Consider the following 144,179-nt stretch of genomic DNA (forward strand, 5'->3'; position numbering starts at 1 on the left):
CTTCAATCATACTGAATTGGTTTGTGTCAAATAGTCAGTGTATATACAGCTTTGTAAGTCTTTTAATTCTTCAGCAAAAAACTTACAGGAAAGCATCCTAACGTGGTTGGACTTGATGAACTTAAAGGTCTTTTTCAACCTAAAAGATTCTGTGATTTGGTGATAATAGAATTCTGAAATCCTGCTTTATTGGATAGTAAATCTAAACCAGCTTTTTAATGAAGTGGCCTGTTTTAAATCAAGTTATCTTCAGTTAATAAAATACAGATGAGTGAATCCAGTGCTTTAGCAAATGTAGCTGAAAACTGATCTCTGTAGGTGTCTTTTCTTCAAGGTCTTTTAATATGATTTTATAGATTTTTTTTTTTAAAGTTCCTGTTCTGTGGAAACATCATATGAATATCAGGTATGATTCTTTACCTGCTATAGAAGTTTGACAAAATGTCACTTGGCCTTCCAAAGGAGGCCACAGCCTTTACGTGTTATATAAACTTAAATGCAGTTGACGTGACTCTACCTATGTAACATCATCTTCCAAGGCACTGTGGACTTTTTAATGGATTATCGCTACATCAGCTATACCAGTGTCACTTATATCAACAGTATCAGTTTCTGCTTTACCCAGACCTGGGTATTGCCCAGCCTGTGAATCATTCCAATAGCAGGGATTCCGTTAGTTCACTGGTCAACCTGTGACATCAGCTCAGTCCTTATAATCTCAATTCTTTCCTAATATCCTGTGCTTTTTGCTGCAACTGAAACCTGTTACTTCTTGCCCCGTATACCTCTGTAATGCAGGAATAAATTATTCTCCCCTTGTTCCACAGCCTTTAATGTAATTAAAACCTATCCTGTGTCTCCATTCAGTTTTGTCTTTAGGTTAAAAAGCTGTCCAGTCTTGTCTTCTTGTGTTTCCTGGACCTCTGACCACCTGCTGATCTTCTTTAAGCTGTGTACAGCTAATTTCCACCTTTCTTGGACTGCAGTAACCAAGTCTGCTCTATTCATGATGCTTGTGCCCATGATAGTTAGAGCAGGGAACAGGTGTTTAGACTCTGATGCCCTATAATTCTCGTATCCTTTTCTGCAGATCTGCTATCTCTCTTTTCCATCCTGTCCCCTTTATCCGATATGTATTTGGCTGCTGTTGGCCAAGTGTAGTCTTTTGCACCAATTTCCAGTTTATCATCTGCATGCTGTCCTGCAATTTAGATGCCATCCCCCTTGCCTTAGTGCAGATTCACTAAGCATCCTCTGCCCCACCATCCATGTCATTAATGAAGTTACTGAATAGATCCTAACTCAGTATAGACTTCTATATGTCCCCCAAAACACTCTTTGAATTTCATCATGTTAACTGCTCTCTAACTACAGTTATCCAACTTGTTTTGCAACTATAATGTAGCAATTAAATCAGCTGCAGCTTCCTGGCTTCTTATGAGTGTATATTATGATATTGAAGTATATGATGTGCTCTACTTCTGCAGAATGTTTGCAAATAGTTTACTGGAATGTTTATCTCACAGTTTTCTCAGAACGAAGCACAAGCTGGCTATATTACTTTAGTTCTCCTTTGCATGCTTTTTAGTTTTTTCCGTTAACACTACACTTACTATAGTTATGAACACTACATTTATGCTTTTCCAGTCTCTTGGTGCCTAACCTGTCCTCAATGATTTCACAAAGAGAACAATTCTATGAGTTTTCAGATCATCCTTTAAATATCTCAGGAAGAACTTCACCCAGTTACAAAGTTTTGAAAATATGTAATGTAGAAGTTATTCTATAAACATTTCCTTCCATGTTCTGGGTGGTACCTTACGACTTTTTTGCTACTATTAATTAGGTATTAATTAGGTACTATTTATTAGGTAGTTAAATGCTTCCAATTTATTGTTTTAATGAAGACATGCAAAACAGGGAAGCATTTCAGCTTTCTCAACATCACCTATCACTTACTATTTTTTTTCCTTCGCTCATTACCAAATTAACATTACGCTTTGATCTTTTTCTAACTATGAATGTATTTAGTTGACATCTACATATCACCATATTTTACAAATCAACCATTCATCCTTGTGTTTTACCAATACCTGGCATGATTAGATTGAGGCTATTTTCTCAAAAAGTGGTTAGTAGGTATAATGTGAAGGTGTTAAGAATTGGATAATAATAAATTTCCTCGATAATTCATTACAGTGGTGACTCACACAGAACATGGTTAATACTTTGCCTTTTATTTCCAGTTTGAGTTTTTCTGATTTAAGCCTCCAGTCATTAATCTTCTCCTTGGTAGATCTTTTCCTTTGCTAGATTAATGCCAGTCTTTTCTTTGTGTGAATGCACTTGTAAGCTATGATCAAGTCATCTTTCAATCTGCATTTTGAGAAATCAGTTTGAATTCTCCTTGAAAGGGTAAATACATACATCAATACAATCACACGTACATCCAACAATACACCTGTAAACCTACCTGGTTTTATTCACTGTTTCCTATTGATGTATGTCCTAGGATAAGATTAATCGAGTTCTATGATAGCTGTTGAGGAGGTGGTGAAGGTGGTGGAATGTGAGTGTAAGGGATAAAAAAGAGCTGATTGGTTAAGGTATGAGGTTTGGAGATAAGTGGTGATAAAAACATGAGAGGGAAGGCTAGGAGAGGAGTGAGGCAGTGGGAATTCCTGTGCTGGGACTAAATACAGAGTGTAGCGAAAATTTCAGCCTTTTTCTACCCCCCACCCCCCCCCACCCCCCTTTTCTTTTGACTATTGGGACAGCCTGAATTTTGGATTACGTAGGTAATACTTTGTCAAGGTTTAGGTTGGGCTGGCCACGAAACGAAGGACAGAGCGTCCCGCTCCCTTCCTAAAAGCGAAAGGGAGAGAGAGAAAAATGCAGAGAGACTTATGGGTTGAAAAAAAACCTAACAGATCTTTAATGAAATACTAGCAATAAAAAGGACAGAGAATGATATTAATAAGAAAATAATGAAAAATATACAAATATATTCAAAACCAATATTGAGCTCCCAGGATGACGATCATGTCACCAGCAGGCACTGGGAAAATCCTGGATTGGATGCAGCAGTAGATGGGAACTGGATTCAGGAGTACAGTCAGTTAGAAGAGATGTCACTGAAAAGTAAAGTTACTGAAAAGAAAATTGGTTTTGCTCTACTTCAAACCAGGACATACTTTTTCAAAAAACATATATTTAATTAACATCCCAAAGTTTTAAGAATTAACTGTTTTCTTATTTTTTGGTTAATTTTCAGAAGGTGAATGAGCCTGTCTGAACACTTTGTTTTGACACACAGCCCTGAAATATAATCATCCTCAATTCCTGTATTTATGATTAAATTAATAAAAGATATAGTAAGCAAGCCTACAGATACAGATGGCAAGCAGCTAAAATAGCATAAACCAAGCTTGAAAGGTAAATTCCTACAATTGAAAAATATGATGATATTATGATTTTAAAGGGATTCCTTTAATCCCTTCTTAAAACATTCCTTATAGCATATACATTTAGGCATTGTGTACAGTTCATATGATGAAAACTTTGATTTCAGGTAAATTTAGAAAAAATATGGGGCCCTAATTCAGGACCAGGAATGTATTAAGAAATTAATGAAAATATCACCACCACCACCACCACTTCTTATTCATTATCAATTTCACACTTTATTTCCGGTGCGGTGATAACTCAAGCTATCTATATTTGAAAAAAGCATCTCAAGTCACCTTAGGTGTAATGCAAGTGGTCACATTGCAAAAACAGAGTTAGAACTACACAGGAGGGGTGGATTAGTAGCATAGAACAGTTGCATCAACCTCTCGGAGCACTGCTAGGTTAATCACAAACATGAAGCTGGCATTACTTTCATACTGGCAGATCGTTTTTGAATTTAAAGTCCTATTTAACCTGAGGTGGAAACTTATGTATGTACATGAGAATGGAGTTCTCAATGAGGTACAATTCTTCTTGTTCCACAAGCTAGCATTGCAATGAAAACAAGAGCATGAAATAGTCAACCACTTCAGCAATACTTATACTTCCAGTGGCCCTCAATTTCTGTTTTACTTTATTCTCTCATCAACCTTCTTCGTACAATAAAACACATAATCAAAGCAAGGAGCTAAGATAAAAGTGAAAAAAGGCAGTAGAATCTCCACTTTGTGGTGTTTTTTTTTTTATAACAAGCTTAGTCTTTGATCATTTCCCATTTGATCAAAGAGTGCTTTGATGCTTTTTGAAGAAGTACTGAATTATTGGAATGAAGATATAGAATTTGATTCACATTTTCATCCGAGGAATATAAGTGAAAGAGCTGCACTGGTAGTTTGCAGTAGATACATCTAAGGATGAACAAATAATTGGAAAAAAACCCCATAAATAAAAAAGGAATATAATCTAGTTACAAACAAAAGTGAGAAGTGGGAAAGAAAGCTAAATATATAGTATATTTCTTCTAGAAAAAGTGTCTCTAACTGCCAGTCAAACTGCAATAAATGTCTTCAGCTTGGAAGGAAATGTATACTTATGAATATCAAAGTGCAAAATGTATTGCAGATCCAGGCCTGAACAATATTTACCGCAGCTGGAACAATTTCATTGTAAAGAATGCTAGAAAGAAAGGAAGAAAAGGCTAGGGAAAAGCAAGTATATTTTTAGCCTTCTATGTTGATTGTAGAGTTGCATAGTAAGTGAAGTGTGGTTTTTTATGTGGGTTTTTGTTTGTTTGTTTGTTTGATGGCTGAAGTGGAAATTGGTAGAAACGCCTTAGGTAAAGTTCAAACTTCTTTTCAAAGTCATCAAAATGAATGCATGTAAAGTCTGTAATTTGGGATTAAACACATGTTTTCTGGCCTTAAGTGAAATACTTCAGTTTCATTTTGGAGTGTGGATGGTGAAGGTTAAGCAAGAAATCAAGTCGAATTTCAAAATCCATGTTCTTCTGGCTTTTGGGGGGGGACTTTCCCCCCCTCTTTTCTTCAGTTTTCTGGTTTTGACTTCATAAATAACCCAGTGTTATGGAGTGCCAGAAATTGGAGATAGAAAAGCCTGGGAGTTTCATTTAGTCCAGGAAGAAAAAGACTGCTCTTCATTCCAATTGTGACATATATATTTTGATCAACTCACCTTTTTGTAGAACAGTTATTTTATGAATATTTTGTCTAACCTGTAATTATTGATTTAATAGTGCAACTTTAGAAGGTAACTATTGATTTTTCCTATTTTAGGTAGAATGGCTACAGTGTTGAAGATGTGTCTACCCTAAAGAAACTTTCATGATAATCACCTCTTAGATCTCTGTGATTTGATTGAAGTAGTTTTAGTAGAAGGTTTTGGTATTCAGACTTTTGAGCAAAATCCTTTCCTCCAAAAAAGATTCCAAAATAACTTTTTTTAAAGTACTATGAAAAGATGAGAAGTTTTCATAAATTCAAGCTGATGTTTATTGTAGGTAGTAGGATCAGATTCGTGTAAGAGAGCTTGTAAGGTTGATTTGGCTCTGACAGTACGTACACCTAAATGCATGGAGAGAGACAAATGAGATCTGTGATAAACAAACAAAAGCAAATTTGGGAAAGAAACTCCAAACAAAAAATCAAAACCCAAACAATCAGTTTTTGAACATGCTTTTGAACAACAGAGAGCAAAAGGAATACACCCTGAGGAAGGAGGAGAAAGACACTGCATATCCGGGGGAGAGGGGGATTGAAAACTTATTTTCTTTGTCTTAGTAGTGCATGGAACACAAGGACTCAAAACAGAAAGGACAATACAGCTGACTCCTGTACATTCTTCCCAGCAGAAAACAAGTCATTGGAAGCAGCCTGAGATGATGAATGGAAGTATTTTGCAGGTGTTTCAGGCCTTCTCCTCAGAAAATTACATTACTTGAAGACAGTCAGCCTTACTTCCATCCCTAGAAAGGTGATGGAACAGCTCATTCTGGATGTCATCTTCAAGCATGTGGAGGAAGAGAAGGTTATCTGGAGTGATCAACATGGATTCACCAAGGGGAAATCATGCTTAACCAATCTGATAGCCTTGTCTGACGGAATCACTGGCTGTGTAGATGAGGGGAGAGCAGTAAATGTTGTCTACCTCAACTTTAGCAAGATTTTTGACACTCTCTCCTATAATATCCTCATAGGTAAGCTTAGGAATTGTGGGTTAGATGAGTGGACAGTGAGGTGGATTGAGACCTGGCTGAATAGCAGAGCTCAGAGGGTTGTGATCAGCGTTGCAGAGTCTAGTTGGAGCCCTGTAGCTAGTGGTGTTCCCCAGGGGTCAGTACTGGGTCCAGTCTTGTTCAACATAGTCATCAATGACCTGGATGAGGGGACAGAGTATACCTTCAGCAGGTTTGCTGATGACACAAAACTGGGAGGAGTGGCTGACACGGTGGAAGGCTGTGCCACCATTCAGCAAGACCTTGACAGGCGAGAGAGCTGGGCAGAGAGGAACCTAATAAAGTTCAAGAAAGGCAAGTATAGGATATTGTGCCTAGGGAGGAATAACCCCCGGCACCAGTACAGGTTATGGGCTGACCTGCTGGACAGCAGCTCTGCTGAGAGGGACCTGGGAGTCCTGGTGGACACAAGTTGACCATGAGCCAGCAATGTGCCCTTGTGGCCAAGAAGGCCAATGGTATCCTGGGGTGCATTAAAAAGAGTCTGGTGAGCAGGTTGAGGGAGGTTATCCTCCCCCTCTACTCTGCCCTGAGTGAGGCCACCTCTGGAGTACTGTGTCCAGTTCTGGGCTCCCCAGTTCAAGAAAGACAAGGAACTACTGGAGAGAGTCCAGTGGAGGGCAAATATTATCAGGGTACTGGAGCATCCCTTTTATGAGGAAAGGCTGAGAGACCTGGGTCTGTTTAGATTGGACAAAAGAGGACTGAGAGGGGATCTCATCAATGCTTATAAATATCTAAAGGGCAGGTGTCAAGAGGACGGGGTCAGACTCTTTTCAGTGGTGCCCAGTGACAGGACCAGGGGCAACGGGCACAAACTGGAACACAGGAAATTCCATTGAGAGGTTGTGGAGTCTCCTTCTCTGGAGATATTCAAAACCTGCCTGGACACAATCCAGTGCAACCTGCCCTGGCAGGGGGGTTGGACTACGTGGTCTCCAGAGGTCCATTCCAACCCCTACCATTCTGTGATTCTGTGACTTGCTAACTCACTGAAGTCATATTTATCATCCTAATAGTCTTTTCAAAGAACTCTTGGAATACTAGGGAAATAATAGAAAATTGGAAAAGTGCTAATTTTTGAAAATAATAATTTGAAGATGAGCTGGATCATGTGAAATTGTTTCACTCTAGATCCACATGGACACATTAAAAAAAAAGGAAGGTTGCAATATGCACAAATGTGAAGTGAAGCATTTAAGAATAAGGATCACTGAAGATTTTAGAGTAACGAAAGCATAAACTCTGAGAAAACTCTAGGAACTATAAAGGTAAGTGAATGAAAAAGAACCAGAATACAGGGCTGTGGCTAAAAGGCTTAATATTATTCTTACATATTAAAACTGAGTAGGAGTGAGAAGTCATTATCCAACTGTCTGCAACACTGGTAAAATCAAGAGTGAAATATTGCATACGGTCTGGTACTCAGATTTTAAATAGATATATTATAATTAGTACAGGTGAATAAAAAAACCTTACTATAACTATTTAAAGTGACAGAAAAAATGTGTGTCATTGAGAGAGGTCATTCTGAGGAATGATACTTACAGAGCTTGTCCACCAGAAATTCAATCCATATTAATTTTGAAATTAATTATTAAATCATGGTATATTTCTGTGCATGTACTCTTTTCCAGAATGAAAATGCTTTTCTTTTAGTTTAGTTGAGTCATTTCTACTTTTCAAATTATGATAGGAATCTTTGTTCATAATCACTGATAAAAAGCTTGTGCATTTTAAAATTTCTGTTCCCTCTGTTTTGAGTGTTTCTTCTCCTCCTATGTCTTTGGTTCTGAAGGCAGTGCTCTGGTTTCTTTGTAGTATTGGTTTTCCATTGTCATAGATTTGGTCTAAAAATGCTCCAGTTGATTTCTTCTTTGGCTATACTTGCTAAAGAGTGAACTTTCTTTTTATTTTGTACTTTTCAAAAGAAAAGAACAACCAGGCAGCCAGACTCAGGGAATGTGAAATAAATAGAACAATCAATAGCAAGCGTAAAACACTAGATTGAAGCAGCAGAAAAAAGTAGCATACAGAACAAAGAATGGGATGTTTTCATAGAAAATATTTGTTGGGAGTACTATACTGACGTATGGTAGCTACATTGACTACTTTTTCTTGGAAATCTGTAAATAAAGTTTTATATACGATGATACATTTTGGGAAAGGACAGATCCATCTGACATTTCAAATGGTAAAGAAACCCAATAAAACTGGAAGAGACCTTCTGGAAAGAGATTTTACATGAGAAATGAATAATGTAGTTGAAATGAAAATTATAGGAAAACATAAAACATGCAGATTTTAACTTGAAGTACAAATACAGTACCGTACAAATGTGCTCTATGTCATTGGGGTTTTTTAACAGTAATATGGAGGACATGCTTAGTTTTTGATGCAAATCCTCTGAGAGTTTATTTCCAGCTACTTCAAAGGATCCAGGCTAATCTGCAAGCCTCTGGCCTACATTAGACCTACACTGATAAAGGAGAAACTTACCCTAGGTAGATCACTTCTTGAGGCTGAAGACACAGATGAGAGAGATATCCTGGCCCAATCAAACCTGCTGAAAGCCTAAAAAACACGAATACCAAGTGTTCTCAAAACCAGTCACAATATTTAGAGTTGTAAAAACTAATTTTCTTTCCGTATTTTGAGAATGACAGATGTTTACAATGGATTCATGCATCTATAAATTATTTACTGTGGTATTCCGGTCACTCTCATAACAGAAAAAAAATAACATGCACATTCCCGTATACATCTCCTAAATTGCTTCATGTCTCTTTTCTGGTACAGAAAACCTATACAAAAGAATGGTCTCCATATTCTTATTTCAATGCAAATTTATTTTTCATTTAGAAAATCATTATTTCTTCTATGGAACAGAAAATAAGTGTTTTGTTTTTTGTGAAGCAAAACTTATAATGCCTCAAGCTTGAAGTCATATCACTGTTCTTGCAGTTGTGTTTATACAAAGCAACACTGAAGCAATTGGTGTCGTGTTGAAGTTAGATACATTTTTTCCTTCTGATATGTGTTTGCAAAAGTGCCCACTACTTGTCTCTCCTACTGCATTTGAAGTTATCATGGTGCCACATTCCAAAGGCTCTAGTTTCTTATTACTGTCCAGTCCAATTTATCAAGCACACTGAAATGACAAGTGCAAGACAGAATGTTCTTGTTGCCCTTCAGCTGGCAAAAACTGGTCTGGTCATCTGAAATTCAAACTAAGGTTTGTGACTGGATATTACATTTTCATTTGGTGATTTTGTTTTTAAGCAGTGAATTGTTTTGCATATATTTTGATCCATAAGCAGAGAAGCCAGACTTATGCAGGAAAATGAAGAAAGGTCCTAGTATATTCTGAATGAAGATAAACATGTTTAATTCAGCACACTGTATCTATCACAGGCAGAAGTATTGTTAGTGGTGAAAACTCCAGAGAAACCACTTTATCTCTTCAGGTCTCTGAGCAATCATTGACAAATTCCTTGAAGGTGAGCTAGTTAGATATGGAAACAGATTTCTGTGGTTAAATGTAGGAGCAAATAAGTATGATCCTAGCCAGGTTGTTTCAGTGTCTGTGTTCCTTTTGATGGTGGATAGGGCATGTGAAAAATGAATAAAGCTGAAGGCACTGAATGTTCAAAAATAGGCTGTATACGTTCTGGGCTGAACCAGAAAATGTATGTTTTTTAGCCCCTATATTAATGAACTGTCTAGGGGCAACACACCTATTTATAACTGAAAAAACATCCAGCTCCAACAATGAGAAAAGCCCTAAATAAGACTCAGAGCACAATTAGGTAAGTGCTTGAGAGCACAATATGCTGATTTTAAAAGTTCAGGTAAGACATGTAATTGGTTGTGTGATTCTGCTGCAGTGCAAAATGAAATGGGCTCACAAAAAATGTCCTCTATGTACAAAAAGTACATTCCAGATCTTGGAGATACAGGATTCTCCTTCTTTATTTAAGGTTATCATAGAGTCATAGAATGGTTTGAGTTGGAAGGGACCCTAAAGATCATTGAGTTCCAACCCCCCTGCCATGGGTAGGGACACCTTCCACTGGACCAGGTTGCCCAAGGCCACGTCCAGCCTGGCCTTGAATGCTTCCAAGGATGGGGCATCCACAGCTACTCTGGGCAACCTGTTCCAGTGCCTCACCACCTAATTTAAATCTACCCTCTTCCAGTTCAAAATGGTTGCCCCTCGTCCTATTGCTACACTCCTTGATGAAGAGTCCCTGATAAAGAATGTGGCTTATCCCGTGTAAAGAGGTGTAAGGTGCTTCGTTATTCCTCTAGGCAGGCAACCTGAGAGACATTGCAGAGCATTTGATGACTGAGTCATCTTTTCTTCCTCTTCCCTTCCCCTTACTACATATCTGAATGGAGAATTAACTCCAACAAACCAAGCTGAAATACCAAAACTGGAAAAGTAATAGAGCAAAAAATGGTAACAAGTGGAGAAAAATTGCAAATTAATTCCCCCTCCCCTCAGAGCTTAAAAAGAACCAGTGAAATAACTGTGCCCTTAGATAACTTTCTTCCTCTTCTGTTCCCATGGTAGTACAGCTTTTTGCTGTCTCTTGCTACTGAGTGCCAAGGAACTTTTAAATCTGACCGTGCATTAGTGAATCTCGGTAACAGAGATTTATTCTTTATAACTGAAAACCACATACTTCCAACTGACACGTATTGTGTGTACCCATAAATGAATCACAGTAAAAATAAAAATAATTCAAACATTTTTAAGATGTTTGTAATGTGGAGCTCAGAATGGGTATAATAAAATTGTGGGTCTTCTTCATCAAGAAAACGCCCGATGGGCTCGCGATCTACACTCCATATGGCACTCAGTCCCTCTGCTCTGCATCCCGCTGTGCTCACAGTATAATCCATATGGACCTTGCTTAATTAGTTTCCTATTCCTGCAACGTTTACTGTGTCTGTTCATAGCTTTCCATCAAAAATCCACTTATTGTTGAGCGATATATTATTATGTGATGATTTCCTAGATTGTTGGAAATGTGAAAGCATTAATTTCCTTGTATGTTGATTGATGCGTTGGCTTTGTCCATTAATGATGAGGTAAGCAACAGTCATACAGATCCAAGACGTGCAATTTCAGCCAACTTACTAGTGCTTATATGTACCCTCTAAGCATAATTATGTCTGTGCTTCCCGATTCAATCAGAGTGCTCCTAGGATGTGCAAGCAACAAAATGGAGGCCCAGGAACCTGGAGAAGGCCATGGATGTGCATCAAATAGTTTTATGTGAGCTTCTCCATCTCTGTACAGGGTAAAGTGTTTAAGGGGAGCTCTGGAGTTGCTAGTGTGACAGCTGCAAATTCACAGACAAGAGATACAAAGGACAAAGGGAGGACAAGCGTCATTCTGCTGAGATTTCCACTTTCCAAGGTAAATTAGCAATGTCTGTACCCTGTGAGCTGATTGTGTGTGATGGGACTCTAAGGCCAGTGGCAGGCCTACAGTTGCTGATCACAGATCACAGAAATTCTTAGCTTTAACACAAACTGGATCGATGCATAAAAACCACCTGAACGTCTTGTTAAATAGTGACAAAATGCATAACAGTTGTCCCAAACTCATATCCTGCTAGTGTTCCTAAGAAAAGGGGTACAACTCCAACATATAATGTTACTCAGTTGTTTTGAATGCTACATTCAGTTCTGATCGCCCTGTCTCTAAAAAGATTAAGCAAGAGGATGCAGTGCTGTATGATGAAATACGATAAGAATACGACAGATTAAAAAGATAAAAATATGGAAAAAGAAACAGGGAGAAACTTCAGTAACAACTATATGGTAGAGGTTGCAAAAGGATAAAGAGAAGGCAAAGGCTATTTTCATGTACCTTTTGTTATACAGTACCAGGCTACAGTTCAGTAAGACAGAAGCAATATACTTAAAACTGAGGAAAACTCTACTTTGTAGACATTGCAATTATCCTGGGGAACTTTCTGTCATGAAGTACTTCTACAGTGAGGAGAGTTGTGGGATTCAGAAAAGAATCAGATACTCATACTGATGTTGAAAACATCCAGAAATTTGTTAGGTGTTATATATATATTATCTATATCTATATATTTTTTTTTATTATTTTTGTGTGTGAAAATATATGTCTGTATCTTGTAGAAATTTAGCTAGCTGCTGACCAATAAGATTTAGGATGACACTTATGTATATATATACATGCCCGTGTGCATATACACATATATATTCCCTCACAAAAAACCCTAAGAGTGTTTTTGGCATCTTCCTTGAACTGTGCATAGTAATAAGGAGCATAAGGGAAACCTTGGGACTGGTGACAACAACTGAAAATTCATAAAATAGAGGCATGCTGAAGGACAAAGGGAGAAATCAGCATCTTTTTTTGGCAGTCAGCATCTCTTCTACATAGCACAGCTTATACAAGGGAAAATATCTGTGATAAAATATAGCTTATTATATCCTTTAATTTTTATTGCTGTCATGACACCTGATAAATTCAAACTGCTGATTGTGTGTGGTTCAATGACAATGGGTAACTGTTTCTCTTTCTTCCCCTTGCCTTTCCCTTTCCTCTTTCTCCCACCTCTAAGAATAATTTAAACAGATTACCACTACAATCCATGTGACAATTTCTCACCATGCTTATTTTCAGATACATTGTATTCATACCTATAGATTTACAAATGTGGATATGTTTGTTTTTCAGGCTCAAAATTTGCTTGTACTGTACACACAGTCCTACGTGCACCTTGGCAGCCTGCATATATCACCATTCACATATATCACATATATTCACATTCACATATATCACTATATCACAGAATCACAGAACGGTTGATTTTGGCAGGCACCTCTGGAGATCATCTAGTCCAAACTCCCATTCAAAGCAGGGTCACCTAGGGCAGGTTGCTCAGTGTTGTGTCTGGTCAGGTTTTGAATATTGCCAAGGAGGGAGATTCCACAACCTCTATGGGCAACCTGTGCAGTGTTGCCACCCTCACAGTAAAAAAAAAAATAAAATAGTTTTTCTTGTGTTTAAACAGAATTTCCTGTATTTTAGTTTGTGCCATCTTGTCTAGTGATTGGGTCCCATGGAGAAAAGTCTGGCTCCAGCTTCCTTACTTCTGCCATCATATATTTATAAACTTTGAAAAGATTTCCCCTGGGCCATTTCTTTTTCAGGATAAATAGTCCCAGCACTTTCAGCCTCTCCTTGTATGACAGATGCTTCAGTCCCTTAATCATCTTTGTGGCCCTTTGCTGGACGCACTCCAACATGTCCCTGTCTTGTACTGGAGAGACCAAACCTAGACGCAACACTCCAGATGTGTCTCACCAGGGCTGAGCAGAGGGAAAGTATCATCTCCCTCAACCTTCTGGCAATGTTCTTCCTAATGCAGTCCAGGAGGTTCTTGGACTTCTGTGCCACAAGGGTACGTGGGCTTCAGCTGATGTTCAACTTCTCTACCAGGACATCCGGGTCCTCTTTGGCAAAGCTGTTTTCCAACTGGTCTGCAGCCTGTACTGGTGCATAAGGTTACTCCTATGCAGGTGCAGGAGCTTGTTTTTCTCTTTACCGTACTTCATGAGATTCCTTTCAGTCCATTTTTCCAGCCTGTTGAGGTCCCTTTGAATAACAGCACAACCGTACAATTTATCAATCACTTCTCCCAGTTTTTTGTCATGTCCAAGCTTGCTGAGGTGCACTCTATCCCATCATCCAAGACATTAATGAAGATGTTAAACAGTATTTGCCCCAGTATTGACCCTTGGGGTACACCACTAGTGTGTCTTGGATTGCTGATGCCCTCTGTGTTGTTTCTCCAGGAGATACTGGGGTTATTCAAGTTCCCTGTGAGCATCGTGGCCTGCAAAAGTGACGTTATCTGAACACTTTATAAACTTTTTCCAGATCAGGTGTTCTGCAGCGACACACATGCCCCAATATCACCCGCTTCCGTCTGTCCTCTGATTCTCACCCATAAGGCCTCAGCTAGCTCATCATCCACCTGAAGGCAGAGCTCCATGCATTCCTGTTCCTCTGTCATAGTGACTCTCCCTTTGTGCCATCCTGGCCTGTTGTTTCTGAAGTGGAGTATGTATCCATCCACTGCAGCTGTTCAGTTGTGTGAGTTATCTTATCATACCTCTGTGACAAGTTCATAGCCCTGCAATTGCACGCTGACCTCTAATTCCTCATTTGTTTCCCATGTTGCATGCATTAGTGTACAGGCACTTCAGAGAGGTACCCAGCGGTGCTCATTTCCCAGAAAAGGTACAAGTGCCTTTCCCATGATACTGTCTTATCTCTCATGTACTCCTTTATTTCTGTGCATATGCTTGAAATGGACCCCTTTCAACCTTCTTTTCTTGATCATGAGGATGCTCCCATCCATATCACCCTGAACCCTTTGCTTGCCAACTTGGTCCACCATTTCCTAACGTGACTGTTGGTTGTTGACTCTGCCCAGTTGTTCCTACTTTGAAACTTTCCTCACTCGCTTGCTTACAGGCTGGTGGCAAAGAAGATTTTGACTCACTTTGTAAGGTGGATTCTGTCTCTTCCCAGCAGTCCTTATTCCTTGGAGAGGCCCATGGTCATACAAAACATATCCGTGTTTCCAACACTGACTGTCCAGCTGGTTGTTGACCCACAGAATCAGTGGCTTACCAGCAGGATCGAGCAGAAAACCATCTGTGCCCTTGATGATCCCCGCCAGAGCCATATAGTCACGCTTGGTATGCTCCAGGTCTTCCCTGGCACATGGAAGAGAAGCAGAGGTAATAGTCTAAGGGCTGGAGAAGTCACATCAATCTTTTTGCAACATCCCAAATCCGAGCCCTGGCAAGCCGCAAACCAGCCCAGGTGACAGGTCAGGGCAGCTGAGGGGGACTTTAGTCTCTTTCTCGCCGTTTCTCATGCTGCGCAGTATGCTGATCTCCTGTCAGAGCTCCTTTACTTGGTGAGAAAGGCCCTCCACCAGTGCACCCCTCCTGCAGGCAAGGAGTGCACCTCTTTCTACATCAGCCTCAGTGAGAGAGCCCAGGTGTTCCTACAGTCCCAGACTTGAAGAGATGCTGTGCTCTTGAGTCGAGACCTCAGATGTGCTCAGGGAAATGCTCCAGTGGCTGCTGGGGACTGTGCCCTGCAGCATGTCTCCACCACTGCTGAGCAGCACATGTGCTGTCCTCAGCAGAGTTTCTGGCCCCCTCTGTGTGCACTTCTGCACGAACTGCTGCCTCTGTGACATGCAATAATTCATCACCAGAATAAGTGAATTATTAGTGTGATCTACCAATTTCCTAGATGTTCTTTGTAACTCTGCAGTGGTTAAGTCTCCCTGCCTTATTACAGTGTCAGAATAATTATCTGTGGTTAAACAGCAGGGAACTCTACTGTTTATTCAGGGGTAGGTTAGGTCTGGAGAAGAAAAGGGGTGGGGGCAGGAATGTGTACACATAATCTCAAATACGAGCAGAATGTCAGACTTCCAAGAACATGATCGAAACCAGAGAGGTGTATTAACCTGTTCTATACCAAGGAATGTGTGACCTGGGCAGAGAATAATCAAAAGGGGAATAGCACAGGCAAATAACACTCTTTTTTTTTTCTCATCTTTCACTTTTCTTCAGCCGTATAAACTCACATTCTAGTGTCTAGGGAGTTTTCCTTTACTGTAATTTGAGATGGAGTGGCAAAGACCTCTCTTGCAAGTGGAGAAAGGGGAATAGCCTTTAAAATGTCATTTTGCCACAGGCACCAAGAAGTATTTATACACACTGATTAGCAGCCACTGTCTTTTTAATGAGAAATGGGATGTCATTTGTCATTGTAGCAGACCCTGGTGCCATTGTTCTCTACTGTATTTTTAGCAACTGCATAATAAATAATATCTGAATGTAACAAAGTGAATAACTGGATTGCTCTCAAATGAAGAAACATTCAAAAAAACCTCACCAAAACCCCAAATTTGTTATCACTGAGGAACAGAGAGCTACCCTGATTTTTTCATAGTGACTACGTTCTCTACTAGTAACATATAGTATCACTATATTAAAAAAAATATTCTCTTCTAATTCATTATTTTAAATGTTAATATTTCATTAAAAATGGAAAAAATTGTAGATTTGTTCATGTCATGCAGGTGCCAGGGAGATGAAGTTCCATGAATGTGGAATCATTTCACATCATGTGGCCCTGAATGCTGCCAGAGTGCCAGAAAACAAGGAATGAAGCCCAAAGTCCCCAAGCAATTTCATGTCCTGTGTTCCCCCCCGCCCCCCCCTCCCATATACATTTAGGCTCCTTTATTCTCATTAACATATTGTGGCTCCAGCTGTCTTTGAAGTAGGTATGGATTTAGACATTGATGTTAGTAGAAGCACTGTTGGACCCTGAGTAGGAGAAATATTCAGGAAAACTTCACTCCTCACAATGGACAATGCCCAAAAGTAGACGGCTTGGACAACATTTTATACAGTGGACCCTGTATTGACTTTGCAGTAAAATGAGGTGATGATCGCAAGTCTAGTCCAGCCATAGCTGGTGCAGCATAGCTCTTGCCATTAGAGTTTCTGACAGGGTCAGTATTCGTGCTCCTGACAAAGTAATAAAAAGTGAGCCTCTAGATTTAGTTGTTCACCTGAGCAGTGGGTAGAACTGTGACCTAAAGCTGACCCTCATCATGTAAGAAAGAACTGATTTTATAGATTTTATGACCTTTGAGTTTTTTGTGATTTCTTTTTTTCCTATTTCTTTTTTTCCTTCCTCCAGATTTTCATAGCAAGAAGGCTTTGAACCGATTACTTCATTGTTAAAATAAAGACTTCAGAGAACAGGAGAGATAGATAGTATGGAAGTGCATGAGTCTGGTGTTCATGAGAAGTACTGAAAATTTATGGGGAACCACGAGGAACCACCTTAGTATATTGTAAGTCTACTTTATCATCTCTTCTGTACATGTGATGGGGTATGTTGTTGTTTAAATGATACAATATACTGATGCTTTGTCTTCTTCATTGTAAAAATCTAAATATAGTATCAATTTTAACAGGTCACAGTTCTGATACACACTATGATTAGACACTTAATTTTGCATATTGAGACTCAGTGGGTTGAAAGATTAGGTCAAATACCAATCTGAGGTGGGATTTTTGTTTTAACATCGGTTCTAATCACTGATTTTCAGACTTTCAAAAAAGGTCCAAGTGAATATGGATTCATGTTCTTGCTACATACATGCTTCTAAAAATGGAAATTGATTTATTTTTACCTTATTAGACAGCAGCAAAGATCATAGATATATGTTTCTCTGATAAATATTTGTTGTTAGGGGTAAACTTCAGTTTTTTCATGTTTTCTGCATATATTAGTTGCATGTCATGTAACCATATAAGGTTCATGAAGATGAAAAAGGGGTAAATGAAGCAAATGCAATAATTAACCTTTTTAATTTTTAGGGACTGTTGTGAAAATATATAAGGTAACTGTGACAGCTAGCTACCATGATATCATTAGTTACAACCCATGGAAAGAGGTGAGCCAGAGCAACAGTAAATGTAGGAACTTGCTCTCAAAAGCAAGAAAACACTCAACAAGACAGAACTTTCCTTAGCTTTAGCCAGCACGGAAAAATCTTCAGCTCTGCTATAATGGATTGTTTGTGGTTTCTTCAGGAAGCCAGGTATAACAACTTAAAAAAGATGGAGTGGACCAACTTCACAATATTTAGATACAGATAGTAATGTTCTTCAACCCAGTGACAGCTCTAGAACGCTCCTCCTCTGAAAGGAGCTGCAGTAAGGGAGCAGCTTTTCTCACTATGTGCTCTTCATTATTCAAAATTCTTGGGTGGCATTGCTGGTTTTTCCTCACAGCTGTTGAGAGCATCAGACATGAATGTAGAAGTTGCTGTCATTGCAGGTCCTTTTGTGGGACATTTGAGAAGCTGGGCAGAGTGAAAGGACTTCTGTACACGTAGAACTGCTAACACAATCAAGTGGTAGTAACTGTAGTACTGTTCCATCCCCCCATGTTTGCTAAAGTGCGATAAAGTCTAAACTCCTCCCAGGCACCATACAGCGGGTACTCTCTGTAACGTTGAAACAGTTTTCATAGTGCAATAAAATATAATTAAGCAACACTGAGTTTGATATGAATTTGACAACAATTCAGATGTTTCTCAATAGTTTGAGTTGTTCATTAGCATGAAAAATAACGGTCTTTATCACATTTACATTCATCTTACAAGTATGTAATGAGGGAAAATAGCAAGAAAACATATACAAGCTGTCTGTATAACAATGCAACAGCAGTTAAGAAATATAATAAAATGAACACAACCACCTAGAGTTATATGCTAATTAGAATGATTTGTTATGCCCATAACAACAGTTTGATCTAAGCTCTCAGGTACTTACTGGTGAGCACAGACTGTCGAGCAACAGGCAGATAAAATTTCTAGATCCATTTATCTGCCAGAGTGGTCCTATTCATAGTGTTTTCATATGTGATGTTCAACTGGTCACCTGAACCGAATATTTTACTTAATGTTTAAGCATTAAATACATGGTTTATTTATTGGCCATGGAGATCCCTCATTCCTCTCACTGGTGATAATGATCCTTCAAAAAAACATGCTGTTTTAGCTTTTTATATAGGAACAGAGACTGGAAGAAAGTAATCATTGAGTCATTGAATGCGGTGTTCCACAGCTGTAGGCAAGCATTAAATACAGTGGTTTACATTCCCTCTTAGTAAGGCACTGCAGCTGCCTTCTCTTCTTTTCAGCATGAAAGAGGAAAAAAATATCTATAAACCAAGCATTAAATAACCTTTAACATAAATTTGGGAGTTCTTTCCCTTTTGTCACTTAAACAAATTCAACATATTTTATTGTCATTGCTTCTGAAAACCTTGGACCAGCTGTTGTGTTGTTGAACTAATCACAGTCTGGCTTAACCTTACTGACTTTAGAGGCATTAGTTGGAATTACAGTGGTATTGCATGGTGCATAGTTCAGACCACTGCTGAGATACCATTAGAATATTTTTGTTTGCAGTTCAAGAAATATGCAATGTAACACACTGTGTCATAGGGACTTTAGGGACTTTCCGATATTATGGCACTTACAGTTTTGAAAAAAAAAAAAAAAAGAAAGAGAAAAATGTTCTAGAAGCCTTAAAAGAGTCTGTCTTACTTTAGTTAGTAGTATTTAATATATTTTCTGTAGTTTTTTGAATCATCAGCCACCCTTTAGCGCTGAAAACTTCATTAAAGTGTTTTGGTGCCTATGGGAGGAACTTTCAGTCTATTTTATTTGATAGTTAACTAAAGTGTACAGTTTTCCTTTCTTCCCTTTCATGGCCAATTAATTTCCCTTATAAAGCCAATCAATTTTGTAACCACTAACCAATGTTACTCCATTAGACCAAGAGTTAGAAGCTGTTCCCAAGCTAAGTCTCGGTGAACTCTGCTAATAAAATGGTCTTTCTCAACACTGATGAGGACCAGAACACTGTGAACTCGGGGACTCCTATTCACCTAAAGCAAAGCAAAGTTAAGTAATTTTGCACGCAAGCTATGCAGCGTGTGCATTCAAGTGTAACTGCCAGCGGTTTGGGAATGGCTGTGGGCTGCACGGCCTGGCATGGAGCGTGATGCTCTCTGCTGCCAAACGGGCTCAAAGGACTGTATATTATTGCACCAAGGCTGCTGTAAATTTGTCAACTGTTCCCAGTGTTCTGTTCCAAGACTGAGGGATTGGTGTAATGCAAGGACCTGTGCTGTGCCTCAGTCTTCATCAGAAGAATAGAACGGGGGATGATTGACGGTAGTGGCAAGAGAAAATGGTGTGAGTTTCATTGCACTGGGAACAGGGGAAGTTCCTCAAAGTGGAACAGAGACTGCATTTCTTATTAGCACTTGTCTTGGTTCCGGCAGGGATGGGGTTAATCTCCCCAGGAGCCGGCAGGGGGCAGGTATTCCATACCACGTGACCCATGCCCGGGCTAGAAGAGGCCTAGCCAGGGCGAGGAGAGCAGTTGCCACTTGGGGGTGGGCTGCGGCAGTGTGCATGCGGTCGGTGCGCTTCGCGGCGGTACTGTAATCGCGTTTTCGTCTTTCCTTTTGCTGTTCTGTTAAATTGCACTCTTTTAACCCACGAGTTTGGCCCTGTCGTTTTCTTTTTCCACGACTGTGGGAGTTGTGCGAGCGGCTGCGTGGTTCTTTGTTGCTGGCTGAGGCCAAACCACGACAGCACTCAAAGTCACAGAAGGATTTACAAAGAATGACAAAGAGATTGACTTTAGGATCACAGGAATTGTTGACTTAAGGATCGGTCATAACAGTCAGGTGATTACAGAGGCCTAAGTGCCATCATTATTTTTAAGGAATACGAGCTGTTTTCTGAAGAGGGGTGGCAGAGATCTCCACTCCCTCCAGGTTGATAACGTCTGCAATGAAAAGGAGGGACACAGAGACAAGGTACCTATGCAGGAGAGACAACTAGGAATTTTCTGGGAAAACCTTTTGTTGTTTTAGTGACATATCTATGTGTCAAAGCTCAATAACTTCCATGTGATCTATGTATCAGGCTTAGGTGGACCTGAAATGAGGAGAGAGGTAAGGACTCAGGCTAGCCTATGGCTTAATGCACTGATGCGCGTGGTATTTACTTGGTAGCTGAGAGAATCACACTTGGAGTTGTCATGCCTTACTCACAATAGATGCTTAAATCTGTTTGTTTCAAGTAAATCTCCTATTAGGTTACAGATCATCACAGAGTAAAATCTGCTCATTCATCTTTGCTGAAGGTTTTCCACATTTCATAAGTGATTCAATAAATGATAAAGTCCTGAGCTGTCTTGACTTAAACTTCCAGCTTCCCGAAATCAGGTGGAGCAGACACACTTACTACTAACCCTGTCTTTCTTCCAGTTCTTCTTCCTTTCCTTTCTCTTGCTCCTCTTTTGAAAGTTTCATTTCACGGAGAGTGAAAGAAATTTTAAATCATAAAAATCATTTCCTAAATTGCACTGGCAGGCATAATGGTTTTCTTTGTTTTTTGGGTTTTTTTTGTTTGTTTTTAGATTCATGTATCTGTGTAAAGTAAGATAGATTTTATCTTTGCGTCCCTGTTCAAAATACATATCCAGAAATTGCATGGCCCAGGAGCTGCATGACAAAATGGATGGTCACATCAAAGGAATCTTCTCAAATTAATAAAAGGTTACAAATTTACTGATCTAGAGCTGAGATCTGAATAAAGGGATTTAATATCTAGCAGGTGAATTTGGACAGACACATCTCCATGGCCTTAGAAATGCCAAGGATTAGCCCAATTTATTTCAGGTAAGAGAACAATTTCTACTCATATTGAGATAATTAATACACAGAAGTCAAGTCCAGAGCTTATGGAAAATGGTTAAGTTAGAGGATTTCTACCTCAACTGAGGTATAATAAAAATAATTTTAATCATAAGTATTTTTTACAAATTCTAATTTCTCTATTATTCAGTATTGGACACACCTTTATTTGTGCAATTTTCCCATGAAAATTCATACAAATTCTTTTTGTTCACACAAATATTTGGAGAAGAGCTTCTATGCATGTGAATAAGGTTACTGTAGCATGAATGATCATATTTTTGTGCAAACAAGGGTATTCGTGCTGAAATTTTTTAACTAGCTCCCCTACATAAAAAGGCTTTGTGCATCTATGAGTTATGGGTTAGCAATCAGAGGGAGACAAAGAGTGTTTTAATACATAACAAATAAGTAAGCTGTTGGTGTGAACTAACATAAGCAGAAAAATTGGAATTAGGAGATCATTGTCTAGTAACAGCAATGAAGAATCCCTAAAACAGCTACTCTGCTACTAGTAGGGCAATAATACTATTCTGAAACGTTTGGCTGATAAGCCTCACCTCGGTCCCTGGGAATGTGATAGGACAACTAATCCTGGAAACCATTTCTATGCACATGAAGGTCAAGACAGTGAACAGGAGTAGTCAGCATGGATCCACCAAGGGGAAGTCACGTTTGGCCAACCTGATAACCTTCTGTGATGAAATGGCTGGCTTGATAAATGAGGGGAGAGCAGTAGATATTGTTTCTTAGACTTCAGTAATGATTTCAGTGCTGTCTACCATAAGATTGTCATAGAGAAGCTATTGAAACGTGGACTGGATGATCAGACAGTGAGGTGGATTGAAAGCTGGCTGAACAGCCTGGACCACACGGTGGTGATCAGTGGTACAAAGTCTGTTTGGAGGCCAGTAATTAGCGGTGTACCCCAGGGGTCAATAGTGAGTCTGATCCCACTCATCTTCATTAATAGTCTGGATGATACGGCAGAGCGTACTCTCAGCAGGTTTGCTGGTGACACAAAACTAGGAGGAGTGGCTGATATGCTGGAGAATTGTGCTGCCATCCAGAAAGACCTTAATAGACTGGAGAAATGGGCTGCCAGGAACCTCACAAATGGAAGTGGAAAGTTCTGCAGCTAGGGAGGAAGCCCATGCACCGGTATATGCTGGGGGCTGCCTGGCTGGAAAGCAGCTTTACAAAAAAGGACTTGGTGGACACTAAGTTGAGCATGAGCCAGCAATGTGCCCTTGCAACAGGGAAGGCTAATGGTCTCCTGGGCTGCAGTAGATAGAGTGTTGTCAGTGGGCTGAGGGAGGTGATCCTTCCCCTCTACTCAGCACTGGTGAGTGAGAGTGGGTCCAGCAAAGGGCCATAAAGATGATTAAGGGACCGGAGCATCTATCATACAAGGAGAGGTTAAGAGAGTTGGGACTATTTGACCTGGAGAAGAGAAAGCTTGGGGTGGAATTTATCAATGTATATAGATACCTGAAGGGAGGTTACAAAGGGGATGGAGCCAGGTTCTTTTCAGTGGTGCCCAGTGCCAGGACAAGAGACAAAATAGGCACAAACTGAAACACAGAAAGTTCTGTCTGAACATAAGGAAAAACTTTTTTCCTGTGAGCGTGACTGAGCACCAGCACAGGCTGCCCAGGGAGGAAGTGGAGATACTTAAAAGCCGTTTGGACGTGCTCCTGGGCAGCTGGCTCCTGCATGAGCAGGGAGTGGTTGAACCAGATGACCTCCAGAGGTCCCTTCCAACCTCAACCATTCTGTGATTTCATGATTCCCCTCAACAGTTCAGAATTTAAAGCACAGCAGACACATGCCCATAGCATAATGTTTGAAAAAGTATCATCGATGCATGACATTCCCTTATAGTCACCACAGGATATGAATCTTTACCCACTGTAGATGTCCATACCAACACCCACTGTTGAGTAAATAAATACTACTGAGTTACAGTCTACTTATATTAGGTCTTGCTCAATTTTTGGAGTTGAAAAAGTACAGAGATATCTCACTGTTTTAGAATAAGCAAGTAAACTAAATAAAGGAAATTTTAAAAAAAATAAAATGTGGCATAAGAAAGATAAACTTTACTTTTCTCTTAAAAAAACCGCAGCTATATGACTTTGTGGTTCAAGGATAAAATCCTAAGTTTCAAGGCCTATGTTTGATATTGAAATGAGTAGTGTCAAGCCAAGGAAGGGGGGGGAAAAGCAGACTTACTTGCTTGCACTGACATTCATCTTCAAGTAGGATGTCTGACAGATCTGTACTCAAACTGTGATTTTGAGCTTTCCTGTCACAGCTAATGCAGGGCTAGAGTGATCAAAATTAGAATATAATTGTTAAGAGTTAGCAGCATCGTAGTAATCTGAAGTATCACATTTTATGTACATATTTCAGACAGGAGAGATCTACAGCAGTTTCTAACCTTTTCATGGCTTCTAACACAAATATAATGAACACAGATGAAGCTGTGCATGAATTTGTCACTGCTTTTCTCAGTTCAGCTTTGGTCCTTTCTATACAAATTGACTGTCATGATGAAAAATATCAAAGTTTGCACAAAAGTAGACCTGCTCTGCAGGTCTGGCACACTCCTTTATTTTCTAAGCATGCATTTCCAGTTGAATATTAACATTTACTAAGTGATCCATACATTTTTACTTAGATATTTAAGCTTACAAATTCCTGAACCTGTATCATAAGCAGTAAATTATTCAAGATGAAGGTTTTTGGAAGTGAATGTTGGAATACCTCGCGCACTTGGAACAGTCAAATGTTCTCATGCTGTTTCAATTTGTCCATGTTGCAAAATGAATTATGGATAAATTTACATTTCCCAGAGATTCTTCACACATATCTAGGCCCAGGTGAAGCAAATATTGTGACACTGTATGACACTTGAGCACATTTCCAGAGGCTTTAAGGCTCCGTTTATACATAATGTGCATAACTCACAGCGAAAATTAATGCAAATTAAAATTTTCTTTGGAAAACTTACACTTTTTTACAGCTGAAGTCAAAGTTTGAGGGGAGTTTGGCAGGACTTAGCAGGAGTCAGCAGAGAGAACAAGGTGAGCTGAGGCAGCAACACAAAACAGCACGGTTGTTCAACAGACAAGGCAAGAAAATCTGATCCAGCAGCAAAACTGCCTGCCTGGAGTCAGCAGCAGAGTCAGGTAGTCTTCTGGTCGTCGGCAGGAGTCAAAGGACAGCTAAACCTGTTCACATCTTAAAGAGCAGAAAGAGGAAAATAATCAAGCTCAAAAACTCAAGACCTTATTGACCTAAAGAAAACAGTTCTCCAAGGTAGTTTTGATAAAACTATGTAATAACTTAACTAAAGGAGAAGGGCAGTGTGACATAAGTGCCCCAAAGAAGATGCTGCTAAACCACAAGGGAACGGGTACTATTGCTTGTCTCTTTGGTTATGAGTTGTGCAATCTGCATGTCTTAAAACTGAGCATAGACTGACTAGATATTTATGTTAATTAGGTATCTGACTTGCCTCCTGATGGTCTGGTTCAGTTATTAAACATGACAATACATATTTTTTTTGTCAAACACTACCACAGCTCCATTAACTGTTTTATCAATGTTCAATGAATCTTTCCTGAATTCCAGCTCAAATCCTATGAAACATTCCTGTTTCTGCTCCTTTGCCATCTCTGCTACTGTTTCTTTGGGGTGTCTGTAAAATCATGGGGAGGTGAGGGGGGCTGTCTCTGCAAATTCTACCTGTCTATCTGCTTGTTGCTAAGATCTGGTTGTCATCTACTTTTCGTTTTCCTCAAAACCTCATCTTCAGGATTCTGTACTTCACAGAAAGGAGGAGTAACCTTTCTGATAGCTGTAGTCTTTTACAGTTCATGAAATATCTGTGTAGAAATGAACTGTAGCGCCACTTTATAATGGATTTCATACTTTTGAATCCCTGTTATACCATGCATTTTTTGTGTCTTTATCAGTTTTTCTTGCTGCACGTTACAATTTGTTCTACTGTCTGCTGCAGTTCTTCTAAATTAAGAATTTGCTTTCCCCTGCTAAACACAATTTCAGTGGTGATGTACAGTGCTGTAAAGGTGATGCCCTTAAGTTTAGCAGAGCTAAACCCTTCCAACCTCTGTAACCTTTTGAATTATCTTTTAACTGTCTTAATTTCTTTGTTCATCAAACTGTTCAATCACAGATACCTGTTATGTTAAATGCTGAAATACAGACTCTTGTGGACAATATTTCAAACAAGAACTAAGATTCTCATGTTTGGTCCTCCAATCTCAAAGAAATGTGAATAATAACACAACATCAAGCTGTTTTAGCCAGTGTCTTTAAATATAGACCAAATTCATAACTGTGTATCACAATTTCAGGATCTCTCTTTGACTTTTGAATTTAACTTGCTGGTAAATACTTAGCTTATTTATGCGCTTAGCAATTACAACAAATGTAACCAGCTTGATTTTTACTTTCAATTTTCAGTTGAAGATCATGTTATTCTTTAGGGAGAACTAATTTTACCCCAAAAGGTATTTTTGATGGGGATTTTAGTGGTCTTGTTTTCTCACTCAAAAGCTCACAGCTATGTTTCTCATCCAATATTCACTTTGGTATTAATATCCAATCTATACTTCAGAAGTGTTCCCTCGGGGTGTAGGGCAAGACAATAGCCTTATGTCATTCCCTGCTTTCATTATTTGAAGATTTAGGCTCTCTCTGGAAGTTCTTTTCAGGTTTTTTGCACACTTTTTCTCTTAATATGGAGCACTGATATGCTTGTTAAATTGCAAAATAGTGTGAAATTTTTACGTTCATGCGATGTAGATACAGATGTTGGATGTTTGGATCTTTGCATGTTTCTACAGCTAATGCACTTTCTGTCTATCACAGCTTCTTGCTATTCTGTGATGTTTCTTGCTTTATTTTGTCTTTCCATTTTCCAATTTCCCCTTGTGATAATCTGTTTATCCAGTGTAACTGCATCTCAGTTTTCTTCTAGCGTGTTTTTGACATGTCCTTACTTCTCTTCCTGATTCAGGTTTCTATCTTGTAGCTGTCATTCCAGTAGCTTTATATCTTTGATTCCAATCACTATTTGATCTCTTCTAATGGAATCAGTCAGTATACCATAATTACACGGCTGACTTGTTAAGTGACTGTCAGTCAAACATTCCTCAAATTTAGTGAAATGAAAGAAATTCTGTTCTTTGAGAAGTGCATATGATAACAATGATGTCCTTCAAAAGTTTCACTTTTCTTGGGAGTACAGTATTTCTCCTGCACACTCTCAGAGGCAGTTCTTCCATTCTGTTTTAGTACCATACTAACAAGGAAATGGAGAACTTCAGATATTGCTGTATTCAAAAAATAGCCACCTTTTGTGACTGTTTTTGAGTCCAGCTGGGCATGCATAGATTCAAAAGCCTGCTTAAATGTTTTCCATGACTCTGCAGCACTGCCAGAGAACTTTAATTGCTTCTCACTCTCAATAGTATTCTTCTTTCTGTCTCTATTTCTTTCAAAACTTACTTTTTCAAGAGCTCACTTCAGTGTAATGTAACAACTGGAGAATGTCTGGTTCTAGAGCAACCACTGGGAGGTTAGGAACACTCCTTCTGTAGGATGTAAATTTCTTTGCTTATGTAAAAGATGACCAACACATCAAACCTTTTAAAAAAAACACTGGTGAGAGTCATAAAATTGACTTCCTGCCAATTAAAGTATTAAGTGGTGAACTGCCTATCTAACAAGACTTCCCTTGAGATAGGATTTTTTTTTTAAATTTCTTTTGCTAGTCCACCTTGCCTCTTTGTCTCTTGTTCTCTATGTTCCAAGACTGTAGTCTTCCTGTGAAGCTGGCATGTGTCTGTATACACCAAAATCACAGTGTTGTTCAATGTACAGTCTGACATTGATGTTCAGCTAAACCCAAAACTATAGTCAGAGACCACCTTGAAACCTGAGTCACTATTGCCTGCAAGATCATGTGCTTCAAGGTCACACTGGGCTAAGATACAAAACCAGCTCAGATTGCAAGGGAAAGTATTCCTGCAGGGAGACATCATGGCTGTCATTTGAGTTCGGTATGATTTACTATGCCATCTCTGTCCATAGTTTTTTAGTGTGGACATTTAGTGAACTCTATATAGCCAAAGAAGTTTTTGAGAAAAGCCTGGAAAAAATCCAGGGATAATTGCGGGATTACTGTTATATAACAGCGAGTGATTCAGTTCAGTTTGCTATTTTGGCTCTACTATGAGGAATTAGATCAGATAGCATTGGGGATGCCCACAGGACATGCTGACCAGGGCCTCTTTGCTGGCGTGAGGTGAAAAGGATCATCATCACATCATAAAGTTTGAGAGTTGCTAACAAAGTATCAAAAAGGTCGTTAGTTAGGCTGTCAGTGTCTTCTTTCACCTTACCCCTGAATCCCTCAGAGACCCTTGGTTCTAGCCCTTCATCTGTCAGGCCGGGAATTTCAAAGTCTGTGCTGCAATGCTGAATTTAGGAGAGCGTGCAGAGACAAAAGTCTGCTTTTGTTTTCTGAGTTAATGAATCTCAGTAAGAAGCTACATCCCAATGATACCTATAGACAACAACCAAACCCATGATGAATATGTTGTGAAGAAAGCCTGGAAGTTGGTAAGATGATCTAGAGGAGATAAAAAATACAGTATGCAAATGTATGCCATGTTGAAAAGGATGGAGTGAGCTGGCCACAGCAAGCCTATAATGTCATGTTTTACTGAAAATACTGCTCAGTCGTGTTCAGATAGGGAATAGTTCATGTAGGTGAAAAGACGTCATCTGCGATGGTGGTAGTGTTAAGTAGGATTTTGTTACTTTCCTCTTGTCATCAGATGCACTCTCATCGGCTTTTGTATCCTCCTCAGAATCCTGCAGTGGACAAGCAGAAGTCTCGTACAGAGGCTTCCTGGGAGATTCCATGCAAGCAAAGCCTGCTGTGACTCCTAGGGCATCTGCTGCCCACAGGTGCTGTGGTGAGGAACCTGAACAGGTTGTACTGGGCTTATCCTTTTCATATAACTTTCTGTAGGCACTACTGGGCAGCACGCAGGACTTGATGAATCTTTTGGTATGGCACAGTGCAGTGCTTATTTTGTTTTGTGTAAGTGCCCGGGAGAAGAGAAGATGCAGGTATCAAGCTGTCCCCTTCTGAAAGTTTAAAGTTACTTTCATGTTAGTTTCATGCCTTTGTAAGCGATGAGCTCAGTGCATAACTCATGAATGACATCTTTAGTATACTGTGTGATGGGGGTGTGCCTTCCCTCTGATGCATCAAATTGCACAGCTTTGTCATTTCTACTACCCGGTCATCTCATAATTCAAAGATCTCATCTTAATGAACAGCTAACCCCTGGCTTAAATGATTTAAGAAGAAGAAGGATATTTGAATGACATTGACTCACCCACATTGGGTATAGTCACTAAGAAACATCCTTAGGCACCTGGTTCTGTTTTGGACCTATTACTGTGTCACACACCATGACTGTGTAATGTGTCTCTTCAACTCAGTTACTTATTATGTTGCTGATACTGACGGAGAAAGCAGGTCAGACAGGTCTGTATTTCTGTGTCTGTGAAATTGTATAATTTTTGGCTTAAAGCACTACAGTATTTGGATAAATATGAAGTTTTGAAACTATCAAGCAAAAATTAGGCAGAAACAGGGAAGGTATACAGGTAATCCAGGAAAAAAATACAATGGTTTTTGGTTACTTTAGCAATTAAGTTCTTGACAAGCTATTCTGTGAAAACACAGTAAAGAAGCTAATGTAGGAAATTTAGTGAACAAGAGTTTATCTTAAAACAGCACCAGTGAAATACTCCACCGTTCATCTGTTGATTCCCTCATCTATTCATCTGGCAATTACTCTGGCACTTCCTCTGTCAGAAAGCATGGGTCACAGGCTAGACTTCCCGCTGAAGAAGTCACATTACAATGGCAGCCTCAACACTTTCAACACTGAGAGACATCAGAACAACTCACAGCTGGGCAGATGCTGAAACAGTGCAATACAGCATTTCTAAAAAGCTTCATAGCAATTCACTTCTAGATTCAGCTTTTATTACTGCAACGTTTATCCTGGAGTATTGAAATGATTTCTCTTTAGTTGTTTAGTTAGGCATCCAAACATGTCTAACCATGCATTGTTCTTCGTGAAAACACCAGACTGGAAACCTCTGGGTGTTAAATGATGACCTTAGACATACCAGTTATACGGCCTTCATCTTCAGAGAGAGATTTATTGCACTGGTATCTAGATTCAAATCACCTTTGTTTGGATTACCAAAGCAACCAATTTTTGTGACTAATTTTTTTTATGAAAGGCTGTATTAAGCCTCTTTTTCCTCCTGTCTCTATTTACAAAAGAAAATATACTTTTATGAATGACCCCCAAACTGAGATTAGCTTTCATGTGGGAAGATCATGACATCCATCTATTAGGATACAAGGCGTGGAACCCTCACAGCTAAACAACATTGGGACAGTTTGTCTCACCTGCCTCCATTCTGGGTGCCCTTTCACTCATGGTCTGCACCTTCAACCTTAACGATGTCGGCTCTGGGTTTCTGTCTCACATCTCTCCTGGGCAGTTCCAGGAATGCTAAATAAGTTCTCTTCAGTACATCTTTTGAATGGAGGAAGTGATATTGACCGTGGATGCATATTCTTGCCTAATGACAAGTCTAGTAACATAGCCAAGTTTCCTCATATTTATGGCAAGCTTGGAGTAAATGCCTGTGTGTATTTAGTGGATTAAAAGACACTTGGTAACTTGTTCAGTCATAGGAATGCAATTATGTGCTTGATGCATGCCTCAGCTCAGCCAAGAATATAATGCACCATGGCATGTACATCAGCAAAATCTGAGAGCCCTAACTGTGCCTTACAGCAAACATGTAGGCAGGATGCTCTTGTTCTCAGGCAGCAATTCTTTTGTGAATCATCCTATGCAAGCAAAGTTCTTTGTATCTACATAAAATCAAAATTAAGTTCCTAAGGATTATACTTTGCCTGTTCACTACTGATAGCCAAAAGTCAGAAGATATTTTCTTCTACTTGTGAATGATAAGGCAAAAATTTCTCTTTCTTTCTGTATGCTAATCTACTATTGTTATGTACAAAAAAGATAGCTGTAATTTTGTTTTACTTCCTTCCTTATCGGATAGGGTAGAGCTCATGGTTTAATCTAAGTTAAACTGGTAAATATGCAGTTGGCCTAACTTTAAAACAAATTGAGGTGTAACATTAGACCAAGAAAGCTATTCAGGCCACCTATTTTCCTTTATCACTTACCTGGGAAACACCTAATACTTAGAACTGTTTCTATTTTAGATTGCATATTTCTCTACATGTCTGTGAATAAGGATCTCTGCATAGAGTTTGACTGGCTGCACACTCAGATGACAGCTAAACTCCATTACAATTCAGAGATGTGGCTCCTGAACTGTTGAAGTCTTCAGAGAGATTTGACCCTCAGGCATTCTCAGAGTGGGCACTTCACCAAGCAAACATAGTCAAGGTGTAGGAATCAGAGTTTAGTTCAAAGTATGCACAAAGCCAGCATTGGAATTATTACCTTTTTTGAAACAACTTAAAAGTTAGAGCACATCCCTGGAAAGTGAAATATGAGGTTTTAGGTTTCCTCTGCTCGAGTATGCTGCTTCTGCTCCTGAGAATGCTGTAACCACAAAGCTGATATGAGATGCTTTGATTTCACTGTTGAACTTGCAGCACTAGGCAACAAGAACTAGATTCTTTAGAGTGAGGGACAAGAAAGAGAAGGGAAACAGGAAGTAAAGATTTCTGCTCCGTATTTTATGTTAATGCATTCTGCTGATTTATTTGGTTTACTAGTGAGCAGGAAAGAGTGTGAGGGAGAGAGACAGGGAAGGACATTTTGCTATAATACCCAGGATTGTCAAGGAGTCTCAAAGTCAGTTCTAATAAATTTTTCCCAAACTGATCTTTAGTAAAATTTTTTTCCCCCTTGAGTTTAATCCTCTTTTATATAGTTGTGTAAACTGCAGAATAGGGGTAGATGGGCTGCGTTGGTTAACCCACTGGGAACCTGAGTGTTGTCAAAGAAGCTACATCTAAGAGACAACAGCCCTTCTGCCTGCCTGGTTGCAGGGCTGTGCGGGAAAACGCGCCATCGCTGGGCAGGACCCTCCCCAGTGCACTTAGCAATGCTGTGCAGAAGTCCTGTGACCTCTCCTATGCGGCCAGAGCTTCCCTCCATCCCACCCCATGCGGCACACACTGTTGTCTCAGAGATGACAAAAATTTGTCCGATGAATATTCATTTAGCATGAAATGTTCAAAGGTTTAACAAGAAATTGTAACACAATTTAATTAATTAAATACACAGTAATCTAAATCTCATTTTAAAATGCTAATCTTATCTGATTTGCTATTTTAGAAGGATGATACCCACGCTATCAGTATCGAAACTTCTGAACTTTTAACACAGCACTTAACACTAGCTGTGCCTTAAATGCTCATCTGCAGTATATGTCAGGGCAACCAGATTAACTCTAGTTTTAAAAGGTTAAATAATTCTAATGGATTTAAAGTAGTGAATGACAGTTAAGATTCTAAGTGTATGCTTAAATACATCAGTATCAACACCAAGCGTTCACATTTAAAGCCTGATCTTATGAACACTTACACTTAATTATGGGCTTTATATTTAAATGCATTGAAAAATGTGCAAAGGTTTTGGGTTTTTTCTGTTACGGAAGGCAATTCCGGCCAGATTTGTGACTTTATTAGTCTACTAGACTGTGATAGTAGCTGTCAGCAAACGTATCTTTATTACATGTGCAATCTGAATCTTTTTTAAAAAGCTAATATGATAGCTACCCTTTATCCTGGTAAAATGGTAGAAGTAATGAAGACAGACAGTAACAGAAGAAGTGCCTGCTGAGATTACAGGTCTGTATTCTGAATTTCTACTCCAAGTCACTAATTTATGTTTTTTGATCGCTTAATAATAAGAATCTGCCTTGGTGGAGCCCAGCCAATTATTAGCTGGGAACTTAACTCAAGGGAGAAGTCATCAGGTGCCTCCAAAGAGTAACTCATAGGGCTTAAAAGAAAAACTCATCTCTTCAGTTATGGCATACGGTGTTTCACTGGCCTGTATTTCTTGGTTAAGCTCCCATGGATGCTTTGCAGGAAGCAGGGAAGCCGTAGCATTTGGGAGCAGCACAGACATCCTGGACCTGTCTGAAGCTCTGCCAGACACCTTTGTCCTCACAGACTTCAGAATGCCAGCATGCACTCAACACAGAGTTTCAGCACATCCCTACCCATCCCCTGGTTGCATGGGAGATTAAACATGACCTGCATGTCTTTGATCATGTGCAGCTACATGCAGGTATGTAGGCAACCTCATTATCCAGTACAGAGGCAATGCATATGTCTAGATGACGGACAAGTCTGATAGGATTGTGCAGTAAGTGGTTTAAATTATTGTATTGAACTTGAGGACAAAGACTTATAACCCAAGTACAAAATTTTTCTTTTTATGCTGAGGAGTTTCTTTGACTTGATTCTGAATGCAAATACCGGGATATCTGTTGATGAATTTAAGAGGAAAAGAAAACTTTCCCGGCAAGGTGATGCCATCCAGAAAGACAAAGAAGCAGAACTGAAGTCCTGGGAGAGCCTTGTAAAAGCTCCTGGCTTTGGAAGTTATTTTTTAAAACTGGGAGAAATAAAATCAGTCTTTACACATAATGCTCATAAACAACTTCTAATAAATTAAATGTGACCAAAATCGTATTTTGCATGGGAAAGGTGAGGGTAAACATACCAAAGATCACTGGCTTTGTTAGTTGGAGGAGTGACTGGAACATGTGTAAATACTGAGGTTTTTCTTCAGTCCAGGACCAAGGCCAGGAGCATAGGAGCTCTCAAGCAGGACAAATCAATGAATAAATGATCCAAAAGTAAGCCTTGAGTTGTGGCTACATGAAAAGGGATTTACAGTAGGTGTCCTCTTAACTTTAGGCCCACCAGCCTTTGCATCATCAGCTTCATTATCTTCAGACTGCTTCTCTCTCTCTCATACATAGGTTGCAGTATATAATGGCTTTTATAGCATTTATCATATCAAGAGGGTCTTGTCCAAATTTCTTTAAAGTTTGTTATCTGCATCAGACACGACCTTTATCCATTACTATGGTTAGTTGCTTTGCATTGCTGACAATTCAGTTTGTCAAAACTTCATGAATTTCCTTTGTATCACTCAAAATTAAAATAGATAAAACTGTCATAACATCTCTGTCCAGAATATTGTCCTAAACAAAACTATTTTCACGGTTTCTTGTAATAACAAGAAGATGTGAAATATGTCAACATCAGAACAGACTAGATTTATTACTTGGAAAAGTTATCTCAGTTCTACTCTAAGTTATTTCAGTAACCTGCAAGAAAGCAACGACAGGAATGTCCACGGCTTGTGCTTAGATGATGATTATTTCATGTTGCCAGTTAATTTTCCATTAACAGATTGGTATCTGACTTGAGCGATTAATTAACAAGTGTAAATTGTTTCCCATTTTTCAGGTTTGAAATGTGAGGAAGGAGAAAGGTTGCAAGGGAGAAAAGCAATGATGGGTATATGTTGGACTGAAAGCTAAAGCTAATCTGGGTATCTAATAGTTAGGTGGCACTTCATGGTAGGAAAATGTCTATGTTGCAGTGGCAGAGACCCCTCCACAGCAGTGCTGATTTGATACCTCTGAAAGCGTGCTAGATAGCTTTATAGCAGACTATATGCTAACTTGCCAGGAGATGATGTGTACCTCTTTCAGCAGTTTGTGCCCTGTTTCATGCCAGACGTTGGCTGGATTGGTTCATTAGCTAGACAGCCCTCCTGGTGTATTTCACCATGTTACAGATACAGACAGTCTATTTTCTCATGCAACAGATATGAGGAAATAGCCCCTCGCCTGATTTGTTTCAGATTTGTACACTGGTGTAGCAGCAGGCAGAAGCTCAAACTATGAAGCTGGGAAAAGATCCATAACTGGCAGTTAGCAGTAATTGTGATAGCTGTAACACATTCATATCACACTGGTTTCAAAAGGAAGTTCCTTGGCACCTGAGTGCATTTAAGGATGCAGCAAATTATTTCTCTGCTCTTGTCCCTTTTCAGTTCTGCAATGGTATTTGGAAGGTGTGAACAAACTACACCTGCGGGAGAACATTTCCCCAGAGGACTGTCCCCCAGCTCACTCCACAGGTCTCAAGCTAGTGGAAAATGACACACACAAAAAAAGGGCCCAGGCACAGTTTTTAGGGATTCTAGATTGCTGTGGATTTTTTTTCCCCTTCGGCCCTGAGCTTCACGTTCCGTCTTGTGCCTGGTATAGAGTGCCCTTAAGATCTACTTGAGCACTTTGCATATGTCATTGAGCAACATCATGTAAAACTTACCAGATAAGCTATAAGAGTGCTCATAGGAACCAGGCACTCAGGTATGAACTTGGTACAGAAAATAATAGAACTTCTTAAGTTGATAATATCTTCTAAGTATTTGCAGCTCACCAGAACCTCATGTTACCAGTGCAGAGTAAGGACATTACTGAGTCCTGTTGCCTTTTAATTTATTTTTCTGTTGATGACATCTAATGTTCTGTGTAAATCATAAATATCTAATGAAAGTTAAAATCTTCAGTGTATGTAATTAGTCATTTACACATAATATATTAATGTTTAACATGCAGGAACCTTCTTTGACTAACTTTTAAAACATATTTGGTTTACTGCCATTTTACAAATGTAACAAATTCTGTTACATAATTCTGCCAATAGCACTGACAATGCCATTGTCATGAGCATGATCACTTGTGAAGATACAACTAAATTTGAATATTTACTTTGTATATTTAGGGAAATCTTATTATGTTTGCATAATGTATAACCCTGAAATTCCAAATAAATATTATTTATATCTGAATTATTAAATTGTTAAATCCATATTTGATTCTCTGAAGAATTACCCTATTTAATCCCTCTAATCACTTGCCTTCTACTGTTTGAATTTTATTTTTTTTCACTTAGCAATTTTTCTTCATAGGTTATTTGAAAGGAAGCTTTTAAACATAGATAGGTATCTAGTATTTGTTGAAAAGCAGCAGAAAAAACTTTCAATGATTATTTTGGGACATTTTTAATACTTTGATTTTGTTTTCTTATTTTCCATAATTATTCGTCCTCTTCCTAAAAGAAAAAAATAATTGTACTTCTGACTTGTTCTGCCCCTTCGGAGGTTAGTCTCTGAAAATATATATTATAGCAACAGAGGTTTATCCTGGTTTGACACAACAATGTTTCTTATTGGAGTGTGTCAAGTGAATATAAAGATTTGCTGCTCAGTAAGATGTTTCAAGCCAAATCTACTTGGACATAAGGAGGTCCAAGAATCACAGTTATAGAATCTTTGCTGATGCAGTGTCACAATGTCTTACATATGCAAGTTTAATCTTCAATTTAGAACTGGTAAAGGGGCAGTACAACAGTAATTTATTTCTAGTGATATAATTACACAGTTTAACAGCTTAACAAATGAAATAAAATGTACAAATATGAAATTAATTTCAAGAGCATTTTCTTGTTGACAAGATATAAAGTATTAAAAATAATAGTGTGAGCACATAAAGGCCCTGAGAGAAACTCAATTCCAAAAAAGCAAGCTAAATTACATTGTAAACAAAACTTCAGCACACAGCAGAGAGGAATTTTTGACTCCTCTATAATGTGATGTGATATGATATGATATGAGCCAGACAAGAATTGTTAATTTTCTCTTGTCTTGTATCACTACAGTCTCTCAGATATGCACATTTTATTTTCTTGTTGAACCTAATTTAAAAGTCACTTTTAGAGCAAACATCACTTCCTTTTTTTTTTGTTTTTTTGGTTTATAACAGAAAGGCTTCACATTAAACTCTTCAGATGATAAATTTGGGGTATTAGTGCTCCAAGAAATCTTTAGCAAGTAAAATCTATAGTAAGTGAACAACGATTCATTCAAGCTATGTTTAACTTTGGCAGCTCGTTAACCAGGATGATGCTATATACTCTTTCAGGCTGAAACAGAAATGCTTTGACTATGGCAAGAAAGCAACCTCCTGGCTTAGCTGTTGAGGAAAGCATATGCTTTAACTAGTAACTCCTACATCAAGAATACATACGGAACGATTTATTGTTATAAAAGAGATCAGCCCTGGAGTTTAAGAAGAAATCTGAAGGTCTGTTTCAGAGAAATCTGACACAGAAATGAAGGAATGAAATATGGTACCTGCAAATGTGTTGCTACTGAAAGGAAGTGGGGAAAAAAAAAAAAAGAAAAAGTGTCAGTCTATTTAAAAATGATTTTGCTTGCATTTGAGAAAGTGCACTTGTCTTGGTCAAATACTGTGCTATGCAGTATAAATTTTCGGCTAATGCTGGTTGATGACCTTTCATTATTGAAAGGCTTTTCTGTGTCTCCTGTATTGCCAGCTGACTGGTATTTCAGAAGCCCCAGTTCTTTGGTTTATATGCTCATTAAAACCTGGTCTTGCTCTTATCAATTTCTCTTAAAATCACATTCCCTTCAATCCAGATTAAGGCAAAATTTTGATAGAAGTGTTTGCCTAGAATATCCAAAACAGTCAGTTTTTATGTAAGACATTTATAAAAGACAGACAGATACGAAAAAAGTTTTAATTACTTAAAACAAGAGCAAATTAGAAGATTTATCTCCCTTGTTTTTCCTTTCCTTTCTCCCTCCTTCACATGATTTTTCTTCTCTTCTTCTACCAAAACATTTATCAAGGTTTCTTCTTTGAGTGTATATTATATTTCAGGTTGCATCTATTAGAGAACATTAACCTTCCTGGGCTTCACCACAGAACACTCCCAGAGGATTCCTCTTTCTGGCGCCTCTGTTTGCCTTTGTAGGCCACTGCTCTTTTGAAATTTTCCACAGATTTCAGACAGATTAGGTCTTTCAACTTGAAATTCATTCAGGGGACAGTCTTACTGTTCTTCCTCAAAATAAGCTGCATTTCTCTATTTGGAACAGTGGCTTGATGGAGGTGCCTGAAGATAAACATCTAAAATTATTTCAGATGTTCTTGGGTATCTGACCCAGCCTCTGGCTGGTGACCCAGAAGGGCATAGGTTTCCTACAGCTCCTGAGTGATGGCAAGCCCTGTGTGGCTGTCTTGGATACCTCAGGGCACTGGATTCAGAGCAAATTAAGACATCTAAGTTGTTTGTTTGTTTGTTTGATTTTGACTGTAAATGTGCAGTTCAAGCAGCAGCAGGTTTTGAGTGACTGACCCCCGAGTCATTTGTCCTAAGCATATTATAAGAAAGCTGCACATAAATGCAACACAACTGAATAGAGTGAAAGGGTTTAGATAAACAGACTTTCATATTTCAGAAACAAGAAGATCTGCTAAATAGAAATCATGGCAGTAGCATCTGATTAATATATGAAAAAAATAAGTCGGCAAAGATTTGTTTGATTTAAAAAAAAAAAAAAAATAGTTATGTCTTCCTACCACATGTCCATCAATTTACTATCAGAGGCTTTTAATTAATTTGTAACAGCGTACTCAATTTCCTTTTTGTGTTTATTCTCTGTGAACAGCTGAATAACTGAGTTCTATGGAAAATGAGTTTTAAAGACATGTTAGAAATATTAATTGTAACTGAATATTTAATGTCCCTTTTTATCATTTTTTTTCTGGAAATGACTTCCTGGTCTCCTAAAATACATAACATCATCTGTCTTTGCTGTTACTGCTGCAGTGTACATTTCTGTCATGTTCAGAAAGATTATTATTCTAATTGTTCTGTCTATTTCCTACCAAAAAGTCCCCCTAAAACTTGTCTAATAATCTGAAAGAGTAGAAAATTCAAGAAAACTCTGATTTACATGCAGATATTTCATGGACAAAAACTGAAGGTAGCTTAATCAGAAATCCCACTAAGGAATCACATTTTAGCATGGTCTCACTGGTTGAAAGTGCCTTGCAAAGCCATCAGTTTTTGTTCAAAGTCTGCATTCATCCAGACAGTGTGTACTTTAAAGAAGTGGCCTGCTTCTCTCCATAGCTTTCCGACTGTGGGAAAGTTGATACTGCAAAACACACAGCTTGTATGTTTTGCAGGTCTCATGAGATGTCCTAACTAGCTTTAAACATCTATCTGAGATAATAATAACAGGTTAATCATGGAATTAATCTCACCTAATTTTAATCTACTTTTAATTTCCTCAAGGAGCCGGCAGGGGGCGGGTATTCCACCCCACATGACCCATGCCCGGGCTATAAGAGGCGCTAGCCGGGGTGAGGAGAGCAGTCGCCACTTGGGGGTGGGCTGTGGTGGTGTGGGTCTGGTCAGTGTGCTTCATGGTGGTACTGTAATTGTGTTTTCATCTTCGCTTTTGCTGTTCTGTTAAATGCCATTATTTTAACCCACAAGTTTTGCCCTGTCGATGTCTTTTTCCATGGCTGTGGGAGTTGTGCGAGCAGCTGTGTGGTTCGTTGTTGCTGGCTGAGGCCAAACCACGACAGTCCTTTTTGGCGCCCAACGTGGGGCTTGAAAGGTTGCAATAAGGATGGATCTGACCAGAGCTTGTTACAATGAATTACTTGTATCCATTTTCCATATTGGTTATATAGTTGCTGGTCACAATGTTGCTCCGTTTGTTTGCTGTGTTTTGTAAATTCTTATATGCTCTATGTACTCCCTGTGATGCTGTTTGTTATCTCCGGGAGAGGGATCAGGGCTATAATTTTGCTGTCATGTACAATATCAGCTTATGATATGATAACACCACTACTGAAGTGGCTTTGTTGGGGTGTCTGTGCAGTATTGCTGTCCTGTCCATACCTTGGTTACCATCTCTCAGAAGTTATTCATAATCACACCCAATCTATGGGAGAAACAGGGGGAGATACTTTCCCCAGCTCTTTTGCCTCCCTTTTCTCCTTTGGGCCAGGTATGACACCTCTTGAGAATTTCGAATATCCTTGGGATGCTCAAACCAGCATGTTCCTATTGCTGTGCCTCCTGAATGTTTTTCAGATCTTGTTTAGGGTTAAACAACCGTTTAAGACTACCACCCAGAGATCTGCCCCAAGGCTGGATAGTCAGGGGTGGCATGGCATGTGGGAGAATATGGGCAGGTATCTAGAGAACTTCTCACCTCCAATGGTGTGGGACTTCACCCTCGAACAACTACAGGACCCTGATAAAGTAATAGAATATTTGAAAGAAAAATGCTGTGGCTACTCCAGAGAGGCACAACTTATGGCACACTGCCATTGGGTAAATTAAAAGCAGATCTATTTTTACAGTCAGTAAAGAGAACCAGGCATTTGCAGGGTGTAATTCATCTGATGTTTTGGACATGCTTTTTGACATGCTTTTTGACATGCATGAATGTGATGTGCCTCCACTAGTTATTAAGGGAAAACAGATGACTAGCAAGACATAGACATCTAGATTGTAGACATCTATATTTGCTCAGATCTTTAAGTATTTGCCCTGGGTGACCCACAGGTTTTGAATACTATATTTTAAATTTTAGGTTGATTCATCTATATTTCTATTAGTTATCTCACCTGACTATTTGAAGGCCAGCTCTGATTGGCATGTATGCCTGCAAAGCAATGACCAATAAGTGCAATGTGCGTAACTGATCTTCCTTTCCCATCTCCCTCATTTCCTTAAATCAGAACCAGTCAAAATAAAACCACATGCATCATTTTAATGCTTTAAAAGTGTTGTTTCATCATGTCACAAAAACAGATTAGGAATATTCATGCTTCTTATCCTGTGGTCTCTTTTCAGATGTTGAATCCTCCCTTTTTTTTTTTTCCTCTGCTGAATTGTAATTGCATATGTTCCACATAAGTCTTTCGTAAAATTAAAGGTGGTTATATTGTAAGACAAGATAGCTGAAAAAAAAGGTGTAAAATGGGAATTTGAAATGGAAAAAGAAAATAGTTATTATTTTCTATCTGATTTAACCTCAAAAATTTATCATCAGCGCAAGTACTTGCAACGAAAATATGTAAAAGCAAAAGGGCCAGATTTCCACCTGATGCAGATCAAGGTATATACATCAAAGTCAGTTAAGGTACATCAGTCTGATCTAACTAAAGGTATGGCCATTGTTTGGGAGTATTCAGAATCTTTTGTGAAAAGTTGCAGTATGGGAATAGGAAATCAAAGTACGATTTCTTAAATCTTAAAGTTAGGTTTTATAGAGCTTGGGTTTCCTTCAACTTCTCTTGCAGTTGCATAAACTCCCTAGGTAAAGGCTAAGCATATGAAAGATTTTTCTTAAGCTCATTGTCTCAGATTTTCATTTGATCTTAAAGAAAGCCTTAGGTAAAAGTGTACTCTGTTATGGTTAGAAAAGTCAAGATTCAAAATGTGGTGTTCCTCTTACTCTGGTTTTGCTCTGATGTAGCTCCGTAGATTGCCATTCTGTTCTGATTGTGATATTGACTTCTGATCAGCCAGCTGTTGCCTAAGGTTTTTCTTTGACAGGCAGGGACAGCAGGGACTAAAAATGCTTCTTCATATAAAAGAGTCAAAATGGAAAAATCCAAGTGTCAGGGGAAAGAAATGTGCTTTAGTTTATCTGCCTTTGGCACTGTTTTCCAGTAGGCAGACAAATAGGTTGACAGACAGATGGACTGAGAGATTCCTGACAGACATAACACTGCTCTGCAATTCTTAGGCTCCTTTGCGAGCTTATCCCTGTACTTTTTAGTATGTGTTTCCCTGTGTTTCCTTTATGATTGCACAATCATTCTGACACCCAGTATTTCTCTTCCTGTCTTGAGGGACCGGGAGGAAAAGAAGTGAGTGTGCTTTTGTCATGGTCCACTCCTCGGTGAACACATGATGGTTCGTTTCAACTGTGATCCCGAAGTGCAAAAAGAAATGGCATCAAGCCCAGGGAGTTATGCTTTCAACACACACTTCATTGGTTCTGCCTGTAAAGCACCATGTGATAGAAAGGAAGAATAAGAGGAAAGATGAGGTAAAAAAGGGGGAAAGAGAATAATAGCTACCTCCATGGATCCACAGGCACCCCTATGGTCCCAAATCCAGAAGGCGTTTTGCTACTTCTTCTTCAACCGTTGTCATCTCTTGGTGGGGAAGATCTTCAAAATTCAGTTACTAAGGAACCGTCTTTTATGCTAGGCGGCACACCTCGCTCCTCCTTGGACCCACCTCCACTTCACCTCTGTCCTGTGGAAATGTGCCAGTCTCTCCCTGTCTGGAGTAAGGCTTCCACACATGCCCAGAGAGGAGTGTCTGAGGTGTGGTCAGCTTTGGAGGTGGGTAACTTCTTACCAGGAGGTGTGTGTTTTATATTATAATGACATTATAATGAGGAAAGTTCAGCTGAGGTTCAAGATTTCTTCATCAGTGCTGGCACAGCAAGTGCGATCCATCTTCCTCAGCAGCAGTTATGCGTTTTTCTTTGCTTTGCTGCTTCAGTAAAATAAACTCGTACCAGGTAATGACACTGTTCGTACCTTCATACCATGGTAACGACACTGTTCATACCTCAGTCCCTTCTCCAAGGTTTCCACGTCTGATAACAGCCAGCTCAACGAGCCAATGCAAACTCATGTCAAGACGTTAGTCCAGGTTTTGGGGTCTAGTCATTGCTGACAATGTTGAGACTATACCAGTCTTCTGATCCACTCTTACAGTTTTGCAGCAGATTTTTATATATTTGAAAATTATGATCGTGTCTCCTAAAAGGTGGGGGTTTTTTTTTGTTTTATTTGGTTGAGTTTTTTGCAGACTTAATAAAACTTTTTTGCAGTACTTTCTAGTAGTTTGCATTTCGTTATTACTAATTATCATCTAGTCATTTCCTACCTCAACCACTCAATGAGAGTGCCCAAAACTTGATGGCACGTTTGTGTCCAGGTCAGACTTGTATTGAATAGAGAGCAAGATTACCTAGCTGACATTTTGTTCTTATGTCCTAGTACAATTATACCAATTTGGGCAAGTTAGACACTCAGGATTTAATATCCCATTGATTCTGATGTTCTTGAAGGACCCTTGTTGCTGGTGCACGGATGCTCGTGGAACCTAATAGTTTTAGAGGCTTGTTGGAATTTGGAGTGGGTATTTGTGGCAGACTAAATGTTATAACTGCAAATTTTTTTTTTTTTTTTCCTTTATAGATCTTGAACGGATTTCAAATGAGGTAGGTCATATGGCTCTATGTTTGATGGGATGGAAAAGAGGAAGAAATGGAACTAGGCACATGGCTGAGAATGTTACTCTACCTTCACGTATAGAAGAGGGTTGCTCCACTGTACTTTGTCTCTGCTGATTCATCTACTATTCTTGTCCCTATTCTGTACTGAAGAAGGAAACTACAACTAGATTGCCTCAGAAGCATCAGGCAATTTACTTTACAAACTAAAGAAGAGACTTACATGGCATTTTGTAGATTTCAGTCTCAAACTGGAAAAAAAGATTCCACACAAGATACTAGGAACATGAATTTTGACTTTGGAAAACAAATAAAAAAGCATAACTGCAATCTAAACAAATCCTAAGGGACATAAGATATTCAGCTCCTATAAAAATTCAAGATTCCTTTGGAAGAAGTTCCGTCTGTCTAAAGAAAGAAAGTTTGTTTCTGGAATATAGCTTGGTAAGTATAATTCAGCTGGTTGGTTATAGAGAGGCAAGGCCTCAGTTCCAATGAGAATAAATCCTGGTGTTAGGTTTGTCTGTGCATCCAAATGTGAAGAGGTTTCTTTAGCAAGAGCAAATAATGTGGTTTACACTGTTTTGACTAGTGCTGACCTGATTAAAATAAGTGATTGTACCTATGCTGCTGAAGCAGGTAACACTTTCATTGTTGATTTATTCATTGATTTATTCATTGTTTAACAGTCTGGGGGTAAAATTTGTGATCACAGGAAATGACTGTTGTGAGAACTTGATAAGGAGTATTAAAAAGTAATTTAAGGGAAAGTATTAAAAATCAAATGAAACCAACAACGACAATAATTGTTCCACTCCCATATTCCACAGTCCCTAATGTGTCAAAGTATTCCATATTTTTCTGTATAGACATATCTACCAACCCCCAAAAGAGTGAAGAGACAGGTTCCACAAGATCACTACTCCCTTGCACAAAAGGTGAAGGGATAAGCAGAGAGCAGGTGTATCTTTTACACTGTACCTCCCCTCAAATGGACTGGTTGACATTTTTACGTCCAGGATTTCCAGGATAGAATTATCTGTGTACGCATGGTGTGATACAGGTACTGTAAATCTAGTGTGTCTGACTTAGTCCTGCACACGGAACACATCTGGATAGAACATTCACTGCAATTAAAAAGAATCTCGAATGCATCAAATTATTTTACTGTAGGTGTTGACATCCAATTCTAAAGTCACTTCTTATCCATTATCTCCAGAAATCCAGGAACCAAATCAAATGGCAAGATGTCCATAGACTCCAGAAAATGCTCAGTTTTCAAATTCTGTTCAGAAAATAATTCTGCATGACAGGAAAAAAAAAAACAACAAAATCATGCACGGCCACGTAATAACCTTATGCATCAGCAAAGCATTCTAAGCCTGTACAAATTAGAACGTAATGTATTATTGGCACAAGGCATAGTATTCTATTTTTTCCTGGAAACCCTTCTTGTCAGAAATCTTGCCTGGGTGACCTTAAAAATTCAGTTTCTTGAATACCTATTGATTGATCTTTTTCACACAACTTTGTCAGAGTAAAGAAATCCACAGTCACATAAAATTTGTCATGAGTGAGGACAGAAAGTTAGTAATGACCTTTGAGAAAGTATTAATAAACATTATATTCTTACCTATATTGTAATACAGGTAATTACATATTATACAATATATGTAACACATTATTCAGTTGTAACATTCGTTATCCATTTATCTTTCCTATGAATTTCACAGCACCTTGTAAACCTCTGAATTTTTAGAAGCTTGCCTTACACGAAGAAATGCATTTAAAAGTTATTGTCTCAGATTAGTCACAAAATAGAGGCAAAGAATCATGTGAAAATAATAAAAAAATTAATCTCCCGTGAATTGTGTTACTTGTGAGTTATATATGGGAGTTGTAAATAGTTCACTTTCAATATTTTACTTTCTTTTACCTATCAGTGAGATCAAATTGGTTAGATAAAAAGGACTAAACAGAAACAATATTAATGTTTTCTTTTCCTGCTTTATTGCTAAACTATTGAACATAAAAATAAACCTGAAATTTCTTATGCTTTTACCAAAACCAAAGTTTTCCATTAAAATATTACACAAATTTCAGTTAATTCTCCTGCAGCCTTTTGTATGCCTGAGGCAACTGCTGAAGAGCTCTGAATTCTGAGGCCTTTCAGACCTACAGCTGAGAAGCACAGCGTAAAGTGTTTTGTGCTATGGGGTGCTTCACAGGCAGTCAGAACTCTTTTTCTTTGATCTTGCTGTGTTTGGCAATTGTTTTGTCCTTTTCTACAGTGTTAATGTTTATTTCTTTCATTTTTTTTTATTCAGCAGGGCTTTTCTAGGCCTCACGTAAGCAGCCAGGAGGGCTGCCCAAATACCTGGCATCACTTGGTGACCTCCTTGAAGCTGACCATGAAGGAAATTGCTGGATTTCAAATGGAAAGGTCTATTCTCCGCTTGCAGAATGAGCCTTGCTAAACGAAGCGCCACCAAAGGAGAAAAGGAGGATTTATGCACAAATTACTCTGCAATGCCTCTGTTTCTCTAGAGACCATTTTCAGTTATGAGCAAATTATAAGAATAGCAGCTTCCATAAAGCAAAGACATGGTTCTGGTCTGTCAGCAGCTCCCTACAATTGAATTTTTAAAATGCTTAGCAGTAGAATGGGAAGAATTTTTTTATCTGTTTCAAAGATGCTTAATTTGGCAGAAGAGATGGATGAAACCAGTTTCCATTGCTGGCACCCACCCTCCCTCTCATGCATCCTCACTGAATACCAACAGTGAAACATTGGTGCTCGACATGTCCTACTTGTGCAAAAAGGTTGCTGAGGGAGCCAGAGCTGACTATGGTACATAGAGAACTAAAAAAAATAAAAAAATAAAAAAAAAATTAAAGTGACCAAACCTAGATGTTTAAAAACTAATAGCCTGAGGCAGAGAGTCAAGCTATTTTCCCATTTTAAAGGGGAAATGGAAACAAGCAGTGTTGAATGTTGCGACAAGAACTACCTCCCAAATACTAAGTTGGCAATAGCTGGTTATAGAGTCACATGCAAGTTATCCTGGTTGAGATCTAGAAGTCTGCACCAGAAAGGACAGAAATATTCTGGGAAACAAATATCTTAATACCTGCAGTCTGTTCGCGATCACATAGACTTTAAATCAGTTCTGAAAATTATACCTTAATTTTTCAGCAGGGAACCAGGTGAATATCATGATGAAACCCTGACCTTAAGCTAGCAAACTAAGTATTCACTAACATGTTGCTACCTTGAGCTAATCAAGTTGTCTGAAGTTAACCAAACTAACTACAGTGAGTTCTGGATAAAGGCCTATTGCTCTAAAGGTGAGTGACAGATGTTTGTATCTGATTTCTATAAACACGTTTCTGCAACAAAGTCCATTGTCTTTACCAGGGTCATGACACTTTGTGCCTCAGAAAATCAAGCACAAACAGGTACTCAAAAATCAAAGCAATTACAAGGCATGTCTGATTTGAAGAATTTTCACCTTAATTGCAGGACATATTTTGGAAAAATATTTTTGGGAAGGAAGCTGTTATCTGACGTTTAAAAATTCCAACATCAAAAAGATGTAATACCTGTGGGGGAAAATGTAAATGGTAAGAAGAGAGAAGATTAAAAGTGACTGAGTCAAAAAGTCTATTAGCTATGGAAAAAGAAGATAAAGCAAACCAACTCACTCAATTTGATGTTACAGCTGAAAGTCTACATTTACAGAGAAGTTCATTCTGTTGCTTTTACATAGGCTGTTTATTCCCATCAGGTGATGAAAAGGGGATGAACAGCTTAGAGAGCTTAGGTTATGGGCACAATAAATGTTTAAAATCCTTCAAAATACATGCAAATGACAAAGGTAAGACTACATACCTAAGAATAATTTATAATCCCCACATCAGTCAGAACAATGCAACAGCAGCAGAAGTTCATTATGCACAGGAAGAGAGCAGAATTTGACAGCAAACTACAGTTTGCAGGAAAAAAAAAATGTTATCTTGATATTTCACAGTAAATGTTCTCAATGATACTCCTGCTGGCAAGCTGTTAGTTAGCACACGTCATTGCCCTGCATTTCCTCTTTCCAAAGAAAGAAGAAAACTGCCAAAAATACACTGACAGAATAGTGTTAGTTTTCAAACAACAATTCTCTGCAGCTTATAACAATCACACTTCTAACATGCCAAGAAGGGTACAGTTTCTTGCTGAGTATCCTGTTGGTGTTAAAGGAAGAGCCTGGCAACACTGAAATGCCAAAGCAGTTTAGGGACAGGAAATAATTTATTATTTTGATTTCCTACCTGGTGAGAACTGACAAGTTTTTTTAAATATTTGCATCTTTGTAGGATCTTTGGAAAGCGATATGTAATGGCTGGAAAAGCAGTATCACATGAGATTTCTGTATAGGCAGAAGTTCTTACAGGTCTTTGAAATGACCTTTAAATGTCAATAGAACCATGTGGTTTAGATGGAAGAAATGTCCTAGGGAAAACAAATAGAGACTGTGGTTTAGGTCTGGTTATTCTGCATTGTATGAAGTGTATAAACTCAGGCACAGTTATGGCAGCATTAAATAAGGCATGAAGATAATATGTCCCAGAGGCTCCTAGGCTCGTGCTAGCTTACTACCAAGTGAAACCAAATAAAACAAAGATGACTAATTTATCCTGAGTGTAAGTACTAAAAATAATGTAGCTACTCTGCTGCTAAGCACAAAAATATGTAGCTAAAGAAAAATGAAAAACATCATAAGAAGCTGTCCAGAAATGTTTCATTTGGGAAGGCAAACACTTGAAGAATCATATTTTCATTTTCTTATGCAGCTTTAGTCCTGAGTGTGACAACAACCTGTGGTAAATACATGTGATCCTGAAGTTGAAAATCATGTTGTGTTTCATAAGCACAATGACAATGGAGTTACAGTTGTCCAAGGAAGTATAAATCTACTATGTCCTAACATTTGAGCTTTTCAGCCTAAATAACCCTCCTTTAACCTACTTTTGTATAAAGATTATGTAATCTATTACGATTTACATTTAATGAAAAGCAGTTGAAAAGCTATAAATGTTTTTAGTTTCCCCAAAGTAATGTGGAATTAAATTAAATTTGCAAGATCTTAGCATCTGGGGGGAAACATGGAACTCCTATGCTATGTTTATTGATGTGTTACTGTTTTTGTGTTGCTGTTTACTTGTCAAGTTAAAGCATTCAGTATTAGGCTCTGCTTTTTCAGGAATGCATGCACAGAAAGACAATTGTTGGAGTTTACAATGCCTGGGAAACTAAACACCTCTTCCACTGGGGAAGTGAGGGGAGGGAAATGCTTTCCTAGCCTGAAGGTTTTCCCCCATCAAAGTTCACAGGCTTTCTGCAAATAACAAGTAAATGGATGTATTAGATCTTGAAAACCTCCTGCCAGCTTTTCATTTACTAAACAAAGATCGTCTTTTTAGATTTCAGAGCAGAAAATACAGAAAATCTTGTCAAAGAAATATAAAGAGTAGATGATACAGCCCTGATCTTCTGGTCTCTCTAATCTGTGCTTTGCATTTACATTTGTATTGTTGCCAGTGTTTTGGTCCTCTTTCTGTGATTCCTGTTATTTTGGTTTCAGAATTAGTTATTTTGATTCAGAAGGCTCAATCATTACTGATGGCACAGGCTGCTGGATAACAGCAAACATTCTACCATTTCTTTCCACATGGAGACGATCCTTTGTGGGGGCCTTGATGGCTGGGGAGGGCAGAAGGCAGGCTCTGTCGCCTCAGCAGTCTTTGCCTGATGGGGAAATGTTATACTCTTCCCTATTAAAACACTGGAATTAGTGCTGAAGCTCTGCAACAACATGGATGGACATATTTAAGAGTCAATATTCAGTTCTAAACTGTGCTTCCAACACACAACAAACATTCACATCGAACAATGATTAAGGGTAGTTTAATCACCCATCCTGTACTTTGCCACTATTACAAATCCAAATATTTCTTCTCTCATACTTTGGGGGTCTATATTAGTGCTAGGAAAAACCTCAACAGTTCTTGTCAATCAGTAACAGAACACTATATCTTTAAAAATATTTATGTAGAGTTTGGAAAATAGTCTGTATTATTGATGGCGTAAATCTACCAGAAAATTTCAGATACGTGCGAGTTCATAAAAATCATCCATGTGTGTTGACATTTTATATTATAATGTGACAAGGAAAGAATGTTTCTTCATTTCATGATATTCATCCGTAACTGATGATACATGCATTTTATGCTACCGAGGGGCCAAATTTAACCTTATATTTTGGCTTTAAAGTACAAAGATTATAATGGATTTTTTTCTGATTTAGATCTAGTTGTTTGATCATTAGACCTTGCTTCTTTAAAATAGCTGGAAGATTATTTTTTTTTTTAATTAACAACTGTGCTCTAAAGATTTCTAACTTTAGGCTTCTGTGCACAATAGAATCCCATTTTATTCCAATTTATCAGCATAACTCTCATTAATTAAGATTTCCATTTGATTTCTAGGTACTTATTTTATCTAGGACCCAGGCCTTGCTGAAAAGTTTTGCTCCAGAATTTAGCTCAGAAAGAGGAAAAAATGCTCAATCAAAAATCTTTTTTACACTCCTGAAATAAAAAGAGTTTTGAAAATGAGGATAGTAGACAAGCTATCTGTCTTGCTGATCTGGCATTCCCAAACCTCCACAGAGTTCAAAGTGTTGTATTTAAGGATGTACTCTGTTCCCTTCAGCTGTTTAGCCTTGTAACCTAAGGTTAGAGTGTAAATGTCAGTTCCCGTAATTTTTCTTGCCAGCTCTTTTAATTATTCCATGACCAATGATTTTTATGTAATGTCTCCAGTTACAACTTTAAAATTCCTTCCTAAGTTGTCCAACAGGGGAATTTTATATAAAAATGAATAATGTAAAGGATTCAGTATTGATTGTTCTACTCACTATACTGTGTTCTTCTCAAATCCCCAAACTCACATCCAACTACTCCTACTCAGGAGCAGAATTTTTACTTTTCCAGCTGTCTGGCTGTGAAGCCAGCAAGTCATAACAACTCAGTGTGTCATGTTATCACAGCAATAATAGGGTCACTGGATTTTAGCAAAAGCAGAACAGACACTAAAGACATAACCATGGTAGGAAACATGCTGCTTGTATCTTCTTAACATGGCAAGAAAAACATCTCACTTAATATGCAAAATAAAACAGTATTCCAGTGTTCTTTTCGTCAGAAGTCTGAATTTTTTGTTTCAGCAAATACAGAGAAATCTTTGTTCTACTTTCCAGGCCAGAACAAGTTTACGTCCAGCTCACTTCACGCTCACTTAAAGAAAATCAGATCTGTCTACCTCCATACATATATGCTTACTATATCTTGACCTACTTTCTTCTGTGTGGGGTTTTATAGGTTGGAGGAAGGATCAGAATCATAGCAACTGTTCTCTGTCATGCTAAACATATTCTGCTAGATCACTATCAGCTGCCAAGCCTTCTATTGTGCTTTTTCCCTGGGAAAGATAGCGTAAGGTGCACATTTTTGTGGGGAAGCTCACGGAATAGTTGCTTTTGCCATACTAGGATCTACTTCTACATCCTTTAAAGAGACAGTGGCTGAGTCTGCACAGTTTTCTCCTCCTTCAGTTCAGTTAAGGTAGGACTACACTCAACTTTCTGGGGATAAATCTAACTACAATATTTTGGACTTCATCTCAGATGTTAATTTTGCATCTCATCTATGAAAATAGCAAATGTGTAATTTCTTGGCTTACAGATTGAAAACAACAGCAACAACCACAAACTCCTCCCAGCATTTCTCTTTATCTGGCTTTGCATTTGCTTGTATTGTTTAGAGCCCTGTTTTCATTTTCTCATCTGTATTTCTCTATGAGAAATAAAATACTCAATACTCAAGGGGTATTTGATTCCGTACTTAGAAGATATGGGCTGAACCGTGAGGCTGGAGCTGTCGGGTGCTGAAGATGGCAGCTGAGGAACAACGGAGGGTTAGTATCCACTGTAGCTGGTGAGACACCCTATGGCAGGACTTATTCCTTTTCTACCACACATTATCTCCTTTCCACATCTGTTCTTTTTCTTCTTGAGGAAGTTAAAGTAAGCTTTTCTGGGACCCATTGGAGAACTTCAGCATTTTAATGACCAAGGTCTTAAGGAGAAATTAGACTGACTTCACTCACCAGCCAGTCATCCTTGAAATAAAACCCAACAAAATAAACCTTTCTCTTGGTGTACCAAAAGAAACTAGAGTAAAACCAATGGAGCATTTCCTTTGTATTTGGATGCTAAAGGAAACAGAACCTTCCTAATATGCCAAGCAGCAACATGAGCTCAATGAGCTGATAATTCTGTAAGCATTTTTGCCACTGTATCAAGAAATGGTTGCTATGGAGAGAAGCTGGCTGTTAAAGTGATTGTAAAGCAATGTTTCTTTCTTCCTTTGTGTTCTTGAAGGACCTTATGGTTTGCAATTGTTGAAATTAAAACACTTTGCTTTTCTTAAGGAAAGAAAAATATCCCGAAACATGGATTGGACTCGAATCAACGAGACTATAAAGCAGTAACACCTGCCTTATTGAAAACCTGTGCAAAAACTTCTCATTCATCGTAATTTCCACTAAAGCTACGGGATACGTAGGTCTTATTCCTCACTGTCTCCTAATTCCTCTAAAGTTCCTGCTGCCCATTTGATATCCTGATTGCCTAAAGATATAATTATTGTCTTTCATCTGTTGATCTGGTTGAACTGCTTTCCTTTCAATATTATTAAGCCAATTACTTATATCTACTTGCTATTGACTGCTGTCAGGAGACAGCTTCTGAAGTAGTGAAAATATGAGCTACTGTTTTGCTGTGAGTGTATTACCTGAAATATGATGACAGCTATGGTCAGTTTTCTATTACATCCAATGAAGGCGACCTCACTATTCGCTGTGATATATAGACCTTTGCAGTCAAATATGTTGCAGACATGGAAAAAACGTTACTACCTGGAATTTCAGCTCCTTATTCTATTTTGCTTTCTTTTTCTACGGAACTTTCTGTTGCATAGAGATAAGTATTACTAGGTTTTTAATGTAATGTATGTGCACTTTTTGTATTAGTAATACTTAATATTTAAATGTGCCTAGAAGTGTAGAAAATTATAAGACTCAGCTTAGAGGTGACTATTAATTTGTGATGATTCAAATGCAGTCCTCTAATAGCCATGGACTTTATTCAGTAGAAAATCTACAGATTTCTGATTCATTCAGTTTTCAAAAGACCCCCCTTCAGGACAGGATAAGTCTGTACTCCTCTGTGCTTGCTTTCATGGCTCATGCCATGAAAGAAGTCAGATTAAGAAAACAGAAGCCAATGAAAATAGCATCTTCTACCTCTAAGATTAAACACCACATCTTCGTAGAAGTGTTCCTCTAGATGGTTCTATGCACCTAATAATATATTTAAAGCTGAACCCATGTAATAATAGTAATTTCTAACTAAAGAGGTTTTATTGCTTTATTTACTTACCCATTTGTTCTCACTGACTGCTCTCAGAGTTACAGGATGCCAGGAGGAAAATGTAACAGATATAGATCTATATATCAGGATCTAAGGAAGCCACCATACCTGGAATTCAGTAGCTGTTGAAAAGAAGCTATTACTTACCCAAATAAAGAAAATCCTAAATAATATATTCCCAAGGAACGCGTATCGTGTCTTTCCATTTTTTTAAATTGCTTTTATTTTTTTTCCTTCTTAGAGTATTGGTGCTATTCAGAAATATAAATTCATATCAGGGCTTGATCCTGTGGATCAACACTAGGAAGGATCATGATGTGAGACGGTTGGCATATGGTGAGTAAAACTACCCATCCATAGCAGAAAGCACAGGTCTGACTCCATAGATGTGTTTCTCTTCTTTTGAACAGGCATGTGGGACATGAGTACAGAAACAGGTAGTGGATACCATCCCAGCTTGAATAGTTGTAGATCAAATCTTTTGTTTCTTACTAATTCCACAGTATTGTTAATCTATAGAATCTTCTTTTAGGGATAGATCTTTTTTTTTTCTTGGCACTATGGACTAGCCAGCACGCAAAACTGTTGCTCTTAAGTTACAGTACCTTGTGTTGTCCACTGCTAGAGCTCCAAACCTGGAGTTTGTACTGCTGCAATAATTTGTTTAGTATATTTTAAACAATGCAGTTGCATAGTAATCTGAACTGTGAAGGATTGTATTTGTTTTATCAGAGAGCTTTACTATATAGCATTATGGTGGGATATACACATGCATACACATGCATAGCATACGTGTGTGTGTGCACATGCATGCATGTTGTGTGTTTTATATGCAAGTGTCTGTATTCTGCAATATATAACTGGAAAAAAATATAAATCTTGCTTGTTCTATGTCCCTCTAAAATACATATTTGCATTATGAAACAAGCCGTTAATGTTAAACTAAGAAAAAATCAACGATACTGATTCTGCGAACACAGCATAGTCATTAACATCTGGATGCACTTCATATAACCCTGGTTACCTATCTTTCTCTCATGTGGTAGTCTTGGTGTCTTTTTTTTTCCCCCTCACTTTTCCATTCATTATGTGGTTTCAGAAAATCTTTTCATGAAGCAGAGACAAATGAATACTTGATCTTGTCATCTTTAAACAAAGTACTTGAAGGGATTACTGAAATTTATTTGATCCTTTTCATGACTTTATTATAGGTGCAATAAAAGCATAGCCTTCCAAGGAATTCAAGGCAGCTCCCTCATTTTAGGCTGCCATTGTACTCCTTAAATTCCTGACTTTAAAACCTAAACTGCATGTTACAATATAAAAGTGTGTATGCATATACAATATTTGTATTGGTTTTAATATGGAGAAGATATAAATATTTTATTAGGATAGTAATATGAATTGGAAAAAAACAAAAAACAAAAAACAAACCAGCAAAAACCCCACTACTTTTCCCTGTTTCTCATACACGGAAAACATGGTGATAGTTCTCAGCTGCCAAAAAAATTTTCTCTTTATTTTTCACATCCTTTTTTTACAAAATTTTAGAAAGATCATTGCTATTCTACCTTCTGACTTAAAGGAAAGGGGGAGAGGTCATGAATCTTATGGGCTGGTCCAGTATCATTTCTTTTTACCACACATGTGATGCTTTGTAACTTAAGGCACAACGGAATGTGACTGAAGCTACGTATAGAAGTCCTCTGGACACCTTTATCCAAGTGAGCTCTTGAAGTCAGCCATTGAAAAAGAAATAGCACAGCCTTTTGGTGCATCAGTGTGGACCTAAAAGCCTGGCTGAGGAGTAAGATTAATTATCCATGACTCATTGCTATATGAACACATCTAGCTTCTTTCTGGGGTGCAGATTAATAAGACAACTGAGTATAAGGCTATGTAATATCAACACGTTCAGTGATTACTGGGGCATCGCTGTATGGTGATGATGTATTGCGCAGCTCAGACATGATCTGTGAGATCACCCAGCTCTTATAGTCTTTTAGGACAGCTCCAACATGACATTGCTTTTTTCTCTGTTTCTCCTTTCTACATATGAAAGTGATTGTATATGTATTCGTGGACAGAGAATAAGTCAATCACTTCCTGATTTTGATGGGGTGCAGTTAGGAGCAACTCAAAGACTCAGGTGAAGATGTTGAGAGATAAATTTCAGCATTTTTGTTTCATTTTCTATCTTGTGAATATCCCTTGGTAAATGGCAGTCTCAAATTTGTAAAGGAGAAGTCTGAGGAGACATTTTGAATGCCATCTCTGATCTTTGCAGTCACTTGAGTGGAACCTGGGGGAATGATTATCGTAGGCTTCAGATCTCTCTCTACTCTTTCTCTTTGAAATACCTAACTCCAATTCTTTATGAAATGTATCTGAGACACTTTCTCTGGTATACTAGTTTGGTTAGCTTGTCTTTCTTTGCACTTAGTTGCATCTAGTTGTCCATTCATGTCAGTAAAGTCTTACAAACTCCTTCATGGAATACTTTGATGATGCCAAAGAATCCAGTTTTAAAGTCTTTGAGAGCTTTCATGACTCCATACTTGAAATTCACCTCTTAGACTGATACATTTCTAAACCAGAAGCTTTTCTCAAAACAGGATTTTGGATATAATGCCTTATCATTGCAAGGGTGATAATGAAAACATTAGATTTCAAAACTGAAGAATGATAATAGGTCCATTCGTTCTTTTTACAACTACTCTGACAAGATTTTGCTCATAAAGATGGTTCTGTTGAGAGTTAATGCAATGTAAGTCATAGATTTTGAGTTAATGGCCTTTGGAAAGATGTTTTCTATACTTTAGTTGAATTTTATTTTGAAATAAGTAGATGCTGTAACAGTCCCTCACTCTCTCATTCAGATTTCGTCAGGTTCTGCTCTAGGAACAGTGGTTCTTTTCTTTCATACTTGTTACTATATTTTTTTCCCCTTCCCACTGCTAATTATTCTACATTTTAAAGATGAAAAGACTGAAAAGTATCACCAGTTACAAGAACATTTTTGTTTGCTTTACTTGTTCTGCTTGTTCTGTTTTAAGATTAGTCATATTCCTGGCCTTTATTTTACCCCCACCCTGTGTGGTCTATTTATGAAGTGAAAGGATTGAAAGCAGACAAGCAGATTAGCTTTCCTGGTGCAAACGACTGCTTTACCTTCTGGGTATAACCATTTCTTAAAATCTTATAAATAATTATGATTATAAAACAAAATCCTTGCAAAAACTGGTTTATAATTCACTGTAATTCACTTAAAAATCTACAGTTATTATCAATCCAATTTTATAATCACTAAGGTTACAAAAAATAATGAGTTTCTTCTTTTTGCCTTACTTATACGTTAATTCCTGTAGAGTCCTGCCTCTATGGACCACCAATAATTTGTCAAGATCAGAGGAAGTCATCTGTCAGTAGAGATGAATGAGAAACTATTTTAGGTGGTCAACTGGTTAGAAGACCTACTGTAGGGGGTTTTTTATTTAGAAGAAATATGGCTTCATTCTCTTCTCCCCCTCTGCCTCCCCAAATGCCACAAGGTGCTCAGGAACAGTACAAATCCCTGTTCTGCTGTTTCAGTCAGCCTTGCCCTGAGCTAGAACTACTTCAGAGAGGCAGATTGTCCCTTTAATCCTCAGCTGCTCTACTAGGATTGCTGTCTGCAGGTCTCATGTGGAATACTGTCCATTGCAAATTGAATACATTTGAAATGATTCTTCCTAAGTGTCTCACAGTCCACTAAACACCCATGAAAGAAAATTAGCTTTTCTTCATTACTAACTCAAATCACATTCAAGACAGAGTATTATGAAAAATCATTCCTGATTCACAATTTTCTGATCCACCTACTATGCCCCAGTTTGGGTCTTTTTATGCAATTGATCTAGGTTTTTTTTGATTTAAAGCAATAGTTTCTGATTCAGGCAAATAGCACCTGGGATAAGCTTTAAAGCTTCTGCTCTCTGTCCTTTTCTTTGTGTGTGATAAAAACTTTGATTCTAAATGTAAATGTAAATGCTCATTCTAGCCATTCTAGAGTATTTCTTTGTCCTTGCATTATCTCCAATACCTTTCTCAAGCTATCTCCAGGTTTTCTCTTCCAGTGTACCATTTCCATTATGAGTGAGATCAAAGGAGAAGGAGAGGGTCTTAAGATAAAATCTTTTCTCTTCCCTTTGCCATTTTTATGGGTTATTTTTAAATTAATTTAGATATTTAATCTATACTTTCCATTATGCCTGAGAATACTTTAAAAATTACAAAATCCTGATGTGCGATCTATTACAGGGTGTAATCTTCTGTCGTGTCCTACAAATTGGCAAATTACGATCTTGCATGGAGGCCTGGCAGATTTCAAACTGTCTGAAACAGGTAGTACCATTTCACTTGCTGGTCTTTATTATTTACTTTATTTTAGATGCCAGCACATGTCTGAAGGAGGTTAATTCTTTCATTGCCTGAGAACTGCACCAACTGCACTTCCGTAAATAGTGTAACTTGCATTCACAACAGTGCACTGCTATCGATCTCAAATACATGCAGCTCTCTTACATCAGCCATCAAGAATTTTACATTTTTCTAGGAGAACCCACATAAACACAGGAACAGATTAGCCTGTGGATGGATGGAGGAATGAGTGGAAAATAAATGATTTATATAGTAAATGGTCAGGTTTTGCCAGGCAATGAGGCTGTTGTGGTGGGTTTTTTTTGTGATTTATGCTTTTTTGGAGGGGGGTGGGGGGGAATAAGAGGTATAGCTTTCTTTATTTCTGAAGAAAAACCCTGCTCAGTTTCAAATCAAAGGTAGCATACAGCCAAAGGTTCCAAGACCAGGGAGAGAAATGCTTAAGCAAGATTCCTGCGCTGGGTGCAGGTGCCCAGGTGTTGGCAGCTGGGGGGGCTGCAGGGGCGGCCTCTGAAGGAAGAGGCCTGGGCTGCCCGGTGCCAGACACAGCCCGTCCCAATGGACCCACTACAGGGTACAGCTCAGCCCCTCAGCCCCACTGGTGGTGCCTCGGGGAAAGAGTATTCAAGAAAGGGCATAAAACACCAGACAAAGAAAGGAGGAGAGAACAAAAAAGAGTGGGAAAAGGGAGGAGGAGGTATTACCATAACAAACCAACAAATTTAGTTTAAATTTCCTCAAGTTGACCCTGTTTTGCCCAAGACTATAACTGGTAATCAGTCTCCCTGCCTTTATCCTGACCCACAGGCTTTCTCTTTTATAGTCTTCCTATTTTTTCCCCTGTACCACTGAGGCAGGGAGTGAGCAAACGGCCAGGTGGGTATTTGACTGCTAGCCATGGGGGTCATGGGCTTAAACTAGAGCATTATCTGGGGCAAAAGCAGTTGCAAAAATATACAAGAGGAGCAAGGGAAGCTGGAATCTGTCCCACGCTGCCCTTCTCCGTAAGTCAACAATACAAACCTTCAAGTCGAGTTCATCAGATCTAAAAGGTGCATGCTGCATTTTCAGGGGGTACAACAATAGAACTGGTAGATATGGGTGAGAAAATGTATACTGTTCTGTCCAGGGAACTGCTCAGAAATTTTGGTGCACTGCATAAGGCAGATATTTTTGGCAGTGCAAAGATGGAGCAGTAGACCAGGTGAATACCATTTGTAGCTATCATTATTATTGCAAAGCTATTGGTCCCCCAGGAGGCCACTGGTGGGGCTTACAGCTGCCTTAACTACTCTGGTTTTTACTTTACTCTCCCCTTTCACCTTTCCATGTTATGTTGCCCAATGATAAGAGTTAACTTTATGACAGTATTTTGTCAAGTAAGACACCAAAAATAGTGCAATTAATGTAAACATCATAATGTTTTTAGTTACTGCTTTTTTAATATTGGCACAGTAGATTTGCACTTCTGTGTAATACATCAAATGGACTTATGCTTCCAATTTTTAGATTCAATTAATAAAAGCTATAAAAATATGTTAGATAAACATATGGCTCCTTTTCAGCCATCTTCCATGCAAATAACAAGCAGAAATATTTATTTGTTTTCCACAGATATTAAATTTCTGTTGGCCAAATTGTGCCTATGGGTATAACCATGCTGAGGTTATTTAAAGTATGTTTTTATTTTCTGTAACGATTGATGTGTTAGAGAGTCTCAGGAAACTTGCCTGAAGAGTTTTTGTCTTGATAGTCAAAGGAAAAAATCCCTATTCATTGAAAGGATAAAACTGAACAATTTTCAGGGTCTAAAGAACATTGTAAACAAATGGAGCTCCTAAAGAGAGATCAGAGTTATTTTGTTTCAAAAAGTATTTTCTTAGATGTCTCATTAATAAAATATGATTTAAAGTATGATTGATTTTGTACTGACTGACACATGTGCTTATGGCACTAATATTATGCCGATGTGCTCAATAAGACTGGTCTGAAATCAATATAAAAGCACTTAGAGCAATGTTCTTAATTTTCAGCTCTGGTGTTGTCAGGCTGTTTGCTTTATAATTAACTAAGCCAACAAATTTTATGAAGAAAACAATATGGAATCATGTAAATTTTCTGAGAAGGAAAACAGTCAGATTATTATTAGTCCTAAAGTTGTTCATTATTCATCCATTACAACAAAATTCATTATTTTTTTGAGACAAAAAGGCATCTACAGAAACAACTTTTAAGTGTTTTAGAACAATATGTTTGGGCTATATTTAATTTGTAAAGCAATGTGGTTTTCTTGTTAACCTCAACATTCAGATCAATCTTTTCTGTTTGAACGTTTACCATTTTTGGTCATATTTAATTTCATTTAGACTATAAGGCCTTTGTGATAAGCATCACATCTTCACATGTTTTTGTACTAGCACAATGGTGGTGTTATATGGATGAAAACCACTGAATTCACCTTTCAGTTCAATTACACAATAATTGTAGTGACTGTTAGAAAATGCTGACTTCCAGTGACCTGAGAAAGTTTTTGTTTGTATGTTCTATTTTAATTGCAACTGAGAAAAAAAAAAACAAAACAAAACACCATAATATGCAATACAAATGCTAGTAATTAAACTGATGTCAGCTCAAAGTGCTGAAGTGATGCTCCTTGATTCATTAAAAAATAAAAAAAAAAAAAGGAAATAATACACCCAACAGTTTACGAATGTGTTGTAACTAGCTTTTCTTGGAACAATTAAATTATCCCAGAACACATTATATTTGAAGTTACTAAGAAATCTCTATGGCTCAAAACACAAAAAAGAGTTATAGCTGATACAACCTTCCAGCAAAGCCCACTATGGTGCAGAGTAATCACACGGCTCCTTTGTGTTTACTCTCCAAAATGTTAACAGTTCTGACTGGGATTTAAATATTTAGAGTAGAAATGAAATTTTTATAGTTACTATGGGGACTGTGGGGAAACAAGTAATAGGAACCTTACAGTAAAGACAGCTTTAGAAGACAAGTGACATTTAGTTCATAAGTGGCAGCATATGCTTTGTGTACTTTCTTCAGCTGCTGAAATGCCCAGACTTTGGCTCTGTTCCTACAAAACGATGACTACCCTCAACTCCCCGTGGGCCAAGTTCTGCTGTCCTTATTTACTGAAGTAAATCTGGAGACATCTCATTTATCAGGACAATTGCCACTGATTCACATCAGTGTAGGGTAGCAGAATTTGGGCATTTACTTAGGTTGCAGTGCAGGGTGCTTCAAAACATGTAGAGTGGGACCCTTAATTTACCATACGTTTGAAACAGCTAACTCCCACCAAGGAAATTAGCATACATCTTTGTAATATTTTTTTTTTCTTAGTATAATTGCTGAATCTTATCTTTTCTTCCTCCCCTTCTTGTCATAATGTGTTCTTACAGATCAAAGGCTGATAAAATAGGAAAAATATGCCTATGAATAGCAGAGTGAGCATGTGTCAAGCCATACAGCTGTATAGCTCAGACCAACACTGGGTCACTGGGAAGGTAATGCCTCCTGGAGCCCACTTGTCTGCAAGGCTGTGCACAGAGCACCGCCTCGCAGTGGGGCTGCAGCCCCATCCCTCTGCCCCATCTCTCTCCCACTAGCCATAGCCTTGCCAGTTTGTTACCCCTTACTCTGGGCTTTGGAACAGTATGCAGCCTGAGAGCAGCTCAGGGGTTAAAGCATCAATTCTGGCTGGCCCATGTGCTGTCAAGGACAGGAAAAAAGACAGATGGCTCGTTATCCCACACACCTGAAACAAGCCAGCCAGGCATACTGCAGTTCAGATTTGGTTTGGTTTGTTTTTTTGTTCATAAAACTAAAAATTAGCAACTCATAAAGAAGAAATTTACTACGGAATGCAATCTTTTATCTTGCTGAATTTGCAAAATGTTGTTTATGTAAAACTATCATCAGAAGTCATTAAAAGAATGTAGATAAATCATACTAATATTGTGGATTACTTTGGTTTCTACATTCCATATAAAATCCACTTAGGAAGTTAAAGCATAGTTATTAGTAGTTTTGCTAAACAACTCTGTATTTTCAGTTAATGCAGTTACTATAATCCACAAAAGTAACATCACAACTGCTAAGCGAGTTGTAGCATCAGATGGAGATCATTGTTACGCACAGCCGAATCATTAGTGGTCCAGTTAAATAGCAAGAGCCAGATTCTCAGCTCAGTTGTTCAGCATCAGGCTTTCAGCTAGGGATAATTTGGGTATTGGTGCTTCTGTGGAGTAGGGTATGCAGGTCTTTCTCTTACAGTTCTGGAGTTTTAAAGCTCTCTCTTAGTTATTTTTATTCTCTTCTCTGAGGAATTTTTCAGTTTGGTTTGGTTTGGGTTTTTTTTGTTCTCAAAGTTATCATTTCCGCCTGACACCCAAGGTAACACTGTATTTAGAGCTATAAATAAAGAACATCATGAATTATGTGTGTGGCTTAGATATTCAGATAAACTGTGAAATTTTATTTTTTTCAGTGACACTGTCAGCTGAAAGCAGAGCCATGTAGTTTCTCTTGACAACAGTGCACCTGCTAGAAAAAGGTTGCATGATACTGGTTGTGTTTAATATCTTTCTGAGATCATCTTCCTACTCACATAGAAAAAATCTTTCAGGTTGCATATCAGGTACATTTTAAAGAAATTTGACTTAATTTGGAACATTTTTTCTTACAGAGGCATCCTACAACATATGCCAGAGTCTGTTTGCAGACTCCATTTCAGTGTTTGCAAATCTTATTCAAAACCTCTATGAAGACTGTATTGTAAAGAGAAAGGGCTTTTCTTGGATATAATACTGTTAATATCAATCATCTATGAATAATTATTGTATAATTATACACTCCTGATACAATAGGGACAGTTTGTAATATCACAGTTATGAAAATATAGATAACCGTAGAGTCAGAGCATCAGTGTATAAGTTTCCATATTTCAGTTACGTACATTCAAATTGTGTTCTTTCTGACATAAATATTTGTGCCTTAGCCACTTGGGGTCAGACTGAAAAGTATGCACAAGCTGCACACAAGGAAAATGATCTAAGTGATGTTTTTGTCCACTTATCAGCTAAGAAGGGATTGCATTTCTTTTTTGTATTTACATCACTTTTTTGATTGAATTGCTACAGCTAATGGCTATTAATGTAGTTAGCAAAAAAATTCAGAGATAAAAAAATATCTAAAGTAGATCTGGGCATACATCCAGTCCTGAGAGCAGTGTTAAAGTCACACAAGCTAATAAAAGGACCAGTATTACTCCTAATCACTAAGAGCAGAAAGGCTACCTGACTCAGAATAGAAAGGTTATCCGAGTGATTTATTTGTTATTTGGTAGTTACAGTGTTAGATTTCATGAATTTTCTGTTAGGTCAATTACTACTTTGATGGTGTGCCTATAGCTTTCTAAGAGAAAAAAATAAAACCACCAAAGGGATAGGATCTGAAATATAAATCAAAATAAATTCATACTTGTTTGCAGCAGAGCAAGTCAACCAGTCCAGTTTGGGATTGTGAGGTGATATAATTTTTGGATACTTAGAGCTACTTTTACAGTTACAAATTTTTAGCATCTTAATTATACTTTTCTTGAGTTTGAACTGAATAATTAGCTGCATTGGATAAGATGGGCCCCACCTACATGTAGTTGGATTTAACTGTTGCAGAAACAACTTGAATTTACCAAAACAAGTGTTCGATATAAAAATTGTTGAAAATATTAAATTTAATTTTATGTCCCTCCAATTAATGATAAAAGTAGTAATTACATGTTTAAGTCCTCAAAAATAAAGAAGAAATTTAGGTATTTGAGCCCCTGTTGAATTCTCAGTGCCAGTTCCCACAAGGAATGGAGGAACTTCTGTGTTTAAAACCTGGTGCAGTTATTTGTTGTCAGGATGAATTCAGGTGGGATGGCCACAAGAACAGAGCTACAGTGCTTAGAAGCATATAACTAATTTATTTACTAAGGAGGATGGGTGTAGCAGGTTAATGGCCATTTCTACTTTAAAATTTCTGTTTTACGACACGCACACACACGTTCTGCACTCACACAAGCCATGGCCCCAGCCTCTCATGCCCAGTTCAGACCTGCACCAAGAAGCCAGGAAAACAGACATCCCCTCTGATGGGCCCCTACCTGTGGCAGCTTCACCCCAGGCTCAGCCTTCTGCACTGCCTTGCATGCTTGTTCCTCCAAGCCTGGCGATAGATGATTAACAATGCTGTAAAGAGAAAGAACTCAAGGAAAAGAAAAAAAAACCGCCAAACCCCACCACAGAACTTATACTGCCCACTTAAGATGAAATTACTGGCTTTGTGATTATGCTCTGTACTCACTCCTTCAGTACAGAATGAGTATATTGCCAGAACGTTACTGTCTTACTCAGTAAGTACCTGTTCAATCTTTCCTTTCAGTCTGTTTAATTGATGAAGGGGCATGAGCCATATTTAATGCACAATGTCTGAGTTATACATTGAACAAAGAAATATTAATTTCTTCTTAAACCAACGCAGAAGACTCTCTTAAACGGCATTTAAGTGCTTTAGAAATAATGCAAATTTATTGCATAACATCCAAGTGCTATAGGAGCATTGACAACTCCTTTTTGGGGGTTGAAGAGAAAACTGAGGCATCTAGTGACAAAGGTCAAAACTGTCAAATGGCTACTAAGCTTTCCATGCTTAATTTGATAAACTTGGGTTGCTGTACATTGTGGGGGGTTTTGTTTATTTGTTTTGGGGGGGTTGTTTTTGTTTTTGTGTTTTTCTGGAGAGGTTAATAATTCTGTAGTGTTGCACGTGTTCAAAATTGACTCTGATCAACTTTGGATGCAGTCATGAGTGCTTATTAATTCTACAAATGTAGCTCCAGATGTCTCACCCTGGCATACAGAAAACGAGGAAGACATGATTACTGATAAGAATTCTTGTTCCACTGGCTCAGCACCCTGCCCATGGGCAAGGTTTCTGTCCAGTTGTCTATACTAACATTTTCCTAATTGCAAAACAGTCTCTTTTCCTGTCTATTGCTGCACCTTGTATTCCCCATTTTTCAGCCACAGCAATAACTGAAGCAGAGCTTGGATCATTCTCTAGTACACAAATAACATAAATTCTCAGAATTTTGTTTATGAAGTCGTATCTGAGTAGTTAAATTGCAGTCTAATCTTTAACAATAGTTAAATAGTTAACAATAGTTAAAGATTGCAAATCATAAGCATTTCTCAAATGAGTATTGAGTAACCTCCTGGATATATAAACTATATAAAAAAGACAATTATTATCTACGAAATAATATAATAAGCTGGAAAGAGTAAGGAAAGAAGGATCAGAGGAAGCAAAAAAAAGTTGTTAAAGAACAAGAACGATATGGACTGATGAAAAATACAGAACTGTCTTGGCTGAAACCTTATGTCTGTTAGCATTTAATGTGCATCATCAATTTGTATCTAGGCAGCTTGATTGCATGGCAGAGATTGTAGCTAGCTGAAAATAAATAAATAAATAACCCCATTTGGCTAAGGGATTTGAATAATACTGTCATTAATTACTGTCGAATAATTTATTTGACAAATAGTGTTTTGGCTGCTGCACAATTGGTTGAATATTGTAAGCAGTATTTGTTGAATAAATTAGTCAATAAAAAATGACAAAAAATCAATGAATAATGTATTTGATAAATAATATTTGACAAGCTCAACTGTAGACATAATTTTATTTTCTGAATCCTCTATTAAGGAATTTTCTTAGAAAGCAGAAACTGTAGTCGATTATTATTTTTTTTTTCCCCCAGATCTCCTTTGCCCAGTTGGGAACTGGAAATAAAGCAACAGATGCTGGTGTTGGCTCTTTCAGTACTGTTTCTCTAGTTGTACACGAATGAAACTGAAGATTAGGCACTTCCACTGGAAAAATCATATTTGATAGCGATCATGACATTAAGGCTGGCAAAGGCTTCATCCTAGGTTTAAAAGTATGACAAGTTCCTGTAGCACTCCACATTTAAAACATAATGGATATTGTCACTTAAACCCAAAATCCAGTTTTAATTGCCCCTCTTCTACTTTTTTTTTTTTTTGTAAATGCACAATGATGATTGGAGGCTTGATTTGCTAAAGTATTATTTCTTATCATAATAATCAAATATGCCCATATGAACTAGAAATGAGAATTACACAAAAATGAATAGATCCATACAAAAATCCATTTTGCATTGATGCCTAGCTTTATCTTGCATTTATGTTCTACACACCTTTCATTATACCATTGCCATTATAGGGCTATTTTCACAGAAGTGATTTCACAGGAACGATGATTGGAAGGTGTTTCCCAAGGTTATCTAGTCCAGACCACCAGTTTGCAGGGTGAGTATTTTGTATCCTAGGCCAGGCCAGCCGTGGCTTTTTCTAGCTGCATCTTGAAAACCTTCAAGGAGGAAGATTCTTCTTGGCGTAACCCATTCTAGTGGTCCACTGCTCTCAGGGTGAAAAATGTTTTCCTAATGTTCAATATGACCTTCCTGGCCTGCAATTTGCTTTTCTGCCTGGCACAACTGAGAAGAGTTTGGGTACATTGTCTCTTCAAGTACTGGTAGGTACTCCTTTAGCCTCCTCTCTGTCACACTGAGCAAGTTGAGCTACCGCAACCTCTCTTCATAAGAATATGAGCTAGCCCCCCAAACTGAACGCTGTACAATCATTTATAACGTAAAGCTTTTCTTCTAGCATATTTGCGGTTCTGCTCAGCTTGTTTTTGACAATAGACTTCCTATATATACTGTCTATTCCTCCACTTAATTAATGAATAAATAAAAAATTAACAGCATCAGATCCAGCACAAGGCTAAGCAGAACCACTCTCAATATGAGAGCCATGACTAGCCAACTCAACATAATTTTTTTGTAAAATAAGTAGCTCTTTAGAAATTATATTTTATTGTCATCAAGATTATTATCAAAACTTTTTAAACTTATTTACATCCTATTGTCTGTATGCCAAAAACTTTGATTTTTTTTTTTTTTTAGTAAAATTGATTGAATGGAGAGACTTATTGATGATTTGTCACTGAGTACACATTGAAATTCTTTGCCTTTGCAAGTAAAAAGAGTCTTTTCTCCTTAACCAGACTTAAAAAGGACTTGGAATGAAAAGGACTCCTGTTGTATGCTTTCTGATTTATCTACAATCACCAGTAGTCAAGACTTCATAAAAGATGACCGATAAAAATAGGAGCATGTTTCTTGACCAGCTGATTCTTGTTTGATACTGACACTGGGGGAGGAAATGCCTTTTAGGACCCAGATTGAATATTTGTGACTAAAAAAACAGGACCTTTTTTTGTTTGGAAAATTAGAAAATGTGGTGGTCACTTCATTTGCAAATGACAAGAGACAGCAATGCTCTTTTTATAGAGGTGGTTTTAGATTTGAGGCTTTTTTGAGTTGAAAACTGTCTTTGATTTCTGACAAAATCATCAAGGAGAAGCTCAGCATTGGTTAGGGTTATTTATTCTCACTAAGAACATTAAACAATTCCTGCTAGATTAGGCTGTTGTAATTCTCTCCCTCTTGCTAGATCATGAACAGAAGACGTTAAAGGCAGCAAATGCTGATTTGATAAGATATGAAAGACTTAGAAATTGTGAAGAAATTACAGTACTGATGGTGCATGAAGTGAGTGTGTTTAAGGAACACTTAAAAAAAATCACATACCTAGAGATTACTTTTGTTGATCAAGAGGGCAACATAGTGTTTGTTTCCGGCTAACAACAGTAGTTATCAGTATGTGCCAATGGCAAATAAAAACAGTCCATGCACTGATTCAGGACAGGATCTTCATCTCTGCTGGAGGCTGCTTAGTGAAATGTTGTTTGTGCATCTCTTCATTCAGTGCCTCCATATCTTGAGATCCAGACTCCTGTTGAGTTGTCTACCACTCTCTGTGCTTCTCTGTTGTTTAAGGTTGTTTTGTAGAGGGTCAGCATATCTGGCTAATGCTGTTCTCCATTTACCCTTGAGATGTCCTCGTTAGTGCCTGGTGGCATAAAAAAATATGAATTCAGCAAGGGATGTAGATCACAAGAAGAAACAGAATTTCAAGGCTGAGAACCCCCCTGGCCTTGAAAGGGAAGGGCAGGGACACCAGCAGAGGTTCTCTGTCTGTATGGGGCTTTGGGCACCAGCAGTTCCTTAGTGTCTGCTGTACCCTACCTATACCTCATGTTTTAAATTTTCTGAAGGTTGAAATATTTCACCAACTACAGTTTTTTCACCTGATAGAGCATCGCTGAGTGAAACCTAGTGGCTTTTGATGTATGGAAGGACAGACAATGTAGTAATTGAAATTTCTAAAGAAGGATAGCACAGCAGGGCTTAGAGATGAAAAGGTGTTTTTGAGGCCTTCGGCTGTCTGTGTGTCTGGCATGTGCTGCAGCTCCCTGTAGGCTGCTTGAGACCCTGCAGATTTTTCTGTCTCATTCTGCATTCTCACCTTAGGAAGCAATGGTACGTGTAGGATCATGTAACGGTATCTCTGGATTTAATTTGTATGAAACGATGAAAGTTTCCAGAGGAGCAGAAATTTTGTGGCGTCTTATACAGAAGCAGTTCAGTTCTGACATTAAGTGTGGAAGACTTAAATTGCGTAAAGAGTCTGTCAAAACCTGTGTATATTTTGCTGCATTTTAGTGATACAAGCAGGATGAAATACTGTCTTCATTGCTGTGAATGACGGATTTATGCTCGACTTAGTAGAGGTCATCCACAGAGCCAAATCGGATGTTAAAATAAGCCTTTGGCCTTCTTTGGATTCAGCAATTATTCCAACCACCATCTAAGTTAGATAAAAAAAATTAACAGCATCCATTTAAACATCTACTTGGATAGTTTAACTGTTATCCCCATGGAAAGGATCTCATTCTCGCCTCATTCTCAGAGAGATAAAATACGGAATCATGTTTTAGTGTTCCAGACTAGTGAGTATTGTCTGGAAAGTCCCAGTAGCGACAACTCTTATTTCTTTGTGATATATAGAAGTATATTTTACCAGTTTCCTCACATTAGCTTAACCAAAAAAGTAAACAAGCCAACAAAAACAGACAAACATTCAAATGCAATACCCCAAAATAACCTATCGAAACATTGCCTTTGCTCCTTAATCTGTAAACAATGCTGCAACAGAGAGCGGTTGACAGAGCAGCTGTCATTAACCTGAGGGTGTCGCTAGGTCTTCGCAACATTGGGCTATCAACACCCTGCTTTTGCTAAAACCACAGTGCCTCTGGCATAGGGCCAAGCAGTTTTTAGGCTTCGGAGTGATGACAAGGGGATTCACTTGCCTGTACAATCAGATGACTGCACACCTTTCAGCTGTCATTGAATGGTACAGCTTTGGCAAATGTCACAGTCACTCGCAAACTTGTGGGGTATGTTATCACACTTTCCCTCTCATTGCATACAGAGCACATGGAGTGAAACATATCCGGAGGACCTCTTGGAGACCACAAAAGAGTCATCACAGAGTATTACGAGTTACATTTTTTTCTGGAAGCTGCAGGGTTAGGATGTCTGTTTATTGCAGTGAAGAAACGAGGGATTTAAAAGAAAACCTCCTTAAATTTGATGTCTTAGCAAGTGAGTGAATTCATGTATGTCATCTCTAATTTAACCACAGGTAGTCTGTCTTCCAGCTGTCATGTTGTGCTTTCAGGATAAGATATAGTAGTTTAGACAAGTATATTTTCCCCATGTTCAGCTGCAATCATATTGAAATTTAAAAAAAAAAAAGAAGCGATGGATTCAAAATCCTGTGCAGGCTATTTAATTTTGTTAATGAAAACCAGAAGTATCCCACATAGGGATACTGTGCTTTTAGAACCTTCATGTCCTTGCCCAAAGCTGAAGTCACAAACTGCATAAAATGCATTGTACAGACTTTGAAGAGGAACTACTCTAATATAAATAGCGCATATATATATGCCACTGCCAGACAGCAGGTAATATGCTTTCATAGGCTTGTCATGAAGAGCAAACAAAAATAGACATTAGTTTTCACAACAAACCGAGGGCTTTTCCCATTAAAGTCTATGTCAAAACTTATATTAACTTCAGTTCTGTCAGAGCAGAGCACTGACACCTTGCCAGGCCAGAACACGTTTCAACATTATGTTGTTGCTGTTGCATTTTCTTCCTAAAGTTTCTGCGCCTTTCATTATAAAGATCCACTGACTTTCTCTCAGTTGGCTTAGAAAAAAGCATCCTGTTAATGAGAACAGTAGTTTTGAGCTGTTCAAGCATAGTTTTCAGCAATACTGTTCGGAACACTCTTTTAAATGATACTATTAGAGTTTGTGCTCTGACTGTGCTATGCCACAGAGAACTCAATTTCTTTTACATGCAGGGTAATGAGGAAACATTAAGAAGCGGATATGGAACCTTGCGAGTGTCATGAACAAAAAAAGGGAGAGAAAAGCAACACTGAACAGTCTAATGAAGGAAGGGTTGAAGCAGAGAAGGGCAAAGCACAGACTTAAAACAGAAAGAACAACAAAAAATAGTAGAGGATGCAGAAGTCAGAGAGGTTACCTTTAATCCCAGGACACCAGCTGACAGCTTAAGTTTCACCATACACCTACACAGCGTGTAAAAACATTTACACGTAAATATTTTAATACTTGTAAATGCATGTATTAAATAAGTAATAATTAAAAATGTTGATACATGCAAATTTAAGTAAAAATAATGACACATAAGTTATTTACATCGACTCACCTCTCTATGAGAAAAGGGGAAAGAGAGAGGGTGAGCAAGTCATAGTGTGTCTTATATTTGCCATAATGAAGATGAGTAGATAGAAGCACATTTTCAGGGTGTCTGTTGACTTAGCCACATCTCAATACAAAATTTAAGAACAAGTTAAATATGATTGCTCTGTTATTTCAACGCAAAAAATAGATTTTATTACATGAAAAGAAAATAATGTTGAGGTAGCTGTGCTAGTAAACTGAACACTTTCTGGAGTATCTGCTGCTACTCTGACAGAACAATATAGAATCCCCTGTAGATTAAAATGTAAATTTTCTTGAAGAAAAAAACCAGCAATACACAAAAAAGTATAGAGTCTTTCTGCTTTCTGGTAACAGCCTGCAGAAACATTGCAATGAATCATGCAATACCTTCCAGTATCAATCCTATTCTCACCTTCCCATAAAACATCTGCTTGTAGTCAGTCCTTTCCAATTCGAGTTTTGGGAGTGGAGAGGAGATGCCTTCACAGTATCAATTGTTGCTCTATGGGATTTTGGTAAATTTAATCCGAGCCTATCATCCTAAAACATCCTGGGCTCAGCAAGACCTACTCACTAGCTACTAAGAATGAAATAAATCTGGTTTGTGGTATTTTAAATATATGCAGGCTAAGGAAAAAACTTGTGCAATGACTGTGGTAGCTTAAGAGTTGTGAAGAAAAATAAGATACGTACATTGACACCTTTCTAACTACTCCTAGGTAGTTTAGAATCAGAAAGAGATTAATTTGCTACTTTAAATAACCAGTACAGTGCCCACAAGGTATGTTTATAAAAAGTTTATAAAAGTATATTTCTTGCGTTTGCAGCTGAGAGCCCTCCTGTTGTTTCTGGTGGAGTCTGTTCTAGGGGCTTTAAATAGGTTATGAATGTAAGCATGAAATACAGACCTTTTGAATTAACACAGATTGTCACATTCAAACATATAATATGACAGTTGTAGGTTTTTTTCTGTTTTATTTATATTATCTGAAACACTGGAGACTATTTTAATTCAGAATACTAACAGCTAGCAGAACAGAGGTGAATGACGTGGTGTTTCTTAGCTAATCTGAATGAGGAGCTGCAGACGTGATGCACAGTGTTTTGTTTTCCTGCATTATATCTCTGGGCTAGTCTGGGAGATGTCATAACCACCAGGCTAAGGTAGGTTGTTATTTTCCCTAGGCTTCCTTTACAGGCGAGCTAGAAAAAGTGGGATCCTTTAGATAATAGTTCAAGGAAGACATCATGTAGGTTCCTTCATAGTACTTGTAACTATCTGAAATGACTAGAAAACACTAGGAAGAGTACTTGACTCACTTAACTTTTTAATTTGGGTGCCCAAAGTCAGGTGGTATGAAAGCCCTTGTATTATGCCATCTTTAAAACATTGTCACTGCTTCACAGTAGACTTTTAAGGCATGGACAACAAAAGCATAGCTACAAAGGCAATTTAGTATCACTACACATAGTGTTATCCTAATAGCAATATCTCTGTCCTCCAACTCCAACTGTGTCCCCACAATTTTGCTAGGAAGAACTGCAAATGTTGAACTACATTTCCTTGGAGATATTCAAAAGCCGTCTGGGCTTGGTTGTCTCTAGGGCAGCCACCTCTATTTCAGGTGAGTGGAGGAGGTTGGGATTGGACAAGATGACTTCCAGAGGTTCCTTTCAACCTCAATCATTTTGTGGTTCTGTGATTCCTAATTACATGCAAATGCTTGTGGTGCACATTTAGTTGCTATGAAATAAGTTATTTTGATTAAATATTAGAACATGTCACCTGAAGACTGACAAAGGTCTGATCTGAGCGCTAAAAGGCTCCAAAAAGGTCCTAGAGCATTGCTTCCACCAAGGTTCTGCTGCTCACTGCAGTTCATTAAGGATAGATAATGTCCCAGTCTACTCAAGGGCAGCTGAGAAACATTGCACGCACATCTTGATGGCTTCTACCAAGATGTCTGAGCAAGCATCACATTATGTGTCAACACCAACCTTTAAATAATTGGAGATTATGAACTTCAATGTATACCACAGAGACTAAAACCTACAAATTAAAAATAAAGAAAATATTTTGCAGGCAATATCATGAATTACATTTATTAAATGAATGGTAATGGTTAGTGGTAACATCCTATCATGAGCACCTGAGGGAAAATAGAGATTACACAGAACATGTGCAGCTACTAACACCATAGTATGTGTATGTCTTTCCAGGAATACTTTTAATTGTCAATATTAAAACCCACTCAGTTTGAGCCAGTTTTGCTTGTGAATTTACACACCTCATGATATTTTCTGGTTTCTTTGCTTTCCTTAGGAATTCAGTTACCTGGAATCACTGCAAAACAGAAAACCTTCTTTCTCATGAAGACCCCAGCTGCCTCCTTTAAGATTTAAAATAAAAGGTAAAATGTAGAAAGCATATATTTCAGTTGAACCTTAGAAAGAACTTAACAACTTCTAAGTAATTTTTTCATTTATGTCCTTTTCATTTGACTGTTTTTTTATTTTTTTTTCCCATCCATAAACTGGTTTGTGTAAAGAAAAATAAACTGGAGTTGGAAAAGTTAGAAAGATCAGAAGATGGAGAAAGCAGCTTCTCAGGGAAACAGAAAGATGTTATTTATCCTGTTGTGCAGCACAGCTGGAGTGCTCTCAGGAGCAGAGAATGTTCATGCTGAAAACTCAGTGGAAAAATCAATAGCAGTAGGAAGATCACACTTTTATCATTTTAATGATCATACACTCAGCAAAAAGTTTAGAGTTCTGACTAACAGCATGATATTAAGTAAGAATGGCAGATACCACTGGAAAGAACAGCATAATGTCTATTGAAAGCTTTGGCTTTTATTTTCTGCACCCTTATATGCAGAAAATCTGCTTATGTATCTATCAGGAAGTTATTATTTACGACTAGAGACCACGTGGTTCAAAAGAAACATAGTTATGATGAATTAGACTCAGACTTATAGCTAGGAGTAAAAGGTGCACAGGGCAAGTCTTCTTCTAATTGGGATGTCAGAGTTTTGCCAGCAATCAGATGGCAAGTTTTCTGGGGCTTTAGTGTACTGCAAAAGAAAGGATTTTTCAGGAGACCAGACCTTGCATCTCTGGTTAGCTTTGAATCAACAAGAAAATCTTTTCTGACAAGTTAAACTCATAGTAAAACACCAGATCTCCATGTATTGCCTTACTCTTTTCTTGCATCTTTTTCCTGTTCTAAAGGGAAATATGTATTTTTCAGTGTATGTATAGGAAACAGGAAGCACTACGAAATAATTCAAAAAAGAACTCAGTGTATGAAAAAATGATATCTATTTTATAGTTACTCTGCAGAAAAATATGCAAATCCCATTATGTGAAGAAATTATTGTGTTAGATCTACTATCATTTACTGAAGAGATTTACTAGAAAAGAACATTCCTAGAATTTCTGACATCTCTGATTTATCAAGCAGTCTGTGATACTTACAGGCATTAATTACATTTAACTGGGAAACTTGTAAAATTATGACTTTTTTCTGAATTATTTATGAGATTCATATTTTTGTTTTATGAATAGGCAGCTTTATTTTAAGATGTACCTTATAATGTCTTTTGGTAGTAAGTGAAAGTCCATTCAAAAATATGTATCAAAGTTATGATATATTGGGACATTTTTTAACTCTTACTGTCCCTTTGTTGGCTATTATTGTATGTTTACTTGGGTCTTTTTGTTTAGGGCCACAATTCGACTAAATGTCAAGCAGATAGGAAGTGAGAGAGGAGAGAGTCCTGAGCAAGGTATTTTGTTATACATAGCTTTTGAAAGATTCACCATAACATCGAAAGATTGCAGTCTCCTTTCCTAAACTGTAGGAGACCAAGAGACAGAAAAAAAAAAAAGAGGGTCAGAAAGGTAGAGACACACAAAGAGCTTTTCTTCCACTTGCAGAAGGATGGATCGGCTTGGCTCTTCACATCCCTCATTTAAGGACAACATGAGTCTAATGTTAATGCAGAAGCTGGACTCATCATCATAATAATATTGCCTCAATGAATGGAAGCAAAGTTACTCCAGCGGCTATAAGAAAACAAGCTGAATCAACTTCGGAAGTTTCTTGTGCTGTGCTGTTCCTCCACATCAGGGAGATTCCAAATCTCTGCTTTGGTCTTTCCTGGTTTCCAGACTATCCATTACCTGAACCTCTGATGCCTCAGTTATAATAAAGAGAATATAGATACTACGGGGCACATCAAGGTAAGAAGTACAGAGACACTGACAAAACAGAGTCAGCATGGTTCAATAACACTTTATTAGCTCAGGATTAGCACAAGATATGTAAGGCACAAACTGGCAAATCCTGGAATTTCTTGTTGACCTTTTGAATCCTAGCTGAAAAACAAAACAAAACAAAACCCAAAACCAAACACCATCCCCCTCAAACCCACAAAAACCACCACAAAACTTTTTCCTAGGATAAGGTTTTATTATAGCATTCTCCAAACTTTTAACACAAGTTGAAATTCCTTTGAACTTCCGTGTAAACTATAACTCTATCATATTAGTTTCTAATATTTCTCAAAAAGAAGTCTTCATAAGCAAATGAAAACCTGTTTGAAGGGAAACTGTGTTGCATGTGATTTTGGAAGTAGTGATAACTATTCATTAGCAGCAATAAATATTTCAGGATAGCCCATCATGCATTTCAAGTTCTTGGCTTCCCAATCTGACATGATAGGTGCCCTATTTAAATTAATGCCATATACCGGGCATAGACAAGGTTCTTAGACACTGTAAATCACCACAGATCCAATGAAGTCAATTGACCAAAGCTAGATGAGAATACAAATTAGTTGAGGTAATCTTCATTCTAATTTAATTATTAAATAGTTAATTTTCAACCTTTTTCATCCACTTTCCTTGTTTTAATAAATACAAGATAATGAATGGTTTCATACCGTTTCTTATTCATAACTAAAACAGGAAAGTGAATGAATCATATAGAACTCCATCAGATGATAACCTCCTATTTCTGTTAGTTCCTATTGATTCAAGTGCTGTGGCAGACATAGATTCTGCTGGTCTTCTTTTGGGGCCTTCTTGTCTCTTTTCTTTCTTTTCACCGTTGTATCTCTTCTCATATCTTATGTTCTATATCCTGTGGTATCTGAGAGAAAGAGCTGGACTTTTTTTGTTTTTAATTCTGAGTTGGAACTACGGAAAATAAGGTGATAGTGATGCAGAGCTGCAGAGGATCTGAAGAATGGAGGAGACAACAATGGTGACAAAATAAGAGGCCACCTTTTCTTCCTTAATCTTGAATAGTGCCCCAATGAAAGATGGTAGTGTCACTTGATCAAGACCTGGTGGCTACTGAGCTGCTGTGTGAATGGAAGGAGTTTAGCTTTGGGAAACCTATGGTAAAGTCTCCAAGAACATAGAAAAAAGAAGGAGAAGCCTGCTCAGAAAAAGATGTGCTGCTGGAGAAAAACCAGATAGTATAAGATGATGGGTTTGCAAATACAATATAAACAAGATGACGAAGAAGAAGAAGAAAATAACAGTGGGTAGCACAAGAACATAGAAAAGGATGATGGGAGATGGCTACAGCCTGGAGAAACAGGAGGAATGAGACCACATCATATGAAAGAAGAAAGAGCAGCAGGTGTTTATCTGAGGTTGAATAAAATCCCAAGGTGAACACAGTAGAATCCGCTATTCATTCATCATAATAGATTTGACAGATTCCTCTAAAGTATCAAGAATTACTTTGCCAACCTATGAGGCAGTCAAAGAATTAGAATCTCAAAGAATTTCAAGTGTTATTTTTCTCATCTTGAAAAAAGTAAGTGGAAGGATTGAATAAACTGTGAAAACAGACAGATAATTATGGAGGTAAAATAACATTGACTAGATTTTTGAGACCTTCAGCCATAGGTAGTTTTTCAGAAACTCAAGATCCTATAACTGGATCTCCATTGGATTCTCCATTTTGGAGAAAACCAGCCTTCAGGCTGCCACGATTCTAAAGATCCTGAAATTCAAGGGGAAAATTTTGGACTCAGCATGCAATTGTCAGGCTAACTTTTAACACACAAAAAAAGGAAAAAAAAGTCACATGGGACATTACAATAGATAAAGAATTAACGTGAGGGAGGAAGATGTAATAATAACAGAATAGCAAAGTAGGAGATAACTGTTCATGAAAGATTTGCACACAAATGGTTGAATATAGTCAGCAAGAAATAACTGCAAAGTTTAGAAACAAGTCCAAAAACAGACCCAGGTGGTCAACAAACAGAAGAACCAGAACTACAGGTGTGAAGTAGATACTGTAAGGATATTAGAAAGATAGTGGGTTAGGGACTAATAGTGGAACTCAGATAGTAAACATTTAAAAAAGCAGAAACGGTATTAAAGGTGTTCAAGGAGGAATGAGCATTAAAGAGCTGAAAAAACACAAACAGAATTGAATGACAGTATAATAATAAAACCAGAATTGGCTTGGGTCAAAACGAAATTGTAATAGTCACGGCAGGACTTTTTTTCTTTTTTTCTTTTTTAATTTGAAATTGTATTAGCTACATTACCCATCCTTTTTTTTTCACCAAATAATCACTGAACAAAAAAAAGAATTTGTAGTTAACTCGGTTTTGGTAAGAAGTAACCGAGACTTACTGGTTAAAGATAACATGGGTTTAGGTGACAGTAAGTTAATTCATTTTTTTAATTCACAGGGGGAAAAAAAGATGTGTCATTAAGATATTCAAATTCAAAAGATGATACAAATGTTTGAGAAACTGGAATTTTCTTCACACTACAGAGACTGTGTATAAAATATGGAAATGTGATATGCCTGGCAATCTTAATAAAGGTGCACCATACAGCTTATAGTAAGTTATAATTTTAAAATCACATTTTATTCAACTATTATTAGTTTTCCTTTTAACCTGAAAATAAGCATTTCAGGTTATCTAATTCTGTACTGAAAACTCATCAGGTAAATCTCACCACTTTCTTTACTTTCTCTAGTTTCATTCGTGGTGGTTAACTATTGGCAGTATAAGTTCAGAGTTCTTCCAATTATTTAGAAAAATGCACTGCTGTTATAATTGCTAACTATGTATCATTTCTCACTGTTCTTAAGTGGAACCAATTTTTATGGCAGTTCAGGATAATCATGTCTTAAACCTTTCTGAAGTAAACTTGAATTTTAATAAAGGATTCCTACCTTCAAAAACATGAACCCTTCCAGTACTCATATTGAGAGCTTTAGATTTCATGCACTTATTTGTTGCTGAAAGGTGTCAGAGGGTCAGGAATGAAAATACAGACATTGTGCTAATGCTGGCAGTTTCAGTCCTGCATCTGTTGGCTTCTCCATATTGCGGATGAACTCTGATAATTTATACCAACTTATAATTCTAAAGCGGTCCTATGTCTAGCTTTTTTTTTTTTGCATTTTGGTATGTATCTGCAGTGATACAGGTTTCCAGCTCCTTTTACATAGCTAATCTAGTAGACTCCTTTTCACTGTAATTGTCATGCCATGCATGAGGACTGCATTAGGATTTGGGAAAAGGCCATTGTGTGTTTCCTTTATGATAACTCTCACCTCAGCTAATGTATACTTTCATATTGCAAGTCCGGGCATCATGTGAAGCAAGGCATAGAGAGTTATTTTTTTGTTTAACATAAAGTCATAGGAAAAAGCCTGACAAGTATCTCAGGATGTCAGTTCATCTACTCATCTCAAAGACTGCAAGGATATAGAGAGGACTCCATACAGAGAAATATATGGTTAAAATTCTATGTGCCACGCTCTTAATATACATTTATGGTAGACTCTTGAATGCATGATTATACTTTTAGTTGTGCTTCTACTGTCTTATCAAAATGCACAAGATAAAACCTTTAAGAGGAAAGATTAATGTGCTGAGTGAAACACAACTCACCATTGCCTAATTTGTATCTTTTTCTTCTTAATATTTCTTCCAGCATGCCTTCTGTGTAATTTAAAAAAACTATTCGTTTCTCTGACTAACAATGGTCATATTAAAGACTACCTGATGGCTTATTACACACTTGTATAATTTGCAAAAAGCACGGCTTCATAAGAAAAAAAAATTATGTATTATGTTTGCTGAATATTATACAACTCAATATTATATAAAGCCTTCTGCTCAACCACATTCAAGTTTCTAGAATAGGATTTCCATGAAAATATGCCAGAAAAATCAGGTCCAATTTTCAACAAAAAGTTGACCCTTCATGGCTGTTAGCAGTTTTGTGTGAAATGTTGGCAAATAGAGTGGGCTGTAATAGTCTGAACAAGTAAGTATCAAACCTTCTTTCCACTGTACCCTTTGGTGCGGAAAATTACAGCCATCTTCAATTTTAAAAACGACCATCTTGCTTTCCTAATTTTTGTTGTTGCTGGCTTTGTGCTCCTTTCAGAAAAGGCATAAAAGAGAGGGAAAAAAATGGAGCGAGATTGTGGGAAAAGAGGGGTCTGTTTTATTTATCATACAAATGTACATATATGTACCTGCTTTTATGCCTGTTATTTATAAAAAGCAGTGGAGATGAAAAGGTATAAGTTTTTAAATAAGAAGAATTTCCAGAAATGGTTAATGTTTCCCTTAGTACTAAAGCACATTTAGGCAGATTCATAATTGCAACAGTTTTTATTTAAAAACAAAAATGGAAAAGTGGTATACTGCCAATTATATTTCTCTGTGTTTTGAACACTGCTGAAAACTGCTACATACTCAGATACTAAAAGTAGGATAAATATGAGAGATGCTCTCTTCTGGATTGTGTAGCAGGTTTAAATATATTGCATTAAAACAAAATTCCTCCCAGTCTTCACTATCAGCCACTAATAGCTGCATGAGCACAGCCACAGTGCTGGCTGTGAAGTTCTACACCAAGCAGATTGCACAAATCATTTTCCAAGACGAGAGATTAGACCAAATGCTGGGTTTCATGCCCTAATTGTATCCATATGTGGTTTATCACTGAAATCTGACAGAGGAAATTTAAGTACTGAAGGTTAGGTTTGAAAGGTAATGTTATTATTCACAACGCTTAAAATGAATGCTGTTCACAATGACTTGGTATCCATGGATACAAATAACTCATCTGAAAGTTATCTGGAAGATGGAAAATTACATCTAGGAATTCTTTCCTATGTGTTATTTGTTCATTGGGAGCTAAATATATATTTCCTAAAAATTCAGATTTGATATACAGAGGATTGTGAATGGGTCACATGCATAACTAGCTGATTTAATATCTTCGCTGAGTTACACGGCTACTTAAGTAATTTTACAATACTAAGGAATATTAATTAGTCACTATCTGACAGTCTCAAGGTAATACCTTTTCTAAAATGATAATGTAATCTGATGGATTTTAAAAGTTAACATTTTGAGATGAAGAGTAAAGAAATATCAGTACTGATTAGAGAAAGTCACAGTTATGCAAAATTGTTACTTTGGAAGATGTGAGCTGATTATTAAATTGATGGTTATTTTATATGCTGATAAGAATTTGACAAATAATTAGGTTGATGCTTTTAGGTGTGATTTATTGGCATGATCAGTGTTGAAGATATGCAAATGGGGCTCAGTTCAAATGTAACCTCCAGATTCCTGTATTAGAATTTGATCTAATATGTCCATTTGTTCATATGTCTCCTGGAGGAATTAAAAAAAAAAATAAAAAATCTTGAACTGTGGCTCAATCTATATCCAAATTGCATTAGCCAAGGCACCTCTTAAATTTTCAAAGAACAGTTTTTGAAACTTGTGTTTATTATGACAGTGATTGTATAAAATCCCCACAATAGACAGATGGGTGAACAGTGGCAACTCAGTACTTTCTAAAATTTTTATTGCTTGAGGTTATTTAAAAAACTCTGTTCTGAGGGGGTTAAAGCTCATGAATGACTCATTGGAAATAAATGCATACTAGAGGAATGCTTTCAACTTGAATTTTAAGGAAATAATGTTGAAGTTTATCATAAGATATAGGTGGCATTTTCCCATTTGCCATGACTCCTTCCTTACATAGGTAAGGTGGCAAAAGGATCATGCCAACTTCTTAGGATGTTAAAAATATTTTGCAATATATGTTTAGCACAATATGCAAAATATTGATCCTTAACTTCTTCAGCACAATAGTCAAGGATCAAACTCAGCATCAAACATGGTAAAATGTGAAAAGTCCACCTTTTTTTTTTTTTGTCATTTGAAACCCCATATTTGCTTGTCAAACATAAAATAAGACTGAAACTGTGTTTAAGTAGCTCCCTGGTTCTGGCTTAAACTGAACAAAAAAAAAAAAATAATAAAAAAAAGAAATTAAACTACATTTGCACTTCTCAATGCTGCAAGCTGGATTTTTATATCATCACCCCTACAAAGCACTACACGTAGAGTCAAACACAAGATGCAGAGTACATTAAGTTTTTTATGATAAGATTTCAATCAAGAAACTGGTTTGATACATATGTGAAAATTAGAAAGAGAATTTCATATTCACTGGCCATCACTTGTTGTAGGACCTTGTGCTTAAAAATAATTCATTGCTTAGTAATGACTAGGACATGAGTTTAGATGGAATAGAAATTATTTTTTTAGGGCCCTAAAAGAAAAAGAAATGAGATTTAGTGGAGGGCAGAATAGGAAAAGAGGTACTCTTACATATGTGCATGGGTTTGCAACATATCATTAGCAAATGGGCTTGTGCAAATGCGACCTTTTTTCGTATGAAAATAAACCAGTCTAAAATAATAATGAATTGAACAAGTAATGACTAAGTCTTTGCAGATGACTAGACCTATTGCTTCAGGCACAAGCTTGAGCTCTTAGAGGAAAAGGGTCTGTTATTTTTTTCTATTATTGAACTTTTCCTGCAATACATGAGGACAAGAGAAAAATAAGGAAGCAGTACTGTGCCTTCCTAGGAGAAACTCCAGTATACTTGCTTAACGGAGCAAGAGGAATGGCATCTTCTTTTGGGGGGTGGGGTGGGGGGGTGGGGGGAGATTTTAAGTAGCTTCAGAGGTATGATTTATGAAACAATTAAAAAAAAAAAAAAACTTCTGGAAATAACTATACCAGAATCTGGGTAAACATGCTAAAGAACAAAGGAAAAAATACTTTCACCTATAAATTATGACAGCTTCATATTTGCCAAAGGAGTAAATGTGTGTATCATATTACTTAAAATATTTTTGTTCATATACAAAGATTTTTAAGGTTCTGGAGCATTTCTCATACAAGGGAGGCTAAGAGCTGAGACTGTTCAGCCTTGAGAAGAGAAGGTTCAAGGGAATCTTATCAAACTGTACAAATACCTAATAAGTGTGTACAGAAGACAGACCCAGGCTCTTCTCAGCAATGTCCCCATGAAAGGATGAGAGGCAGTGGGCGCAAACAGAAATACAGGAAATTTAATTTAAACAGAAGAAAAAAACCCTTATTTTCTGTAGGTGTGACTGAACACTGGAACAGGTTGCCTAGGCTGGCTGTGGAGTCTCCATCCTTGGAGCTATTAAAAAATCTGACTGGACGTGGACCTGAGCAACCTGCCTTAAAGCAGGTTGACCTTGCTCTGAGCAGAGGGTTGGAATAGAAAATCTCCCTTCCAACCTCAGTGATTTTGTGACACATTTTATATTACTGTGGATGAATAAGCATTCTAAGGAAGAAATTGTTCTGGCAGAAAAATGTACAATTGACTAGTCTCCATTTGTCATACTTGCCAGTTAGAAGAGTTGGTTGCATTCTTTATTTCTCTTGCTTGAAACTGGCCCTGCCCTGCCAGTGATTGCAATGCCAAAGAGTTTGTCTGACATGTCTTTTGATTTACTCTGGCAATAAGCATGCACAAAATATTGTACTCTCTGCACAATAAACTATGTGTCTCTATTGGGGGCTTTTGCATAACTAAAACAGTACGGGCTAAGTCAGCACAGACCCTCTGACTCTCAGAAAAAAAAGCACTGTACTGGAGATCTTTTTGTATTCTGCTGGGCACTATCCTCCTATGAAGAAGTTGTTCAACAAAATCATAGCTGCATACACATATGAAGAAAGGAAAGGAGTGGTTGTGCTAACACAATCTGCTAAATTATGATCAAAGCTAGGGATTAACTGACTAACAGCAATAGCAAGCATATATATGTATATATATAAACTCTGATGTAAGAATGTTTTTTTAAATACCTGAAGTTGACTTTCTTTTCAATGTTTATGCACTCAGTTTTTATCACTGTTCAGTCTTAACTCAAGAATATGTTTGTATTCAGGAAAGCATTTATAAGCGTCTGAAATAGTTTGGCCTTAACACAGCAGAAAAGTAAGTGATAAGATAGGGAGAGGATAAACTACTAGTCTAGAAAAGGAAAACATGATATTCCAATGAAAGAAAGGCTTCTGTTTGACACAGAGAGAGAGTGAAAACAGAGATTCTAGTCACCCTGGAGACATGAACCTAATTAAAATTGGTATAGCAGACATAGATTCTTATGTATGTACATGAATGGTAGGAAAACCCATATTCCTTCACGTAGTATTTGCCTGGTATATCTCTGAAGGAGTTCTCTTTTGCATTTTTTTGTAGGTCAATGAGTAGCCTCAATGTATTTTATGTCACAGAGGACTGCACATATCAATGATCTGGATGAGGGGATTGAATGCACCCTGCGTAAGTTTGCAGATGACACCAAATTGGGCAGGAGTGTTGACCTTCTTGAGGGTAGGAAGGTTCTACAGAGGGATCTGGACAGGCTGGATCGATGGGCTGAGGCCAATGGCATGAGACTTAACAAGGCCAAGTGCCAAGTCCTGCACTTGGGTCACAACAACCCCGTGAAGTGCTACCGGCTTGGGGAAGTATGGCTGGAAAGCTGCCTGGTGGAAAAGGAGCTGGGGATGTTGGTCTATAGCCAGCTGCATATGAGCCAGCAGTGTGCGCAGGTGGCCAACGCGGCCACCAGAATCCTGGCTTGTATCAGAAACAGAGTGGCCAGCAGGACTAGGGAAGCGACCGTCCCCCTGTACTTGCAGTTTTGGGCCCCTCACTACAAGAAAGACACTTGTGAAGGGTCTTGTGAGCACAAGTCTGATGATGTGTGGCTGATGAGGACCGGGGTTGTTTGGCCTGGAGAAAAGGAGGCTGAGGGGAGACCTTATCACTCTCTACAACTGCCTGAAAGGAAGTTATAGTGAGGTGACGGTTGGTCTCTTATCTCAAGTAACAAGCAATAGGACAAGACAAAATGGCTTCAGGTTGCACCAGCAGAGATTTAGATTGGATATTAGGAAAAGTTTCTTCACTGAAATGGTTGTCAAGCATTGGAACAGGCTGCCCAGGGAAGGGATTGAGGGACCATCCCTGAAGGTATTTAATAGACGCGTAGATGTGGTGCTGAGGGACATGGTTTCGTGGTGGACTTGGCGTTGCAAGGTTAATGGTTAGACTCAATGATCCTAAAGGTCTTTTCCAATCTAAACAATTCTGATAAAGTTTAAACATGTTGAAACATGATAAAGTACATGTTTAAAATTTGAGGTAATGTTTAGTAGAAAAGTCTATGTGACCCTAGTAAATGCAATAAGGCCATGACATGCGCCTAACACGTAAATGTTTATTCTGTTGTATTTTTAGAATGGTCACTAGTGCAGGTCAGCTAACACTAGCACTAGCAAACAATTCCTGTTTCCCGGCACAGGAGGAAGCTTGGGGCAGAGAATGGTACCGCTGAGCGGTATGGCCAAAGCCATGTAATTTTGCTACACTGCCTTTCTCGCCCATACACAGGTCTCAGTATGGGCTGCCCCACAACACACTGCTCCACTCGTGCTTTCATCACTCTGGACACACACTCTGGTTTCTCATTATGAAAAAAACCCACTCCTGAGAACTGTAGAACCTTGACCTCCTAATTTTTCTCAGCTTGCTCCAGGGATCTGATGATAAGGGCAAAGAGCATGGATAGAAAACTGAAGTCCTGGCCTTTATTTGAAGGAAGCTGTCTCAGGAGCACAGGCAATTTGATCCAGTGGATCTCCTTTGGCACTTACAGAGATGGCCTATTGCACAGCAATGGAGAGCTACAGTTCCATGGTTATACTTGAGAGAGTTAAAGTGGTCTGCTCAAAGGCCAGGCCCTGACAGGGCTGGTCCTGTGTAACTTGAAATGGTTGCCCTAATTGCTCCAAATTGCAAAGTAGGCCCAGCTGGGGGGCTAGAACCCCGTGTTTGTTCATGATCTTGCAGTGGCTCTCATTCTTGATGTTCCTCCCTTCTTGGATTAACATTGTCCCAAAGAAGCACCTCACCTCCAAAGGAAGAAAGGGAAGGTGTTGGGAAACAACCATCTTCTGCACTGTGGCTACCATCACCCATGCTGTTGAGCCTGGCAGTGGTATCAGCCTGCAAGCCCAGATCTGGTAAGAGAAAAAAGTACTTTTGAAGTGTGCTTCTAGGGAAGTAAAAAAGATATGGATGCAAGTTCTTGTCACAAAATGGTTTTTAAAGACAAACTTAATTTTGATGCAGTTTAAATTATAGCAATTGTATTAAAGATAAGTTTGATTGTATAGCAATTGTATTAAAGATAAGTTTGATTTATTATAGTTTAAATTCTGGCTGCCAGAGGATTGAAGAACTACTTTTCACTGAAAAAGCAAGGATTTGCTTTTATATTTTACCTGAATGATGTAATGAGACTGGCTTAATAACTACAGACTGAGAAAATGATATATGTTGGCTATGACCCAGGCAGGATATTCTCTGTTAACTTAAAAAAAAAACAACCAACATGTTAAAATAGATCCTTTTTCAGTTGGTTTTACGTTATAGAACTGTACTGAGCATCCTATAAGTGCCCATTCATTACATTTACTGTCAATTGATTCACGTGAATAATTTACAGCAAATGATCTCCAAAAAATCAATACCAGTCTTCTGAATTTACAAAGCCTTTGGATATGGAGAAGTAAACCTTTTATATTAATTAGGAATAGATTTTAATTTTCTCCTGCCATGTAGAAAAGAAACCAAAGCCAAGAAACCTTTCAGAGTCTTAATATATATTAGTTATTTACTAAAATATAGTGTGCTATCCTAACATTGTTGCTGGCAATAGTGTCCTTATGGAGATGGTAAGGTCTGGTGCATAGGAGTCTTGAGTCCTTTGTCCCCTTCTTATGATGTCTTCTACTGGGAACACAATCAACAGAGCATGGATAAAATGGGGAAGTACAATGCTCCTTTTCTGCAATGATAGGTAAAATACTGCGTTAGTTTGCAAATTGACACTTATGGCCATAGCCTGGAATGCAGGAGAGTTACATCTTGCAACTGTATTGGTTATGACAAGTCTTATGAGGAATGACTGAGGCAACTGGGGTTGTTTAGCCTGGAGAAGAAGATGCTGAGGGGAGACCTTATCACTCTCTACAACTACCTGAAAGAAGGTTGTAGAGAAGTGGTGGCTGACCTCTTCTCCCTGGTGACAAGTGATAGAATGAGAGGAAATGGGTTCAAGTTATGCCAGGAGAGGTTTAGATTGGATATTAGGAAAAAAAATTTTCACTGAAAAGGTTATCAAACACTGGAATAGGCTGCCCAGGGAGGTGGTGGATTCGCCATCCCTGGAGGTGTTTAGAAAAGGGTAGACGTGGTACCTGGGCACATGGTTTGTCAGGTTAGGTTAATGGTGGGACTTGATGATCTTGAAGATCCCTTCCAACCTCAACAATGCTATGATTCTATGGCAAGTCACTCAGTAACATTGTGCAGCAGTTTGTCATGTTTTAGAAAAGCTGATTAGATTGCGTTTTTTCTGGGGTTTATGTTTAAATAGTATTTTGGAGTAAGTATTCTCTTTTTATTCCGTGTGCTTGAAGCATTCCTAGTACTATTAGTCCCAGCATTTGTTGGTGATATCTAAATAAGTTTGTGCACTAGACCCCTGATAGCTACACTGCTCGGTGATTAGCAAGGTATGGGATTTTGAGTCCATGCCAACTAGCACTTCTCTAGCCTTTGGTTGAAGCTATAGCACAGGCTGAGGAAGCTCCACAATAGACATCATGGACAAGACTGCACCAGGTTTGTTTCTCTCTCTGTCAGACGGAGATGTCCAACACGATCTGAGGAAGCCTTGCACTCTCCATCCTCCCAGCTTGCATGGCCTGCAGTGTGACACATCCACCAGTTTTGTGCTGTGAAACTGTTTTTAGAAACTGCCTGTACAGCCCTCACATTATTTCACATACCTCGAATGGAACACACAGACACACACACATATAGAAAGTGATTAGCATGTCTTAGGAGTATTTCAGGAAACCAGAGAACTGAAATGCGGCCAGCCTCCGCCAGTTGTCCTCAGAGCCAGAGGCTCCCAGCCATGTGTGAGCTGACTCTTTTCTTAACATAACTCATGTAGTCATTGGGGCCTTCAGGCACTTGTGTGAAAAAAACAAATTAATTTTTTCTCCCTTGTGCTTAAACTCTTGTATGAAAATATTGCCCTGAGGAAGACCTTTCAGTTTAGACAGCGTACAGTACTTACAAGTGACGCTTCAACACTCGCACACCAAACAGCATCACACTGCTACGCCCAGTTCATTAAGTTGACTAACTGAAGTTTGCTTCTGTGTCAGGCAGAACTTCGTGCACACTCAAACACACACACACAGAATATTAACAGAGGCCGCCTGTATCCCCAGTTTTCACTCCAGTGAACAACATAGCTGAGCATGATGAACACAACACGCCAGCCCATCTCGATGTCAGGGTCCTCTGTGGCAGCTCATCACCAATGCAGACAGTTTCCCCTGGGGTGCGCTGCTTCTGCATGTTGTCAGATGACCACAGAACTACTTCCCTTCTGGTCTCTACCACTGAGTATCTATGGCAAAGTACCACCACAGGCCCATGACTAGCCCACGGTGATACCATGGCATACCTTTCCAGCCGGCTCAAGTATTTTTCTTCCATTAGTTATTGATTCATGGTTCGTGCCAAAGCTCAGAAGGCTGTTTGCATTGTGCTCAGCTCTTGGCCAGGGCAAGGACTTGGTATTTCCATCTCACACATATACAGCACCTTTTTAAAACACTTTAGTATGAGTTAAGATCTGATTCTTTCCTTCTTCAAGGGGGTCAAGAATATATCAATTAATTGCTTACTTGTGGGCCTGTGCAAATCTCGTAAAGTTCAACAAGGCCAAATGCAAGGTCTTGCACATGGTTCAGGGCAATACCAGCGTAAATACAGGCTGGGCAGAAAAGGGATTGAGAGCAGCCCTGAGGAGGAGTTGGGAGCATTGGCTGATGTGAAGCCTAACATGAGCCAGCAATGTGTGCTCACATCCCAGAAAGCCAACAGCATCCTGGGCTGTATCAAAAGAAGCGTGGCCAGCAGGTTGAGGGACGTGATTCTTCCTCACTACTCCGCTTTTGTGAGACCCCACCCGAAGTACTGCGTTCAGCTCTGGAACCCCCAACATAAGAAGGACATCGGCCTGTTAGACGGGGTCCAGAGGAGGGCCACAAAAATGATCAGAGGGATGGAACACCTCTCCTATGAGGACAGGCTGAGACAGTTGTTGTTCAGCCTGGAGAAGAGAAGGCTCCAAGGAGACCTTATAGCAGCCTTCTAGTATCTGAAGGGGGCCCCCAGGAAAGATGCGGAGGAACTCTTTACCAGGAAGAGTAGTGATAGGACAAGGGCTAGTGGTTTTAAACTGAAAAAGGGTAGATTTAGATTAGATATTAAGAAGATATTTTTCACTGTGAAGGTGGTGAGGCAGTAGAACAGGTTGCCAAGAGAAATTGTGGATGCCCCATCCCTGGAAGTGTTCAGGGCCAGCTTGGACGGGGCTTTGAGCAACCTGGTCTAGTGGAAGGTGTCCCTGCCCACAGCAGGGGATTGGAACTAGATCTAGATGACCTTTAAGGTCCCTTCCAACTCTAACCATTCTATGATTCTATTTCACAAGGGAAAAATCCTACACTGTACATCACATAATTTCCTGAGAGAACCGTAATGGGCAGGGGAGGTGGGGGAAGGGGGGAGTAGAAATAATAAAATCTACTTCTGATTTACATTTTAAGATAAATGAGTGTTTTCCATAAACATAATCATACCAGAGAGATGTCTGAATAAATGGATGCATGATTGTTTGTGCCCAATAGCTGTTCAATTCCATCATTGCCAATTTTGTACCTGCCACCCAATTAGTTATTGAGTCATTGGCATTTTGGAAGGGAGGAAAGGGGAAGAGTTCATTAGGAAGCTAAGAATGATATTCAGCCTTTAGATGCAGAGACTGTATGATTTACTGGATATGGTAAACAAAATTTTAAGCTAAGATCCTTTCTTTAGCACTTGCAATACCTATAAAGAGGGGTAAATGGCTCTTGTCTGTAATTTTGAGACTGTTGGTCAGCTTTAACTATTTGCTTTATAAATATGTATTCATGTACACATGCATTACTGTATAAAGTACATACTAAAGGAAAGGCAAAAAAAAAAGCTTTCAGGTTCAACCATAAAGATGAACAGCCATTTAACTTGCTTAGTGATAGGGATCTTACTCCCTTCCTCTTCAAAGCTCTTTGCTTTTACATTATGTTTGGAGTGCTTTTTGAATTAGAATATAAGCTCTTGCAGAAATGAACTGTACCATCTTGTCTATTATAAGAAGACAACAGTGTTTTTTTTTCATCTTTGCTTCTACCTCTAGATGCTAACAAAATAAAAATTCAATTTAAGTTTTAGGCTGAGAAGGGCCTGGATGTCCCACTGCTTGCAAGGCTACTAGATATTTAGTAACAGGGGTCCTCCAACATTGTGTTGGAGGTTTCAAAGGATAAAGTTTGTTCTGCTCATCATTTCAGAAGCTACACTAATGTATTAAGATATTTAAGAAGTAGCTGAGTAGCTGCCAGTTCTTCTGGAGCCATCATTAAGCTGCAACAAGTGATTCGGACACTGTTATTCTTAACATTTTGCACTGGCCAACTATTTTCCTAATCAGCAACTGAAATTTGTTGCCAGAGGCAATTGTTCCCAGCTGTGTAACAGCTTCCTATGAATCAGATACAGACAATACTAATTCTGTGTTCAAGAAACAACTTACTTCAGCCAACTAAATCCTCTACAGAATTTGCACTGGGTATCTAATTCCTACCAAAATCAATGAGCTAGAAAGAAAAGCTGAGGTGTTCCCCTTGTTAGGATAGTACAAATGTGACATCAACAGTAGCACACACAAAGAATCGCTTCTACCTCCATGGTTATAACATTCCCAAGTTTTCCTTTGAACTTCAAAAGCAAAGGAAATGAAATATAGAAGAAATGTTAACATATTGCTTACTCTTGTTAATGCTACTTGTCAGATATTAAGCAGAGTAAGAATTTTGTGTAGCAACTGCAGTTAAATAATTTATATTTTAGAATGTGAATGAGAATATTCTTAAAAAAGCAGTTTTTTAGCTCAAGGCTACAGCGTGAGGGCACATGTTATGCAAGCACGCGATGACATATCTTTAGCATCTAAGGCTATTCATATTTGAACAAGTACAATATTGTCGTCGTCTTCAGTGGAAACTCAACTGACCCTTTGCTAGCATAGCATCTATTATGCAGATCCCAATTACGTTTCAGTAGACTTGATTAGGCTTTTTATTTCAAATAATAGTGATAAAAAACTTAGCTTTCACACATGAAAATCCTTCATTAATCAACCTTATTTTTTTAATAATTCATTTGCTACTTACATAAGTATTTACAGACTGAAAAGCAATGTTTTGGTTGTTGGCATTATTTCACCCTTTGTGGAGAACCATTCCCCTGTTTCATGCAATATTAATTCTGATATGCATGAATGCAACATTTTAGAAAATGATGTAACAACAAAAATAATTAGTACTCTATGTCCCATTTGAATTGTCAGGGTGTCAAAATTTAACCAGTGAATGGAAAAAACACATTAATGAGAAGATTTTAACAAGCAACTGTAAGCCAAAGTTATTTTTCTCATTTACATATCAGTTTGGGTTGCTCAAGCAACACTAGGAAAAAAGAGATTTACCAGAGTAAACTAATGAATAAAGCCAGACATTATAAAGATAGGAATAATGGAGAAGATGATACATTTATTTAGAGGAGACTGAAAAAAAGGTGATGTATGTAGACTAGGAGATATAAGAAGGCCGAGTCTTCTAGAAAAAATAGATTGAATTGGAGATGAGTAGCCAATACAATATTGTAGATGTGATTATTGTCTGATCTATAGATGTAAGAGATTGGAAAGAAACAGATAGTCCCAGCAATATTTAAGCAATTGAAAAGTAGCATTTGTAATCAATTAAATAGCATTATTTTACTGAACTTTCTGTAAATGCAAAATAAATGCACTTTTTAAAGCAAGGTGTGTGGGAAGTTTAGCAGGAAAGAAAATCAAACATATAGTTGCACTAAATTAGTGCTCAAATATCAACCAAACCAAGTCATATGTCTGGAAAAATGTGAACCTTGCACATCAGAAAATGAGGTGGTCTTAATGAAAACCTGGGAAGCTATTGGATGCTTTAGGTGACAAGATTACAAATCATCTCAAGAGGAATTGAATGATCACAATTACAGAATCAATGTTCAGCCTGATGGATAAATGGCTACTTTCAGGCCTGCTAAGAAATGTAGAAAACCAAACCTAAAATGGCAAACGCTCCTACTCCTCTCCACTTACGCAATATCCTCTACACTGCTTTTATCAATTACTCAGGTGTTAGCAGACAGATAAGTTTTAATATTGTCACAGTGGGATCACGGATCTCAGAAAGGTGGTGTGACTTGACCCGCCAGCAACTCGAGGGATGTGATTCTGCCCGTCTATTCTGCTCTGGTGAGATCCCGCTTGGAGTACTGCCTCCAGCTTTGAGGTCCTCAGCACAGGAAAGACCTGTTGGAGGGGGTCCAGAGGAGGACCACAAAAATGATCAGGGCATTATAGCTTCAGTCTCACAACCCTCTAATTATTAATACTTACATGACATCAGTCTTACGTCATTTACCTATTGCTCCTTCATTGTAAATTTCTTTTTCTACCTTTATTCTTCATCTCTCTTACATATGTACACACTGGTTTTTGGAGAGAAAATAGCTACTCTGTTTTATTTATTGATTCACACTAATGTAACATCAATGCAAATTCCACAATCATAAATCCTTGCAGGTGGGATTGAATTCATCTCCCTGACAGTCATGACCTGCTATTATAGTTACTGACAGTGTTAGGAATGTTTGGTAGAGTCACAAAATTCTGATTTTATATGAGGTCTTCTTTCATAATAACAAAAAGAGAGGTTTTTGATGATCACGGGTAATTCTGAGAAGCAAGTGCAGTTTAGTATCTAACAATTATTTATTCTTGTAAAAACATAATGTATTTTTAGTTAACTATGCTTTTCGTTCTGTGGGTAAGCATTGTCTAATTTCAAAGCTATTTATATGTTTTCTGATCTGCCACATATAAATTCACGGGTGAAAAAAATGACATGTGAAAGACTGGACCACCTAGGGTTTTCACACAAGCACATTGCCTCACATTACACTTTATTTGTAAATGAAAGTGCTTTTACACAATGATAACTCTCTGTGAATGATTTCAGCAGAATAAGATAGGTATTGTGTTGATATAAGTCCACTGAGGTGTGCGATGATTTAAGGCATTTGAGGACGTAACTGGGAGACTGCATTTAAATTCGCTTGAAATACAGTCCAATACAGCCTTCAGGCTGAAGGATATCAGAAGTATTATACATAGCCCACAGGACACAGCAAATCTGCATCATTTAGCCACTTACTGAATCCTGACCATATACATTTCATTCATTCCTGAGTTGCAAAAAGACCTGTTTATAAACAGTATTAAGATCATTATACAAAGCCATGACAACTGGGACATAATGTTGACATACACTTAATTGCGTCACTGCCTTAACACTGCTTTAAATACAGTCTGATTCAACTTTTATTTACATTACATAATGCTTTTGTTTTGAAGTTATGCCTCTTTCATTCCAGCATGACTTTGTATTGTTTATATGTTTTCATATTGTTTCAAAATTACCTTTTCAGAAGGTAATAAGGAGATGCAACTACCTCCCCTAGAGGTACACCGGAGGGGCAAAGACTGTAGATGATAGCTCCACATTCCCACTGCTCCAAAACCTGTGCATTCCTAAAATTCATGAGGGGCTGTATTTGACAGGAAGATTAAAGTTAGGTATTGCAATGGCTGCTGGTAGATGTTCTACCACCTAAGTTCAGTTCTCTATAGCAAACAATATATTTGCTATAGAGGGAACAGGAAGCAGCCGCGAATATACGGTCAGGGCTATGCATGCAGCGCCTTTTCCCTGCACCTCCCCTGCCCCCCAGCAGCTGACTAGACCAATCCAGTTGCATTATCAAGTCACTTAGCAGCGCTCAGGTCTACGTTAATACTTGACCAAGTAACCCAACCATAGGGCTGAGCTGTACTCCAGGGTAAATTTTTCTCCTGTGAATAATGCTGCCTTTCATTAAGAGGATTCAGTGTTCACTGGAGCAAGGACTAGAGCCTGCACATGAATCAACCTTGTGTTTCTTCCCTCTCCTTTCTCTTTGTTCCAGTGACTATTTCATTACTTTCTGGTAGGGAAATTAATTAAATACCTTCAGCTGACGAAATTCAGAGCGAGAGAGAGATGTCCAGGACTATCTGGAAACATTGCAATTAGGGCACTCTGCTGAGATGTAAAATACTTTCATCAAAATGTAATCAGATACGGAAGAGACATTAACTGAGTCCCAGCTGAGCGCCCTGTCAGCTCTGCAGCTGTGCTCTGTGGCAGGAGTGGTCACTTCTCCATGTAATTTTGCAAGGGGTTCAGATTGCTCTAAACACACCTGGGGGTTGGACTAGATGATCTCCAGAGGTCCCTTTTAACCTTAACCATTCTGTGATTCTGTGACACCTGTGAGATCCTACCCTGGAGGTCTAATCTGTGAATCCCAGTGTCATTGAGATGCAGCATAGACAAAGAGCAGTTTTACTGGAGGCATTGATGTTCTTCCTGAGCAGTAACAGTGTAGGCTTTTCAGAGCTTTGATACTGTAAGTTCTAGTGACTTCTGCTGCTGTGTGCCAGGGCATCTTGTTGAGCTAGAGGAAGAGCTGCAGTAATATTCTTTCTCACAGTACACTGCAACATGCTGGGCATCATCCTCCTCCCAGGACAGAAGGGTGACTCAATGCACTCTCTGTGGCTCAAAGATTCACCACATAACGTACCACTGTAGACTGCCATTTTGTCTGATGAATTATGTGCCTGAAAGTCAAGACAGTGTAGCCAAGTTCAATGGGTAATGTTACACTTTGCATTGCCATTAGATTTGACATCATTTATCTATTTTGGGGAAAATGATTCATTCTGTGTCTCAATAGGACATCAAGCAGGGTTGTATATGTGAGATCTGTGAACCAGATAAAACTCTTCTGCCAGAAAATTCAAAACAGCTCCTGTTCAGTCTGCATCAAGCAGATTTATCGAGCCTTTTATTATTTTTTAAAAGGGAAGGAAAGAAAAATTAGGTCAGAAACTATGACACCTAGTCAGAACAATCAGCGGATTCACTGTAAAATGCATCTGTGAAAGGTATAAGCAAATCATGGCCTGAGGAGGAGAAATAAGATATTCTAAACTGATTCAGTCTGTATAAGTCTGTTTAATGCACTGGTGCCCTGACAGTTTGCAGATCCTCCATTTTCCTTGATGTTTAACAGCTTTATATTTAAAAAATGTGAATAAAATACATTAAACCTTTCTGGAAACGACTAACTCACAGGATGCTTTTTCAGTTTCTCTCTTAAGGACTCTTTTCACGTCAGTGTGCTTTCATGCTTGTCAGTACACGTCTATCTGAAGAGCTCCTGCAATGCTGAAAGTGACAAACATACATCTCCATAACTAAACCTCACTGCTGGTCAGAATCTATCATTCCTTCTCCTGTCTATCATTTTTGTGGTCTGTGCCTTAGCAGGACTTTGAAAACCACACCTCAGATCTCTGCACCAGGGGACTTGCAAGAAGTTTCTGCTGAACTTACACCATTCAAATAATATGGGAGTAAACCAATAGTTAACTATTTAGATTAGATACAAATATGTTATGACGTCTTATAGATATTGTTCTATAAATATTGTCATCAAGAGTTTGACAGCATCTGGCCACATAATGGAGAACTCTATCAACATAAGAAGTAAATAAGAAGCAGGTTGATCAGCTGTGGGGCTTTTGTATTTTACCACCAGTCCTTTACTCCTGAAAAGAGTGCACCTTTCTTGGAGCCTACATAAACCACTACCAAAAGGAAATATGCTCATTGTTATCAGGAACTTGTGAAGTTCTGCTGTAAGTTTTTGTTTCTCTACTTTAGTCGTCTTTTCTTTGACTGTCTTTGCTTTTTTGTGTGTGTTTATTTTTTGTTGTTGTTGTTGCTGTTCTTTTCTGTAGTCATCCCTTTTTTCATTTTATGAGAATTTTTACAAACTATCTTTCACACAGACTTACAGAAAGGGTCAGAACAGAACCTTTTATAGGAGACCTGTTTATACTGCTTCATTTCATTTAATCTAATTTTATTGGCTTACAGGTGATACATTTTTTACTTTACAGAGAAACAACAGCTCTAAACTTTCCCAAGCCTAAATTGCCCACTGAATCCAGTCCATGATAGATGAGTAACTGCACAACCCTGTGCTTCACAAAATGTCCAGTTTTATACAGCGAAGAATACTAAATACTACTTGAAGTTCAAGAAAAGCAAGGTAGAGTCAAAGGCAAAAACATTATTGCAAAGTTTTTGCAAGTGTTTGGTATCACCTAAACAAGTTCACAATGAAAAGTAACCACAAAAAGGATAATCAATTATATAATTCCTAAATGTCCTTACACAGATATTACACATTCGCATTTGGATTGCATTAAATATCTAGAAATGCATGTGGTCACCACCACCTTATAGGTTCAAAAGTCCGATACATAAGAACTCTTTGAAAGACATAAAACCCAAACGTTGTTAGTGTGATATACAACACATGTACAGGTTCATGCTGCTGTATACAATATTGGGTGTTTAGGTATGGCAATACTTAAAATAACAATGAAAATTTAAAAGATATTTGTTCGGGCTCTATAAGCCTCTAATATTCATAGTCTTCTTATAAGTAAGGACTTCATAAGGACTATATCTGTGGGCATCAATATGCCTAGAATTACCCCATACTAGGACTGACAATTTGACTAGTTAATATTGGTGCAGTTGAAAGAACATTAATATAGTAGTTAATAGTCTTTAAGGAAAAGTACAGACCATTAATCTCTTCAGTAATTCACTTTAATCTACGCTGAGTTTATCAGTAGCTAGGCCTAATTGTCCCATGTTAACAGGTCTTACTGAAAGCCGTGTCTTTGACTGAGGAAAGCTTTCCTAACAGTCCAATTCTTATTTATTTATTTTCAAGCATTTAATTAATATTTTAATTTCCTGCGTTTCAGAGGTGTTTTAAAATCATCATGTACACATTTAAACACAAAGTAATCAGAAGACATCATTTCACAGAACTGAGCTACACTTAATGCATGAGATGCCAGTTTGAAATGTTAGACTAGAAAGTTAAAATATAACTTTTATCAATAACTTGATGTGAAAGTTTCAGTACTTCTTTGAATTGCTGTCTTAATCTCTTGTCAAACTAATGATATATGTATTACATTATTCCAGTAAATTTTCTGGTAGTCTTTTATAATACATGTCTCATTCAGAGAGTAAGTCTTATTTTCTACGATTTTGATTTTTCAGGAAGAACAAGGGATGCTTAAAACAACTCAGGAATAAGAAGATGCAAGTTAAAAAAGGGCAAAATGCTTCTGTGAAAATTGAAGTTTGATACCATCTGTTTTTGAGGGTCATTGAGACTAGAGAATTTAAGCAGTACTGGCAATCAGACTCTGTCTTGAAAGTGACCACATGAAAACTTTGAATAAAGCAGAGTGCTAAAGGATACTAGGTAGAAGCAGCTGCAGGCCCTAAAGAAAGAGGTAATGGAACTTTCTGCTATGTTGCATTTGTATAACTGAAACACAGACCTGATTTACATTTCTAAATAGAGGTAAAAAGTTGTATAGGCTCATTATAAAAGAACAATATTTCTAGCATAGTGTTATAACTGGGTATGCCTCTTGTGAGAGGGAACTTGTGACAACACTAGGAACTCGTTTAGGATTCTCTTCCTTTCGGTTGCTTGCTTAAAGTTGATAATTACTTTCAGGAAGTCCATTTAGGACAGACTTCTTGTTAAGAAGCCCAAAGCACAATGCTACCACACAAATTAGACATTAATAGCAGAATCCCTTTTAATACCTCTTCATACTAGGAAAAAAAAAAACCACCACATGTGCTTCCAGTCAGAAAAAAATGGTTCTTGTCCATAGCTCTGAAGTACTTTATTAGAAAGTCCCTCTGACGTATGACATACAGGACAAAAAACAACTTTATTCCATAATTCAGTCTAGTTTGAAAAATGATTCTCTGGGCAGGGAAATGCATAGCTATGTGTAAGACACAGCAGGCCAATGTGTAGTCTTCTTGTCCAGAGCCGAACAAAGGGGCTGCAGCTATCTCCTGCCGTCCTTCCACCCAGCACCCTTTCATATTTTGCATCCTTTACCAGAGCTCTTATGAACAATTGAGGATGTTCTTGCTAAGAGAAAGAGAAACAAGCTCCTTTATTTCTAAGTCCTAAGTCTGAGGTTCAGAACTGGTCCACGTTAGTATATAAAATACTAGATGTTAATCATAAATAGCATGCAACTAAAAAGAGCTGGTGGTCAGACTTAAGTTACTCAGATCCCTGTGCCAGGCCATTAAATCCTTTGGAACTGTAATGTGCTAATACAGGACATTTGTGATTTCTTTGCCACAGTGTTTTCTTTTTTCCCCTGTCATGGAACAATAACATTTGAAAAAAAAAAACCTTTCTGTATCTGACAAATACCCCATTTTACGATTTCTCTTACTGTTTCTGCACACACAAACCTGAAGTCCCAGGGGACTCCATGAAAACTTATTTCCATTAACTTAGACACACAGTGGCAAAATGTAATTTTTTAATGTTATATTTAAAATGATACTGATATACCAAAAAAAAAAAAAAGAGAGACAAGATTTCTGGAAACCGTATTAAGTTGTCCTGTAGATATTCATGTAAAACATAGGTGATCTTGTGTTTAATTTATAGATGTGTCATCCTCATCCACCTAAAGATAAAAGAAAAACAGCCACTCCCATTATTATAGGTGAAAACCATGCGTTAGAATACCACAAAATAGATAAAATACAGTGCGCTTCAAAGAGAACAAAATGGCAGTACAAAAATGAAGCACAATATTAAGTGAAATACTAAGTAGGGCATGTAGGACACAAATGGAGATGAAAGTGGTTTGATTGGTTCCTAATGGGGTATCCTGAAATCTGAAAAAAAAAAAAAAAGGATAATGAGGAGAGACCTGTGGTAACTTCAGAGATAATTTCTTGAAAAGAGGCAAATATCTGAAAGTGATTGCTTACAAATGCAGCATGAACCACTTGATAGCTTAAAAAGATGTGTCAATCACAGACTGTCAGAAGACAACGAGGTTTAAGAACACAGTTCCTTATCAAAAAATACCAAAAGAAAACAGAGGGAGTACACAAAAGGAAGGCTACTTCCAAATTAGAGTATCTGTTTGGGAGATGACACAATTGGAAAATAGAAACGGAAGGGACCTCAAGATTCTGTCGAAGTCACTTCTCCCACAAAAGATATAATCCACTAAATGAAAACTGTTCCTGACAGGTTTTTAATCTCCTCCTAAAAGTGTCTGAGGATCCTGAGGTCTGAGAAAAGCTCTCATGGAGAATAAACAGAGAAGAACTCTATGCCATTTACAACGCAGTCTGCTTAATAACATCCCAGCCAATTACAAAGACTCTTGCCAGAGGTAAGGCTTAGATTTGAGAAAGACTAAGGAAAAACATACTAATGTGCTTTTTTACAATAACTTTTACTAATATAATTTATATTTTTTTCTTCAGCTTTTTATTTTAAATATAATTAACCTATAAGAACATTTGTATTCTTAAAAGCAGCACAGCCCAAATAATGCTCCTAATAGTGATATTAGCAAAGATGTTTTTATTATGTGTTCACATATTTTTATTATTTATTTGTTAATTTTTAAAATATATTGACATACTGCAATTCCACTCAAGGATGTTTTTCCTTGCTACAAGACCACTTTGAACTCCTCTAGCCTATCGGGGGTGAAATCAACTTACCAGCCACTTTTCTTTTTTTTTTACAACATTATTTATTGTTATTGAGGTGTTTTTTATCAGAAAAGAGGTATTTTTATATCATGACTATTATTTGAAGCTTGTATTTCTTTATGCTTATTTACAGGCTTTCAAGATATTTTCTGATATCAAGGCCGTATTTTGATTTAAAAAATGGCAATTTCAAATAATGGGTAAACTAGATTACTTAAGGTTATAACATATCACTTGAACTATTTAAATTATGGGTTCAGGTTGCAGGCATCCTTCTTTGTGTTTTGTGTTGTCAGATTCACCGTCTCACTTTCTAGCACATCAATTTTATTGTAAACAAACCTACACATTTGAAGATATTACAGTTTGAGTATTATCAGATTGAAGCAGGAGGAAAAAGGAGAGTTACTATTTGTTTTCAGTGGAAACTATGCATTTTCCCCAATTAATTGAAAAATCAGCACATTACCCCCAGAAATTAGTTCTAAGTCTCAAACAAAACCAACCCAAAAAAAAATTTTCAAGTCAAAATCTCTTGGGTATCTGGCTCAAATACTGCAATTAAGTTCTGTTGTTTATGGCTGATTTCAATGTTACACCTCCATGTTGTAACAAAACAAAGGACAAAACACATGTGGATTACTAGTAGGAAGGTGTCTTTGAAATGCACTTGTTTGTAATTTAGTTAAGTTTACAGTAGTTGCTGCTTATTGACCATTGAGGGGAACTGATGTCATCCTGTTTCATCACTAGGGAAACTTAGTAAGTGTTCAACTAATACTGGGGCATTTGTTTGCTTGCCTTTAAAAAGAGCAGGCACCAAGCTGTCATCCACCACACCCCCCCGTCTTTGAATCATGAATTTGAGGAGAAATTTAGAATTTCCTTGAATTCAACTGAGGACAGTTTGAGCGAATGTTTTGAGTTTTATATGAGTAAAGAGTTTTACAGAATGGAAAAAATACATTATAGCTTTTGCAAATGAAAGATCAAGTAATAAAATAATGGAGTCTGGATTAAAGCAAAAGAGAAAGCAATTTATAAGAAAAGGACAGTGATATAAGAAATAATAGCTGGTAGGTGAGAAACTAGAAGACTAATCGAAAACGCAGAAATTGAAAACAGCAAGAGATAAAAGAACTGGAAATGAACAAGTAGATGATCAAGGACTTCAGATGAAAAGGTAAGACTACCTTGGGGGAATGCTGACAAATAACAAACTCACCTGCTGTACGCATCTCAAAATCTTTCCTGGAGGAAGGTATCCTGTTAATTATGAGATCTGTATTTATTAAGATAATTGAAATAGCGAAGCCTGAAGGGCTGATGTGCAGGATGCTTGTTGCTACCCTGCAGCTGCTCTTCCTAGTATGTAATGCTGGGGAACAGGCCCTGCAGAGTGTTCCTGATGTGGAAGTTCGGCAGAAATCCCTGTCTGCCAACAATAATGTTACAGAATACCCAGTTCATCATCTCACTACTGAGCCAAGTAATAAAGTTCCACTTTCCTACTGATGGGACCAATGCTACAGATCAGCTCCTGAGAGGAAAGGCTGCATGGAGGCAGAAGGAATCAGTCCCTGTGTCATCTGAAGCTTTTCCCCTTGTTCTCCAGTGCAATACTAAAGTTAGTCAGAGTGAGAACACTGAAGGCTCTAAGAACAGCGTGGAGATCACAGGAGGGAACTCATAGATCCTCTTCCCAGGACGCAGAGAAGCCATCTGGACAGTGGCTGTTCTCGTCTTTATTCAGGGAAACTATATGTACCTCAGGCTCTGAAGAGCCATGAGGGTTGACTGATTACACAACATTTTCAGAGACCAAATACTGTACTTAAAGGGCTATGACAATTAATAAAAACACAACTGAGAATATGGACTCAGTTGGGCATGGGAAGCCATGGTTTTCAAAGCGCTTGCTGATTTTGTAATAGCTGACTTTAAAGTCCAGCTGTGATACTCAACTGTTATGCATTACAGTTATTTGAAAGGGAATACACTAAATGTGAAAAGAAAATGCTAATGAGCTGTTTTGCTCATCCTTACATTTTGTTGTACCATACCGGCAGCCTTCTCAAGGATTACGGTGGCATTCTTTCAGAATACTAAATGCTACTTTATTTGCTATGTGGGTCAGAGACAAAGTCCCCATGAATATAAAGATTGTGTTTTATACAGAAGGGTTGTTGTAGTTCCTTTGTATCAAGAAAGAGAAAAAGATACAAATTTATTGGGGAATTTAAATTAATTTGATACAAAGTAAAGTAATTATCTGCAGTTTTAAAACTATTTACTCACCACTTTCTTAAACACTGCATTACTGCAGGAACCAGAAAAGAAACTTGACCAATTTTCCTTACCTTTTAGATAACCATAGGAAGCAAAAGCTAATGCTGCCTCTAATGATCAAATGTAACTACATACACACAGAAGAAAAAAAAAAAAAAAATAATGTTTTGAGTGGCTTTGTAGAGTAGTTGTGTTTTGATTAAGGATGATAGTTTAAACAACTTTAAACAGCTGTCTGAACATACTAGCATAGTTACTGACCCCTGGAAATCCTGGCAGTTGAGTCAGAAAGAGAATAGCCACCTGTCATGAGGTTGTACTAGCAAAGAAAAACTATATCTTCTTTCCTTACTATTCTTCCCACTCTTCTGAGTACACTAGTTTCAGTGAATTATCTCTGTTCACACCACTGCAGTGAGCGGTGAATCCAGTTTGCACAGTGAATAAAAGAAGACGTTGCATGCTCCCTAGCAAAGTGCTGGCTTTACATTTTAAGTTCTGTTTTCCTTAATGGAGAATGATCAGCAATGCGAATTGAGAAAAACTTCATTTTAGCATTAGCTAAAGTAATGAAAAATTGCCATTCTTTACTCAGTGGTACGACATTCCTGTAAATTTCAAAGGAAATTGGAATGAAAGCATAGTAAGTGGTCATTGAGTGTATGAATGCATTTGAAATATCAGTAGCAATGTTTTATTTCCACAAAAAGCTGTTAAAATGTTATAGTAATGTATTTTTGAATATTTGAAAAAGACGGGAGTAGTTATTTTTTGCCATTATTTTGAATGTATTGTTCAGTACATACAAGTTTTCATGTTATATCTGTGGAAATACAGTGAGATAGTATATAAACTGACTTCCACCATATTTTTGTTTGTTGATGGAGATATGCTGTCAGTTTTTCAAGTTAAATTGGGAAATCAAGCCAGCAATTTCCTTCATATATTACCCTTATATTTATTTTCAGTATTAATAATGTGCTTTTCATACATATATTCTATTTTCTTTTGAAATTATACCTTAAAATTGAGATACTATCATTTAGAAGAATACAGAAAAGAAATTAGCAAGAGCTTCATTGGAGCGGATAAAGTCAGCAATAACAATTGGATTTTTGTAAGGCATTGGTAATACAGAAATACCAGTTCTCTTAATATAATCCTAAATTTTCCACAGCTTTTGTTTTGAACTGTTGTGAACTTTCATTCTGAACTTTCAAACTTCAAGCCAGAGATCACTCCACACTTCCTAGCAACATAGATAACACTGAATTTTGCCAGATACTGGGTTTGGCTGGGATGGAGTTAATTTTCTTCATGGAAACGTGTATGGTGCTGTGTTTTGAATCTGTGACTAAAGTGGTATTGATAACACACCAATGTTTTAGCTGTTACTGAGCAGTGCTTGCACAGCATCAATGCCTTTTCTTTTTCCCACTCTACCTCCCTTGAAGGCAGTAGGCTGGAACTGTGAAAAAAGCTGGGAACAGACATGGGCAGGAGAGCTGACCCAAGTTGGCGAAAGGGATGTGCCATAACATACGACATCGTGCTCAGCCATAAAAGCTCAAGGAAAGGAGGCAGGAGGGGCAATGTTTGTGGTTATGGTTTTCATCTTCCCAAGTGGCCATTACACATGCTGAGGTCCTCCTTTCCAGGAACTGGCTGGACATCTGTCTGCCAAAGACAAATAGTGAATAAATTCCTTAATTTGCTCTGTTTGTGCACACAGCTTTGCCTCACTTCTTAAACTGTCTTTGTCTCGACCCATTAGTTTTCCACACTTTTGCCCTTCTGATTATCTCCCCCATTCCACCGTGGGGTGAGTGAGGTGGGTGGGGACTTATCTGTTGACCCGGGTCAATGCCATGCATGCCATTAGTCTGATTGTAATGGGGGGGAAGTAGAAAAGCAAGTTTGCCTATTTAGTCAGTAAGAATTTTAGAGCAGTTTTTGTGACATCAGTTGTGGGGCACTGGAAGAAGTTAGTAAGGATTTATTTGAGCTGCAGGGGGAAAAAGGGGAGTGTAAAGGGTTTTTCCGGTGAGTTTCTGATGCTAGTGATAGGTATTAAGTAAGGACAGTGGAGGCTGAGAGAAACTAGGGTGGGGGGCTGGGATCTTAGGGGAGCCAGAGTTTGAAGATGAGACTGTGGAAGAAGACACAGGAGTTTGGCTCTGCCACTTACTGCAAGCTTTCTTGTGAGTCCATCAGTAACATCAACAGCAACAGAGACCTCTGCAAGATGGAGGCAACAAGTGATAGTCTGAGTTATACTTTCTGCTGAAGGAGCTAACTCCCACCTCCTCTAGCATGGGCAAAACAGGTACTATCAACCGAGGTAGTTATTTACTTTGCATATGGCTAATACTAACCCTATTCTAGATTACTTCAGTTCATCCCATTTGTGAAAATATCTTTTTCTTTAATATTAGGGTCTAAGAATTAGGTAAGCAGAAGAGAGAAATAAAACTGGATTTTTGCTTTCCTCCCCTCCCTGAATACTGAGAAATGATTTATCAGAAGTAAAGGTATGCAAAATTACTGGGGCTTCCAGGTAGATTTTGTTTGTGCTTTTTTAAATTTTATTTTATTTTTATTATTACAGCTATCCTGCTTTGCACAGATGCATATTGAAAACAGAGAGAAGGAAGTGTAATGATGAAAAAAAGGCTACTACCGAAAGCTCAAACAAAGAAAACACTCTAAACCATGAAAAATTCAAGAATTCCTTTAGTTTAGGCAAATTGAGACTTGAATGTAGATAACCCACAGACAAAAGGTCTGAACCAAGCTATGAGGTGTTTCATCATAATCATCCTCATTTTTAAAATGGGGGAAAAATCCTGAAAACTTTGGTTTCATCTATACAAATTTTGATAATACTACCTTTTTTTCTAAAGTATTTTTATGTTATGAATTTATACAACTTCAGGATATTTTAGCAGCAAGTACCATTTGCAACAAAAAAGGTAATGATCCATATTTCTAGCAAGATGCTAATGAGGAACACTACCGGGGAAAGGAAGAAAAAGATTAAAGGATGTTAGAGGTAGGCAGGCAGCCTCTTGCAAGGGTTTCATGCGCTGAATTTACTAGTTGTCAGTTCAGCTTTTGTGGATCTTAGTTCTGGTTTTGCCTTTTTGTCCTATTCCCTTGGTGATACTTTTTACAGTAGGCAGACATGCATACTCACAATGCATTGAAATAAGCTTGCAACCTGCCTTCCAAAATACATACTCTACTGTACGTTTCAGGTGGTAGGCACCATGTTTTTTTTGTACAGCCTAGGGAAACTACCCATAAATCCAAATGTGGTTTGACATAAAATAAATTTAAGTCTCATGAAAATTTAGGCCTGCACTACTCTGAACGTCATCTCTATATACAGAGCACGTTCTTGGCCAGATACACAGCAATGATCCAGGTTGCCTAGTTTAGTTGCTTCATACATAAATCATAGGTGGTTGGCTCTGGCACACTCATTAGAAGTATCCAATTTAAGTTCTCTCCATGCAGTTCAAGCTTGGATGGATCTAAAACTGTCCTGACCATATTGGCCAGACATGTGGTCTTTCTTGATAGTTACAGAGCTGTTAGCAAAGAGCTCAACCTAATGACTTTGCCTTTTGTTGGAACTTCCTTAATCAGAACGACCACTCATCATAAATCACAGCAAGAGGATACACGGATTAATGCAAAGCAAGCAAATGGTTCTCTGGAAGGACCTACTGCCTTATTTTATGATTTAAATCTTCAATTCTGCACTGAAGTAATTTTGTTTGGGAGAGATTTGATCCTACCTTCCTGCATGTAGTACTTTATACTTGTCTTTAGTCCTTATTGAATTTTATCTTATTGATTTCAGTCTGTTTCTCCGGTCTATCAAGAACATTGTGAATTCTAATCCTGTCCTCCAAAGTGCTTGCAAACATTCCCATTGGATTTTATAAGGAAACACTTTATTCCATAATGAAAAGCACTAATGGAGATATTGACCACTATCTTGTCCAGTATAGACCACTGCAAAACTCCCCTAATGCAGCCTGAGAATAAGTCATGGATCAATAAAGTCAGCATCAGAAAAGTAGTGGTTCCTAAGGTAGCTTTCCCCACTGTTGACCAAGTCAGTTCTCAGACTGTGAAAAGAAAAAAGAAAAACATTACACTTGTTTGACTTGATTTCTTCCTAACAAATTTACACTGGACATTTCTTAACACCTTGTTATTCTATCCAATCAAATTCTGCTCTTTTAAAATTGATTCAGCAATTAAGCTCACACTTTGCTTATAGCACCTTTTTAGTCCAAGTAACTTCACAGGAAATTATGATATGTTCAAGTCATTTTTCCATCCGGCATTTATTTCTGGAAATTGCATCTGGGTATGTTATATTAATTATTCCACAATTTTTAAGACTTAGAAGCAATAGAAGCTATTAGCACAACTACCCATTTTTAGACTTGTGTCTTAAGCATGTACTGTATCCTTTGTTTGACTACATTAATTTTCATTGGTTAGAGCACAATTATTATTTTTTTTATTAAAAAAAAAAAGAAAGTGAGAGACACACGGGGGGAGTTTATTTCTAAGTACCTAAAACTGTAGCCTACTGAATTCCTCTCATAGAAGCAGCCTTCACTGACACCTCTCTAGCCTGTTACTTGGCAACCTTGACACATTAGGTATTAGCTGCCACTGATGACACTTTCTCACCTTAAAAAAAAAGAAGAAAGAAAAAAGGCAGAAGCTTTAAAAAGGATAAACCAAAGCTGGGCTCTGTCATTCCAAACTAGTGAAACGTTTTCTTTCTTGACAGCTCATTCTGTCAAAGTCTATACTATTAACAATTATTCAAAACAGGAATATACCTCTGACATCAAGTCTATAAATAGAGAACCAACTTCCAGCAGACCCAATAGAGCTTTATACCTCATGCTGTTATTAATGTCCAGTAATTTCTTTTTGCTGTTGTCTTTTTCTATGCTTTCTATTTCTTTTTAAGGACAAAAGAAAAGAGAAATCTCCAAAGGCTGTCTTTATCATATTGGTATGAAAAGTAGACCATATGTTCAAATTCAAGTGTGTATCATAACATCTAAGAGACAGGGCTATATCTTTTATGCAATAAAGCTGAATTCTTAATGAGGATAATGAGTCTTTTCTGTGTACACAAGGGCCAGAAAGATACTGAAGTGTTTTATTAATTTAAATGAGCAAATATGCCTGTTATTGTATCTTTGATCTGTCCCAAGGACGGATCAAATCCCAGTTTTCTTTTTAAGTGCAATATATGTCTCTGCAAAAGATGTGAGAGATTCAGCCTCTAAACCATAAAAGAGGGTAAAAATTTCACTACAAATCTAATCATCAGATGAGGCACATCTGATTGAAGAACACATCTGAAGAGAGGCAAATCATCAGCTTTAGTTTAAAATAAAAGATTTGTTTATTACACTCAGAAACAAAATACATTATGGAAACCTCTTGCTTTAATTTGCTAAGAATCCTTCACTTTTGTTATAGCTTTCAGTCTCATCACAAAATGTTTTATATATCCATTTGCTTGATGCTCACACAAACTATATATGCCACCTTCTTTTCCTTATCTCTCACTTTCGCTGACTTTCAGTAAAAGCAGATGAATTAAACTTTGCAGAATGTACACAAGTCAGTACCTTTAGGTCAATCTCAGGTATGCTGTTTGAACAGTTGGTGTAGCTAGAAATGTTATTAACTTCTCTGGTGACTCAAATAAATTATACTACCATTTGAAGGCACCTAAGGACTTCAACACATGCTGAAACTCTAATTTATATCATCTGTTCCCAGTCAATTTGCAACTTCTCTCCATCCTAAGGACCTCAAAAGTGGGCTTACCTCTGGTTTGGTTTGTTGTTTTTTTTCCTGGCACTAGAGACACTTAGGTAACCGCTCATTCAACCTTCAGGAGCTGGACTACAGGAAGGTATTTAATAATTTAAATCTTCACGTTTGATTTTCCTTATCGTATCAAGTCTCTAATGATGCCTCCACTGAATATATACTGTATGTGCCTAGAAGAAGATGAGGCTTTACTTCCAAATAGTTTAACTTAAAAATCTGGGATTGTCTTAAATTCTGGTTCATCTTCCTTTCAGGTTAAACTGCAGTGTGACTGTGAAGTGTGGGAGGTCACACAGTGATAAAGAAACACAAATACGGCCTGAGGGACTAAGGTGGTGTAGAGAGAGTCCATAATTACTGCCACTTTCCTCACCCCCTCACTGATGTGGCTCTGTGACCTGCTGTAGCTCAGAGAATCCTGCTGGCATTTCTGGTGGTGTTATGAATCTCCCTGAATCTCATAATTGAATTGTGAAATGGCAGCTGGTCTGGAGATAAGAGGTATGAGTGCAAAAAGAAATATACTAAAAGGTATAGGAAGAGGGTATGATGCAAATTTTCAACTAATAGTGGTATTGTGTGCAGAAACAATTAACAGTTGTGAGGCTTAGAAAAAATATAATGGCAGAAGAAAATGTGAGAATACTGAAGAAGATCAAAACAGAAATTTTTATGCACTAAATTGATGCCCAATATGACCCAGAAGAGGACACTGCCATGGAGAGGGAGAACAAAGGTGTATAATTCGTGCATATTCAAACCCAAATACATGGGAAATGATTAAACAGAAAGATCGAGAACTAGCACAAGTACAAAACTTTTCACAGCAATATTTCAAGACCAGTAAGAGGTGTTATGTTCAAATGATACAACATAACCATTTTTGCCTGTGGCAAAGAACTTCAATTTGCCAGGATCTGTCCCCTTACTTCATTATCTGCTGAGCCAGACAAGACAACTGGTTTACTTTGACCTGCCATCCATTGTAGCATTGAAAAATTATGGACAAAATCTACCACCATGAAAGCTTTGATGGATGAAAAAATGTATGATACAGTAATGTTAGCAGTGCTAACAGATGGCATAATACTGCTACCATATGTGATATAGAAGCATAAAGCAATGCCGAAGGAATAGCTGCCTACTGGAATAATTGTGAGGTGTCAAAACCAAGGATGGATGTCTACAGATTTAATGAAGGAATGGCTGAACATCCTTTGGATCGGGAGACCAGGTGTGCTGTTAAGGAAAAGAAGAATGCTTGTCCTAGATGCATTCAAAGGTCACCTAATGCCTGCTGTGAAGAATATTGTCAAGAAAATGAATATTGATCTTGAGGTTATATCAAGAGGAATGACATCAAAACTCTCTATGTAGTAGTGAACATGCCCTTTAAAGACCACTTGAAGTCTTCATACTCAGAATGACTACTGGCAGGGATCATGCTGTAGCTTCTACTGGAAAAATACGGAGTGCAAAACTGCTCTGTCGTTATATTAAGAGATCACCAGTTCAGCTAAATCTGGAACTTGTAGCTCATGTTTTTAATAGATACTGTATTTTAGATTCCATGGGTGGAACAGAAGATGATGTGAGTACAAAGAAAAACGTGAAAACAGTGAAGATGCTAAAAGTGAAAAAAAGATTGAAGATGGTAAAGAGAATGACAGAAATGTCAGAGTGTAAAAACTGGAAAGCAATAGTAGTAGAGCATATGAGAGTAAGGGTTAACTTCAGGCAAACTGTTAGAGAGAATATTTTTTTATTGACTATAGGTATGTAAATAAGAATAATATAGGTATGCAATAAGAAAATTAATTTGATGGTAGCTTAAATTCAGTGATCTCACTATGTGAACTCAAAGTAAAGGACTTGGTGAGCCAGCTTTAACACTACAGAAATATTACATACCCATGTTCTTATTCATTACTGATTTTTTATTTATTTATCATATTCTGATCATGGTTTCAAGTTACACATAAAACCCTGATTACTTATTTCACCAAAATTTTGCATCCCACGTCTTTCACAGTCAATTGCAAAACACAGAATGAGAGATCATTCTCTCCAACTTTGAAATCATTGCAGGCACCATCATTCAACCTAGAACAGAAGAGTGACACTGATGCATGACTGGAGTTACTCTGCATGAGAACAGAACAGCAGAGATATCAGACCCAAACTAAATGGTGGAAAGACTTAAGACAGGTGAAGCAGGGGAAGTAAGTATAACAGAGTAAATGTGTTCTAAATACCTTGTTAAATACCTCATTTAGGATTTTAGTTTTCATTTCAGAACACTAACTATATTCCAAATCTCTCTCTTTTTTTTTTTTTTTTTTTTGTCCTAAGAAGCAGTGAGATTCATTCAGCCCAGGAGATCTCATCACCCCAGAAATACAGATCTGGCAGAATCCATCACTGAACCTCAATAAACGGAATCTGTCAGTTCCTGCAGTACTGAGCCATAGCTATAGAAATAGTTCAGCCATATCATGAGGCCCCATAAGCTACCTACTTGAGAAGCAGGATAAACCATTCCTTTACCAACCACTAAGTGCTGGTAGGAGTGAAGAACTTTTGCATCATTTTTCTTGTAAGTAAGAACCAATAGTTTGGAATACAAGCTTAATTAAGGGTTAAGTTAAAGAACAGTAGGAGCTAATAGGGTAGTTTTAGTCTTTATTCTTGTAAGGACCACAGTACTCCATCTAAACACTGGTATTTATTTGGACACAATACTTATACTAATTCTGTTGGCGGGGGGGGGGAAGGGGGGATTAAAAAGATCCTACATAATTTTTAACAGTTTTGTTTTGTGTTATTTTGTGACCTGAAGTATCATTTTAGAAGAACTGGAAAATTAAAAAAAAAAATACCTTTACAAATGTTGCTTCCGAATAAGACTCTAACCAGTTTAAATATGAATCAAAATAATCGTTCTTAAATCCCTAGTTTGACATAAAATTTGCCTTGACCAGACGGATGACAGCTATGATGTTCTCTGCACATTCCTTTTACTTTAACAAAAGTGTTCACAGGAAATAATCAAATTAATCTATGTTCTTCCAAAGCACACCATCTGTCGAAGTTTTATACTGATATAATGGAAATATTTCACTACAATATCTGTTTTTACGGGAAAGATTTATTTCCCCCCTAGACAAAATGATTCGTGAATGGACTAGAAATACACTTTTGCTCTTTGGCAAAAATGGTCACAATGCTGGTTTGATCTGAAAAGCTTTGAATTTAGGCTCATGGGCTAGAACTCTGAGCATTTTACACTTACTCACTCATCTTGCTTGAAATTCAAACTAGAGCAGTCGTCATTCCATTTTGCAATAACTGTTGCTTGTATTTGGGTCCCTGAGACAGATAATCCTATTTATGTTTTTGTTCTCATCTTTCTATTTTCAAACCAATTTTTTTTAAGTCATGAATATGACAAGAAAAGGAAACATTTGTTTATGTTATGGATCTGATCCAACTCTAAGGAAAAATTTTCAGCTTATATTAAATGGATTAGTCGCTATACAGTGTAATTAATACCAAAGTTCTATGAAAGCAACTAGGCAAGGGAAGATGAGGGATTCAAGTTATTGGAACAGGTAGGATTTAGTGTAAAGCTTTGACATTATCAGTCACTAAAAATTAATTATCACCTACTAATTAGGACAAAGTGTGGCAATTCAAATGAACAAGCTCTTTAGAAAACTAGTCAACTGAAACACTCACCACAGCAAGCCTTATTCCCTCCTCCTTCAAAAAAGAAAGAGTGGATCGGGATGAGAACAGGGTGATCCAAAACTATATGAAGAGGCTGGAAAAAAAGAACATAGGGAAATTATGAAAGAGATCTTCAAGATAATGAGACTTTTGGCGTGAAGAGGGTGGATATAGAGAAAATCTTCACAACTCTGCCAAGATGACACTTATAAGATTCCGACTGCTAGTCAGTAGGAGCCAGGTTAAAAACAGGAAAAGATGTCTTTTTTTGCAACACATTTTTGCTAAAGTATGTCTTCAATTTAAGAAGTTTAGAGGGGCTCAGGGAAACTGGAAAAGATTGAAAGGGTAACCCACTGTCGGTTGCTAAATAGACCTACCATGCTTGAGCTGAGGAATCCTTTCAGACAAAAATAGTTTGAGGTTCAGAGGATATTCCAAAGGATGGTTATAAATGGTTGTCCTCTTCCTAGCCTTCCCTGGACATCTGCTTAGGTTCATTGTTGGGGAAATAATGTTGGGTTAGCTTGACTCTTGGTCTTGGCCAGTGAAACCGTTCTCATATTCTTGTGCCTGATCAAAGCCTACCAACGTCATTAACTTTGATGGACTATGGACCATGTGGATCAAATGCTATACTGGCAAAAACGTGTATCCATCTCTCAAGGGATGGACATCCTTAAGCTTGTGCTCAATTGTACACCTTAATATTCTCATCGAACTGTTTATGGAACCGTAGAACTACTCTTAACATACACAAAGTTGTCAGGAAGGTTTCCTTGTTATGTAATAAGGACTATGCAACTGCCATAGTTTTTCACTGAGATGTGAAACACGACGAGAGCCACAGGGAATCAGAACCATCATTACTTCTGGCATATTTGTCACCATGCAATCACTATTTTCTGTCTCATTCCCCAATTATTACAAGAAACACCTGGATTCACATCCTTTGTTGTTGCACCTGACAGCACTTAACAGATCACAGCTAGTAATAAAGGAGTGGTCTGCGAGGCTGGAAAGGTCCAGGCTTCCGCTAACCCTACAGTGAACTGCAGGCAGTACCTAGCATGAGCAGACAGAAATTTTGTTTTCCAAAGCCCTTTACTTCCTGCCCAGCCCCACTGATTTATGAAAGCACACAGGCAGCTGGGAAAACTGTCATTTAAACCTTAAGATTAGTTTCATACTTAAAGATGCGCTGAAGTGCTTTTCTGGACCTGGGCCAGATGCTCAGCGTCTTCCAGGATCAAGTTCATATTTATGAGTGCTTCATAAGTGAAGAAAATCATAAAATTGAATGGTTCTGTTCCCATAAAAAGGGAAATATAAAGCACTCAGTGCAAAGTAACCAGGCGTTAATTACTCATAGAACATTCTTTTGTTAATTAAGCAAAAATTTCATCTGGGTGGGGCATTGCTTGGCAGCTGATGTTCAGGCGAGAGTCATGAGTTTTAATTGCCACTTAAATCTAGGACATCTCATTGAACAAACAGGTGGAGCATATCCACTTTGAATGTATGCAAACAGCTTTATTTATCATAGATATGAGAATGAGTTTTCTGATTGATTGGTTCCTTTCATCCCAAGCAGGTTGTGGCCAATTGCAGTAACTGCAGATTTTCTATATGGAATGTAACAGTTTACACAGAAAACCAAATCAAAGAGAACACTTACAGTTTTAAAATCTGTACCAATGTGAAAGAAAACAACCAAGCAAGCATATTCCATTTATAACTCCTGGAAATGCGAGTTATTAATTGAAATATGTGGCTGAATAGGAAAAGAATCTATTTAAGTCTGATGAGAATCACTAGCTCTAAACAAGCAGCCATTTCTAGGCTGACACGTTGTATGATATAAGGGTTAGCTAGGAACCAGCTATTAAAGTACACTAAATCAGTTACAAAGCTATATTCTGTGAGCTAGAAAACAACTCAGTGTTTTTTGGTAATTTTTTTTTTTTTTTTAAGATACAGAGAAAGGGAGAATGCATTTGTGAAATGCATTTAATTTTATTCTAATAATAAGTGGTTAGCAATTAAGAAAGCTTTCTTTCCTCTGAATCAGCTGCCAATACAAAGAATATCTCATGTAAACAGCTCTCAGAGAAAACATATTAGTTCATTGCATTTTCAGAGGTTTAAACAAGGTGGTAGGATATAATATGTAATTTATTTCACCTATTTGGGTGCGTAATGGCAAGACTGGAAAGCACTTCGGAGCTAAGTAAGTAGCTGTAAACTGGATGTAAGTCTTCATCCTTTTAGGATTAGCTTATACTTCTGATCCTCAGTTATTAAAGCCCTTTATTCCATTATCGGTGTGTTAAGATGTGAAAAGATGTAAACTGATCCCTACCTGACTGTTTTGGTGTTGTCGTGCTTTGTGACGTGTTACTTTAACTCATGTCACCTAAACCAGTGAACCAGTGGAAAAATTTCAGATTAGCCTACAAAGGACTGTGTCTGATGTTCTTTTTTTTTTTTTTTGACTAAAGTAAAACAAATTTGCAAAAATTTTTACTACTGTCTATATTTTTTTTTATTTCTGCATAAAGATTTTTTTTTCCCTATATGCAGTATTTCTTCAAGAATAATCTTAGGGCTACAAATGGGAGGACACAATGCTTGTTCATATTACACAAGAATATTAGAGGGAATTTATGACCTTTAGGTCTTTTTGAGCAGTTAAATCTGCACCAGGTTTGTTTTGAAGACAATGTTAGCGATAAGAACTGATGTCTGAACTAACGTCTAAACCACAGAGAGAAGAAAAGGAATAACTTAAAGAGGAAGGACCAAGTTGTGGCTAAAAGCAGGCCAGAGTGTGGTAGAAAACTCAGGTACTACAACCCAGAGGGTCAAGTCAAGAACACGGTTAGAGGTCAGATAGATGGTCAGGTAAATGGGGAGTCACAGCACTGAGGATGCCCTTGGAAGATCAAGTAAAAAGGAAGTAGGGGGACGTAAACTGATTTTGAGTATAAATAATCCCTGGAAGGGCATGAAGCATGGAAAGCAAATGATAGAGGAAGGGAGAATCAGTGAAGATCTGAACCAAAGGACTGTTCTCCAGGAAGTCTATAGCTTCCAAAGAGTCCTTGCCATCAACTTAGGAAGTTTGGCTTGGAATGGGGTGGATTTTCACGTGCGAAAAGGAAAAGTCAATGATGGGTGCTTTGCAGACAATAAAAGTACTTTTATACATGTAATATGCACATACCAAAAAACAGATGCTGATCTGGTCTATTTATTTTAAGTAAAAACTGGCTATAAACTGTCACTGTGATAGGCAGAACATAACTTCATACAGCCTGAAAAATATTCTAATTTACATCTGCTTAGAATATAATCACAGTTTGTAAGCATAGACCAGGAAACACAATAAGAGAATTAGAGCTGTATTTTAGAAGGATGGTCACAGTGATAGTCTTGAGTTACCAGAAGAAAATGTATTCTTATTTACAGAGTACTGTGTCTTTGAGATGAGCTTTAAAATTACCTTCCCTTCTTTCTCCATCCTCCCCAAAGAGTGAATCAAATTAGTTTTGTTGTATATTTTAATAAGTTTTGTTTCTCAGTAAGGCGTTTTTCATCAGAGCCTATATTTGAAGGTGACTATGAAAGTTTTCAATGAGGAGGGATAAAAACAGATCAAGAGGAGCTATTCTTAGGACACAGTGACAACATTTTTTTAAAAGAAAGAATTAATTAAACAATTTTGAATATTAATTTTATACAAAAAGAAAGTTGAACTCTTAGAAACCATTTAAGCAGTTGCAAGCTTGAAAATCTGTTTCACATTTTTCACTTTAAAGTACCTGCATTCATTAAGGTGATTGCTGTTTTTTCATTAAAAAAACCCCAACAAACGACAACATTGAGATCTTTAAAATTATTAGTACTCTTAGGGACATAAATCTCTCCTCCAGAAAACTGAATATTTATTTCATTATTTATCAAAAAATAAAGAAGTAATAATAAGAGCTATTTGGGTCTTTGGTTTTGAGTCATTAATTTCAGCTTAAAATTTTTTAAAAACATTATATAGGTTACAATAACTTAAGAGTCTCTGTTGGTGTTCTATGTGAATGCACAACATGAGAAAAAATTCAAAATGAGTAAAAATATGGCATGATTAAAGCCAGCTATTACTGAAGGCCAGAAATGGTATTTTAAACAATAGATAAGCTTAGAGATGGTTTTACTGATACCATGTTTGAAGAATGGTTTCCAAAGAAAGAGATTCGGATAAAGAGGGTCCCTTAGTGTTACAAGGCCATTTGACAAAAATTACTTGCGGAGTCTAGAGCTAGGCCATATAAAATAACATCACTTGAATAAAGAAGAGCTGAATTATTTTGTGTCTTCACATTAATGGACTAGGCCTAATATAAGACAAACCTTTCAAAGCTTAAAAGGAAGTGGCAAAAATGGCTGGGTAGAAAAGTTAGTGGAGGAAATATAGGACAGAAAAATTAAATTCTGCAAAAAGTATTTCACCTCACAGTAAGATTTTATACACCTTGTTTCTTTTAGAGGACTTGGCCTAAGGTGTTAGCATATGTTAGCTATCTAAAAATTAAGTGTCTCACCTAGGGCCCCATACCCCTAGAACACAGGAGAAAGGTGAAGGTGCTACAAGTTTTTACAACTTCTGTCAGGTTACAAAATTGAACCTAAAATTGCCAATGTTCAAATTCCTTTTGGTTACCTGTTTCAGATTAAATGCTCTGGCTGATTGGTTGAGATGATTAGAAATGGCTTTCTAAAATAACATTTAACACAATTTGATTTACAATCGATAACAACAGCTAACAAGATTTCAAATTTGATGACTTGATCAAATATTCACATGTGTTATTTCAAGTCACTATAACCACTGTTTTCACCCCTTGTACTTTAAAGTCTTGTTTCTATCACAGATTGTTTATAGAGAGGGTATGTATCAGCTGTAATCATCTGTGACATGCGAAGTGAAGGTGGCAGAGCTGTACCCAGATAAAGCCGCAGAAGTCCCTTTTGGCTGGTTCGCATGGGTGGCTTCTTGCCTCTCTGCAGAGGAGTGTTTCACTCAAAGTCATCCCTGTGCCTACATGATACTACACTGCAACTTACATCATCTGTATGTATGCATCACAGAATAAGACTGTTTTTGAATTTGGCTCAATGCTCAGTATTTAAGTTCTTTTCATCAAGAATAGCTGCTTTTTCCTGTACCACTTCTGGTAATAGGCTTTTTGAAGATTTTTTTACTTACTCTGTTCCATTAGTGACAGCATAGCAGCCTTGTAATGGTGAAAATTTGACTATGACTTTTTTTTAATGCTATAGCTTAAGATTCAAGTCTCTACTAGGTTTCAAGCATCTATTGTCTCTTTTTATTGCATTAAGTATGCTATCCTTTTCTCCAGAATTTATCCTTTTTTAAAGCTTGCCCTTATAGTTCTCCTTACAAGAGCATTAGGTATTTGCAGGTCTACTTACCTTCTCGTATTTTAGACACTTCTCAGGAGTTGTTTATCTCTATTGACTATCTAAGTAACTAGCTTAAGACAACATGCCTATGTTTTAGATGGTTAACTTTTCTTAACCTCTTCTTCTTGAAAGCTCAAGCTTTCCTTTTTCCTTTTTCTTTCTTTTTCCAACCATCTATACTCTTTTTCCAACCATCTATACTCTTTTTCCACTTCTTTTAAAGATTCATTTATCTGCAACCTCTTTTTGCCGCACTGTTCTTGATAATTTATTATCTCAAAAAGGGGCTTTATTTCCTGCTGCTTTCCTGCCACATATTTGGCATATGTTACCTTTTGCTTTTGCAGCACTGCATTTAACATCTGTCTAAAGAAATATAACCAAGTGCTACAAGACAAAGAGCACTAAGATTCGTGAGAATGCTTTTCCTTATAATAGTATTACAGTGGAGTTGGATGGATATTACTTTTAATGACAAATTATTTTGAGAGGAGTTTTTATTATCTCATTTTTTTTAGAACTTTCACCTGAATTTTATATATGAAGAACTCTTAAAATAACCTAGCTCTTTCAATAATAGAAGCCCGCTAAAAGATTAAAGGGATAATATTTGTTGAGGAATAAGGTGGGGACACATTTGAACCATACCAATATTAACATACACATCTCTATATGATGATTTAATGAAATGTTCATGTGCTTGTTTAGTCATAGTACTAGGAATTTTTAGGCAAATAAAAGGATTTTAAAAACTATTATTTTCATTACTTTTTATTATTATTGTTTCAAGAATCTGCTTCTGATTATGCTTATTCTTACTATTACTACAAATATATGCTTCACAAATCATGTTAAAAAAAGACAAAATATGTATGATAAAATTAAAAATCTGTCAAAACAAGAACAAAAGTCACTAAACCTTTAGAAATAAAACCATTTCTAAGGCTCTGTAAAGCAATTTCCTTTTACTGCTTGGTAATTGTCAGTTCCATGTTTCTTTTTACACTATAATAGAAGGGTTATGGAAATTACAATGTCTATAAATATAACAACAAAGATTAGTTATACTATCAGTAGTCTACAGCATCACCCATTTGTAACGTTGTTCAGCTGTGATAGATAAGAATGAAAATAGAATCTTAATGCAATTAAAAAGTCATCATTTTCTGTGGAATTTCACCTAATACGTTTTTACTTGGACTAAATTTTTGGAAGATTTCAGCATAATTAATTCAGTCGTTAGGTAGAGAAAGGTAAGCTTTAATGGTACTAAGAAATTCTAGGAATTTCTCTGATGAACTGAATCATTGTGTTATAAGAAAGATATCTGGTATTTGATAGGGTTTGGTCAGGAATACATTACTCATTATAGAGAAGAGGGAAGGATAAGATAGAAATTAGAATAGCAACTGAGGTGGCTGGTATTAATTCGTCTGTGAGACAGACGGATCCATGAGGAGGGGAAGCATAAAGACTCACAGGTCTCACAGATGCTGACAGCGAATAAAAACCTGATACCAAATGAACAAGATGATGGACTAAGCAGCCATGGGATGTTCTGACATGGGTTGGGTTGCTTTTAGCTTGCATAAACAGAGAAAAGAGAAACTGATTTGATGAGGAATAGGAAGGAAGAAGAAATTATTCTGTCTGGGCAAGGAAGGAGGAGTCTGGCAGCGAAACACTAGTAAGGAGAGGTGATCAAGGCAGTAGGTTACAGAGATTAGAGAATTAATGGGGACTGGGCAAACTGGATCTGGAATGATCCTGAAGAAATGAACACTATGATATATTCATATTAGGTGAGATTATAAAAAATAGTAGAAGTGGAATAACAAAGGGTCTTCGTGAAATTTTTGGCAGTGTCTGACAAGTGCTACTCATTTGGAAAAAAGGACGGACTGTGCTCTGTAATGGAAGTTTCAACATAGGGTAACTGTAGAGTGGGACTAGGATGAAGATGAGGGTGGGGGAAATGCAGAATAGTATGTGATGCATGGTAGGAAGGGAGTGCCATGTTTGGTCAAAGCATTCATCAGAATTTAGTGTTTTGAAACACTGCAACAAGATAATAATAGCCATCAGAGAAAATGAGTAGACAGAATATATATTTTTTCCTTTTTTAAAGCAGGTTTCAGTAATACAATGTAAATGAGGAGTTGATCAACATGGGGAGGGGGAGAGGGGCAATCCAACCAGAAAACTGTGGGTCTGTGTATATGCTTATTAAATGTCTGATTTTCTGTCAAGCAATGCATTTGCACAAGAGCCGTTTCATAGTTCATCAGCAAATTCCAGAATTTCCTAACTTTGAGACAATGTTCTGAAAACTTTTCTAATAAAGTGTTACAATGTTTTTATATGAGCAGCATTTTAAGCAGATATATTTCTCTAATACTGTTATTGCCCCAAATTGACTGGATTTTGTGCTGAAATCTAGGAAGATGTAATCTATCCAATGCAGAACTTGTAATTCAAAGCCTTAGTCCTGCAAACAGCTCTTCTGGGATTTTTCTAGTATAAAGGCTGAGGGGTCTACTGCCTCCCGCATTGTTAAAGAGCATAAGATATATAGTTAGAGATCACCTTCCTAACAGTCATACACCAGTCTAAGCCTCTAAGAGAGCTATTCAAAAGGCAACAGATAGGAACTCCAGAAACAGTTGGGTCAGCATGGTTCCTTGGGGAACCATACAGATTTCTGGATGCCCAAAAGAAAAATTGCCACTGATACTAGCTGGCAGTGCTTCAGCGGAGCCAGTCTGAAACAACCCAGCTGTACTCGGCCACAATACTAGCGTCCAATATCAGTGCTATCAAATGGCACTGTAACCAACAAGACTGACTGACTGTCATTTGTGCTAACTAGGCTAGTTTGAGCCTGAGAAACACCAATTTATTGAAACCAGAAATGAATTTTTATATTGCAAATAAAAAAGCCTTTCATTAAGTGTTACGTTGTTTAACACGTATTCGATTTCTTTCTGACAAAGCTGTAATCTGTTTTAAAGGAGGAGAAATAAATTTCACCAATGCCATTTTCCCTTCTATGGCAACATTTCATTTTCTTAGAAGCATTTGTTAAAAAGAAAAAAAGAACAACAAATCCCACCCTTATCCAAGAGCAACATTGCAACATTAGCCAAAGTTACAAGTGCTTCCTCAAGTCCCACATGTGGTCTGTGGTCAGACAAAATTCAGCCTGCGATCCTCCTCAGTAGTTAAAATTGATCTAGCTCCCAGATGAGATTTGCTCTATAGATCTTGAATCATGATGAAGTTTGGGGATCTGTGGGACACCGTGAGCAGCCCACGCCTGGACAGTGGGCTGTCAGTCCAGGGTGAAACAAGTGGGGACCCACCAGTGTGGTGTGCATGTGGGACCTTGGCGGGGGGGGAGGACATCCTCACCCATGTGCAGATCCATGGGCTGCAGAGAGCAGGAAGGGCACACGAAGAGTGGGAGCACCCATATCTCCCTCCAGAGAGCTGAGCAAGTAGAGGAACGCAAAATCTTGGGAAAGAAGAAAGGTGGCTGCAACCCGCGGGGCCTGTGAGAGGGGACAGTATGTGTGTGCAATGGTGGGAACCTGTGCACATATGTATATGTGATTAGAACATTTTGGGCTTAGTTGCAGAACAGCGTTTACAAATTTGTTGGTGTTTCTCAACATTTTGTAAGTCTTATGTTCTGGTTTATCTGTTACAATACTGTTACAGACTTTGAACTTGCAGTCCACTAGTTCATAAACTGCCTCTATCCTGATTTGGCTTAAGCTATAATTAAGCAGTTTTCCCCGTGACAGTCACATTCCCTTCATAAAATTGAAAATTCAGTTTAAAATGCTTTACTATATGGTTTAAATTATTACTTTTCTTCTCATTGTAAATGGAATGGAAGGTTGCAGCTGTGACAGGTAGCAGGTGAAGAAAAGTTGAGTCAAAGAAAATGGTCAAATAAGACTAATTTCTTTGTAGGGAGGCACAAGACACAAGAAAAAAAATGACATAAGAATATGGGGAAAAGTATTTCAATATTTCTTCTATATAAATGCAAAAAAATTGACATAGCACATGCCTTTATGGAGTTCTATTATAATGCCAAAAACCTGTTCTCATATTTCTATTATACTTTTCAATAATTACACATCTTTTGAAAAGGAACCTAGAAACAGCAAAGGCAACGTAAGTGCTATTCACTCACAAAGCAAGAAATATAGGCAGTTAAGGTAGGGACCTCTCATGGTGCTGCACCTGTACGCTCGGTATCTCCACGTTCACAATTAAATTTCATTAAAGTACAGGACATCTCAACTGTCTTTAAAGTGAATACTACAATTCAGTTTCCATAAATTCTCTATTCTTAACCTCTTCTTGACCAATCAAATTGCCTTTTTGGTTTGCTTATTTAAAAATGCCCTAAGTTATTCTGAACCTGTGAAGTCCTTTAATACTCTTACTGATCTGTGGCTTAAGAGTGTCTAATTACTAAAATGAGACACTACTGGATCATTCTTCTGGATTCAGTTTTTCTAATGAGGTAAATATGTGATTAGCCAAAAAAAAAAAAAGAAAAAAAACAGACGTTTCTTTTTCTATATGTCACATTCTTGCCTGTTATGTTTGTTAATTCTTCTTTATATTGAAGATTCCTTTTGAAAACTCCAGGACTAATTTCTCACTAACCAAGAGCTAAACACACCATAGAAGTAAACTTTGCAATAGTCAAATTCTGCATTAACTACTGACATCATCAGGAACATGACCGGTTTCTACCACACAAAGACTCTGATCTGACATGATACCACTGCTGTTCACAATGGCAGAAAATGACCTGATTATTTTTCCTTAGAAGAGGTTTAGAACTGAAGCATGGGTGATGCATACTGGACTGAGATTAGTTTTTCAATCCTAGTAGCCTTCAAAGAAACTTCATAATTTTCAGCAAATCAGGAAGCTGCAGCTATTTACAAATAAATTCTTGTTGTTCTTATTATTACTATTACTCTAGGTATCAGGAGTACCAAAAGAAAACCATCTATAACTTTTTGTTTAGGATCAGCCTTAACAGAGTTGCTAGGAGCCTTGTGCTGCTACCATCAGCAAAGTCTTTGCTCGCCTTTCGCAGCCAACACAACTTGAGCTCACATCAGCTGACTTAACTGTTTGACAAATTCATACAGAGGGCTGGTGCAGTATTTGTGCAACCTCAGGAACAGTAAGTTTGGGAAGTCTGTGCTACTGAACTAATTAAAACATTGATTTAGTGGTTTTGAACAGAAATTATGAGTAAGCTGAGGATTTTAACGTACCCACACTAATGAATAGGTTGTTAGGATTATAGTATTTTCCAAATAGATACTTAAGAAAGTCAATAAGAGGGCAGCCTTCTAAGATTTCCTCTGGCTGAGAGACCACTTCCTAATTACATCCCTGACTTGAGGCATTCTGGCTTATTTTCGCTAAAGTTCCCAAGTGCTGAGCAAAATCAAAATCTGAAGCTTTCATAATCTGCACAAGACAGAAAGGGAAATAAATATAGAAAGGCACCAAAATTGTCAGAAGGGAGAAATCCATGCCATAATTCCTTCTCCCGTGGGTTGACTTGTGGCTGTTTTTCTTTTATCTCCTTCCTGGGATTTTACTGAGAGAGGAAGGCATTCAGTTTCTTCATTCAAGATATTACAAATATTTGAAATAGATGGTTTTAAAGCAAAACAGCTTAAAAAATTATAAGCAGATTTGGATGGGATGTTTCAGTAGAACACAGGAGGTTATGCAGTTTTGCACAAAAAAAAAAAACCCCTAAACAACCACCACAACAACAGAAATAACAATGACCATCAACCAACTATAAAGTAAGTATGTGTCCATTTCCTGTGATCTGCAAAAAAAAGCCAAGCAGCAAGTATTAAATTGAAAAGCGTTTGATAGATTTGTCAGACTTCATATAGACTGATCAGATAATGAATGTTCCTGGACCTTACTAAAGTACTGCCTCTGTTCTACTTTTGTATTGGGCAAATAATTTTCATTTTGCATAGTTAAAGCCTGCGGGAATGATCCCATAGATCAATACAGAACCTTAAGCTAAAGGAAAGTAAAAGCAAGCTTCATCTTTTTGAAGGTTTGACTCTGACAAGAGATGCACTCAGTACCTGAGAGTTAATAATTAAGAATACTTTTTTAAAGCCAGCAGTTACATGAACATCGTCTGCCATTGTTGATTTCAATGTGATTGCATTTCTACAGCTGAAACATTATTATATGCATTTGCAGTTAACACTGCCAGAGAGAAACTGAAGGTAATTTCAGATATGCCACGGCAAAGCTCCTGTGTGCTTGGCTGCTTGATGTTACAGGAGAGAAAAACTTGCACGTTTGTTGTTGCAATCAGTTCTTGCTCAGTCATTGCATGAATTAGTTGTTTTCCTCCCTAGGAACACAGATTTGTCTGTCATGCTGATTTAAAGCACACACCTACAAGTAGAAGGACCTGATCTAGAGGCATGTTATAAAATAATTTCAGTACACAACCTATCAAATTCTTAAGACATGCATGCAGTTTCAGCTCGTGTCCCCTTTGTGTTGGTTTTCATTTAACCATCTAAACAGTTCCTTATGACAGGTAGAGACAAGACTGTGGAAAAGGGGTCTGAAATTCTTAGTTATGACAGCATGGAGGCTACATGCCGTTCTGTGCCCATTGTTTTTCATGCTTATCAGTATAATCTTTTTGGTTTCTTATTCCCCTCCCTATGTCTGTTTTAGTCAATGATTCTCTTTCCATCCATCCTTAGATTATTAACTCTTTAGTACAGTCAGCATCCTTGGTACTTCCCCTTCTGCAGTGGTTAATCTATGAGCTGTTGCTGAGACCACTCAACTGCACTGTAGCAGAACTTGGCAGATGAGTTATTCAGACTGCATTACATAAGGTACTAAATGCAATCTCTTGTGCAAAAAGGAAAGAAAAAATATTCTTTCTTTAGGGAAGAATTTAGAATTAATTTCAAGCTTTCTTATGCATTTGAAGGGTTAGAAAAAGAGAAAGGTATTTAGCTAATATTTTTATTAAGCATTTTTATACATATACTTGATTAAAATCTTGGTCATTATAATACTTATAATTTTAGAGCTAAGTAGGCTAACAAAATAGCATACCTATTTCTTATCTCTCAGTGGTCTCATTTTATGTTCTGGCATATGTCTTTGCGAAGTGTCAAAATCTCAGCTCACTGCGCACTGGCTGATGGTAGCTACTACATCTTCAGACATGTCAAATGTGGAGAAAAGAGAGAGGAAATGGTTTGAAAATGTCAGCCTAGTCACAGGAATAGAACTATGGCAAGAATTTGCGAGGACACAAGATTTTTAAACTTCAACCTGAATTACAAAAGCTATCACAGTACCTTAGGAAAAACTACTCTTACTTTGGGTTATCCACACATACACATTTTAGTGTCAGATGGGCATTTCTTTGTCAGGGTTGACATTACTACATTCAAACAGATTCTGTCTCCAGAAACATCGCTAAGAACACATCTAACAGACTATGCTTCAGTAATGCATTGTAAAGACTCGGAACAAAGGAAAAGAACTGTGATGTGATCATTAATTTCTACTATTAAAATAAATTTTTTATACATACGTATAGTGGCCTCGATTAAGATTGCTGGCTGGGGTTTAGATCACCTCTTCATTTTTATGACAGGAAGCCACCTAAAGCAAGCAGATAATCACAGAATGGTCAGGGTTGAAAGGGACCTCTGGGGGTCATCTAGTTCAACTCCTCTGCCCGAGCAGGGTCACATACAGCAGGTTGCACAGGAAGTCATCCAGGTGGGTTTTGAACATCTCCAGAGTGGGAGACTCCACAACAACTCTGGGCAGCCTGTTCCAGTGGTCTGCCACCCTAAAAGTAAAGAACTTAGTCCTCATGTAAGATGGAACATCCTATACTCAAGTTTCTCCTTGGTGAATCCGTGTTGACTACTTCTGATAAACTTCTTTTCTTCCAGGTGCTTTGAGATGACACCCAGAACAAGCTGTTCCATCATCTTTCCAGGGATGGAGGTGAGGCTGACCGGCCTAAGTGAGGTGGCACCCATTCATTTTAGCTAGACTCATTCCAACATCCTGATACGTCTTTTTGGGGACTTCATAACAACAGTGGCTACAAGACTGTGAACGATGGGATCTGCCATTTACAGCAAATTTGTCCTGTTCACGTTTTACTTCTGCAGGTGCAGAAAGATGTTGCTTTAATCAGCATTATCTCCTATGGCTTTCTATATCTTATTATTGTCTAAATACTTCCATATGGATCTACTAAAGCTAATGACTGAGCAGACAAGTCTCCTGTTTGCCAAGTTAGAGGACATACTATCCTTAAAACTACCAGATTTTCCTTGTAGACTGCTTCTCCTTTTCCCACTGTACCTTCAAGGCTTTATCAACATTAGAAACCTGTAGCTATGTTATTTAAGCTTATGGTACACTTAGGTTTCCTCTTTCTTTCTCACCCTTATCCAGTTTCATCTGCCTAATTTTTAGTGCCCTTTCAAAGCACTGTTCTTTACTGCCCACTCCCCCCGTTATGCACAATATCAATTTAGTTTGATTGATAAACGTGTACATGAATCATGGCATCAGAGTGGCCAGCTTTGGAAACATGCATTATGAGTTGATCTAAGGTCAGCAGGCAGTAAAGTCTTCTGAGCATATTCCAACTCAGATGAGAATCAATTTCTTGACCAAATCAATACACAGCCAAACTGCAGCTGTCAGACAGAAGAAATAAAATATGAGAGTGAAGGTCACCACTCCGGAGAAAATCTTTTACATGATGATCATACAGATCTGATCAGGGAACAACCAACTAACCAACAGATAAGGTGGCTTTAGCAGACATACTGGCAGTGAGTGATCCCTATGTTTAAGCCTACACCTGCCAAAAGGAGAAAATCAAAGTGGGGCCTCTGCATCATTTTTCTAATTGAAACAGGCATTGATAGGGGAGAGGCAAAAGGTTGTCCTTTTTGAAAATTAAGGGGCAAACAATGAACATTCATTTGCTATATGACTGGTTTGGATATCTGGAATAAAATGTGCTATCATAACTTTGGCAATATTATGAAAGTATGTAAAAAATGGTCAAATTTGGAGACAGTAAAATGTGAAACTTGAAATAAACCTGGCAGTAATAATATAATTTTTCTTCATAGACAACAACAATTAGCATATAGAGAGAATAGCTGAGTCCAAATAGTTTATCTAGTTTCAAATACATTTTCTTTCCACCTTAGAAAAATATTTTCTTTAATAATTTTGGCTTTATTTAATTTCATTGGCAATTTTATAAACATTATAGAACACTGCCTTTAGGTAATACAGGAAGGCCTTCTGACGATTTTGTCAGACTACTACTTACTTTTTCCAACACATTGAAAATCAGGTAGCTCCTAGTTCTTGCTTCTGTGGGAACCAGAATAAAAATTTCATCACAATGGAATATGATTTCTAAACAAATCAACCTGTGAAACCTAAAAAAATCCTTTCATAACTTTTTATGACCTCAGGCATTTCATTAAAAACTGCTTAGCTAGTCAGAACAATAAATACAGATTTGCATTTTTAAGCAAAGTAGAGGAACAGACAGTGAAATTTCCAGCTACACCTTGTGAATCAAACCAGCATGTTTAAAAGAGGAGGCCATTCTCTTTCTATCTCTGCCTTCTGTTCCTAGTTAATTAAGATTCTTGCCATTATAAAAATTATGGGGAAATGATTTAAAAATCACTTATATGGATTACTTTTTTATATATATCTCTACGACTCCTAAGGCTTTATTCTAATGTCGCACAGTAAATCACATTCTACCACCCTTGGGTGCAGATGAAGACTGAATCTTTCCTTGTAAAAAACAAAGTAGTATGAAGTTCATAATTTCTCATCTACATCTTGTAAATGCCACTACTTAAACTTTTCTTTCCATTCCTCTCTGGGCTTATTTTAGTTTTCTTTCAGATTTCACTTATATGTAGGTGTTCACTTTCTTAACAACCTTAATCTTTTTTTTTTTTTTTTTTTTATATCACTTTAAAATTTACTTCTCTGTTTCTTGCATGGCTATCTCTTACAGTTCTTCAAATTACCAGTCCCTTCAAAGTTCCTGAAGTATATCAGGTTGCTTATTTGAGTTCATATCAATGCCTATTTAATGGTTTTGCCACTTCAAAACTTTCTTTTTTAAATTCATTCTTTTCACACAGAACTTCAGCTTCCTTGCAAAGGGTCTGTTTTAATATACTAGAATTAGGTGGAAAATGATCCTCTGGAATTTAAGATTGTTTAAGCAAGCTTTAATACAAGCAATGTGTTAGAATTACAACTGTAGAAAAGATTCTACTTTGCTTTGAATCTCACACAGGTATACCATACGTCATAAATCATAAGAACTTTTTTCACTGTGTTTGTTTTTTGGTGCAGGACCCAGTTGGCCCAGAAAGGAAGGCATGATCATTTAATCATCCTGTGACAGAGAAGACTAACCACATCCCTCTGGACATAGCTTCAGTCTCTCCTGCAGAGACGCTACTTAGAGAGGCAATATAGAGACTATTCAAACTAAAATGTTTTTTGCTAGTCAACAGTAATGTTTAGAACCAAACCAGAATTGCCTTTGCCTCTCCTTGGCTGTTCTTTCCCTGGAGATTGTGTCTAAAATTACACTCATCACAATGAAGTTTCCAGAAGCTTTTTCCTTTTTTGCCCTGAAAGAATGCAAGCTCTTTCTCTTAGAAAACCTAACATCAGACGTTACGATGAAAAAAACAGTGTTCCTTTTAATCCAAAAGATGTTTCATTCCTTTGGCACGGTCTTTTTGCTTATTCTTCCAGCCCACCCTCAGCTTGTCCACAGTTTTTCCTGATTCCTCCAAACCATCCTAAGCTCTCTGCTATCCTGGCTCTTTGTAAACCACTTAGTTGGAGCAGTCTTTATCCTGGCTAATCCTCCTAAGATCCTCATCCAAACATATTAATCATAATAATCTAGCAGCTAGTCCTTTCTCTTTCTTTACCACGAAAAAAAAGCCCAAAAGAGTAGGACCCTTCTCTTCCCAGAATCTATTGCTAGGAGCCATCTCTTCTGAACATGACAGATCTTGAATTCTTTGTAGTTTCGTGTTAGAAGTGGAACATGACCAGCCTGCATGCCCTTCTCTCATATTTTTCCCTAGGCCTTGTTTTTAAGGCTACGTAGAGGCTGCTCTGTTTGACAACAACAGGTCTAAATGGCTTAAAACAGCCAAACTCCAAGTCAGATATAAAACCAGGACTTTGACATGGTAATCCTTAACACTGTGAGCCCTACAAACAGGCAGCCAGCTCTGAGACTGTCATTGGCAATGCTGGTACTCTCATTTGTGTTCTGGAAATGGTAAAGGGAGGAGAGGTATGTAGCATCAGACAGCTATATCCTGCCTTTCTAATCAGCTAAGTCAAGCCAACAAAACTTCTAGTTGAGTACATAAAACCCTGTTATCATTCACAAGGAAGTTTCTTTTTTACTTTTTCCCCTTCATAAATTTAGACCTTCCATAATATCTCTTGCCTCTGAAAGAGTTTAAGAGGAGGTAGGATCTGGGTTTTCTTCCTTCCCTGTATGTCTAAATTACTCTCCTGATGAGCTTTGGCTCAGGAGTAGAAAGATCTAGAACTACATTTGGAAAAATAAATCCATGAATAACTGACAGAAATCTACAATATAAAATAAAACAAGGTGCCCCAGCACTCCTTCTAAAAATATTATTCGAATCAATTAGTCAGAAATAGTCTTGTGCTTACAGTCATTCCATGATGACAAGAAAGAAAAAAAAGATAAGAGGGGAAAATATAATGGGATTACGTTATCTGAATGAAATTATATGCTTAGCTGCATTAAACAGTTATGCAAATATTTAGGAAAACCTGCTCCTGAAGTATACTAAATGGATGCCCTGTATCATAATGCAGATTTGCTATTTTGCAGCATGATAGAATTGTTTAATAGACTTAGGCATGTATATATAACAGATGTTGCTATGCACTGTCCTGGAGTTATATGATGGACAATCTCCCTAAGCAAGGCACATGTGTCATATTAGGTAGAGGGGGATATAACCCTGTAGTTTGCTCCAGATAAGGAAGAAAACAGATTCAAAATGAAATTTGCATTTTTGTTTCTTCATTTCAGATTTTTAATGTTATGTACTTGCCAGAAACATTGCTTTTATAAGGTCTTGATATTCATTAGAAAAGTGTACCTAAATATATATATGAATCTTTTGAAGTTATTACATTATTCTACTGTATTTTTTCATGATATTAAGCACACCTAATCTTCACATAAACTGGTTTCACATATACTCACTTTAGAAACTGACTTCTAGGTTTCCTCTTCCCTTCATTGCTTAGAATTTTACTCATTAGTTAATGGAATCAATAATGGCAATTGCAATTTTAACCTTCCTAATAATTACATTGATATAAAAATATAACAGTGAAAATAGATTATAGATAATAACTAAAAATATATTATTTGTAGTAGCTTTAGGTGGTTGTTGCGGTCCTGTTTTCAGATTTTCATTCTTTCTCTGTTGAGGACGTCAGAAAAATAAACTTAGTATTTCATGTAATTTTGTGAGCTTGTATATCCCACATTTGGCAATTAAAACACTATATATCCTAATGATCAACATAAATTCAGTAGAGTAGGTCATATTAAGTAGCAGTGTGTAGAAGAAAAAGAAATTGCATTATACGTGAAAAATAAGCAACTATTCTGCATCAAATTTCCCAGGTCCTCTTACCTTGATTAACCACCAGGCACAATGGAAAAGCAGTTTGCAACACACACTCAATTCCAGCACACAGATACAACATACAATACAGTCATAAGCTTACATAGCCCTTTATGTACTTTTTTACATCCCTTTCTGATTTTCTAGTATATTTTTAGAGGTCATTCCTAAATATTTCAAAAGCAATTCTTCCTCAAAATTTCTGCACTCATTTTCAGTCATAACATCAAATATATTTTCTTTTACTCCTGTATTGTAGAGATAGCACACTTTTAAAGGAACTTTATTCTTAATCTTCTTTATGTGGATAAGCTGAAGGACTTCTTATTAGACTGTTTTACAGAATCACAGTTTTTTGCACATACGTTCTGTCTTGACTTCTGGATCTCTAACACATTTTTAGGTATCTACTATATATCTTTAAGAGACCTCTGGAAAGAAAACTGCAAGAGGTTATTAAAACAACAGTATTAAAATGAACACTTGGGAATACCTGGGAAAAAGGCTTTCCTCAACTTTATTTCCTTATGGTAGCACCATGCAGCTTAAATGATGCTCTAAACATCTTAAGAAGTCATAAAAGGGAAAAAAAAGGGAACAGTTCTAAAAAACCCTCAAGCTATGTTAAGCAATATTTTCAGTCCTTAAGTCCTTTTTGATGACAAAAAGTTGGGGCTTTTATAAGATAAATTAAGCTTAATTAGACTATAATTTGGGGGATTGCCATATGGTACCAATAAATTATTTCTCGGTAAGCTACCATTATCCCTTAAAATAGATAAACATATGCCAGGTACTCATACTTAAATCCATATCATTCCACTCTGAAGTATATTCATACCCATTAACCACTTAGAGGTGACTGACAATGACTTCATCTCATGACTGATTGTAAGCATTTCAAGGATTTGCATGGTATGAGAAGCACAGGAATATTTTGCTAACACATTGGTGAAAATTTTCCCACTTGCATCACAGTATCCATCTTATGAGACTTCAAAAATATTCCCCTGAGTGAAACAGCTATAAAAAATCCTGAAATCAAAACATTTTCAGGCATTGCTACTGTCTTTATAGAAATCGGAAACCTGCAAAGAATTTCAGTATGCTATAGCATGGCAGTCAGCATTGGGATAAAATAAAAAGACAGGAAGAATTTATTCCTTTGAATAGCATTTTCACTCTTCAAAACTTTTGGAATCTGGGGAAGGGAAGGATGTTTCTTTGGAAACGACAACAGAAAATTTTTGACAGAGTATCCTTTCACTTGGATTCCTAATCCACCTAGAGAAGACTTAACACAGTTTGAAGATAGTTCATTTTCATTCTGAGACCTTGTAAGTCAACCTGGGGTGAGGATACTTGGACAAGTGAGGTTAGAGCTTGCTCGCAGAGCTGAATGGAAAACACATGCACTTTTGCCTTCAGCTACCCTATCCATCCCATGAAGCAATCAGCAAGGCAAGATGCTGAATTAGAATTCAAGTTCCCCTCCAGAGGCACTCTCCCTGAGCATTAATCCCCCACTCTGATGTTATACACAAGCCTAAGCATAGGCTGGCAACAGTGAACCTGTTTTGGTAGCTTATGACAAATTGAACGGCTTGGATATGATTTCAGAATGGGAGCTTATATTTATAACTGCACCTTCACTTCTCTTTTCACATCTTCAGTGGCAGTGCAGAGTGAGTCTTTGTGTACAAAATCATATAATTTCAGTAAACCTACAATTTTTTACACCATCTTTATACTCAACACTTACTTTGGTTTTGGTAACTAACGTTGTTGTTATTGATTTCTAGGACTGGAAAACTACTGGGTTTGGGGTTTTTCCCCCCCCCCCAGTCTCACTGAGAACACTGTATTTTATCATTTACATTCTGTTCCATGTACTAGTATAGCTGGCGACTTCTATAGAGAATTACTCTCTGTACTTAGGGGAATAGATAGGTCAGATGCGCTTCAGCAAAACAAGAGCTTAGAAAAAGAGATTGTATAGGGTCAGAAATGAAAACATTGTAATCAGCAGACTGCTGCTGCTGCACCTCTGACCTGCATCTTGCCAGCATCTGAAACTTCTACATTCTAAATTATTTTCTTTCTGCACCGCTTTTTTTTTTTTTTCCAGTTTGTCTGTTGTAATTTAGGGGTGGTTTGTTTTGGTTTTTTTTTACTGGAAGTGTGAGGAAAGTCATATTTAATGCCTTAATATTTAATGTCTTTGAAAATATAATGCTAGCTAGAAAAAGATCCCCTTTATTTATGAGCTAGGCCCATATCAGCAATCTCAAAACAGTGATCATTAAAAAGCCAGCATCAGAGGTAAGGAGATCAGGAATGGAATCATGCACAAAATACCTGAAATGCCAGCGTATTTTTTCACAGTGATAACAAATTTAACAGAGTCACTTTTAAATATAATTAAAAACCGGGATTCCCATGTTTTAAGTTATGTGCAGAAATGCTCTGCTCTGCTGACTACTGGCTGCTCTACCAGCAGTAGCTATGCTACTGCAAAAAGCACTTACAAATGCTGATTAAGGCACTTCTGTACCCTTCACTATGACTACAACACTTCTAAGTGTGACATGTGTCCCTGCAGCTGCTGTAATAAATCGCCTATTCAAATGAATGGACTATCAGGACATGTTGTATTTGCGTTTATCAGCATCAAAGACTTTTTCATTAAGTTGTGTTATAGTACACGCTAAAATACATTTTTCATCTGGTATTTTATAGATTTAGCTTTGCATCAATATTTAAAATTCTTAAAAGCAGAAAAAGGCATTTGAACTGTCAACATCATAAATAAATCTAACATCTGACAGAAAGCCTGCAGTAAGGGTGAAGGATGACATAATTCTTTCAAGAAAACTCCTCAAAAGGACCAAAATACATTCTTACCTGAAGGTTATTCCTGTCTTGAAAAAAAAAAAGCTTACCTGCTTGGATGAAACTTTGGAACCTTCCAGGACAAGATAAGCCTTTAAGATGAGTTCATCTAAAACCTACCCTTTACTATACAAGCTTTCAGAAAGTTGTCAAAGTTTATAGCTCGCAGAAATAGGACATAGCAAGACTTCCATTAGCATATCCAGCAGAGAGCAAATTGAGTGACCCAAAAACCATCACAGGGGCAAAGACTGACAAACGTTTTCAGGTTCTCCGTATTTTGATAGGGGACAAAAAATAAAATGTTCTATATCTCTCTTGGCCATCTTCATCTTCCTGAAGAAAAACATATCTACCCACGGCAAATAACTGCATTTATACTTCCTTGGAGGGACAGAAGAAGAAAGTTAGTGACACCACTGTCATTCCAACTATCTCCAGGTTTATGTTAATCAATCTTTTCTGTGATACAGTAGTTGCCATGGTGAACCGTTATCTGAATCCCTGATGTTACCCCTTCCCTTTCTGTTTCTCCTTCCTTTCCTTTCCCTGCAAAAATGTCACCAATCTCTAGTTTTTACTTAACCTTTGAAAATGGAAAAAAAGGTCATCAATGAAAAAAACTCTCAGTTCTGTTCTAAGCTTTGGGTAAGTTGTCACATGCAAGATGCCACATACTGTAGCTCCTGAAGCTGCTCTTGTCTATTTGTGAAACACAAAACAATATCTCCTGTCACATATGTTGTTACTTACAGGTCATGTTTTTTGACAGGTTTATCTGCTTTCCACAAATAAGTGAAGACTTCTATAGTGACATTAAAATTGTCACACAGAAGAGCTGACAGGGAGTCTTCGCACAGAAGTTAACAGTAATGTGGGCAATACTCAGACTGATAGCAAAAGAATCAATTTCTTTTTATTTCATTTAACTTAATCTGCTTCTACAACAGCAACTACAGATGCTTTAGACAACTAAAGTTCTCAGTAAGCCATTCTCATCAGTGATTGGCCTCCCAAACTGTGAACTACTACTTTTCTCTAAGAGCCTTATTTCAAGCTGTAACCATGTTTAAATTATTTAGAATGAAATCAAGATATATACTAGAAGAATAATACCTATTAAATTGGCAAAAAATTGTAAATATATTCTCTCCTTTCCAGCTTAATTCTACTTTGGTCAGTATACTTCACAAGTGTGGATGAGAAAATTTACAGACTTTACATGATGCTTGACTGTAGTCATGTCTTTGGGCTGACTGCCATAGGTATGATTAGCTTTTTATTATTCAGAATGTCGTAACTGACTTACCTATTTATTTCTGTGTGCCTAAAAAGCTTTAAATAACCATAAAATCCACTCTTAAATCTCACTATCTGCAAATAAGTGAACTGCTACATTAAGTCCACCTGATGCAAATGACATGCAATAGAAATATAACATGATTTCAAAGCTGAGGTTTAAGCATCATACACAAAGGAGTATGAATGACATTATTTTATTCAAAATGTCACTATTTCCAGTGCCATTATTATTTTTAGTGACCTGTTATGGTACTTGCAGCATCTCCCTAGGATTGAAAATATGTTGAGCAAGTCTATCAGAAGGTAAGGAAAAAGCAATTGTAGGTAGTAAAAATTAAATAGTGTGTGATAATTGTTTTATTGGGTATTTTGAGGAAAGAATTAAATTTTCTGACAAATATATAATATAGAAAGAAGGATTACATTTGTGTAAGGAAGACCAGTGTGAAATTAGGCTAAGTATAAGCTGAGAAAGCTGTAGTTTATACAACACTGCAGAAAATGATACAAACAAAAATAGTACTTTGTGCTCTACTCAGAAATTTCTGACTTGCATATTACTATGTATTGTAGAAGATGAACAAATTTGATGAGGCAGGTGGTAAAAACAGCTGTGACATTTTAAAAGACTGTCTTCCACCAACCCATCTGTAGCCTGCTGTCCTGTTATTGCCTAAGTTTAAGGTGAGTGGAGTTAGTCTGAACAGACACTAAGTGTTGCGAAGTGTAACACATACATTGTGAAGTTAACAGGTAATGAATGTTCATAAACTTTCTTCCAGCTGAGTGGTGGTACCGATAATCCCCAACTGAGGGGCAAATCTGAACTACGTCTAGTTAACACATTTAATTCATAGACCCATAGAATGCTTAGAGTTGGAAGGACCTTAAAGATCACCTAGTTCCAACCCCCCTGCCATGGGCAGGGACACCTCCCGCTAGACCAGGTTGCTCAAAGCCCCATCCAGCCTGGCCTTGAACACCTCCAGGGATGGGGCACCCACAACATCTCTGGGCAACCTGTTCCTGTGTCTCATCATCCCCAGAGTAAAGAATTTCTTCCTAATACGTAATCCAAATCTACAACTTTTCCAGAAGAACGAAGCCATGGGGACACTGGTATACCAATATCCCTTAAGAATACAGTACAACTATAAAATCAGTCAGCCTGGAACAAAATCAGGGACCACACAGGACTTCCCAGCTGTCATTTTACTGCACACATATAAACCAAGAAGCTTGTGGGATGGCAGGGTTAACCTGCAGTCATTCTTGCTCCAAAGCTGGCAGTGCCTTCCACCCAAATATTATGAGACTGCTTTAGCTCTCACTGGCTGGGGCTTCTCTGCTCTCACGTGCCTGTTTTATCATGCAGTAAGAAGCAACACTGTATCTCTACTCCACTGCATATACCACCGCATTACAAACCATTGCTAATACACTGATAAACGAACACATCAGTATACAAAACAAATAACTGGCTCCAAGCATGTGCTTGCTGTCGGCAGACATCAAAGACGTAATCCAAATCTACAACTTTTCCAGAAGAACGAAGCCATGGGGACACTGGTATACCAATATCCCTTAAGAATACAGTACAACTATAAAATCAGTCAGCCTGGAACAAAATCAGGGACCACACAGGACTTCCCAGCTGTCATTTTACTGCACACATATAAACCAAGAAGCTTGTGGGATGGCAGGGTTAACCTGCAGTCATTCTTGCTCCAAAGCTGGCAGTGCCTTCCACCCAAATATTATGAGACTGCTTTAGCTCTCACTGGCTGGGGCTTCTCTGCTCTCACGTGCCTGTTTTATCATGCAGTAAGAAGCAACACTGTATCTCTACTCCACTGCATATACCACCGCATTACAAACCATTGCTAATACACTGATAAACGAACACATCAGTATACAAAACAAATAACTGGCTCCAAGCATGTGCTTGCTGTCGGCAGACATCAAAGCAACTTTCAGAGGAGATCCACACCTTTACTCCTGTTTTACAGATGAGGACATTGAAGCCCAAAGGAATGATTTCTCTTGCCTGTGGTCAGCCAGCAGCAGAGGTGCAGCTATGAATAGGGTCCAAGCTCATATAAGCAACATGAATTCTCAACACACTGTAGCTGTAGATAAAAATTCTCAACAATATAATCCACAGTGACTCTCAGAGAGTCCATATAAATCTCATGATGACTATATGCTTATCAAGGCACCATCATCTTAAATGAGAAATAAACATGACTATGCTTCCAAAAGAAAACTACTGGCTGGGCTGCTGATTTATCTTTCTTTGTGATAACCTCTTGATGTATCAGTATAGAAACTGAAACAAATTAGTCCAAATAAGGAAAAGAAATTTCACTTGGCACAGGATGTTCTGTAGTGGCTCAAAACTTTCTGAGATTACAAGAAATTTCCTGATAAATAAAGATGAAAAGGTGATAGTTTAAAATTTTGATCAAGTAACTTTGAAAAAGGGCTTTTCCAGAGTATTTTTCTGGATGGTTCAAGTTAGTGTCAACCTTTTAAAGAAACTAAGAAGTGTACCCTTACTTTATTCACAGAACTCCTTTTGAAATGAAAGACAGCAAAAGGAAGAAAAGCACAATGTAAAAAATGCTTCATAGACAAATCAGTACAGAATAATTTTCATTGTTGATGATTTTTAATTAGAGAACACTGTTTGTTCCTAGTTAAGTAATTTTTTTATTTTATGTTTTATTGATCTTCATCCTTTCTAAATCTTTATAATTTCCTCTCTTCTCTTTGCATTCTACTTTAAACCTTTTTTTTTTTTTTTGGTCATATTTTCCCCTTGGCTTAGTCATGAAAGTTTGACACTGAAATTCATTTCAATCATTTAAAATGTATGCTGTTCCAGGTATTGTAGCAGCATGGAAAGAAATACAGCATTTAAATTAGCATAGGGAGAAACTATTAAACTCAGCAAAGTACTTATAATAATGCAATAAAATTTTTTTCCAAGCAGCAGTCTGGAGGAAAATGCTGTTTCATACTTTAATTTGTCATTTCAACCAGAAAACTTTAACTACTGATAGAAGGCTCTAATGCTGCAATGCAGGTGGTACAGGTTACACGTAGATATGATGATTTTACAGCTAAGAAATATTTTTTTAAAAAAAAAATCATCTTTGAAACATTATATATTATTCATTCTTTTATCTTATTTTACTCTTTCTCATATTGTATGTTTCCAATACATCACTTCATCCTAATCTGCAGGGAAAGCGGAGTTATCCTCAAAACATTAGGTAACATAGACTGGAAAATCAAGCAGATTGAGTAGTGGCATAAGAAAATTAAAGAACAAATTAAACATTCCAATACACAGTAACTTGCCATCACTTTATGTTACTTCTTCAAAAGGGGACTAAATCTTTAGAGGAAGGACTTGTTCGCTACATGTTTCTTCCAGTCATATCAAAATGGCCATGAGTACAGCCAGTGGAGTTTGTAACTTCCAAGCTCAGGTCCATACAAGAAATTAAGTGCGATAATCAAACAGATATTTAGTTGAACATTTTTGTAAATATTAAATTTATATTTTTTCATCTATCTAAATAATAAATATAGTATAAGGTAATATATATACACACTTCTTATACATATCAAATAATATATTTTTTACTATATATAGATAGAGAGTTTGGTTTCGACTGAAGCTGAGTGTAGGTTCATCCATAGTGGTAGTACTACCATGAAATCTGCTGCAGTCTGTTACCATACTCTTTAAGGCTGAATTTCTTTATTATTCCACATGCATATTGTTTTCAAGTAACAATCCTATGAAGAAACTTTACAGCTTTTTGTGCATTTTCATCTTCAAGATTAGAAGCATTTGTACAAGTCTGGAAAATTTCTATGGGAATTACCATTATCTCCTGGATAATATATTGGTATAGTTTCTTTTTAGTTATAATATATACTTACTAAATTAAAAACTCTTTTTTTTTTTTTTTTTGGCCTAGCCTTATATCCTTTGATCCCTGCTCAGCTGGTGGAAACTATTTGATTACAGCCCATCTCCACTTCCATTTGATTGCTAGTGTTGGAAAAATAACAGGATAATAGGAACTTTGTACACCACTAAATATCCACCCAAGGTATGGCTATGTTTTACTTACCCAAAATAAGAGGAAGAACTGTAAGACTTTTGGCAAACTTAGACTTAGTTACAACTTCATTTCAAAGATGTACTGTGCTTATGTGCATGTAGTGAATAAATCAAGAACAATTATTTCAAACACTATTCTGTACACATAGACAGTATATATTTGAATGACCGATTCAATCCCTTCCCAGTTCATGCTGAAACAGAAGCTATTCAAACTATTTATGTATGGCATAAAATAAACTTTGCTTCTGATCCGATGTGGTCTTTGCATATAACCTCAAAACCAGGATTTTGTGATTTTTAGGAGAAAAAACAAGAGCCTGCTGGATCAAAGGAGGAACAAGCAGCCAAGTAGAAGGTGAGGTAAGGATGTGGGAGATGGAGAATAAGGACTTCTGAATAACACAAGAGAAGAGGAGGCTGGTGAAGGAGGGACAACAGATGCTAGCAAACATGCGTGATCTCCAAGTGTTGGGGGAAGGAAGAAAATAAGAGAGCAGAGAATGAGGGAATTTGTAGCACTGGAAGAAAAGAGTTAGTAAAATGCATAGGAAAAGATCTCTCTGTTATCTATACAAAAAATAGGGCCAAAAATAATGTCTGATCTTTTATCAAAGTATCCTGACAACAACATATCAGCAAATTGTAAAAAAAACAGAAATTACTAAGAAATTTTCAAACTGATGAGGAATTCGGTTTGTTTACAGAAAATAAAATAGTGCAATATTGAGTAAAGCCAAAGTTCTGTTGCCCATTAATCTACCTAATATTTTCCAAAGCATCTGCTGCTACGTAAAAATGTAGGTTCTCGCCTTCCCTCCAGTACTGGTTATGAGTGTTTTGTAAGGCTCTCTAGAGCTGGAAGTTTCCTGAAAGCCATCATCCTTGATAGTCACTGACAGGATTTCATTCTTGTTTGTGGATTTGCCTAACCTCGTTTTTAGCTTCTATACATTCTGACCTTTACAGCACCCTAAGAAAACAAATCCTTTGTGTTATATCAAACTATATTTCTGATTGTTTTAACTTTACTGCTTATTTCATACGTTTTACTGTGCAAAATTGCATTTCTGCCTTTCTTACTCATTGCAGTGTTGGCATACTTTTGAGACTCAGCGGCAGAGAAATAAAGGCTCTAAAAGAGATGCATGATTGCTTTTTTTTGTTTCTCTCAAGTCTTACATAGAGCAAAAATTATCTTTAAAGATCAGAGATATTGCTCAGGTTTGTTACCGAGCTCACATACAGTGGAACCTAGAGTTTTCACATAATTATGCTTGGTAATAGGAACATTGATTTATGATAAATATTATTTGTGTCAGTAACTTCAGGAGTATAAAGTATGACTTCCTAGATGCTGTGAAAAATATTATCAACATAGTATTATTTGGAAGCTCTTTCTATAATTTTCCTTTTCAACAATAATAAACATCATAAAAAAACCTTCTCTGAATGTATTTATGTCATTGTAAAAGTATCAAATAAATATAATTTGTAAGCACTGACTAGAGTCTTTGTAGAACATATCCAACTCAACATGTTGATAAATTAAAAGTATCAGGAAATAAGCATTTCTGTGTTACCACAATTCTTCAAAGTCTTTTTTTTTCCAGAGGCAGTACCCTGTTAAAGTGATGTCTGAAAACATTTACAAGATACTAGAGAAATTGTCATTAGAATGAAAATATTCATCTTCAGTCTGCACTGACAAGTATCCTTGGGCTTAAACATTCCCCAACCCTTAAAGACATTTGCAACAAAGTTTTGTTGACTGTGGCTCCAATGCAGCGTATTACATACGATTTTGGGCTAGCATACAATTATCAGTTAAAACAAACAAATAAATATTCAGTCTTCTGGATTATATATATACGTGTATGTGTGTGTAGCAAACCAAAATATAAGTATTCATCATCTGAAGTGGTTTTGTTGATGGATAAATGAGTGTATTTGTTGACACGCACACACACATACATATATTTAGCAGTTTCTGTGTAAAAATATGGGTGCCTGTGTATATCGTATTATAATGAACTCATATATTTTTTTAAAGCATTCACACTTGATAACTAGAAATAGAAATTATTCATCCTAAGGCAGTTCACCACCAGAAATATTCTTTTATTACCCTAGATGAAATATCTTTTGTCACAGGGGATAGTGTATATTTGTAGTTGAAAATGATGTTTCCTTAAAAGGAATGTAGCTTCACTTTTGCAAAGTATAAAACAGTCTGAATGCAGGTGAGAATACCCTCACACTCTCACCCCCCAAAAAAAAAAAAACCCAACCAACCAAACAAAAAACAGAAGCCTGTCATAAAATAAGCACTCAGTAAAACAAAATAAAATGAAAGTGAAATGTCTGCCATGGGATGAAAGAGCCTGTGTAACTGTAGTTAAAGCATAATATGTTTGAGCCTGGGGATATAGTGAAGTGCGGATGTGTCACTCCTTGAATAAAAACAAACTAATAGTTGTGCTATACAATCATAGCTGCAAGGTTTTTAGAAGCAGGTGAGATTACATCAGTTCTTATGTGCCATTCAAGGTCTCATATCATAGTCTCTAGCTGATCTTTTCTTTGGAGTAAGAAGTTTTCTTACTCACAAGTGCTGTTAAATATTCCAAATGTAGGCTTTACTTTTCTAATTAAGAATCACCATTTATGAAGTTTCTATGCAGCTTTTTTTGTTTGGCTGGTTGCTTGCTTTTTTAATTCACGCAGGATCTGAAACCACACACGGTGATACATCTCATCATCCGTAACCTCCCAGCCTGCTTGAAAACATTCATCTTATTCTTGCATAACTGTCAGGCAACCAATATTTTGTGTTCTGTCAAACTGTATTATTACCATTGCAGGTGCCATAAACAAAGCTACTCTAGTATTAAAGGTCTTTTGCATGAAAGCTGGGATATGACTATTCCAAAGACTTCCTGAGCTATGCGGAACAAGTTGATGGAGACACCGTTGTATTTATAGGTTGCCACTGAGCAATTGCTAACTACCTCATCTGTAGATTGTGGAGCAGACCATGACATTTTACCCACAGTTACACCCCAAACTCTGCTAGGGGAGAGACAAAACTACCTTTTTATAGGTGAACTGAGTCAGAACATACTTTCATAGAAAATTACCCTCTCGTCTGAAGCAGCTGAACACACGTTTCTCCTGGGAGAGCACAAAAGATGTGTCAGTGCTTGTGAGGGGTACTCAGTTCTTTCATTCTCTCCAGACGTTCACCTTTTTATTTGCTTTCCTCTTTTCTAGATGAAGGGGTGCTTCTCATTTACATCAAGTTTGCAATAATGTTTCTCTGTTATAATTTTTAAGTTAATTGTCAGTAAAACAGAGAAAAGCACTGCCTGTGTATTAGGTAAAATACTTTTTGCTATGTGCTTGTACCATTTACATAATCCTATGTTGCTCTAATAGGCTGTGTAGAAGCCACGTCAAATGCATGAATTGGAATAAAGGGAGAAAGTCTTGGGATATGAAAGACAATGTTTAGTCAAGAAAAATACTTTCTATTTTCTGGACATGTTCTAATTTTATGTTACAGGGAGCAATATTACAATAGAGAACGGTTAAGACATTGTATCTAGAGAGAGAAACTCCAGCATGTTCCATGAAGAACCTGACAAGCAAAATTTGCAAGAAGAAAATAATATGTTAAAGTGAAATGCTTTTTTTCTTTTCAAAATTATGCTTAGTTTAACTAATTTTATTTATGTAGTGACATTAGCTGTAGAAAGGAAAAAAAATATGACTGCCTGTAAATCAGCAAGAGCTGGAAGCACAATGTTTATGCTCATAACAAATGATATTAGAGAAAACTGAAAATCTCTGTGTTCCACCAATAATGCTATGCAACATTCAGGTGTCATATACATACTTTAAAAAGGAAGAAAACTGTAATTTCTCGGCATACTTTCACTATTAAAATGCAAATTATGCATTGACAACATATTTAAAAGCTTTTATTGCTTCTGTTTAGGAGAGAACTGATTATGTTTATACTGTTGAGGGGTAGCTTTTCCAAATGACTGTCTATGATTTTCCTTAAGAACTAAATAAAACATTGTAGCAGTATATTATAAAATCTGATGATAGGCTCACATTGTAATTTATAAAACAAGTTTTTCTTCTTTTTTCTCTGCTTATTTCAAGCTCTACTTATTAGTGTTATTGTTGTTACGATAAAAATCTTCCCTCTAAGTTTCATGCAATAGCCTAAAATTGTGCAGAAGTGTAAGCTGTAGTCCTGTTTTTATGGTAATGCTTTAATTGTCCCCCGAATTTTAAACTTTGTCTAGTTGCAGAGGACAAAACCATGAGCAGGCTGAAAGCCAATGTACAACGTTGAATCACTTAGGTGAAAATGTATTTACTTCAGCTGTCTTTGTCTGAATCCAATTCACAGAAAGCACACACATTCTTTTTTGTTGATCAAGTCTAGTACCTCCAATTTCAATTTCATTAACTCCTCCAAACATCCAGGAAGACTTCTTCCAGAGAGAAACAGAAAATGAACAAGTAAAAGTGAGCTAGTCCAAGTTATTTCCATTTCATTCACTTGATTTTCTCCACATAAACAGTCCAACTCTTTAAACACTATTAATTAACATTAGGATGTGATCTGCATTTCGTATTTGAATTTGGAAACAACTATAAACTTTTGGAGAAATGATGTGAGGCTCTAGGCTAGATTGGAGCCTTCGGCTGTTTATCCACAGGTGACTAAGAAAAATAAACTTTGTGTAACATCATTGGAATTTTTCCATTTCTGTCATGAGTAAGAGCAGAGAACCACCACACTCCAAAAAATCCCCCCCGACCTGAGAAAGTAAATAAAATAAAATAATAAAACCCCAGACAAATTCAATAGAAAGTGTCTCAAAATCAACATTGACTACACAATATTATGAATGTTATATGAAAGTGACACAACCACAGACAGAAGAGATGTAAAGTGCAAGATGTACCCCTCGCCTGCCCTATTCCAAACCTGCTTGATGGTTTGCAAAACAATCACAAAGAGATTCTCCCGTTCATCCATCTCATGTGCAATTCCACTCGCATCATCTGCTACTGGGGATTTACTCTCTTTTGCCTTAAGGGAAATAGAGCACCATGACTCCTAGACAGACACCAACTCTTACTCAGGGTTAGAAGGAAAAACGTTGAGTTTCTCTTATTTATTATTTTCTTTCCCTCCCTGACTCCTTATTTATAGCTTATTTAGTACTGAAGTCATCCAACTAAAGAACATTTTCTGATCTACAAGATACGAAACATATTGCTCGGACAGATTTATAATTTCAACTAGTTTTAGGGAATGATTCATTCTACAAAAAATGGAGCCGTTAAAGCATGCTCTCCAGACCCTCTTGTTATCATGGGGTTGTATCTTTACATACAATGAAATATAATCCTTTAAAGTTATTATTTTTTGTAATAAATATTCTTTGCAACAGTTTTAACAGCAATGACAACTCAAGTCAGTTTCTTCTTCTTCTATTACTTATCTTCTATAACTATACACTGACAGTCATTTTACATGGAGATTGTTCCATGCAGCATCCAAAATTTTCTGTCACCATTCAACTAAACCATTCTGTAGAACTGTGAAAAGGGGCAAATTTATGCCCAACCAGTGAATTTCTGTAAGGAACCATTTCTAGGAATACATCTCTCGTGGTTTGGCCTCAGCCAGCAACACAGAACCACGCAGCTGCTCGCACAACTCCCACAGCCGTGGAAAACGAAAACGACAGGGCAAAACTCGTGGGTTAAAATAATGCACTTTAACAGAACGGCAAAAGGAAAGATGAAAATGCGATTACAGTACCGCCGCGAAGCGCACCGACCGCAAGCCCACCGCCGCAGCCCACCCCCAAGTGGCGACTGCTCTCCTCGCCGCGGCTAGCGCCTCTTATAGCCCGGGCATGGGTCACGTGGTATGGAATACCTGCCCCCTGCCGGCTCCTGGGGAGATTAACCCCATCCCTGCTGGAACCAGGACAACATCAAACAAAAAAAAAGTGCAAAAGAGAAACCTAGAAGAATGTACTTTATGGATTTATAGGAAAGTTACTGTTCTCCATCTAGCCAGTGTTAGTACTTCATCCATCCAGAATACTATTGCTTTGTTGAGTTGGTTACTGTTTCTTTAGTTTGTTCTGCTTTGTGGGTTGGGGTTGCTGTGTTGTTTGGGTTTTGCTTTTTTCTTTCCAACAACGAAATTAAGTTCTTAACTGAGGCTTTCCAAATGTGCTTTATTTGGAGCGCTCCCGTCACCATCAGGTACTGTTATTGACTGCTTCTATGTAACTGCCTTAATCTGTAGGAACGGAAGCTGCAAGAGTACAAAACAAGCAAAGCACTCTAAACTATGAAGGGCATGTTGGAGGGGGATTACCACTACAGCATTTGATAAAAGACTTACAAAGTAGTATGAGAAAAGGATACAAGTGTAAGAGCAAGCCAAAGAAATAAAACTGTACAGTATTAAGGCTTCATTAGAAAAATTGCTCAGACATCTCAATTTTAATTTTCTGATACATCTCCCAGAAATTATTTCCAGTAAGGAGGAGAATTTCAATGCTAGTGTATGCAGAAATAGCACCACCATAAAATCAGGCTTTCCTTAGCCAGAAAATAAAATCAACTTGTATCATTTAACTAACTATATTTTATTAATAACACATAGCTTCCCAGTGACTCAAATCATGCCTTGTCCAATAAGTGAAAGGTATGTTAATGTAGTTTCAAGGCAATCAAATAATTGAATATAAATCAATAAAAATAAATCAAATATCTGTCAGGAAATATACAGTGTTTTAATGCACAGTAGATACTATACTTGCTCCTTTGATCATATTTGTTCAAATCTGTACGTCTATGTTCCCTAGTATATGTTTTAAGGAGAGTCTGGCTCCAGCAAAGCCCTCTGGAAAGGGAGGAGGCCACTTATGGCCCCAGGGAGCTGTTGAGTGTCATCAGGGCAGGAAAGGTTGCAGAGCTGGCAAGTGAGATCCAGCACGGAGGCTGGAGCTCACACAGAGGCTGAGGCAGCAGAAAGGATGAGTCTGACAGCAAAGCCACAGACACAGTGCAAAGAGCTTCTCTGGGGCAGAAGGAAAATGAACAAATTTTGCTGTGGTTGAGAAAGTAACAAGTTAATTTAACTGAAACACCAAAGTAAGTTCCAGTCTACAGGGACACAATGGGCAGCAGTGGATTAACATACTAATCTCTGTATTTCTGTTCTGTTTGTTCATTGCTTTGAGTTCTTTTGATTTTGAAAGTTAACACTCTCCTTTTTACATTTTTATTTTTGAATAAAAGTTATTTTTGAATCTAAACCCTTTTGGTCCCTTTGGGGAGTTTCTCTAGGAGGAAGTTCAAGCATATCTGTTCTGCAGCAGTGGCCAAATCACTACCGCAGTGTATATCTGCACAGATACAGAGCAAGGCTACAGCTGCAACGAT

Source organism: Charadrius vociferus, unplaced genomic scaffold (genome assembly GCF_000708025.1).
Source record: "Charadrius vociferus isolate BGI_N301 unplaced genomic scaffold, ASM70802v2 scaffold59, whole genome shotgun sequence".
Classification (NCBI taxonomy): domain Eukaryota; kingdom Metazoa; phylum Chordata; class Aves; order Charadriiformes; family Charadriidae; genus Charadrius; species Charadrius vociferus.